The 142624-nt window shown below is 42.4% G+C and overlaps 3 protein-coding genes, 1 long non-coding RNA gene, 1 other non-coding gene and 1 pseudogene across 6 annotated transcripts; 3 read left to right on the top strand and 3 right to left on the bottom strand.

Moving 5' to 3' along the window:
- Positions 1-41145: 41145 nt before the first annotated feature.
- Positions 41146-41249, bottom strand: LOC125342248. Its single transcript, XR_007209186.1, has one exon. It is a non-coding gene; the product is annotated as a U6 spliceosomal RNA (small nuclear RNA).
- A 653-nt stretch (positions 41250-41902) lies between these two features.
- Positions 41903-47734, top strand: LOC125342222. The gene is made up of 3 exons (XR_007209175.1): positions 41903-41986; positions 47170-47332; positions 47647-47734. It is a non-coding gene; the product is annotated as an uncharacterized LOC125342222 (long non-coding RNA).
- A 3058-nt stretch (positions 47735-50792) lies between these two features.
- LOC125342219 (zinc finger protein 260-like) lies at positions 50793-65977 on the top strand. 2 transcript variants are annotated; one of them, XM_048334371.1, is made up of 6 exons: positions 50793-50821; positions 50947-51065; positions 55217-55275; positions 61928-62054; positions 62728-62811; positions 63899-65977. In XM_048334371.1, exons 3-6 carry the CDS (start codon positions 55219-55221, stop codon positions 65827-65829), a joined length of 2199 nt encoding a protein of 732 aa, XP_048190328.1. In that variant the 5' UTR covers positions 50793-50821; positions 50947-51065; positions 55217-55218; the 3' UTR covers positions 65830-65977. The 2 variants fall into 2 exon arrangements, with proteins under 2 accessions (XP_048190328.1, XP_048190327.1); XM_048334370.1 differs by lacking the exon at positions 50793-50821 and having other exon boundaries at positions 50832-51065.
- A 12278-nt stretch (positions 65978-78255) lies between these two features.
- Positions 78256-79620, bottom strand: LOC125342221 (annotated as a pseudogene).
- Positions 79621-90471: 10851 nt separating this feature from the next.
- On the top strand, positions 90472-92169 carry LOC125341795 (sperm motility kinase 2B-like). Its single transcript, XM_048333881.1, has one exon. The coding sequence runs from the start codon at positions 90472-90474 to the stop codon at positions 92167-92169; it is 1698 nt and encodes a 565-aa protein (XP_048189838.1).
- Positions 92170-102510: 10341 nt separating this feature from the next.
- On the bottom strand, positions 102511-103325 carry LOC125342220 (mediator of RNA polymerase II transcription subunit 19-like). The gene is given in 3 exon segments (XM_048334372.1): positions 102511-102784; positions 102787-102950; positions 102952-103325. Coding segments are annotated over 3 exon segments (726 nt in total). The 5' UTR covers positions 103311-103325; the 3' UTR covers positions 102511-102581.
- Between the last annotated feature and the right edge of the window lie 39299 nt (positions 103326-142624).

The following is a 142624-nucleotide window of genomic DNA, read 5'->3' as shown; positions in this document are numbered from 1 at the left end:
TTATGGAGTGGGGGGCTGCTGACCCTAGAGCTTGCACTCAGGCCTGAACATGCTCCTTGGGTTTTTTGTTTGTTGCTTGGTTGGTTGGTTTGGTTTGGTTTGGTCATGGTGGTGTTGTGTGTTTTCTTTCTCAATTCTAGCGGGCTCTACAATTTGAGCCAAAGCTCAGGTTGTGACTTTTCGTTTTTATTTGAGTGTTAATCCTGCTGATGCTAAGGATGGACCTCAGGGACTGCCTGCCAATTTTCCCTGATTTTTGTATGTTTTTTGTTTCTGCTCAGGGTTAGCAGGCTTCACAAACCTTGAGCCACAGCAGAACTGCTGGCTTTTTGTTGTTGTTTTGTGCTGGTTGGTTCTGGTGGGTGAACCCAGGCACTGGCTACATTTCTTCATTTCTCCCTTCAAACCTAGCAGGCTCTACAAAGTTTAGCCACAAGTGAATTTCTGCCTCTCTCTCTCTGTGTGTGTGTGTGTGTGTGTGTGTGTGTGTGTGTGTGTGCGCGCGCGCGTGCACGTGTGTTTGGTACTTTTTGTCTTTTGGTTTTTGGTTCTTGTGCTAGGGCTAGAACTTAGGGCCTCCTCACTGCCCAAGAGTTGTGTTTTTGTTTTTGTTTTCATTTCTGTGCTTAAACCAAGGAAGGTGTACGGGTCAAGCCAAAACTGGATGGCTGGAGTGTTTTTTCTTTATTGTGTCATTGTTTATTTTTTGGCCAGTCCTGGGGACTTGGGACTCAGGGCCTGAGCGCTGTCCCTGGCCTGTTTTTGCTTCTAACCACAATCCTCAGATTTCACCCAGCATGAGTAGCTTAGATTACAGGTATGAGTCTCGATTTTAAAATCTTAATTTGGATCTTCTTTACCTTCCTTTTCATGTATTGTTCTTTTTTGTGTACTTATTGTTTTTTGTTAGTGCAGGTTTTAGGGCTTGTTTAATTACCCAGAGGTGGTGGTGGTTGTTTCTCTCACTTTCTCTCTCTCTCTCTCTGTCTGTCTCTCTCTTTATGTCTAAAATGCTTCACACATTGAGCCACGCATCAACTTCGGTGGGTTTTCTTGTTTTCCTTTTTTTTTCTTTTGCCAGTCCTGTCCCTGGCTTCTTTTTTTTTTTTTTTTTTGCACAATGCTAGCACTCTGCCACTTGAGCCACAGTGCCACATCTGGCCTTTTCTGTTTATGTGGTGCTGAAGAATCAAACTCAGGACTTCATGCAAGCACTCTACTGCTAAGCCATATTCCCTGCCACTCTTCGGTTTTCTTGTTGTTGGCTTTTTAATTTTTTTTTTGGTTGGTCAGTTGTGGGGCTTGAACTCTGGGCCTGGGCACTGTCCCTGAGCTCTTCAGCTCCAGTCTAGAGCTCTACCACTTTGAGCCACAGTGCCACTTGCGGTTTTAGGGTGGTTCCTTGGAGATAAAAGTATCATGGACTTTCCTTCCCAGGCTGGAACTGTGATCCTCAGATCTCAGCCTCCAGAGTTAGCTTGGGCTACAGAGGTGAGCCACTCCCACATGGCTGTTTTTTCTTTTTCTCCTTCCTTCCTTCCTTCCTTCCTTCCTTCCTTCCTTCGTTCCTTCCTTCGTTCCTTCGTTCCTTCGTTCCTTCCTCCCTCCCCCTCCTTTCTTTCTTTCTTTCTTTCTTTCTTTCTTTCTTTCTTTCTTTCTTTCTTTCTTTCTTTCTTTCTTTCTTTCTTTCTTTCTTTCTTTCTTTCTTTCTTTCTTTCTTTCTTTCTTTCTTTCTGTATTTGTCTCTGAGCTCTTCAGCTCAAGTCTAGAGCTCTACCACTGTGAGCCACAGTGCCACTAATGATTTTCTGGTGGTTCCTTGGAGATAAAAGTCTCAGGGACGGTGCTGCCCAGGCTGGCTTCGAACCACGATCCCCAGATTTCACCTACCATGAGCATCTTGGATAACAGGTATGAGTCTCAATATTAAAATCTTTACTTGGCTCTCCTTAGCCTTTTGTAAATTTACGGCTCTTGTTATTATGGCTGTTGCTGTTGCTGCTGCAGGTTTTATGGCTTCTTTTAAAGGCCTGGCCACTCTCCCTGAAGCTCTTTTTTTTCACTTTCTCTCTTTAAAACAGGCTCCACACCTTGAGCCATGGCTCAACTTCTGCTTTTTTGTTTTTTTGGAAGTTCTATAACTTGAATTCAGGGAATGGTCACTTCATCTCAGTTTTTCTTTTCTATTTTCCTCACAGCAAGCAGGCTCTACTGCCTTAGCCACAGCTCAACTTCTATTTTTTGTTTGTGTGTTTTTAGGGTATGGTTTTTTTTCTGGTGGTTAATAGGAGATAAGAGTCCTAGGAGTAGTCTAGGCACTACAGAGTTGAAATCTGAGGATCATGGTTCAAAGCCAGCCTGGACAGGAAAGTCCATGAGACTCTTATCTCCAGTTAACCACCAAGACACAGAAAGTAGTAGAGCTCTAGCCATGAGCAAAACACAGCAAGTTCAAGCCCACCCCTGGCACACACTAAAACAAGTCTCATGGACTTTCCTGCCCAGGCTGGCTTTGAACCACTGTCTTCAGATTACACCCACCATGAGCATCTTGGATAACAGGTATGAGTCTCAATATTAAAATCTTTATTGGCTTTCCTTTGTGTTTTATTTTTCTTTACAATTCTGGTTATTGTTTTGTTGTTGTTAACAGAGCAAGTTTTATGACTAGTTATTAAAGGCCTTGCCATAGTCTCTGAACAACTGCTACTTCTTCTTCTTCTTCTTCTTCTTCTTCTTCTTCTTCTTCTTCTTCTTCTTCTTCTTCTTCTCTCTGTCTCTGTGTATCTGTTTCTGTCGATGTCTCTCTCTCTCTCTCTCATTAGAGTAGGCTTCAAGCCTTCAGCCACAACTCAACTTCTGCTTTTTGTTTTTGTGGAAGTTCTAGAACTTGAACTCAGGGCATGGCCTCTTCAACTCAGTTTTTCTTTTCTTTTCTCCGCACAGCCAGCAGGCTCTACTAACTAAGCCACAGCTCAACTTCTGTCTGCTTTTGTTTGTGTGTTTTGAGGGTTTTTTTTTGTGGTTAATAGGAGATAAGAGTCCTAGGAGTAGTCTAGGCACTACAGAGAGAATTGAAATCTGAGGATCATGGTTCAAAGCCAGCCTGGGCAGGAAAGTCCATGAGACTCTTATCTCCAGTTAACCACCAACAGGCAGGAAGTAGCAGAGCTCTAGCCATGAACTAAACACCTCAAGGTTAAGCCAGATGACTGAACACACACACTAAAACAAGTCTCATGGACTTTCCTGCCCAGGCTGGCTTTGAACCCTGTTCCTGAGATTTCAGTGACCTGAGCAGGTAGGGTTACAGGTTTGAGCCAACATTTAAAAATTCTTACCTGGATCAATTCATTCAGCTTCCTTTTTATTTATTTATTTATTTATTTATTTATTTTGCTATTATTGATAGAGCTTTGCTGCTTTTGCTCAGTTTTTCTTTTTTCTTTTCTGAAAACTAGCTTGCTCTACAATTGGGCCAAAGACCAATTTCCTTCTTTTGTTATTTCTTCCCTTCCTTCTCTTTCTTTTCTTATTTCTCTCTTCCTTTCTGTCTTTCTTTACTTTCTCTCTCTCTCCCTTACCCCATTCTTCCTTTCTCTCCCTCTTTCTTTCTCTCCCTCTTCCTGCCTTCATTCCTTCCTTCCTTCCTTCGTTCCTTCCTTCGTTCCTTCCTTCGTTCCTTCGTTCCTTCCTTCGTTCCTTCGTTCCTTCGTTCCTTCGTTCCTTCCTTCCTTCGTTCGTTCCTTCCTTCCTTCTTTCCTTCCTTCCTTCCTTCCTTTCTTGTGGTTAATTGGAGATAAGAGTCCATGAGAGGTCAAGGGGACTATACCGTATCCTAAAATCTGACGATTGTGGTTCAAAGCCAGTTGGACAAGAAAGTCCATGAGACTCATGTCTCCAGTTAACCACCAAGAGGCAGGAAGCAGTAGAGCTCTAGCTATGAGCTAAACACAGCAAGTTCAAGCCCCAACCCGCTTCCCCCCGCCCCCCACGGCATACACGAAATCCGGTCTCATGGACATTCCTGCCCAGGCTGGATTTGAACCACGATCCTCAGATTTCTCCCACCATGAGCATCTTGGATAACAGGTATGAGTCTCAATATTAAAATCTTTAATTGGCTCTCCTTTGACTTTGTTTTTTTCAATTACGGTTCTGGTTATTGTTTTGTTGTCCTTGACAGTACAGGTTGTATGACTTGTTAAAGAAGGTCTTGCCATAATCGCAGAACTACTTCTGCTCCTCCTCTTCCTCCTCCTCCTCCTCCTCCTCCTCCTGCTCCTCCTCCTTCTCCACCTCCTGCTCCTCTCCTTCTTCTTCTTCTTCCCTCTGTCTCTGTGTCTGTGTCTGTGTCTGTGTCTTTCTCTGTCTCTCTGTCCTTGTCTCTCTGTCTCTGTCTGTGTGTCTCTCTCTCCCCTTTCTCTCTTATTAGAGCAAGCTTCACACCTTGAGTCACAGCTGAACTTCTGTTTTTTGTTTGTCTGGGTGTTCTAGACTTGAAGTAAGGGCATGGCCACTGCTTCTCAGTTTTTTTCTCTTTTTTCTTCACAGCTAGCAGGCTCTACTACCTTAGCCACAGCTCAACTTCTGTCTGCTTTTTGTTTTTGAGTTTTTTGTGGTGGTTAAATAGGAGATAAGAGTCCCAGGAGTATTCAAGGCACTACAGAGACTTGAAATGTGAGGATCGTGGTTCGAAGCCAGCCTGGGCAGGAAAGTCCATGAGACTCTTATCTCCAGTTAACCAACAAGAGGCAGGAAGTAGTAGAGCTCTAGCCATGAGCAAAATACAGCAAGTTCAAGCCAACCCTTGGCACACACATGAAAACCAGTCTCATGGACTATCCTGCCCAGGCTGGAGTTGAACCACGATCCTCAGATTTCACCCACCATGAGCATCTTGGATAACAGATATGAGTCTCAATATTAAAATCTTTAATTGGTTCTCTTTTGCCTTTTTTTTCCATTTACAGTTCTGGTTATGTTCTTGTTGTTGTTGACAGTGCAGGTTTTATGACTTGTTATTAAAGGCCTTGCCAATGTCCCTGAATTTCTTTCCTTTCTCTCTCCCTCCCCTCCCCTCATCTCTCTCTATCTCCCTCTTTCTCTCTCTAATTAGAGCAAGCGTCACACCTAGAGCCACAGCTCAACATCTGCTTTTTTGTTTTTGTGGCAGTTCTAGAACTTGAACTCCGGGCATGGCCACTTCATCTCACTTTTTCTTGTCTTTTCTCCTCATAGCAAGCAGGCTCTACTACCTTAGCCACAGCTCAACTTCTGTCTGGTTTTTGTTTGTGTGTTTTGAGGGTTTGTGTTTTTTTTTTTTTTTTGGTGGTTAATAGGAGATAAGAGTCCTAGGCGTAGTCTAGGCACTACAGAGAGAGTTGAAATCTGAGGATCATGGTTCAAAGCCATCCTGGGCAGGAAAGTCCATGAGACTCTTATCTCTAGTTAACCACCAACAGGCAGGAAGTAGCAGAGCTCTAGCCATGAACTAAACACCTCAAGGTTAAGCCAGATGACTGAACACACAAACTAAAACAAGTCTCATGGACTTTCCTGCCCAGGCTGGCTTTGAACCCTGTTCCTGAGATTTCAGTGACCTGAGCAGGTAGGGTTACAGGTTTGAGCCAACATGTAAAAATTCTTACCTCGATCTTCAATTCATTCAGCTTCTTTTTCATTTATTTATTTAATTTGCTATTGTTGATAGAGCTTTGCCACTTTTGCTCACTTTTTCTTTATTATTTTCTGAATACTAGCTTACTCTCAAATTGGGCCATAGACCAATTTCTTCCCTTCCTTTTCTGTCTTTCTTCTTTCTCTCCTTCCTTCTTTCCTGTCTGCCTTTCTTTTCTTTCTCTATCTATCTTCCTTTCTTTCTCTTTCTGTCTCTCCCTTCCTTCCTTCCTTCCTTCCTCCTTTCCTTTGTTCCTTCCTTCCTTCCCTCTTTCCTTCTCTCTCTCTCTCTCTTTCTTTCTTCCTTCCTTTCTTTTTTTCTGCTGGTTAATAGGAGATAAGAGTCCAAGAGATGCCAAGGGGACTACACCGTGTCCTAAAATCTGATCATTGTGACTCAAAGACATCCTGGGCAGGAAAATCCATGAGACTCTTATCTCCAGTTAAACACCAAAAGGCCGGAAGTAGTAGAACTCAAGCCAGGAGCAAAACACATGAAGTGGAAGCCCACCTCTGGCACACACGAAAACAGGTCTCATAGACTTTCCTGCCCAGCCTGCCTTTGCCCCATGATCCTCAGATTTCACCCACCATGAGCATCTTGGATAAGAGACATGAGTCTCCATATTAAAATCTTTTTTTTTTTTTGGCCAGTCCTGGCCTTGGACTCAGGGCCTGAGCACCATCCCTGGCTTCTTCTCGCTCAGGGTAGCACTCTGCTACCTGAGCCACAGCGCCCCTTCTGGCCATTTTCCATATGTGGTGCTGGGGAATCTATCCCAGAGCTTCATGTGGAGGAGGCAAGCACTCTTGCCACTAGGCCATATTCCCAGCCCCTCCATATTAAAATCTTTAATTGACTTTCGTTTGCCTTTTTCTTTTCATTTATAATTCTGGATATTGTTTTGTTGTTGTTGACAGTGCAGTTTTTATGACCTGTTATTAAAGGCCTTGCCATAGTCCCTGAACTTTTTTCTTTTTCTCTCTCTGTTACTCTGCTCTGTCTCTGTCTCTGTCTCTGTGTTTTTCTGTGTCTGTCAGTCTGTCTGTCTGTCTGTCTCTGTCTCATTAGTGCAATCTTCACACCTTGAACCACAGCTCAACTTCTGCTTTTTTGTTTTGGTGTAATTTCTAGTACTTGAACTCCGGGCATGGCCACTTCATCTCAGTTTTTCTTTTCTTTTTTCCTCACAGCTAGCAGGCTCTACTACCTTAGCCGACAGCTCAACTTCTGTCTGTTTTTTTTTTTTTTTTGTTTGTTTTGAAGGGTTTTTTTGGAGGTTAATAGGAGATAAAAGTCCTAGTAGTCAAGGCACTACAGAGAGGTTTGAAATCTGAGGATGAGGGTTCAAAGCCAGCCAGGGCAGGAAAGTCCATGAGACTCTTATCTCCAGTTAACCACCAACAGGCAGGAAGTAGCAGAGCTCTAGCCATGAACTAAACACCTCAAGGCTAAGCCAGATGACTGAACACACACACTAAAACAAGGCTCATGGACTTTCCTGCCCAGGCTGGCTTTGAACCCTGTTCCAAGATTTCAGTGACCTGAGAAGGTAGGGTTACAGGTTTGAGCCAACATTTAAAAATTCTTACCTGGATCTTCAATTCATTCAGCTTCCTTTTTATTTATTTATTTAATTTATTATTGCTGACAGAGGTTTGCTGCTTTTGCTCAGTTTTTTTTTTCTTTTCTGAAAACTAGCTTGCTCTACAATTGGGCCAAAGACCAATTTCTTTCATTATTTCCTCCCTTCCTTCTCTTCCTTTTCTTATTTCTCTCTTCCTTTCCGTCTTTCTTTACTTTCTCTCTTTCACTCTCTCTCCCTTACCCCACTCTGCCTTTCTCACTCTCTTTCCTTCCTTTCTTCCTTCCTTTCCTTCCTTCCTTCCTTCCTTCCTTCCTTCCTTCCTTCCTTCCTTCCTTCCTTCCCTCCTTTCATTCTGCTGGTTAATTAGATATAAGAGTCCATGAGAAGTCAAGGGGACTACACCATGTCCTAAAATCTGACGATTGTGGTTCACAGCCAGCCTGGACAGGAAAGTCCATGAGACTCATGTCTCCAGTTAACCACCAAGAGGCAGGAAGCAGTAGAGCCCTAGCTATGAGCAAAACACAGCAAGTTCACGCTCCGCCCTGCCTCCCCCCCTCCTGCATACACTAAATCCGGTCTCATGGACTATCCGGCCCAGGCTGGAGTTGAACCACGATCCTCAGATTTCAAGCACGATGAGCATCTTGGTTAACAGATATGAGTCTCAATATTAAAATCTTTAATTGGTTCTCTTTTGCCTTTTTTTTTCCCCCATTTACAGTTCTGGTTATGTTCTTGTTGTTGTTGACAGTGCAGGTTTTATGACTTGTTATTAAAGGCCTTGCCAATGTCCCTGAATTTCTTTCCTTTATCTTTCCCCCCCTTCTTTGTCTCTCTTTCTCTCTTTCGCTCTATGTCTCTCTCTCTCTCTCTCTCTCTCTCTCCTCTCTCTCTCTCTCTCTCTCTCTCATTAGAACAAACGTCACACCTTGGGCCACAGCTCAACATCTTCTTTTTTGTTTTTGTGGAAGTTCTAGAACTTGAACTCCGGGCATGGCCACTTCATCTCACTTTTTCTTTTCTTTTCTCCTCATAGCAAGCAGGCTCTACTACCTTAGCCACAGCTCAACCTCTGTCTGTTTTTTGTTTGTGTGTTTTCAGGGTTGTTTTTTTTTTTTGGTGGTTAATAGGAGATAAGAGTCCTAGGAGTAGTCTAGGCACTACAGAGAGAGTTGAAATCTGAGGATCATGGTTCAAAGCCAGCCTGGGCAGGAAAGTCCATGAGATTCTTATCGCCAGTTAACCACCAACAGGCAGGAAATAGCAGAGCTCTAGCCATGAACTAAACACCTCAAGGTTAAGCCAGATGACTGAACACACACACTAAAACAAGGCTCATGGACTTTCCTGCCCAGGCTGGCTTTGAAACCTGTTCCAAGATTTCAGTGACCTGAGAAGGTAGTGTTACAGGGTTGAGCCAACATTTAAAAATTCTTACCTGGATCTTCATTCAGCTTCCTTTTTATTTATTTATTTAATTTATTATTGTGGATAGAGGTTTGCTGCTTTTGCTAAGTGTTTTTTTTCTTTTCTGAAAACTAGATTGCTCTACAATTGGGCCAATGACCAATTTCTTTCATTATTTCCTCCCTTCCTTCTCTTCCTTTTCTTATTTCTCTCTTCCTTTCTGTCTTTCTTTACTTTCTCTCTTTCACTCTCTCTCCCTTACCCCACTCTGCCTTTCTCACTCTCTTTCCTTCCTTTCTTCCTTCCTTTCCTTTCCTTCCTTCCTTCCTTCCTTCCTTCCTTCCTTCCTTCCTTCCTTCCTTCCTTCCTTTCATTCTGGTGGTTAATTAGATATAAGAGTCCATGAGATGTCAAGGGGACTACACCATGTCCTAAAATCTGACGATTGTGGTTCACAGCCAGCCTGGACAGGAAAGTCCATCAGACTCATGTCTCCAGTTAACCACCAAGAGGCAGGAAGCAGTAGAGCCCTAGCTATGAGCAAAACACAGCAAGTTCACGCTCCGCCCCACCTGCCCCCCCCCTCCCGCATACACTAAATCCGGTCTCATGGACTATCCTGCCCAGGCTGGAGTTGAACCACAATCCTCAGATTTCAAGCACGATGAGCATCTTGGATAACAGGTATGAGTCTCAATATTAAAATCTTTAATTGGTTCTCTTTTGCCTTTTTTCCCCCCATTTACAGTTCTGGTAATGTTCTTGTTATTGTTGAGAGTGCAGGTTTTATGACTTGTTATTAAAAGCCTTGCCAATGTCCCTGAATTTCTTTCCTTTATCTTTCCCCCCTTCTTTGTCTCTCTCTCTCTCTCTTTCGCTCTGTCTCTCTCTCTCTATCGCTCTCTCTCACTCTCTCTCTCTCTCTCTCTCTCTCTCTCTCTCTCTCTCTCTCTCTCTCTCTCTCTCATTAGAACAAACGTCACACCTTGGGCCACAGCTCAACATCTGCTTTTTTGTTTTTGTGGAAGTTCTAGAACTTGAACTCCGGGCATGGCCACTTCATCTCACTTTTTCTTTTCTTTTCTCCTCATAGCAAGCAGGCTCTACTACCTTAGCCACAGCTTAACCTCTGTCTGTTTTTTGTTTGTGTGTTTTCAGGGTTTTTTTTTTTTTGGTGGTTAATAGGAGATAAGAGTCCTAGGAATAGTCTAGGCACTACAGAGAGAGTTGAAATCTGAGGATCATGGTTCAAAGCCAGCCTGGGCAGGAAAGTCCATGAGATTTTTATCGCCAGTTAACCACCAACAGGCAGGAAGTAGCAGAGCTCTAGCCATGAACTAAACACCTCAAGGCTAAGCCAGATGACTGAACACACACACTAAAACAAGGCTCATGGACTTTCCTGCCCAGGCTGGCTTTGAACCCTGTTCCAAGATTTCAGTGACCTGAGCAGGTAGGGTTACAGGTTTGAGCCAACATTTAAAAATTCTTACCTGGATCTTCAATTCATTCAGCTTCCTTTTTATTTATTTATTTAATTTATTATTGTTGATAGAGGTTTGCTGCTTTTGCTCAGTTTTTTTTTTCTTTTCTGAAAACTAGCTTGCTCTACAATTGGGCCAATGACCAATTTCTTTCATTATTTCCTCCCTTCCTTCTCTTCCTTTTCTTATTTCTCTCTTCCTTTCTGTCTTTCTTTACTTTCTATCTTTCACTCTCTCTCCCTTACCCCATTCTGCCTTTCTCACCCTCTTTCTTTCTTTCTTTCTTTCCTTCCTTCCTTCCTTCCTTCCTTCCTTCCTTCCTTCCTTTCATTCTGGTGGTTAATTAGATATAAGAGTCCATGAGATGTCAAGGGGACTACACCATGTCCTAAAATCTGACGATTGTGGTTCACAGCCAGCCTGGACAGGAAAGTCCATCAGACTCATGTCTCCAGTTAACCACCAAGAGGCAGGAAGCAGTAGAGCCCTAGCTATGAGCAAAACACAGCAAGTTCACGCTCCGCCCCACCTGCCCCCCCTCCCGCATACACTAAATCCGGTCTCATGGACTATCCTGCCCAGGCTGGAGTTGAACCACAATCCTCAGATTTCAAGCACGATGAGCATCTTGGATAACAGGTGTGAGTCTCAATATTAAAATCTTTAATTGGTTCTCTTTTGCCTTTTTTTCCCCCCATTTACAGTTCTGGTTATGTTCTTGTTATTGTTGACAGTGCAGGTTTTATGACTTGTTATTAAAGGCCTTGCCAATGTCCCTGAATTTCTTTCCTTTATCTTTCCCCCTTCTTTGTCTCTCTCTCTCTCTTTCGCTCTATGTCTCTCTCTCTCTCTATCGCTCTCTCTCTCTCTCTCTCTCTCTCTCTCTCTCTCTCTCTCTCTCTCTCTCATTAGAACAAACGTCACACCTTGGGCCACAGCTCAACATCTGCTTTTTTGTTTTTGTGGAAGTTCTAGAACTTGAACTCCGGGCATGGCCACTTCATCTCACTTTTTCTTTTCTTTTCTCCTCATAGCAAGCAGGCTCTACTACCTTAGCCACAGCTCAACTTCTGTGTGCTTTTGTTTGTGTGTTTTCAGGGTTTTTTTTTTGGTGGTTAATAGGAGATAAGAGTCCTAGGAATAGTCTAGGCACTACAGAGAGAGTTGAAATCTGAGGATCATGGTTCAAAGCCAGCCTGGGCAGGAAAGTCCATGAGATTCTTATCGCCAGTTAACCACCAACAGGCAGGAAGTAGCAGAGCTCTAGCCATGAACTAAACACCTCAAGGCTAAGCCAGATGACTGAACACACACACTAAAACAAGGCTCATGGACTTTCCTGCCCAGGCTGGCTTTGAACCCTGTTCCAAGATTTCAGTGACCTGAGCAGGTAGGGTTACAGGTTTGAGCCAACATTTAAAAATTCTTACCTGGATCTTCAATTCATTCAGCTTCCTTTTTATTTATTTATTTAATTTATTATTGTTGATAGAGGTTTGCTGCTTTTGCTCAGTTTTGTTTTTCTTTTCTGAAAACTAGCTTGCTCTACAATTGGGCCAATGACCAATTTCTTTCATTATTTCCTCCCTTCCTTCTCTTCCTTTTCTTATTTCTCTCTTCCTTTCTGTCTTTCTTTACTTTCTCTCTTTCACTCTCTCTCCCTTACCCCATTCTGCCTTTCTCACCCTCTTTCTTTCTTTCTTTCCTTCCTTCCTTCCTTCCTTCCTTCCTTCCTTCCTTCCTTCCTTCCTTCCTTCCTTCCTTCCTTCCTTCCTTCCTTCCTTCCTTCCTTTCATTCTGGTGGTTAATTAGATATAAGAGTCCATGAGATGTCAAGGGGCCTACACCATGTCCTAAAATCTGACGATTGTGGTTCACAGCCAGCCTGGACAGGAAAGTCCATGAGACTCATGTCTCCAGTTAACCACCAAGAGGCAGGAAGCAGTAGAGCCCTAGCGATGAGCAAAACACAGCAAGTTCACACTCTGCCCCGCCTGCCCCCCCCTCCCGCTTACACTAAATCCGGTCTCATGGACTATCCTGCCCAGGCTGGAGTTGAACCACAATCCTCAGATTTCAAGCACGATGAGCATCTTGGATAACAGGTATGAGTCTCAATATTAAAATCTTTAATTGGTTCTCTTTTGCCTTTTTTTTTCCCCATTTACAGTTCTGGTTATGTTCTTGTTATTATTGACAGTGCAGGTTTTATGACTTGTTATTAAAGGCCTTGCCAATGTCCCTGAATTTCTTTCCTTTATCTTTCCCCCCTTCTTTGTCTCTCTCTTTCTTTCTCTCTCTCTCTCTCTCTCTCTCTCTCTCTCTCTCTCTCTCTCTCTCTCTCTCTCTCTCTCATTAGAACAAACGTCACACCTTGGGCCACAGCTCAACATCTGCTTTTTTGTTTTTGTGGAAGTTCTAGAACTTGAACTCCGGGCATGGCCACTTCATCTCACTTTTTCTTTTCTTTTCTCCTCATAGCAAGCAGGCTCTACTACCTTAGCCACAGCTCAACCTCTGTCTGTTTTTTGTTTGTGTGTTTTCAGGGTTGTTGTTTTTTTTGGTGGTTAATAGGAGATAAGAGTCCTAGGAATAGTCTAGGCACTACAGAGAGAGTTGAAATCTGAGGATCATGGTTCAAAGCCAGCCTGGGCAGGAAAGTCCATGACATTCTTATCGCCAGTTAACCACCAACAGGCAGGAAGTAGCAGAGCTCTAGCCATGAACTAAACACCTCAAGGTTAAGTCAGATGACTGAACACACACACTAAAACAAGTCTTATGGACTTTCCTGCCCAGGCTGGCTTTGAACCCTGTTCCTGAGATTTCAGTGACCTGAGCAGGTAGGGTTACAGGTTTGAGCCAACATTTAAAAATTTTTACCTCGATCTTTAATTCATTAACCTTACTTTTCATTTATTTATTTAAATTGCTACTATTGACAGAGCTTTGCCAGTTTGCTCAGTTTATCTTTTTTATTTTCTGAAAACTGGTTTGCTCTACAATTGGGCCAAAGTCCAATTTCTTTCTTTCGTTATTTCTTCCCTTCATTGTCTTTCTTTCCCTATTTCTCTCTTCCTTTCTTTTTTTCTTTACTTTCTCTCTTTCTCTCTGTCTCCCTTACCCCATTATTCCTTTCTCTCCTTCCTTCCTTCCTTCTTCCTTCCTTCCTTCCTTCCTTCTTTCCTTCCTTCCTTCCTTCCTTCCTTCCTTCCTTCCTTCCTTCCTCCTTCCTTCCTTCCTTCCTTCCTTCCTTCCTTCCTTCCTTCCTTCCTTCCTTCCTTCCTTCCTCTCCCTTCCTGGTGGTTAATTGGAGATAAGATTCCATGAGATGGCAAGATGACTCCGTGTCCTAAAATGTGACGATTTTAGTTCAAAGCCAGCCTGGACAGGAAAGTCAATGAGACTCATGTCTCCAGTTAACCACCACGAGGCAGAAAGCAGTAGAGCTCTAGCAATGAGCTAAATACAGCAAGTACAAGCCCCACCCCGCCTCCCGCCAGCATACACCAAATCCGGTCTCATGGACTACCCTGCCCAGGCTGTATTTGAACCACGATCCTCAGATTTTTCCCACCATGAGCATCTTGGATAACAGGTATGAGTCTCAATATTAAAATCTTTAATTGGCTCTCCTTTGCCTTTGCTTTTTTCATTTACGGTTCTGGTTATTGTTTTGTTGTTCTTGACAGTACAGGTTTTATGACTTCTTAATGAAGGCCTTGCAATAGTTCCTGAATCACTTCTCCTCCTCCTCTTCCTCCTCCTCGTCCTCCTCCTCCTGCTCCTCTCCTTCTCCTTCTCCTTCTCCTTCTCCTTCTTCTTCTTCTTCTTCCCTCTGTCACTGTCTCTATCTCTGTCTCTGTCTCTGTGTCTGTGTCTTTCTCTGTCTCTCTGTCCTTGTCCTTCTGTCTCTGTGTCTGTCTGTCTGTCTCTTTTCCCCTCTCTCTCTCTCATTAGAGCAAACTTCACACCTTGAGCCACAGCTGAACTTCTGCCTTTTTGTTTTCGTGGAAGGTCTAGACTTGAAGCAAGGGCATGGCTACTGCTTCTCGGGTTTTTTTCTCTTTTTTATTCTCAGCTAGCAGGCTCTACCACCTTAGCCACAGCTCATCTTCTGTCTGCTTTTTGTTTTTGAGTTTTTTTGTAGTGGTTAAATAGGAGATAAGAGTCCCAGGAGTATTCAAGGCACTACAGAGACTTGAAATGTGAGGATCGTGGTTCAAAGCCAGCCTGGGCAGGAAAGTCCATAAGACTCTTATCTCCAGTTAACCAACAAGAGGCAGGAAGTAGTAGAGCTCTAGCCATGAGCAAAATACAGCAAGTTCAAGCCAACCCCTGGCACACATGAAAACCAGTCTCATGGACTCTCCTGCCCAGGCTGGAGTTGAACCACGATCCTCAGATTTCACCCACCATGAGCATCTTGGATAACAGATATGAGTCTCAATATTAAAATCTTTAATTGGTTCTCTTTTGCCTTTTTTTTCCCATTTACAGTTCTGGTTATGTTCTTGTTGTTGTTGACAGTGCAGGTTTTATGACTTGTTATTAAGGCCTTGCCATTGTCCCTGAATTTCTTTCCTTTCTCGTTCCCCCCCGTCTCTCTCTCTCTCTCTCTCTCTCTCTTTCTCTCTCTGTCATTAGAGCAAGCGTCACACCTTGAGCCACAGCTCAACATCTGCTTTTTTGTTTTTGTGGAAGTTCTAGAACTTAAACTCCGGGCATGGCTACTTCATCTCAGTTTTTCTTGTCTTTTCTCCTCACAGCAAGCAGGCTCTACTACCTTAGCCACAGCTCAACTTCTATCTGTTTTTTGTTTGTGTGTTTTGAGGGTTTGTGGGGTTTTTTTGGTGGTTAATAGGAGATAAGAGTCCTAGGAGGGGCTGGGAATATGGCCTAGTGGCAAGAGCGCTTGCCTCCTACACATGAAGCTCTCAGTTCGATTCCCCAGCACCACATATATGGAAAACGGCGAGAAGGGGCGCTGTGGCTCAGGTGGCAGAGTGCTAGCCTTGATCGGGAAGAAGCCAGGGATGGTGCTCAGGCCCTGAGTCCAAGGCCCAGGACTGGAAAAAAAAAAAAAGAGTCCTAGGAGTAGTCTAGGCACTACAGAGAGAGTTGAAATTTGAGGATCATGGTTCAAAGCCAGCCTAGGCAGGAAAGTCCATGAGATTCTTATCTCTAGTTAACCACCAACAGGCAGGAAGTAGCAGAGCTCTAGCCAAGAACTAAACATCTCAAGATTAAGCCAGATGACTGAACACACACACTAAAACAAGTCTCATGGACTTTCCTGCCCAGGCTGGCTTTGCACCATGATCCTCAGATTTCACCCACTATGAGCATCTTGGATAACAGGCATGAGTCTCCATATTAAAATCTTTTTTTTTTTGGCCAGTCCTGGGCCTTGGACTCAGTGCCTGAGCACCATCCCTGGCTTCTTCCTGCTCAAGGCTAGTACACTGCCACCAGAGCCACAGCGCCCCTTCTGGCCATTTTCCATATGTGTAGTGCTGGGGAATCGAACCCAGAGCTTCATGTGTAGGAGGCAAGCACTCTTGCCACTAGGCCATATTCCCAGCCCCTCCATATTAAAATCTTTAATTGACTTTCGTTTGCCTTTTTTTTTTTTTAATTTACAGTTCTGGATATTGTTTTGTTGTTGTTGTTGACAGTGCAGTTTTTATGACCTGTTATTAAAGGCCTTGCCATAGTCCCTGAACTTCTTTTCTTTCTCTCTCTCTGTTACTCTGCCTCTGTCTCTGGCTCAGCCTCTGTGTCTTTCTGTGTCTCTCTGTCTGTTTGTCTGTCTGTCTCTGTTTCATTACAGCAATCTTCACACCTTGAACCACAGCTCAACTTCTGCTTTTTTGCTTTGGTGTAATTTCTAGTACTTGAACTCCGGTCATGGCCACTTCATCTCAGTTTTTCTTTTCTTTTTTTCCTCACAGCTAGCAGGCTCTACTACCTTAGCGACAGCTCAACTTCTGTTTTTTTTTTTTTTTTTTTCTTTTTCGTTTGTTTGTTTTTGAAGGTGTTTGTTTGGAGGTTAATAGGAGATAAAGGTCCTAGGATTAGTCAAGGCACTACAGAGAGGTTTGAAATCTGAGGATGAGGGGTCAAAGCCAGCCTGGGCAGGAAAGTCCATGAGATTCTTATCTCCAGTTAACCACCAACAGGCAGGAAGTAGCAGAGCTCTAGCCATGAACTAAACACCTCAAGGTTAATCCAGATGACTGAACACACACACTAAAACAAGTCTCATGGACTTTCCTGCCCAGGCTGGCTTTGAACCCTGTTCCAAGATTTCAGTGTCCTGAGAAGGTAGGGTTACAGGTTTGAGCCAACATTTAAAAATTCTTACCTGGATCTTCAATTCATTCAGCTTCCTTTTTATTTATTTATTTAATTTATTATTGTTGATAGAGGTTTGCTGCTTTTGCTCAATTTTTTTTTCTTTTCTGAAAACTAGCTTGCTCTACAATTGGGTCAAAGACCAATTTCTTTCATTATTTCCTCCCTTCCTTCTCTTCCTTTTCTTATTTCTCTCTTCCTTTCTGTCTTTCTTTACTTTCTCTCTTTCACTCTCTCTCCCTTACCCCATTCTGCCTTTCTTACCCTCTTTCTTTCTTTCCTTCCTTCCTTCCTTCCTTCCTTCGTTCCTTTCATTCTGGGGGTTAATTAGATATAAGTGTCCATGAGATGTCAAGGGGACTACACCATGTCCTAAAATCTGACGATTGTGGTTCTCAGTCAGCCTGGACAGGAAAGTCCACGAGACTCATGTCTCCAGTTAACCAACAAGAGGCAGGAAGCAGTAGAGCTCTAGTTACGAGCAAAACACAGCAAGTTCACGCTCTGCCCCGCCTGCCCCCCCCTCCCGCAACACTATATCCGGTCTCATGGACTATCCTGCCCAGGCTGGAGTTGAACCACGATCCTCAGATTTCACCCACCAGGAGCATCTTGGTTAACAGATATGAGTCTCAATATTAAAATCTTTAATTGGTTCTCTTTTGCCTTCTTTTTCCCCCATTTACAGTTCTGGTTATGTTCTTGTTGTTGTTCATAGTGCAGGTTTTATGACTTGTTATTAAAGGCCTTGCCAATGTCCCTGAATTTCTTTCCTTTATCTTTCCCCCCTTCTTTGTCTCTCTCTCTCTCTCTCTTTCGCTCTATGTCTCTCTCTCTCTCTCTCTCTCTCATTAGAACAAACGTCACACCTTGGGCCACAGCTCAACATCTGCTTTTTTGTTTTTGTGGAAGTTCTAGAACTTGAACTCCGGGCATGGCCACTTCATCTCACTTTTTCTTTTCTTTTATCCTCATAGCCAGCAGGCTCTACTACCTTAGCCACAGCTCAACCTCTGTCTGTTTTTTGTTTGTGTGTTTTCAGGGTTGTTTTTTTTTGGTGGTTAACAGGAGATAAGAGTCCTTGGAGTAGTCTAGGCACTACAGAGAGAGTTGAAATCTGAGGATCATGGTTCAAAGCCAGCCTGGGCAGGAAAGTCCATGAGATTCTTATCGCCAGTTAACCACCAACAGTCAGGAAGTAGCAGAGCTCTAGACATGAACTAAACACCTCAAGGTTAAGTCAGATGACTGAACACACACTAAAACAAGTCTCATGGACTTTCCTGCCCAGGCTGGCTTTGAACCCTGTTCCTGAGATTTCAGTGACCTGAGCAGGTAGGGTTATAGGTTTGAGCCAACATTTAAAAATTTTTACCTCGATCTTTAATTCATTAACCCTACTTTTCATTTATTTATTTTAATTGATATTATTGACAGAGCTTTGCCACTTTGCTCAGTTTATCTTTTTTATTTTCTGAAAACTAGTTTGCTCTACAATTTGGCCGAAGTCCAATTTCTTTCTTTCTTTATTTCTTCCCGTCATTGTCTTTCCTTTCCTATTTCTCTCTTCCTTTCTTTGTTTCTTTACTTTCTCTCTTTCTCTCTGTCTCCCTTACCCCATTCTTCCTTTCTCTCCTTCCTTCCTTCCTTCCTTTGTTCCTTCCTTTGTTCCTTCCTTCCTTCCTTCCTTCCTTCCTTCCTTCCTTCCTTCCTTCCTTCCTTCCTTCCTTCCTTTCTTCCTTCTTCCTTCCTTCATTCCTTCCTCCCTTCCTGGTGGTTAATTGGAGATAAGATTCCATGAGATGGCAAGGGGACTACTCCGTGTCCTAAAATGTGACGATTTTAGTTCAAAGCCAGCCTGGACAGGAAAGTCAATGAGACTCATGTCTCCAGTTAACCACCAACAGGCAGGAAGCAGTAGAGCTCTAGCTATGAGCTAAACACAGCAAGTTCAAGCCCCACCCCGCCTCCTGCCGGCATACACCAAATCCGGTCTCATGGACTACCCTGCCCAGGCTGTATTTGAACCACGATCCTCAGATTTCTCCCACCATGAGCATCTTGGATAACAGGTATGAGTCTCAATATCAAAATCTTTAATTGGCTCTCCTTTGCCTTTGCTTTTTTCATTTACGGTTCTGGTTATTGTTTTGTTGTTCTTGACAGTACAGGTTTTATGACTTGTTAATGAAGGCCTTGCCATAGTTGCTGAATTACTTCTCCTCCTCCTCTTCCTCCTCCTCCTCCTCCTCCTCCTCCTCCTCCTCCTCCTCCTCCTCCTCTTGCTCCTGCTCCTCTCCTTCTCCTTCTTCTTCTCCTTCTTCTTCTTCTTCCCTCTGTCACTGTCTCTATCTCTGTCTCTGTCTCTGTGTCTATGTCTTTCTCTGTCTCTCTGTCCTTGTCCTTCTGTCTCTGTGTCTGTCTGTCTGTCTCTCTTCCCCTCTCTCTCTCTCATTAGAGCAAACTTCACACCTTGAGCCACAGCTGAACTTCTGCCTTTTTGTTTTTATGGAAGGTCTAGACTTGAAGCAAGGGCATGGCTTCTGCTTCTCAGGTTTTTTCTCTTTTTCATTCACAGCTAGCAAGCTCTACCACCTTAGCCACAGCTCAGCTTCTGTCTGCTTTTTGTTTTTGAGTTTTTTGTAGTGGTTAAATAGGAGATAAGAGTCCCAGGAGTATTCAAGGCACTACAGAGACTTGAAATGTGAGGATCGTGGTTCGAAGCCAGCCTGGGCAGGAAAGTCCATAAGACTCTTATCTCCAGTTAACCAACAAGAGGCAGGAAGTAGTAGAGCTCTAGCCATGAGCAAAATACAGCAAGTTCAAGCCAACCCCTGGCACACATGAAAACCAGTCTCATGGACTATCCTGCCCAGGCTGGAGTTGAACCACGATCCTCAGATTTCACCCACCATGAGCATCTTGGTTAACAGATATGAGTCTCAATATTAAAATCTTTAATTGGTTCTCTTTTGCCTTTTTTTTCCCATTTACAGTTCTGGTTATGTTCTTGTTGTTGTTGACAGTGCAGGTTTTATGACTTGTTATTAAGGCCTTGCCATTGTCCCTGAATATCATTACTTTCACTTCCCCCCCTCTTTCTCTCTCTCTCTCTCTCTCTCTCTCATCTCTCTTTCTCTCTCTGTCATTAGAGCAAGCGTCACACCTTGAGCCACAGCACAACATCTGCTTTTTTGTTTTCGTGGAAGTTCTAGAACTTGAACTCCGGGCATGGCCACTTCATCTCAGTTTTTCTTGTCTTTTCTCCTCACAGCAAGCAGGCTCTACTACCTTAGCCACAGCTCAACTTCTGTCTGTTTTTTGTTTGTGTGTTTTGAGGGTTTGTGGGGTTTTTTTGGTGGTTAATAGGAGATAAGAGTCCTAGGAGTAGTCTAGGCACAAGAGAGAGAGTTGAAATCTGAGGATCATGGTTCAAAGCCAGCCTAGGCAGGAAAGTCCATGAGATTCTTATCTCCAGTTAACCACCAACAGGCAGGACGTAGCAGAGCTCTAGCCAAGAACTAAACATCTCAAGATTAAGCCAGATGACTGAACACACACACTAAAACAAGGCTCATGGACTTTCCTGCCCAGGCTGGCTTTGCACCATGATCCTCAGATTTCACCCACCATGAGCATCTTGGATAACAGGCAAGAGTCTCCATATTAAAATCTTTTTTTTTTTTGGCCAGTCCTGGGCCTTGGACTCAGTGCCTGAGCACCATTCCTGGCTTCTTCCTGCTCAAGGCTAGCACACTGCCACCTGAGCCACAGCTCCCCTTCTGGCCATTTTCCATATGTGTAGTGCTGGGGAATCAAACCCAGAGCTTCATGTGTAGGAGGCAAACACTCTTGCCACTAGGCCATATTCCCAGCCCCTCCATATTAAAATCTTTGATTGACTTTCGTTTGCCTTTTTTTTTTTTCATTTACAGTTCTGGATATTGTTTTGTTGTTGTTGTTGACAGTGCAGGTTTTATGACCTGTTATTAAAGGCCTTGCCATAGTCCCGGAACTTCTTTTCTTTCTCTCTCTCTGTTACTCTGCCTCTGTCTCTGTCTCTCCCTCTGTGTTTGTCTGTCTGTTTGTCTGTCTGTCTCTGTTTCATTAGAGCAATCTTCACACCTTGAACCACAGCTCAATTTCTGCTTTTTTGTTTTGGTGTAATTTCTACTACTTGAACTCCGGGCATGACCACTTCATCTCAGTTTTTCTTTTCTTTTTTCCTCACAGCTAGCAGGCTCTACTACTTTAGCCACAGCTTAACTTCTGTCTGTTTTTTTTTCTTTGTTTGTTTGTTTTTGAAGTTTTTTTTTGGGTTAATAGGAGATAAAATCTTAGGATTAGTCAAGGCACTACAGAGAGGTTTGAAATCTGAAGATCAGGGTTCAAAGCCAGCCAGGGCTGGAAAGTCCAATAGACTCTTATCTCTAGCTAACCACCCACAGGCTGGAAGTAGCAGAGCTCTAGCCATGAACTAAACACCTCAAGGTTAAGCCACATGACTGAACACACACACGAAAACAAGGCTCATGGACTTTGCTGCCCAGGCTGGCTTTGAACCCTGTTCCTGAGATTTCAGTGACCTGAGCAGGTAGGGTTACAGGTTTGAGCCAACATTTAAAAGTTTTTACCTCGATCTTTAATTCATTCACCTTATTTTCATTTATTTATTTAAATTGCTATTATTGACAGAGCTTTGCCACTTTGCTCAGTTTATCTTTTTTCTTTTCTGAAAACTAGTTTGCTCTACATATGGGCCAAAGACCTATTTCTTTCTTTCATTATTTCTTCCCTTCATTCTCTTTCTGTTCTTATTTCTCTCTTCCTTTCTTTTTTTCTTTACTTTCTCTCTGTCTCCCTTACCCATTCTTCCTTTCTCTCCTTCCTTCCTTCCTTCCTTCTTCCCTTCCTGGTGGTTAATTGGAGATAAGATTCCATGAGATGGCAAGGGGACTACTCCGTGTCCAAAAATGTGACGATTTTAGTTCAAAGCCAGCCTGGACAGGAAAGTTAATGAGACTCATGTCTCCAGTTAACCACCAAGAGGCAGGAAGCAGTAGAGCTCTAGCTATGAGCTAAACACAGCAAGTTCAAGCCCCACCCTGCCTTCCGCCGGCATACACCAAATCCCGTCTCACGGACTACCCTGCCCAGGCTGTATTTGAACCACGATCCTCAGATTTCTCCCACCATGAGCATCTTGGATAACAGGTATGAGTCTATATTAAAATCTTTAATTGGCTCTCCTTTGCCTTTGCTTTTTTCATTTACGGTTCTGGTTATTGTTTTGTTGTTCTTTTTTTTTTTGTCCAGTCCTGGGCCTTGGACTCAGGGCCTGAGCACTGTCCCTGGCTTCTTCCCGCTCAAGGCTAGCACTCTTCCACTTGAGCCACAGCGCCGCTTCTGGCCATTTTCTGTATATGTGGTGCTGGGGAATCGAACCTAGGGCCTCGTGTATCCGAGGCAGGCACTCTTGCCGCTAGGCTATATCCCCAGCACTGTTTTGTTGTTCTTGACAGTACAGGTTTTATGACTTGTTAATGAGGGCCTTGCCATAGTTGCTGAATTACTTCTCCTCCTCTTCCTCCTCCTCCTCCTCCTCTTACTCCTCCTCCTGCTCCTGCTCCTCTCCTTCTCCTTCTTCTTCTTCTTCCCTCTGTCACTGTCTCTATCTCTGTCTCTGTCTCTGTGTCTGTGACTTTCTCTGTCTCTCTGTCCTTGTCCTTCTGTCTCTGTGTCTGTCTGTCTTTCTCTCTTCCCCTCTCTCTCTCATTAGAGCAAACTTCACACCTTGAACCACAGCTGAACTTCTGCTTTTTTGTTTTTGTGGAAGGTGTAGACTTGAAGCAAGGGCATGGCTACTGCTTCTCAGGTTTTTTCTCTTTTTTATTCACAGCCTGCAGGCTCTACCACCTTAGCCACAGCTAAACTTCTGTCTGCTTTTTGTTTTTGAGATTTTTGTAGTGGTTAAATAGGAGATAAGAGTCCCAGGAGTATTTAAGGCACTACAGAGACTTGAAATGTGAGGATCGTGGTTCGAAGCCAGCCTGGGCAGGAAAGTCCATGAGACTCTTATCTCTAGTTAACCAACAAGAGGCAGGAAGTAGTAGAGCTCTAGCCATGAGCTAAATACAGCAAGTTCAAGCCAACCCCTGGCACACATGAAAACCAGTCTCATGGACTCTCCTGCCCAGGCTGGAGTTGAACCACGATCCTCAGATTTCACCCACCATGAGCATCTTGGATAACAGATATGAGTCTCAATATTGAAATCTTTAACTGGTTCTCTTTTGCCTTTGTTTTTTCCATTTACAGTTCTGGTTATGTTCTTGTTGTTGTTGACAGTGCAGGTTTTATGACTTGTTATTAAGGCCTTGGCATTGTCCTTGAATTTCTTTCCTTTCTCTTCCCCCCCTCAGTCTCTGTCTCTGTCTCTGTCTCTCTATCTCTATCTCTCTTTCTCTCTCTGTCATTAGAGCAAGCGTCACACCTTGAGCCACAGCTCAATATCTGCTTTTTTGTTTTTTTGTTTTTTTTTTTGTCCAGTCCTGGGCCTTGGACTCAGGGCCTAAGCACTGTCCCTGGCTTCTTCCTGCTCAACGCTAGCACTCTGCCACTTGAGCCACAGCGCCGCTTCTGGCCGTTTTCTGTATATGTGGTGCTGGGGAATCGAACCTAGGGCCTCGTGTATCTGAGGCAGGCACTCTTGCCACTAGGCTATATCCCCAGCCCCTGCTTTTTTTGTTTTTGTGGAAGTTCTAGAACTTGAACTCCAGTCATGGCCACTTCATCTCAGTTTTCTTGTCTTTTCTCCTCACAGCAAGCAGGCTCTACTACCTTATGGACAGCTCAACTTCTGTCTGTTTTTTGTTTGTGTGTTTTGAGGGTTTGTGTTATTTTTTTTTGGCGGTTAATAGGAGATAAGAGTCCTAGGAGTAGTCTAGGCACTACAGAGAGAGTTGTAATCTGAGGATCATGGTTCAAAGCCAGCCTAGGCAGGAAAGTCCATGAGACTCTTATCTCCAGTTAAACAAGAACAGGCAGGAAGTAGCAGAGCTCTAGCCAAGAACTAAACACCTCAAGGTTAAGCCAGATGACTGAACACACACACTAAAACAAGTCTCATGGAATTTCCTGCCCACGCTGGCTTTGAACCCTGTTCCTGAGATTTCAGTGACCTGAGCAGGTAGGGTTACAGGTTTGAGCCATCATTTAAAAAATCTTACCTGGATCTTCAATTCATTCAGCTACCTTTTTATTTATTTATTTAATTTGCTATTGTTGAAAGAGGTTTGCTGCTTTTGCTCAGTTTTTTTTTTTCTTTTCTGAAAACTAGCTTGCTCTACAATTGGGCCAAAGACCAATTTCTTTCGTTATTTCCTCCCTCCTTCTCTTTCTTTTCTTATTTCTCTCTTCCTTTCTGTCTTTCTTTACTTTCTCTCTTTCAATCTCTCTCCCTTACCCCAGTCTGCCTTTCTCACCCTCTTTCTTTCTCTTTCTTTCCTTCCTTCCTTCCTTCTTTTCATTCTGGTGGTTAATTAGAGATAAGAGTCCATGCGATGTCAAGGGGACTACACCGTGTCCTAAACTCTGACGATTGTGGTTCACAGACAGCCTGGACAGGAAAGTCCATGAGACTCATGTCTCCAGTTAACCACCAAGAGGCAGGAAGCAGTAGAGCTCTAGCTATGAGCAAAACACAGCAAGTTCACGCTCTGCCTCGCCTCGGCCCTCTCCCGCATACACTAAATCTGGTCTCATGGACTATCCTGCCCAGGCTGGGGTTGAACCATGATCCTCAGATTTCACCTACCATGAGCATCATGGATAACAGATATGAGTCTCAATATTAAAATCTTTAATTGGTTCTCTTTTGCCTTTTTTTCCCCATTTACAGTTCTGGTTATGTTCTTGTTGTTGTTGACAGTGCAGGTTTTATGACTTGTTATTAAAGGCTTTGCCAATGTCCCTGAATTTCTTTCCTTTATCTTTCCCCCCTTCTATGTCTCTCTCTCTCTCTTTCGCTCTATGTCTCTCTCTCTCTCTCTCTCTCTCTCTCTCTCTCTCTCTCTCTCTCTCTCTCATTAGAACAAACGTCACACCTTGGGCCACAGTTCAATATCTGCTTTTTTGTTTTTGTGGAAGTTCTAGAACTTGAACTCCGGGCATGGCCACTTCATCTCACTTTTTCCTCATAGCAAGCAGGCTCTACTACCTTAGCCACAGCTCAACCTCTGTCTGTTTTTTGTTTGTGTGTTTTCAGGGGTTTTTTTTGGTGGTTAATAGGAGATAAGAGTCCTAGGAGTAGTCTAGGCACTACAGAGAGAGTTGAAATCTGAGGATCATGGTTCAAAGCCATCCTGGGCAGGAAAGTCCATGAGACTCTTATCTCTAGTTAACCACCAACAGGCAGGAAGTAGCAGAGCTCTAGCCATGAACTAAACACCTCAAGGTTAAGCCAGATGACTGAACACACACACTAAAACAAGGCTCATGGACTTTCCTGCCCAGGCTGGCTTTCAACCCTGTTCCTGAGATTTCAGTGACCTGAGCAGGTAGGGTTACAGGTTTGAGCCAACGTTTAAAAATTTTCACCAGGATCTTTAATTCATTAACCTTACTTTTCATTTATTTATTTAAATTGCTATTATTGACAGAGCTTTGCCACTTTGCTCAGTTTATCTTTTTTCTTTTCTGAAAACTAGTTTGCTCTACAATTGGGCCAAAATCCAATTTCTTTCTTTCGTTATTTCTTCCCGTCATTGTCTTTCATTTCCTATTTCTCTCTTCATTTCTTTTTTTTTTTTTTTGGCCAGTCCTGGGCCTTGGACTCAGGGCCTGAGCACTGTCCCTGGCTTCTTCCCGCTCAAGGCTAGCACTCTGCCACTTGAGCCACAGCGCCGCTTCTGGCCGTTTTCTGCATATGTGGTGCTGGGGAATCGAACCTAGGGCCTCGTGTATCCGAGGCAGGCACTCTTGCCACTAGGCTATATCCCCAGCCCCCTTCCTTTCTTTTTTTCTTTACTTTCTCTCTTTCTCTCTGTCTCCCTTACCCCATTCTACCTTTCTCTCCTTCCTTCCTTCTTTCTTCCTTCCTTCCTTCCTTCCTTCCTTCCTTCCTTCCTTCCTTCCTTCCTTCCTTCCTTCCTTCTTCCTTCCTTCCTCCCTCCCTCCCTCCCTTCGTCCCTTCCTTTCTTCTTTCCTTCCTTCCTTCCTTCCTTCCTTCCTTCCTTCCTTCCTTCCTTCCTTCCTTCCTTCCTTCCTTCCTTTTTCCCTTCCTGGTGGTTAATTGGAGATACGATTCCATGAGATATCAAGGGGATTACTCCGTGTCCTAAAATGTGACGAATTTAGTTCAAAGCCAGCCTGGACAGGAAAGTCAATGAGACTCATGTCTCCAGTTAACCACCAAGAAGCAGGAAGCAGTAGAGCTCTAGCTATGAGCTAAACGCAGCAAGTTCAAGCCCCACCCCCGCCTCCCGCCGGCATACACCAAATCCGGTCTCATGGAGTACCCTGCCCAGGATGTATTTGAACCACCATCCTCAGATTTCTCCCACCATGAGCATCTTGGATAACAGGTATGAGTCTCTATATTAAAATCTTTAATTGGCTCTCCTTTGACTTTGCTTTTTTCATTTACGGTTCTGGTTATTGTTTTGTTGTTCTTGACACTACAGGCTTTATGACTTGTTAATGAAGGCCTAGCCATAGTTGCTGAATTACTTCTCCTCCTCCTCTTCCTCCTCCTCCTCCTCCTCCTCCTCCTCCTCCTCCTGCTCCTCTCCTTCTCCTTCTCCATCTTCTTCTTCTTCCCTCTGTCACTGTCTCTATCTCTGTCTCTGTGTCTGTGTCTTTCTCTGTCTCTCTGTCCGTGTCCTTCTGTCTCTGTGTCTGTCTGTCTGTCTCTCTTCCCCTCTTTCTCTCATTAGAGCAAGCTTCACACCTTGAGCCACAGCTGAACTTCTTCTTTTTTTGTTTTCGTGGAAGGTCTAGTCTTGAAGCAAGGGCATGGCTACTGCTTCTCAGCTTTTTTCTCTTTTTTCATCACAGCCAGCAGGCTCTACCACCTTAGCCACAGCTCAGCTTCTGTCTGCTTTTTGTTTTTGAGTTTTTTGTAGTGGTTAAATAGGAGATAAGAGTCCCAGGAGTATTCAAGGCACTACAGAGACTTGATATGTGAGGATCGTGGTTCGAAGCCAGCCTGGGCAGGAAAGTCCATGGGACACTTATCTCCAGTTAACCAACAAGAGGCAGGAAGTAGTAGAGCTCTAGCCATGAGCAAAATACAGCAAGTTCAAGCCAACCCCTGGCACACATGAAAACCAGTCTCATGGACTGTCCTGCCCAGGCTGGAGTTGAACCACGATCCTCAGATTTCACCCACCATGAGCATCTTGGATAACAGATATGAGTCTCAACATTAAAATCTTTAATTGGTTCTCTTTTGCCTTTTTTTTTTTCATTTACAGTTCTGGTTATGTTCTTCTAGTTGTTGACAGTGCAGGTTTTATGACTTGTTATAAAGGCCTTGCCATTGTCCCTGATTTCTTTCCTTTCTCTTCCCCCACCCTCTCTCTCTCTCTCTCTCTCTCTCTCTCTCTCTCTCTCATCTCTCTTTCTCTCTCTGTCATTAGAGCAAGCGTCACACTTTGAGCCACAGCTCAACTTCTGCTTTTTTGTTTTTGTGCAAGTTCTAGAACTTGAACTCCGGGCATGGCCACTTCATCTCACTTTTTCTTGTCTTTTCTCCTCACAGCAAGCAGGCTCTACTACCTTAGCCACAGCTCAATTTCTGTCTGGTTTTTTTTGTGTGTTTTCAGGGTTTGTGTTATTTATTTTTTTTGGTGGTTAATAGGAGAAAAGAGTCCTAGGAGCAGTCTAGGCACTACAGAGAGAGTTGAAATCTGAGGATCAGGGTTCAAAGCCAGCCTGGGCAGGAAAGTCCATGACATTCTTATCTCCAGGTAACCACCAACAGGCAGGAAGTAGCAGAGCTCTAGCCATGAACTAAACACCTCAAGGTTAAGCCAGATGACTGATCACACACACTAAAACAAGTCTCATGGACTTTCCTGCCCAGGCTGGCTTTGAACCCTGTTCCTGAGATTTCAGTGACCTGAGCAGGTAGGGTTACAGTTTGAGCCAACATTTAAAAGTTTTTACCTCGATCTTTAATTCATTCACCTTATTTTCATTTATTTATTTAAATTGCTATTATTGACAGAGCTTTGCCACTTTGCTCAGTTTATCTTTTTTCTTTTCTGAACACTAGTTTGCTCTACAATTGGGCCAAAGACCAATTTCGTCCTTTCATTATTTCTTCCCTTCATTCTCTATCTGTTCTTATTTCTCTCTTCCTTTCTTTTCATCTTTACTTTCTCTCTGTCTCCCTTACCCATTCTTCCTTTCTCTCCTTCCTTCCTTCCTTCCTTCCTTCCTTCCTTCCTTCCTTCCTTCCTTCCTTCCTTCCTTCCTTCCTTCCTTCCTTCCTTCCTTCCTTCTTTCCTTCTTCCCTTCCTGGTGGTTAATTGGAGATAAGATTCCATGAGTTGTCAAGGGGACTACTCCGTGTCCTAAAATGTGACGATTTTAGTTCAAAGCCAGCCTGGACAGGAAAGTTAATGATACTCATGTCTCCAGTTAACCACCAAGAGGCAGGAAGCAGTAGCGCTCTAGCTATGAGCTAAGCACAGCAAGTTCAAGCCCCACCCTGCCTTCTGCTGGCATACACCAAATCCCGTCTCACGGACCTCCCTGCCCAGGCTGTATTTGAACCACGATCCTCAGATTTCTCCCACCATGAGCATCTTGGATAACAGGTATGAGTCTGAATATTAAAATCTTTAATTGGCTCTCCTTTGCCTTTGCTTTTTTCATTTACGGTTCTGGTTATTGTTTTGTTTTTCTTGACAGTACAGGCTTTATGACTTGTTAATGAGGGCCTTGCCATAGTTGCTGAATTACTTCTCCTCCTGTTCCTCCTCCTCCTCCTCTTCCTCCTCCTCCTGCTCCTGCTCCTCTCCTTCTCCTTCTTCTTCCCTCTGTCACTGTCTCTATCTCTGTCTCTGTCTCTGTGTCTGTGTCTTTCTCTGTCTCTCTGTCCTTGTCCTTCTGTCTCTGTGTCTGTCTGTCTGTCTCTCTTCCCCTCTCTCTCTCATTAGAGCAAACTTCACACCTTGAGCCACAGCTGAACTTCTTCTTTTTTGTTTTTGTGGAAGGTGTAGACTTGAAGCAAGGGCATGGCTACTGCTTCTCAGGTTTTTTCTCTTTTTTATTCACAGCCAGCAGGCTCTACCACCTTAGCCACAGCTCAACTTCTGTCTGCTTTTTGTTTTTGAGTTTTTTGTAGTGGTTAAATAGGAGATAAGAGTCCCAGGAGTATTCAAGGCACTACAGAGACTTGAAATGTGAGGATCGTGGTTCGAAGCCAGCCTGGGCAGGAAAGTCCATGAGACTCTTATCTCCAGTTAACCAACAAGAGGCAGGAAGTAGTAGAGCTCTAGCCATGAGCAAAATACAGCAAGTTCAAGCCAACCCCTGGCACACATGAAAACCAGTCTCATGGACTCTCCTGCCCAGGCTGGAGTTGAACCACGATCCTCAGATTTCACCCACCATGAGCATCTTGGATAACAGATATGAGTCTCAATATTGAAATCTTTAACTGGTTCTCTTTTGCCTTTGTTTTTTCCATTTACAGTTCTGGTTATGTTCTTGTTGTTGTTGACAGTGCAGGTTTTATGACTTGTTATAAAGGCCTTGCCATTGTCCCTGAATTTCTTTCCTTTCTCTTCCCCCCCTGTCTCTGTCTCTGTCTCTGTCTCTCTCTCTCTCTATCTCTCTTTCTCTCTCTGTCATTAGAGCAAGCATCACACCTTGGGCCACAGCTCAATATCTGCTTTTTTGTTTGTTTGTTTTTGTATTTTTTTGGTTTTTTTTTGTCCAGTCCTGGGCCTTGGACTCAGGGCCTAAGCACTGTCCCTGGCTTCTTCCTGCTCAAGGCTAGCACTCTGCCACTTGAGCCACAGCGCCGCTTCTGGCCGTTTTTTGTATATGTGGTGCTGGGGAATCAAACCTAGGGCCTCGTGTATCTGAGGCAGGCACTCTTGCCACTAGGCTATATCCCCAGCCCCTGCTTTTTTTGTTTTTGTGGAAGTTCTAGAACTTGAACTCCTGTCATGGCCACTTCATCTCAGTTTTTCTTTTCTTTTTTCCTCACAGCTAGCAGGCTCAACTACCTTATGGACAGTTCAACTTCTGTCTGTTTTTTGTTTGTGTGTTTTGAGGGTTTGTGTTATTTTTTTTTTTTTTGGTGGTTAATAGGAGATAAGAGTCCTAGGAGTAGTCTAGGCACTACAGAGAGAGTTGTAATCTGAGGATCATGGTTCAAAGCCAGCCTAGGCAGGAAAGTCCATGACTCTTATCTCCAGTTAACCACCAACAGGCAGGAAGTAGCAGAGCTCTAGCCATGAACTAAACACCTCAAAGTTAAGCCAGATGAGTGAACACACACACTAAAACAAGTCTCATGGACTTTCCTGCCCAGGCTGGCTTTGAAACCTGTTCCTGAGATTTCAGTGACCTGAGAAGGTAGGGTTACAGGTGTGGGCCAACATTTAAAAATTCTTACCTGGATCTTCAATTCATTCAGCTTCCTTTTTATTTATTTATTTAATTTGCTATTGTTGATAGAGGTTTGCTGCTTTTGCTCAGTTTTTTTTTTCTTTTCTGAAAACTAGCTTGCTCTACAATTGGGCCAAAGACCAATTTCTTTCGTTATTTACTCCCTTCCTTCTCTTTCTTTTTTTATTTCTCTCTTCCTTTCTGTCTTTCTTTACTTTCTCTCTTTCACTCTCTCTCCCTTACCCCATTCTGCCTTTCTCACCCTCTTTCTTTCTCTTTCTTTCCTTCCTTCCTTCCTTCCCTCCCTCCTTCCTTCCCTCCTTCCTTCCTTCCTTCCTTCCTTCCTTCCTTCCTTCCTTCCTTCCTTCCTTCCTTCCTTCCTTCCTTCCTTCCTTCATTCTGGTGGTTAATTAGAGATAAGAGTCCATGCGATGTCAAGGGGACTACACCGTGTCCTAAACTCTGACAATTGTGGTTCACAGCCAGCCTGGACAGGAAAGTCCATGAGACTCATGTGTCCAGTTAACCACCAAGAGGCAGGAAGCAGTAGAACTCTAGCTATGTGCAAATCACAGCAAGTTCACGCTCCTCCCCGCCTCCCCCCTCTCCCGCATACACTGAATCTGGTCTCATGGACTATCCTGCCCAGGCTGGAGTTGAACCACCATCCTCAGATTTCACCCACCATGAGCATCTTGGATAACAGATATGAGTCTCAATATTAAAATCTTTAATTGGTTCTTTTGCCTTTTTTTCCCATTTACAGTTCTGGTTATGTTCTTGTTGTTGTTGACAGTGCAGGTTTTATGACTTGTTATTAAAGGCCTTGCCAATGTCCCTGAATTTCTTTCCTTTATCTTTCCCCCCTTCTTTGTCTCTCTCTCTCTTTCGCTCTATGTCTCTCTCTCTCTCTCTCTCTCTCTCTCTCTCTCTCTCTCTCTCTCTCTCTCTCTCATTAGAACAAACGTCACACCTTGGGCCACAGCTCATCATCTGCTTTTTTGTTTTTGTGGAAGTTCTAGAACTTGAACTCTGGGCATGGCCACTTCATCTCACTTTTTCTTTTCTTTTATCCTCATAGCAAGCGGGCTCTACTACCTTAGCCACAGCTCAACCTCTGTCTGTTTTTTGTTTGTGTGATTTGAGGGTTTTTTTTTTTTTTTGGTGGTTAATAGGAGATAAGTGTCCTAGGAGTAGTGTAGGCACTACAGAGAGAGTTGAAATCTGAGGATCATGGTTCAAAGCCAGCCTGGGCAGGAAAGTCCATGAGATTCTTATCTCCAGTTAACCCCCAACAGGAAGGAAGTAGCAGAGCTCTAGCAATGAACTAAACACCTCAACATTAAGCCAGATGACTGAACACACATACTAAAACAAGTCCCATGGACTTTCCTGCCCAGGCTGGCTTTGAACCCTGTTCCTGAGATTTCAGTGACCTGAGCAGGTAGGGTTACAGGTTTGAGCCAACATTTAAAAATTTTTACCTTGATCTTTAATTCATTCACCTTATTTTCATTTATTTATTTAAATTGCTATTATTGACAGAGCTTTGCCACTTTGCTCAGTTTATCTTGTTTCTTTTCTGAAAACTAGTTTGCTCTACAATTGGGCCAAAGTCCAATTTCTTTCTTTCGTTATTTCTTCCTTTCATTGTCTTTCTTTTCCTATTTCTCTCTTCCTTTCTTTTTTTCTTTACTTTCTCTCTTTCTCTCTGTCTCCCTTACCCCATTCTTCCTTTCTCTCCTTCCTTTCTTCCTTCTTTCCTTGTTCCTTCCTTCCCTCCCTCCCTCCCTTCATCCCTTCTTTCCTTCCTTCCTTCCTCCCTCCCTCCCTCCCTCCTCCCTCCCTCCCTTCCTTCCTTCCTTCCTTCCTTCTTCCCTTCCTGGTGGTTAATTGGAGATAACATTCCATGAGATGTCAAGGGGACTACTCCGTGTCCTAAAATGTGACGATTTTAGTTCAAAGCCAGCCTGGACAAGAAAGTCCCTGAGACTCATGTCTCCAGTTAACCACCAAGAGGCAGGAAGCAGTAGAGCTCTAGCTATGAGCAAAACACAGCAAGTTCACGTTCCGCCCCGCCTGCCCCCCCTCCCGCATACACTAAATCTGGTCTCATGGACTGTCCTGCCCAGGCTGGAGTTGAACTACGATCCTCAGATTTCACCCACCATGAGTATCTTGGATAACAGATATGAGTCTCAATATTAAAATCTTTAATTGGTTCTCTTTTGCCTTTTTTTTTCCATTTACAGTTCTGGTTATGTTCTTGTTGTTGTTGACAGTGCAGGTTTTATGACTTGTTAGTAAAGGCCTTGCCATTATCCCTGAATTTCGTTCCTTTCTCTCCCCCCCTCTCTCTATCTCTATCTGTCTCATTAGAGTAGTCTTCAAACCCTCAGCCACAACTCAACTTCTGCTTTTTGTTTTTGTGGAAGTTCTAGAAATTGAACTCCGGGCATGGTCACTTTATTTCATTTTTTCTTTTCTTTTCTCCTCACAGCAAGCAGGCTCTACTACTGTAGCCACAGGTCAACTTCTGTCTGTTTTTTGTTTGTGTGTTTTGGGGTGTTTTTATTTTTTGGTGGTTAATAGGAGATAAGAGTCTTAGGAGTAGTCTAGGCACAACAGAGAGAATTGAAATCTGAGGATCATGGTTCAAAGCCAGCCTGGGCAGGAAAGTCCATGAGACTCTTATCTCCAGTTAACCACCAACAGGCAGGAAGTAGCAGAGCTCTAGCCATGAACTAAACACCTCAAGGTTAAGCCAGATGACTGAACACACAAACTAAAACAAGTCTCATGGACTTTCCTGCCCAGGCTGGCTCTGAACCCTGTTCCTGAGATTTTAGTGACCTGAGCAGGTAGGGTTACAGGTTTGAGCCAACATTTAAAAATTTTTACCTCGATCTTTATTTCATTCACCTTCTTTTTCATTCATTTTTTTATATTGCTATTGTTGATAGAGCTTTGCCACTTTTGCTCAGTTTTTCTTTTTTCTTTTCTGAAATCTAGTTTGCTCCACAACTGGGCCAAAGACCAATTTCTTTCTTTCGTTATTTCCTCCCTCCCTTCTCTTTCTTTTCTTATTTCTCTCTTCCTTTTGTCTTTCTTTATTCTCTTTCTCTCTTTCTCTCTCCCTTTCCCCATTCTTCCTTTCTCTCCCCCTTCCTTCCTTCCTTTCTTCCTTCGTTCCTTCCTTCCTTCCTTCCTTCCTTCCTTCATTCCTTCCTTCCTTCCTTCGTTCCTTCGTTCCTTCCTTCGTTCCTTCCTTCCTTCCTTTCTTCCTTCCTTCCTGGTGGTTAATTGGAGATAAGATTCCATGAGATGTCAAGGGGACTACTCCGTGTCTTAAAATGGGACGATTTTGGTTCCAAGCCGGCTTGGACAGGAAAGTCAATGAGACTCGTGTCTCCAGGTAATCACCAAGAGGCAGAAAGCAGTAGAGCTCTAGCTATGAGCTCAACACAGCAAGTTCAAGCCCTGTCCCGCCTCCCGCTGGCATACATGAAATCTGGTCTCATGGATTATCCTGCCCAAGCTGTATTTGAACCTCGAACCTCAGATTTCTCCCACCATGAGCACCTTGGATATCAGGTATGAGTCTCTATATTAAAATCTTTAATGGCTCTCCTTCGCCTTTGTTTTTTTCATTTACGGTTCTGGTTATTGTTTTGTTGTTCTTGACAGTACAGGTTTTGTGATTTTTTTTTTTTTTTTTTTTTTGGCCAATCCTGGGCCTTGGACTCAGGGCCTGAGCACTGTCCCTGGCTTCCTTTTGCTCAAGGCTAGCACTCTGCCACTTGAGCCACAGCGCCACTTCTGGCCGTTTTCTGTATATGTGGTGCTGGGGAATCGAACCTAGGGCCTCATGTATCCGAGGCAGGCACTCTTGCCACTAGGCTATATCCCCAGTCCAGGTTTTGTGATTTTTTAATGAAGGCTTTGCCATAGTTCCTGAATTACTTCTCCTCTTCCTCTTCCTCCTCCTCCTCCTCCTGCCCCTGCTCCTCTCCTTCTCTTTCTCCTTCTTCTTCTTCTTCCCACTGTCTCTGTCTGTCTCTGTGTCTGTGTCTTTCTCTGTCTCTCTGTCCTTGTCCTTCTGTCTCTGTGTCTGTCTGTCTCTCTCTCTCTCCCCCTCTCTCTTTAGAGCAAGCTTCATACCTTGAGCCACAGCTGAACTTCTAACTTCTGCTTTTTTGTTTTTGTGGAAGGTCTAGTCTTGAAGCAAGGGCATGGCTACTGCTTCTCAGCTTTTTTCTCTTTTTTATTCACAGCTAGCAGACTCTACCACCTTTGCCACAGCTCAACTTCTGTCTGCTTTTTGTTTTTGAGTTTTTTGTGGTGGTTAAATAGGAGATAAGAGTCCCAGGAGTATTCACGGCACTACAGAGACTTGAAATGTGAGGATTGTGGTTTGAAGCCAGCCTGCGCTGGGAAGGCCATGAGACTCTTAACTCCAATTAACCACCAAGAGGCAGGAAGTAGTAGAGCTCTAGCCATGAGCAAAATACAGCATGTTCAAGCCAACCCCTGGCACACATGAAAACCAGGCTCATGGACTATCCTGCCCAGGCTGGAGTTGAACCACGATCCTCAGATTTCATCCACCATGAGCATCTTGGATAACAGGTATGAGTCTCAATATTAAAATCTTTAATTGGTTCTCTTTTGCCTTTTTTTCCATTTACAGTTCTCGTTATGTTCTTGTTGTTGTTGACAGTGCAGGTTTTATGACTAGTTATTAAAGGCCTTGTCATAGTCTCTGAACAACAACTTCTTCTTCTTCTTCTTCTTCTTCTTCTTCTTCTTCTTCTTCTTCTGTCTCTGTATTTCTATCTCTGTCTCTATCTCTGTCTCTCTGTCTGTCTCTCTGTCTCTCTGTATCTATCTATCTATCTATCTATCTATCTATCTATCTATCTATCTCCCCCCTCCCCATTAGAGGAAGCTTCACACCTTGAGCCACAGCTCAACTTCAGCTATTTTTTTTTTGTGGAAGTTCTAGAACTTGAACTCAAGGCATGGCTACTTTATCTCAGTTTTTCTTTTCTTTTTTTTTCCCTCACAGCTAGCAGGCTCTACTACCTTAGCCATAGTTCAAGTTCTCTCTGTTTTTTGTTGCTTTTAGTTTTGTGGTGGTTAAATAGGAGATAAGAGTCCCAGGAGTATTCACTACAGAGAGACTTGAAATCTGAGGATCGTGGTTCCAAGCCAGCCTGGGCAGGAAAGTCCATGAGACTCTTATCTCCAGTTAACCACCAATAGGCAATAAGTAGGAGAGCTCTAGTCATGAACGGTTAAGCCAGATGACTGGACACACACACTAAATCAAGTTTCATGGACTTTCCTGCCCAGGCTTGCTTTGAACCCTGATCCTTACATTTCACTGACCTGAGCAGGTAGCGTTACAGGTTTGAGCCACCATTTAAAAATCTTTACCTGGCTCTTCTCTTCTTTCACTTTCCTTTCCAAATATTGTTTTTGGGGTTTGTTTTTTTCTTTGCCTCTTCATAGATCTTTGCCCCTTTCACTCAGTTTTTCTTTTTAATTGTCTGAAAACTACCTTGCTGTACAACTTGGGCCACAGATTACTGACCTTTCTTTGTCACCTAGAACTTGGGTACTGGTCCTTGACTTTCATTTTACTACATTTTTGGTGGTGTTTGTAAGAGCTTGAAATTAGGGCCTGTGAGTGTCCCTGGGGGTCCCCACCTGTCCCCCATCATGGCTAGCACACTCTACTACTTAATCCACAGCTCAAATTCTGTCTTCTTTCTTTTGGTGTTTAATAGGAGATAAGAGTCCATATCTTAAAATCTGAGAAGTGTGGTTCAAAGCCAGCCTAGGCAGGAAAGTCCTTGAGACTGTTACCTCCAATTAGCCACCAATAGGCAGGAAGTAGCAGAGCTCTAGCTATGAGCAAAACACCACATGTTCAAGCCCATCCTTGGAACTCAGCGAAACAAGTCTCATGGACTTTCCTGCCCAGGCTGGCTTTGAACTTCCATCCTCAGATTTCAGCTACTTGAGCCAGAAGGATTACAGGTTTGAGGTATAATTTACAAATTTTTCATTGGCTCCTCTCTTATTTCACCTTCCTTTTCTTCTATTTTATTGTTCTTTTCGCCTCTTCTTTGTTAGTTTAGTACCTCTGGCCTGATGTTACAACATAGCCCCTTGTCCTCATTTTTTCTTTTTTGCATTTTTTTCAGTTTAAAACTAGCAGACTCTACAACTTAAGCCAAGCTCCACTTCTGCTTGCTGTTGTTCTCTCTCTTCCTTACTCTCTCTCTTTCTCTTTCCTTCTCTCTTCTTCTTTCTCACTTTCTTTCTCATTCTTGCCTTCCTTCTTTCCTTCCTTCCTCTCTCTCTCTTTCTTTCTTCCTTTCTTTCTCTTCCTTTCTGGTGGTAAATTCGAGATAAGAGTTCATGAAATGCCAAGGGGACTATAGAGTGTCCTAAAATCTGAAGATTATGGTTCAAAGCCAGCCTGGGAATGAAAGTCCACGAGACTCTTATCTCCAGTTAACCACCAATAGGCAGGAACTAGCAAAGCTCTAGCCATGAGCAAAACACAGCAAGTTCAAGCCCACCCCTGGCACACATGAAACCTGTCTCGGATTTCACCCACCATGAGCATCTTGGATAACAGGTATGAGTTTCAATATTAAAATATTTAATTGGCTCTCCTTTGCCCCTCCTCCTCCTCCTCCTCCTCCTCCTCCTCCTCCTCCTCCTCCTCCTCCTCCTCCTCCTCCTCCTCCTCCTCCTCCTCCTCTCTGTCTGTCTCTCTCATTAGAGCAAGATTCACACCTTGAGTCACAGCTCAAATTCTGCTTTTTTGTTTTTGGGGAAGTTCTAGACCTCAAATTCAGGACATAGCCACTTCATCTCAGTTTCTCTTCTCTTTTTTTCTCACAGCTAGAAGGCTCTACTACCTTAGCCACAGCTCAACTTGTCTCTTTTTTGTTGCTTTTTTGTTTTTCAGTTTTTGTGGTGATTAAATAGGAGATAAGAGTTCCAGGAGTAGTCAAGGCACTACAGAGAGGTTTGAATTCTGAGGATCGTGGTTTGAAGCCAGCCTGGGCAGGAAAGTCCATGAGACTCTTATCTCCAGTTAACCACCAAGAGACAGAAAGTAGTAGAGCTCTAGTGATGAACTAAACACCTCAAGGTTAAGCCAGATGACTGAACACACACACTAAAACAAATCTCATGGACTTTCCTGCCCAGGCTGGCTTTCAGCCCTGATCCTCAGACTTCAGTGACCTGAGCACGTAGGCCTACAAGTTTGAGCCAACATTTCAAAACTTTTAACTTGATCTTCTCTTCTTTCACCGTCCTTTTCATTTAGTTCATTAATTTGCTATTGTTGATAGACCTTTGCCACTTTTGCTCAGTTTTTCTTTTTTATTCTCTGAAAACTGGCTTGCTCTTCAATTGTGACAAAGACCAATTGGTTTCTTTTCTTTTTTTCCTTTCTTTCTTTCTTTCTTTCCTTCTTTCTTCTTTCCTCTATTTCTTTCTTTCTTTCTTTCTTTCTTTCTTTCTTTCTTTCTTTCTTTTTTTCTCTTTCTTTCTGGTGGTTAATAGGAGATGAGTCTATGAGAGGACAAGGGCACTTACACAGTGTCCTAAAATCTGAGGATTGCGGTTTCAAGCCAGCCTGGTCAGGAAAGTCCATGAGACTCTTATCTCCAGTTAACCACCAACAGTCAGGAAGAAGCAGAGCTCTAGCCATGAGCAAAACACTTCAAAGTTAAGCCGGAGTACTGAACACACTAAAACAACTCTCATGGACTTTCCTGCCCAGGCTGGCTTTGAACCCTGATCCTTAGATTTCATTTACCTAAGCAGGTAGGGTTACAGGTGTGAGCCAACATTTAAAAATGTTTACTTGGCTCTTCTCTTCTTTAACCTTCCTTTTCATTAATTAATTAATGAATTTTTCTATTGTTATACAGCTTTGCCACTTTTGTTCAGTTTTTCTTTTTGTTCTCTGAAAACTAGCTTGCTCTACAATTGGGCCACAGATCAATTTCTTTTTGTCTTTCTTTTCAACCTTCCACCCTTTCTTCTTTCTCTCATTTTCCTTTCTCCTCCCTCCTTCCCCATTCCCTCCCAACCCCCACTCTCTCTTTTGTCTTTATTTCTTTCTTAGTTTCTTTCTCTCTCTCTTTCTTTCTTTTCTTTTTTCTTTTCTTTCTTACTTTTATTTTCTTTTCTTTCCTCTGGTGGTTAATTGAAGATAAGAGTCCATGGGTACTACACAGTGTCCTAAAATCTGAGGCTTGTGGTTCAAGCCAGCCTGGGCAGGAAAGTCCAGGAGACTCATCTCAATTAACCACCAATATGCAGAGAGTAGTGGAGCCTAGCCTTGAGTAAAACCTTATAAGTTCAAACCCACCCCTCGAACAAATGAAAACATATCTCATGGACTTTCCTGCCCACGCTGGCTTCGAACCGCGATCCTCAGATTTCACCTTCCATGAGCAGCTTAGATTACAGGTGCAATTATCTATTTTAAAACCGCAATTGGCTCTTTTTGGCTTTTCATTTACTGTTTTTGTTGTTAGTGCAGGTTTTATGGCTTGTTATTAAAGGTGTTGCCACTCTCCTCTAAGTTCTCTTTTTTCTCTGCTGTTTTAGAGCAGGCTTCACACCTTGAGCCACCATTCAATGTATATTTTGGTTTTGGTTTTTGGTGGAAGTTCTAAGGCTTGAACTCAGGGCAGAGCCACTTTGTCTAGTTTTTTCTTTGTTTGTTTCTTTCCTCCTACCTAGCAGGCTCTACTACTTGAGCCACAGGTCAATTTCTGTCTTGTTTTGTTTTTTGGTGGTTAATAGAAGGTAAGAGTCCCATGCGTAATCAAGGGCACTACAGAGAGCCTTGAAATCTGAGGATTGCGGATTGAAGCAAGCTTGGGCAGGAAAGTCCATGAACCTCTTATCTCCAACTAACCACCCACAGACAGGAAGTAGCAGAGCTCTAGCCGTGAGCAAACACCTCAAGTGCAAGCCCAACCCTGGCACACACAAAATACTAGTCCCATGGACTTTCCTGCCCAGGCTGGCTTCGAACCGCCATCCTCAGATTTTACCCACCATGAGGTTACAGGTGTAAGTTTCTATTTTAAAAACTTCAATTGGTTCTTCTTTGTCATTCTTTTCATGTATTATTTTTCTTGTTGCTTTTTGGTCTTTTTGTTGTTAGTGCAGGTTTTATGGCTTGTTATTAAAGGCCTGGCCACTCTCCCTGAACTTCGTTTTTTTCTCCTCTCTCTCTCTCATTAGAGCAGGTTTCACATGTTGAGCCACATCTCAACTTCTGTTTCTTGTTTAGTTGTTTTGGTGTTTAACAAGTGATAAGAGTCCCATGAGTTAGACAAGGGCACTACAAAGAGGCTTGAAAACTGAGGACTGTGATTCAAAGCCAGCCTGGGCAGGAATGTCCATGAGACTCTCATCTCCAAATAACCACCAGTAGAAAGTAGTAGAACTCTAGCCTTGAGCAAAACACCTCAAGTTTAAGCTCTAAAATAAGGTTCATGGACTTTCCTGCCCAGGCTGGCTTTGAACCAAGATCCTTAGTTTTTTCAGTGACCTGAACACCCAGCATTACAGGTGTGAGCCAACATTTAAGAATCTTTACCTGGCTCTTCTTTTATTTTCCTTTTTTAAAAATTAATTTATTGTTCCTCTTTTTGTTCTTAGGGCCTAACCACTCAAGCACATTTTTTTTTTCTGTCCAAACTAGCTTGTGCTATAACTTGGGCCACAGCTCAGCTTCTGCCATTTTTTTTGGTTAGTAGGATGTAAGAGTCCCATTAGTAATCAAGGGAACTTCAGAGAGGCCTGAAAAGTGAGGATCATGGTTCAAAGCCAGCCTGGGCAGAAAAGTTCATGACACTCTTATCTCCAATTAACCACCTAGAGGCAGGAAGTAGTAGAGCTCTAGCTATGAACAAAACACTTCAATGTCAAGCCCACCTCTGACACACATGAAAACAAGTCTCATGGACTTTCTTGCCCAGGCTGCCTTCGAACTGTGATCCGTAGATTTCAGTGACTGGGAGTAGCTTGTGTGACTTGGAGTAGCTTGTATTACAGGCATGAGTCTAGATTTTAAAATATTTAATTGGATCTTCTCTTCTTTTTACCATTTATTTATTTACTTATTTAAGTGTAGATTCTGCAGCTTATATTTAGGGCCTGGCCAGTCTTGCTGAAGGTGTGTGTGTGTGTGTGTGTGTGTGTGTGTGTGTGTGTGTGTGTGTGTGTTAGCAGATAAGAGTCCTATGTTAGGCTATGCTACCACAGGGTCCTGACTTGTGCCGATCTTGATTAAATATCAGCTCGTAGGAAAAGTCCATGAGACTCTCATCTAATTAACCTCCAAGAGACCAGAAGTGGTAGAGAGCCACCTTTGAGCAGAAAGTTCTAGTTCAATCCCTCAATTCATAACCCATAACTGCATACACACACACGCACATACACACAACCACAAATGTGAAGTGGGCTTTCCTGTCCTGGATGGCTTTGAAAAGTGATCCTCAATTCCAGTCCTTCGAGTAGCTAAAATTACAAGCATGAATTGTACAAGAAATGTACCCACTGCCTTACGTATGAAACTGTAACCTCTCTGTATATCACTTTGACAATAACTAATTATTCAGAAAGAAAAAGAATTACAAGTGTGAGCCACCAGCATTTTGTTCATTTTATCGTTTATTCATTTATTTCCTTATTGTCAAAGTGATGTACAGAGGGATTACAGTTTCACACATAAGGCAGTGAGTACATTTCTTATCAAACTTATGACCTCCACCCTCATTTTCCTCCCTCCTCCCCTTCCTAATCCTCCCCCGCCCCCATAAGTTGTACAGTTGGATTACAACATATAGTTTTATAAGTATTGCTGTTGCATTGGTTCACCTTTTACCATTTGTCTCTCCATTTTCATGTTCTCCTTCCCTTCCCTAGTTGCAATAAACTTAAGAAACATGGAAGGCTTCAGGAACTTGTGTGTCATCCTTGCGCAGGGGCCATGCAAATCACTGTATCGTTCCAATTTTAGTATAGGTGCTGCTGAAGCGAGCACATCATTTTGTTTCAATTGACTCTTTGTGCTTCTCTTCCACTCTGATTTTTACTTATTTATGTTTTGAGTGGTCTTAGTGCTAGATCTCTGTGTTTTTTTTCCTTAGCTTTTTAAATATATTTTTATTTTTTTAGCTTTTTCGCTTAAGGCTGGGTTGTACCGCTTCAGCTACCACAACTCCACTTGTGGATTTTTGTTGATTTTGGGAGATAAGAGGCTCCTGGATGTCCTGCCCTGGCTTGCTTGGAATCACAATCCTCCAATTTCTGAATACTGTGTAGTGCCTTGGCTTCTCCTGGGACTCTTATGTCCTCTTATCCACCCAAACGGGGGTGGGGGGGAGGGGAGAGGCAGAAGTTGATCAGTGGCTCAAGTAGTTGAGCCTGCTAACCATGAATTAAGAAAAACAAAACAACAACTTGCAAGTCCAGTTTTGGCACCAGTTGTACACTCAGCTTGATGTATAAAAAATAAAACAAAAAACCCCGAACACATTTGGGCAATGTCCAGGTGATTCCTGAATTCATCTCCCATAGGCTTTTTAGATATAGGTGGTCAATTGTGTCAAGCTTTATGGGCAAGTTACGAGGGATTCAGCAATCAGGAGCCATGGACAATGCTTTTCCGAGAAGGACTCAAACTCACTGTTCATCATTCCAAAATAGTTCTTACCTCTGTGCAAGGAAATGAGAGGTGAGAAGGAAGGAATATGGGAAAACGAAGAGGCCTCAAACAAGGTAAGGAATGTTAACTTCAGATGAAATAAAACACAGGTGATATGTGTGCAATCCAAATGGGACACATCTCCTAGGTTTGGGTCCCAGTTAATTCAGTTAGTGAAACAAACCAATGGTGAGGAGTAGAACCAGTTATATAGTGTTCACTAACAGCAGGCAAACGGCAGGCAAGTCAATTCCCTAACCTCAAGGAACATTGAACACACAGGAGTGAAAGGGTTTGGCTTAGATGACAGGGAAGGGGCAGAGCCGAGGAGGACTGCGACATTCCCCGAGAAGGATCCCACTGACAGCAAATCTAAAGGTGAGTGCTGGGCTCAGGAGCCTCACACCTGTAATCCTAGCCACTCAGAAGGCTGAGATCTGAGGATTGTGGCTTTAAGCTATCTAGGAAAGAAGCGATCTAAGAAAGTCCATGAGGGCTGGGGATATAGCCTAGTGGCAAGAGTGCCTGCCTCGGATACACGAGGCCCTAGGTTCGATTCCCCAGCACCACATATACAGAAAACGGCCAGAAGTGGCCCTGTGGCTCAAGTGGCAGAGTGCTAGCCTTGAGCGGGAAGAAGCCAGGGACAGTGCTCAGGCCCTGAGTCCAAGGCCTAGGAATGGCGAAAAAAAGAAAAAAAAAAAAGAAAGAAAGTCCATGAGATTCGTTGTTGTTGTAGTAGCTGAAGAGCACTTGTGGCTATCTGCAACCCCAGGCAGTGAGATGGGATACTGAGTCAAACAAAAGTAGAAAGTACAGAGGCAGACGTAGAGAAAAAATGAGTGGGGTCCTAAGACTCAGCAGCACTTGGACCCCGAGTCCCAAAAGCAAACATACTCATTTGAGTTCACACAGGGAAAGTGATCATGGATACCTGCAAAAAAAAAGCATCTCTATTTCAAGCAGACCCCAATACACAGTTGGTGAGAAACACTGATTGCACAGTAAAAAGAGAAAAATACATTTAAACATTTAAGCAGAAATAACGAAATACCTTTGTTTATCAAGTACAAGAAATTTAGCACTGCTGCTTCAAGTCACTAAGCACACACTTGTAGATGCAATTTCCCAGGTTTTCATAAAACTTCCTATATAGTCCTTGTAGTAAAGTATCTTTTTGCCTTCCATTTTTATTTATTGCATTTGCATAATACATCATACTTAAGACCATTTCACCTCCTAAACATTTTTTATCTTGTAATTAACCACCTGTGAGACTCTTATCTCCAATAAACTATCAAAAAACAACAAACAAATAGAAGTGGAGCTGTGGCTTAAGTGGCAAGCCTTGAGCCAACGAAGCCCAGGGGCAGTGCATAGGCCCCAAGTTCAAGCCCTGGATGAAGCACCCCCCCCCCCAACACAACACAACATATGCACAAAATCAGATGATGTATTTCAAGGTCTCAGGATTATTTGTGTCACCAACAACTAAATCAAGTATCCATCTCTGTTCCAAGGACCTGTGGTAATAGACAGTAGAGCTACTGCAGTACAGCATGTAGCTAAGACTTTGTCCACAGGCAATATATCATACAATATATCCACCATGATGTCCATCCCTCTTGATGGTGGAGCTGCACATCTTGGGGACTTGATGGGACGCATGTGCTCTTCAACTGGCCTTCCCACCCTCTGTGCCATCTGCTGCAGTGATTCACCAGCCACACCAGAGAGGAATTGGTAGGCTTTAACAAGCTCTCCCACGTGACCTGAAAGGTCATGGAGGCCCTCAAGGGCTATTCCCCTTTGCAGGTAGGCCATTTTATCTCCAGTCCTCTCCTTGCAGATGTGGGCCAAAGTCTCTTGAGGACCACAGCACCCTAAGCTTTGGGAAGTCACACAGTGAAGGCGTCCAGGTTAAGGAATGTGGGGGATATACACACCCCCTCCTCCTGGAGATTCTCCTGTGTGTTCTCTAGGACACTGTACAGAAGCTGGGTCTTTTAAAGGGAACTTGTGTGGAGATCTCGGTCTGGCTTGGTCCAGGTGACACAGAAGTGCTTTTCTCCACCCCCTCAATGGTTTCCACAAGCCCCACGTGACTCATGTCTACCAGCTCAGGTGCAGTAATGATGAAAAGGTCAAAGTGGCACAGACAGCTGTCCATGCTTTGAGCCTGAGTCCCCATGCCAGGCAGGTCCCGCAACTCCACGCTGGGGAAGTGAGAGGAAGGGTAGCTGGCTTGTGTCAGGGTGGTCTCAACCACCCCAGTAGGTGCTGACACCTCCTCTTCGTGTCCCAGGTTGCTCAGCACCAAGACCAGGGCCACCTATAACAACAACACTGACCTGGGCCCTGGGCATGAGCTGCAGGGTTTCCCTGTCATCAGAGACCACTTCTCGCACTTTCCCTCCTTCCAAGGCCTTGCCAATCTTCCTCCTTGCCTCCTCAGGTGAAATACTGCTGTCAACGTGGTTCAGAGCAGAGGGAATGCAGGGGACTCTGCCATGGTGAGAAGATAAAGCAATGTGCTGGTGTAGAATAGCCAAGGAGTGAAGATGGTTGTGCACACATGCAATGGCATCGCAGTGACAAATAAACCAAGGGTTCATATTCTTTTTTTTTTTTCTGGTGCTTGAACTCGTAACCTGGGTACTCTTCCTGGGGCTTATTTTATTTTATTTTTCCCTCAAGGCTAGTGCTTTATCACTGGAGCCACAGCTCCATTTCCAGATAGATATTTTTGGTAGTTAGTTGGAGATAAAAGTCTCACAAGTTTTCCTGTCCAGGCTGGGTTCAAAGCTGTGATCCTCAGATCTCAATCTCTTGAGGCGCTAAGATTGCAGAGGTGAGCCACTGAGCTTAGTAACAACTGATTTCTTCTTTAAAAATTTTATTACCAAGGTGCTGTACAGAGGGGTTACAGTTACATAAGTCAGGTAAAGGGCACATTCTTTTTGGACAATGTCACCCCTTCCCTCGTTCTCTCCCTGTTTTTCTGTTCCATTGTGGCTTTTTTTTGTGGCCAAGTGGAGGTAAGACTCTCCTAGACTTTGCTGCCCAGGCTGGGTTCAAACCATGATCCTCAGAGATCAGTCTCCTGAGTAGCGAGGGTTACAGGCATGAGCCTGAAATTCAGGGATGGTCTGCAGCTTGTTCTGTATTTGTTATGTCAGTACTCAGCCCTGAAGCAACACTGGGGGCCTGGATGGACTTAGGTAGTGAATGCTAGGCAAGTCACTCATCAGATATGCTCCTAATTACCCCTAACCAGCTCTGGAAACTGCAGAGCCAAGAGCCAGTGTGTGCCAGCTCGCTGGAAGTCCTCACTGTATTTGTCTAATTCAACAACTATTTATTTTCATGATACTGTAAGCACTCTTTTTCTTTCCCCAGAGAACATTTTTATTGGCAAATTACAATCATTACAGATTAGTAATGACATCAAGAATATATGTCTGTTGTTGGCTTTAATATCTAACCCATATAGGGGATCCAAAAATTGTATCAATATTAAGTTAGCATTTAAAGTTATACATTACTATTATTACTGATGTTATTAATATCAGTACTAAAGTTCTCCCTCAAACACGTTTGTCTTGTTGGGAAAATCCTTGCATCTTCTCAGAGCAGGATTGGAAAAGATCATTGGTTATTACCAAGAAGGAAGGATGGAGAAGTGTGAAGACCTGAACGAAGAGACTTACCAGTGACTAGGGAACATCTTCCACAGAGCAGAGTTTGAACTCAGGGCTTCATGCTTTGGCTCAGCTTGCTTGCTAAGCTAGAATTTTGATGACTGGAGCTATACTCCAGCCTGGATTTATGCTTGTGAACTTTGGGGATGAGAGTTTCAATGGTTTCTCTGCCTGGCCTGACTTTGAGCCGGTCTCAGCATTCTTGACGTTTTCCACTCAATGTGATGGTCTATACCTGGAGACACAGTGCCATTCCTCTCTTTTTGGTTGTGCTGATCCCTGTGTGTTTGAGATTGTATACTTGAGGACTGCTGAGGCACTGATGTTATTTTATGCTTGGTGATTGCAAACCCATATAGGAATATGTATTTGTGTATGGTTTTTCTTAGCATATAGTTGAATCTTACACAGCAAATGTACCTCAATAGCTTCGTAATGAAAAAATGCACCATCACAAACACACGTTACACATACTGCATATACATTCTATCATCCAGTCATCACCAGAGCTATGCCTAGAGTTTGGTTTGTTGCCTCAGTTTTCCAAGTGGCAAAGCTCACACAGTGATACTAATAATCCACATATGAAAGCTAGTACACCGAAGGACAAAACACGGGTCCACGTGAGAATGCCTATACTTGTCTCAGCTAATGGAATTAATTTGGCACACACTAATGGGATTATTAGACATCTGTAAATTCTGGAATGATGACTTAGAAGAGAGACCCCAACACAAAATTTGGCTAAAATATTTCCGCATAGTTTATAAGGGCGGCATAAGGAATGAAATGATCAAATAGTGACCATTTAAGACCACAGAAGACCAGTAAGTGAGGACTTCCATTTGTTGGGTATGATAATTTGCATATTCATTTTGCAAGTCTCACACACTAGGTTCAAAAACATGAGTTCCTTCCCCATTCCTCTCCTCTTCAAAGAGATCTGTCCCAAAAGTTGGGACACATATCAAGTCAGAAGTTTCATGTTCAGTTTGGGGAATTAATCTGTGAGAGAGGCAATCTGCTAGGCACAACTAGTTTTTCTAGCATATATATATGAACTTGGAGACAATGTTCTTCTGGTGTGGGCCCATAGATGTAGGAGAAACACTCTTTTCGCTCTGTTATTTCCATGTGTGTAGCAGCACTTTTGTTGTTCTCCATTTAATGATTACACCTCATTTAAAGGCAACTTTCAGGGGTGAATGACAAGATAGGTGGTTTTAGCTCACTGTAAAAGCTCCCGGGTCCTGAGAAGAGAAAGAGTGAACCATAACTTGGATACATATCACCCAGCTGCTAACAATGGGGTTATATAATTTTTATGTAATGAGTTATATAATTTTTCAGAAAACCAAAGTTATGTAATTTTTCAGAAAGTCGAAGGTCCTTCTACAACGTACATCCTGTGGTAATTTCCAAACTTAAGCTTTAGAAGATTTCTGCCTTTGTATTGAAGATTTCAATTCTAAATTAGATTATTTTCAGATTTCCAGTAATAGTTCAAGGAATGATGTTGTGTAAAGTACACAAACAAATTATGATCTGTGTTACAGGGATTCTGATATCTTTGGAGCGCCATCACCACGGGCAGTGAATCCACCCAAAGTCTGAAGAGTCTGCTCTCCAGAGAGCTAAGCATTCAGCCAAGAAGCTCCAGTGCTATGGCCCTCTTGACTCTGATATAAAGCACAAAGGTCCTAGAGAATAGGATGACAGGTAAGCCCTGGTATTTTCCTAACATTAAGCTGAAAGGATGCACCCCAACGTCTCTGGGAGGGACAGAAGCTGGGATGTTGAGCTAATATCACAGGATTTTCTCTAGACCCCCAGGGACCACCCAAAGTCCCCTTGTACTCCCTTGAGCACTCTCATAGCTTTGTCTCTGCACACTCCTAGGCCATCTGTCTGTTATCAAAATGTTAACTTGATGTTTTTTTTCCTGCTTCTTTGTAACACATCTAACCCTAACCTCTGTTTTCTGTCCACCTCCCTGAATTTTTTCAAGTTCATTTTAATTTCCTTTGTTTCAGGTTTCTGGATCTCAGACCTCTTCATAGGAAGTCCACATTGCAGAGATCTGAGCACTTTGACAAGATCACTGTCTTGGGCATCCCACAGACAGCTTTCTTTTGGCTCACTTTGTATACAAGTTCTGAGGCAAACCAAATAATTCCTTTATAGTGCTAAGTCTAAATTAAACGTTTCTTGTCAAAAGTTTGTGATCAAGATCCATCTTTGTTTTGTTTTGTTTTTGCCAGTCCTGGAGCTTGAACTCAGGGCCTGCACACTCTCCCTGGCTTCTTCATGCTCAAGGCTAGCACTCTGCCACTTGAACCACAGCACCACTGTGACTGTTTTCTATATATGTGGTGCTGAGGAATCGCACCCAGGGCTTCATGTATGCGAGGCAAGTACTTTACCACTATGCCATATTCCCAGCCCCCGAGATTAATCTTGACTGGTGTAAGTTCCTCTCAGGAATTACCTTTTAACTTTTACAGAAGGAAATTGTTATGTTTTCCTTTATATTGTTATAGGTGCTCTCAAGTTGAAATCTATACATGTAAACATGCCCTATGATCTCCATTTTCAGGAGGAATAACAGCTCAGGTCCACAAAAAGAGGCCTGGAGAACCCATATACTAGAGGACTGAATATCACGCATGAAAGTTTCCTACCTAATCCTTTCCAATCGTCTTATATATAGAGGCTCATCAAAGATCACAGTAAACCTTTAAGAGTGAAGCATAGGATATCTGATATGAGGGAGGGAAACCAAAGACTTATTCCATAGTTTAATGGATAAGGTCTTGAAAGACAAGTCTGAGATTGCCTAGATATGTAGCCTAGAGTTATGAGAGGAATTTATAGGATGGGAGAAGAGGTAGGAATTCACAACACAGTAGGGCATGGAAAATGGAAAAACAAAAAAGGATGGTTATGGGGCAAGCCATCAAACTTCACATCAAGGTAGACCTACCCTAAACTCCTCTACTCCCACCCATATTCACCCTGATCCCTCCCAAACCACCATCCCTTTGAAGAGCAATGGAGGTGAAATACTATTCCCTAAGACATCCCTGTAAGGAAACTTTTCACTAGCTAGCTGAAGAAATTATTAAAGGAAAGGCAGGCAGAGCACAGCAAACGCTGACAGACAGTGCCCAAGCTGTGAGTTCAAGCTACAGGACCAATCGCAGAAAGCACAAAACACCCTTAAAGGAAAGGTGAAATTCAGAAACAAATAACCAAACACTCCTTAGTGTTTCATAGATGGAATCTGGGAATTTTGGGGGAATTAACTATTAGATTTTGAGAAATCTAAGTTGACACAAGGATTATGCTGTCACAATCCTGCTGTTTTATTCCAGTGGATACATTAGAGCAGGGGGAAATGATCCAAGCATCAGTTTAGTGGCTGTGAATAACCTCTTTTAAAGTGAGAGGGGAGCTATTCAAAAATGTAAGGCACACCAGAGACATAATTTACAGTCAATGGGACATTCAATAGTATCTGTTGAACAAAAAAAAAAAAAAAAAAAAGAACAAAACCAACGTTGTCTCAGGGCTTCAGAGGCATGATTGGAACTAAGAATTAAAAAGCCTATTTATCCAATGCGCCCAATGCATTTCCACTTTCTGGCTGGTCTCACCGTGTTTCAGGAGGCCAACAGTGATTTCTGAAGAATAAACGCACCATAGCTCCCCCATGTGTGCACGGATTGGAAATTGCATTGTGCTTATAGACCCCAGAGTGCAGGACAGGTAGAGAAAATGAATTGGACTCTAAAAGATATGATTCTGCTTCTGTCCCTACCCCCCATTTATTCAGACCAGGGGACTGAAATCCTAAGAACCACGGTGGAGGGGACCCTGGACGGCATCACCACTTGGGTCCATTGCTCCCACGCCAGGCCAGCTGACCCCTTTGCCCTGGATGACAACTACCGTGATGGAACATGGGAGGTCTCCAAGCACCCAACTCAGCCGCTTCGCCTTCGCCTCAAGAAAAGAAAGTTAGACTGAATATTGTTATAATTTTCTTTTTGCCTTCTTTCCTTACTACCCTGGCTAGTGTTGATGTCATTTTGGCAGCTCACTCCAAAGTGAGGTGACCCCCTTATTTTAGGTAGTTTTGAGCTTGCTCAGGAATACGGGTATAGCCACCCGACCCTTAGAGCACAGTTGAGAAGTTTATGTATTATTTTGTTGCTTACATTTGGATACTAAACACTATAGAGCTAATGGTAAGTCTGTATAGCTGAAAGTTAATTTTCAGTTTGCAGCAATCCTGCAGTCCCTTGGAAAAGTAGACTAAGGTTATAGGTTCCTGGCTAGGTAAGGTCAACGCCCCTGAGTCAGCCTGAAGAAATTACAGAAGATGGATGATCTTCACCCATCAGCCCCCCTTTAAAATCAAGGGACCAGAGTTGTTTTTGGGAAGATGAGGCAGGATAAACTAGAGACATGCAGAACAGAGGTACAGAGAATATTCTTGTAAGAAATGGTGACAGGCCCTTTGGTTACTACATTGGGCCCTACTGGCCCATGCCTTACCTCTATATCATCCCCTAGACATGCAAGCCATTGAAATGGACAGAATGGAGCCATGATTGGCTCCCAAAGTACCAAAAAGAAAAAGGGGGAAATGAGGTGCCAGACTTTGAAGTCAGGCCCCACCACGTGAACCCCATTTTAGAATCGAACCCTGAGCCAATCAGATTTGTACCTGTGTTCTAATCTTGCTTGCACAGCTGATTGTTGTAACCTCGTTCTTTGCCTTTATAAGCCCTGTGTAATCACAGCTCGGGGCTTCCTCCTAACCTCCGCTGTGTCGGTGGGTAGGACGAGGCCCGAGTTGGCAGCTCGTTCAATAAACCCTTGCCTTGCTTTTGCATTTCGGAGTGTCTGAATCTTGGTGGTCTTCTTGGGGGTGGTCTTGCAACTTGGCACAACATTTGGCCGGGCGCCGGCGGCGGCGGCGGCGGCGGCGGCGGCGGCGCCTTGTGCGCATGCGCATCCCCGCCCACTGTGGGTACTTTCAGTCCACGACTTCCGGTTTCTCTCCTTTCGCTTGGCGGCTGGGAGTTCTCTGAAGTGCCGCTTAGCACAGCGTGGAGCCCCGAGGCAGGCGCCCAGCCTTCTCTTCGGTGGGCCTCGGGACCCGAAACTTGAAGGAATCCCAGGCTGCCGATCTCGTGCCAGGTAGGAACCGCGAGCTGGGCGCAGCACCGGTGCCTGCCCTCCACGTGCTCCTCCAGCCTGGAGTTGCGGATTGGTTTCGGGGTTCATGAGTTTGTGCTGCCATAAGCCCCTGTGATGCCTTCCAGATGCCGGACACTGGCTCCCGAAGCTCCCAGAAGAAGTCGTTTGGATCTCCAGTCTAGGGGAGCCGGGGACCCAGAGGTTCTGCTGCTGACCCTTGTGACTCGATCCACTTTGCTGTAAGGTAAGCATGGTGGGCTGGGAATGTGGCTTAGGCGGTAGAGTGCTGGCCTAGTACACCTGAAGCCCTGGGTTCGGTTCCTTAGCACCACATATCTAGAAAAAGCCGGAAGTGGCACGGCGGCCCAAGTGGTAGAGTGCTAGCCTTAAGCAAAAGGAAGCCAGGGGCGGTGCTCAGGACCTGAGTTCAAGCCCCTGGATTGGCATTAAAAAAAAAAAAAAAAAGATGATCACGGTAGCAATTCTCGTGAAATTGTGAAGTGTGTGCCTGCCTTGGCTCCTCTTATATTGCAGTTGTTTCCTGGGGTGTTTCTCCTAGAGGTGTCTCTGCTCTGCTCCTGCCTCTTAGCCTTCTCAGCACTCCTGGCTTGAGTTCACACGTGTTTGTACACGACCTTGATTCTAGAGACAGTTCTACCTGGGGTGTCTTGAGTAGTGTGTGCTGGCTCTGTATTTTTAGGAGTGAAGCCTAGCAGTGTTTTGGAGCGTGAACCCTATGAATAGGAACCTCCCTCCTAAAAGGACAGTCCTTGTCAACTCTTCACAAGCCCTAAAGAGAAAAAGCACAGGAAGGGGAAGATGTTTTCAGCTTTCTTGCATTAACCAATCAATGGTTCTACTTCCCAGAGTGAGAGTGCTAGATTCACTTAGTACTCTTTCCTCCAACACTGTTAATCACTTGGTGCTGTTGGAAGGTTAGACCAACTTTTAGGAGGGGAAATTATCTGGGCTAAGGAATCAGCCAGAGCCTAGTTATCAGAGGGGACATATGGCTGTGGTTTGGGGTGGAGGGATAACTATCAGAATATCCCTGTTCGGTCACCACTTGCCTTCCAGTTTATCTGCAGTTTAGGAACCAGGGACTAGCATAGTGTTACTAAAGTTTAAGAAAACAAGAAAGCCTTGAAGTCGGCAATAACAGGTGACAGTAAAGACAAAATAAGGTTGAACAGTTAACATAGACCAGACTCTTGTGCTGTCTTTTTAGCTAAGCCATATCCTTGCACATTTCCTTGAGAAAACAAAATAGCCAGAGGTCAGGATGAACTTTGCTGTTGGCTCCCTACAAGAACTGAACTATCTGTCTATGTACTAATCCCTAATCCTGTTCTCACTAATTTATTAAGCCTCTTCCCCCTGTCATTTCTAGTATGTGATCTCAACCTTATTCCAAATGTTTCAACTATGGATCTGTTGATGTTAGCTCTCACACTTTGGTTCTTCCTGGCAGGTCAGGAAGTGTTGGTCAGGGACATTTTGCCTTATAAGAAAAATCACAGAAGAAAACTTGTGATACTGTATCTTGCTCAAGGTTGTATGATTTACAGGTGTTACATAGCCTGAAGTTTTAGCTAGTGTGACCCATTTTGTCTCAATCTGCTCAAAGAAATATTATTTCACTTAGGAAATTCTTTTTGGGAATGGAAGTAAACAGAAGCATTGTAATATGGAGGTCAGATCTGGCCAGCGCCATCATTGGCTGTTGAGGGGTGTCAGATTGACTCCATCTCAGATTAAAGAGCAGAAGCTGACTCCATCTTCACTAAGATCTTCCCAGCCCTATCCAGGGAAGTTCCCCTTTGCTGTGATGTGATTGTGTAAACTGCTTGACCACCTGAGTTGTGGAACGTTTAAAGTTAAACCTGTGCCCTCCCATGAGTAGGCGTATCTGCCTGCATCATGCCAGCCCCGCCAAATTCATGCGCCAGTTCTAACTAAAATGATAGGTTGGTTCAAACAGTTCCTATACGACAGATTGTAACTCCATTGGCCACCTGCACGTGACCTGGCATGCTCTGTAAGTGTTGTGACCTCATTGGCCACCTGTGTGTGGCAGGCTTGACCATGTGGTATTTGCCTTTATAACCCAGCCCCTACCCCGCGCGTGTTTCCAGCTGCCTGGGAATGGGCATGTGGTCAAGCCTGTTGTTTCGCTTGAGCTTGGGCAGTAAGGCAGGAATCAAGCCTTCATATTCCATCTTTAGATACATAAAAGGATCAGGGCCAAGAGAGGAGAGGCAAGTCCACATCCTTCAGATCCTGTATTTATCCTCTGCTATTTATTTGTTCTTGACAAATTACAATTTCTCCACCATAGGGCTGGGAATGTGGCTTAGCAGTAGAGTGTTTGCCTAGCATGCATGAAGCCCTAGGTTCCATTCCTCAGCCCCACATATATAGAAAAAGCTGGAAGTGGTGCTGTGGCTCAAGAGTGCTAGCCTTGAGCAAGAAACCAGGGACAGTGCTTATGTCCTGAGTCCAAGCCCCAGGACTGACAAAAACAACAACAAACATCTCCATTGTAATACTGAGCTTAATTTACATCACTTAAAATGAGAGAGACTGCCTAAACATGTATGCCAAAACAGTTGGTAATTTAAATACAATACAATACCCCATTTTTGTGTGGGAAGCTCAAGGTCTAGGCACTGACCCTGAGTTTCTGTAGCTTCAGGCTTATGTTCTACCATTTAAGCCACATCTCCACTTCCAGCTATTTTGGGTAGTTTATTGGAGATCAGAGTTTCCACGACTTTCCTATCCCAGCTGGCTTCAATCTGCGATCTTCGGTTCTCAGACTGTGAGTAGCTAGGACTACAGCCATGAGCCAGCAGAGCTCAGTTACAATACTCTGATACACAGATTATATTTTCTAGAAAACTTTAGACATTTAAGGAAGGATGTGCAGTCACTAATGTAAGTATGAGAACATTCTTGTGATGTAGAGAACCCAGTAGTAATGTTCACCCATTGCTTTCAAAAGATTCATGTCTTTCCTAGCAAACAAGCTCACTGAAGTCTACAGAGTAGATTTTCATTCTTGTACATGTCACTGTAAAAGGTTATATTTTATATTAAGTTTCTATTCTACATAATTGTGTAAAAAAAAAAAAACCCCAGAACTGGATAACAGCATTTCATATGCAATAAACAAGTACAAGAAAAAGCACATACTTAAAAGCCATCTAATTTGTTTAAAGTTTCATGGATCTACATTTTGGGGTGCTCAGCTTAGCATTTTGTGTTGGTATTGTTTTTGTTTTTTGTTTTTGCCACACTTGGGGCTTGATGAACACAGGACCTGAGCACTGTCCCTGAGCTTATTTTTGCTCAAGGCTAGCACACTACCACTTGAGCCACAGTGCCACATGTGGCTTTTTTGTTATGTGGTACTAAGGAAGTGAATCCAGGGCTTCATGCATGCTAGGCAAGCACTTGACCACTAAGCCACGTTCCCAGCCCTTAATATTGATTAGGTAACATGAGACTTTGATCTTCTGGTTCTTTGCCTGAGGATGGTTGGTTGGGATTGTGTCTCTCCTGTAACCAGTACTTTATGTTATGTCTTTACTAGGCCCTTTATCTCCAGCAGACTGGCTCACTTCTTATGAGAGTGAGCATTAGGGAGATCTCAAAACTGTTATATCATCTTTACTCATGTCCTTTTGGCCAAAGCAGGTTAAATGGCTAATTGCAAGTCATTGCACAAGGGTGCTCTTGAGTATTTGGATACAGGGAAATTGCCATTTGACAACCATTAAAACATTATAGCACAAGAAATATGCACTATATATGCTTTTCTTGTATAACTTTGGGTGAAAAATACAGAGTTATACATACTCTCTGTGGCGTTTAAATATAGAAATGAATGAGGTAGAGCACAAATTCTCAATGGAGTCCTAGGATAACTTTCCATTAATAGAAAAATAGTTCATGTATCTCTAAATATGTTTCAGTAACAACTAATTTTAGTGAAGATGTGTTTTTTTTGTTTCAATTATTTTTGTGTGAACATTTTTATGAATTCTGTATGTATAGAAGTGAATTGTTTTTATAATATCTATATGCCAACTGATTCACCTTTAGTGGAGAGTTTAACACTCTGCTTCAGACAAAAGATTGTTCTCCCATAAGAAATCTTTATGTTTGGCCTGGGAATATGGCCTAGTGGTAGAGTGCTTGCCTCAGATACATGAAGCCCTGGGTTCGATTCCTCTGGGCCTGGGTGCTGTCCCTGAGCTCTTCAGCTCAAGGCTAGCACTCTACCACTTGAGCCACAATGCCACTTCCATATATATAATGTTTTGAGCAGGAAAATCTGGGGTAAAATGGCACAGGTTCTTACCTGACTACCTCCTTTGCCTTCTCTCCCAGCCATGCTTCCAGAATCTTCTGTTCATTGTCAGCAGCAAGAAAGAAGGAAAAGATCTCTGGTGAGCTGCTTTTTATTTCTCAGTTTGTTGTACATTCCATTTTATGAACCTAAGGGTGTCCAAGATTGAAAAAAAAACAACAAACAGATTCAGCTTCAGGACCATGTTCATAATCAGATAAAGAGGGCTTATAGATTTAGCAGATGATAAAATGTCACATTCTGTCTAAGTTGATTACAGATTTGCTTCAGTTTGTTTCTAGTTTTTCTGATAAGGGAAAATAGTCACACTTGTTATGTGATTCAGTGTCACTGAGGGGATGACTTCTCATGGAAGGTTGGCTAGCAACTGGTCAGAGATCACATCCTTGTGGGTAACATTCAACTATGTTAATGAAGTTTTACTAGATAGAGTTGCTGAAATAGTGTGGTCACACATACATTTGAATGTTTCTAGAGGACTGAGTCAGCTATATGTACCTAAGTTACTCTCCATGCATACTTTTGGGACTGCTTCATGGTCTTTGTCTTATTTGAAACTTGATGATACTGTATGGTCTTTCTTGAAAGCCCTCTGTTTTTTGTTCTGTTGTCTTTGTCTGCTCTAACCTCATTTGATACGGTATTACAGTTGTTTTTTTATTAATTGAACGTAAATTTTTTTACAAGGTGTTGTGCAAAAAGGGTGCAGTTACATAGTAGGGCAGTGTGTACATTTCTTGTGATATCTTACGACCTGTTTTTCTATCCCTTGTCTAGGTCAGGTAGACATATATGCAATATGCAATGTATCAAGAACATATACAGTATTCACAGACTTGGTCTCTACTGTCTCTCCGTCTCCCTTTGTTAACAGTCATATATCAGGGAGATCATGCCCCTTTGTTTTCTGTGTTCTAGGCTTGTCTCACTCAACATTATTTGTTCGAGTTCTGACCATTTCCCTGCGAATACCAATATTTCACCATTCCTAATCGCTATGAAGTATTCCATTGTGTTTAAGTACCATATTTTTTGGATCCATTCGTCTGTGGAGGGGCATCTGGGTTGTTTCCATATTTTGGCTATTGTGAATTGTGCCGCGATAAACATGGGAGTACAAATGTCTTTTTGATATCTTGGGTTTTGCTGTTTAGGATAGATGCCTAGGAGTGGTATGGCTGGGTCATAGGGTATTGGTATAAAAACATATTGGAAGACCAATGGATTAGAATTGAAGACCCAGAAATAAAACCGCACTCTTACAGCCAACTGATATTCGACAAAGGAGCTAAAGATATACAATGGAATAAACATAGCCTCTTCAACTACTGGTGCTGGGAGAACTGGGCAGCCATATGCAGAAAACTCAAAGTAGACCCAAGCCTATCACCATGCACCAAGATCAACTCAAAATGGATCAAGGACCTCAATATCAGACCTGAATCCTTGAAACTACTGAAAGACAGAATAGGAAAGACGCCAGAACTTATTGGCACAGGAAGGAACTTCCTGAATAGAGTCCCAGGGGCACAACAAATAGGGGAAAAACTCAACAAATGGGACTACTACAAATTAAAAAGTTTCTGCACAGCTAAGGTCATAGCCACCAAAATAGAAAGACAGCCAACGATATTGGAAAGGATATTTACCAGCACAGCAGCAGACAAAGACCTAATATAGGTCATCTACAGAGAACTCAAAAAACTAAGCCACTCCAAGCCCAATAAACCTTTTAGGAAATGGGCAAAAGAGCTAAAGAGAGACTTCACAAGAGAAGATATAAAAATGGCAAAGAAACACATGAGGAAATGCTCAACATCCCTGCTAGTAAAGGAAATGCAAATAAAAACAACCCTGAGATACCACCTCACCCCAGTTAGAATGGCCTATACTCTGAACTCAGGAAACAACAAATGCCGTATTACAGTTTTGTTTATTTCTTCTTCCTCCATTTGAATATTTGCATTCACTGCCACTATAAGCTAGAAGCTAATTTTTTTTTTTTTTTTTTTTTTTGCCATTCCTGGGGCTTGGACTCAGGGCCTGAGCACTGTCCCTGGCTTCTTTTTGCTCAAGGCTAGCACTCTGCCACTTGAGTCACAGCGCCACTTCTGGCCATTTTCTGTATATGTGGTGCTGAGGAATCGAACCCAGGGCTTCAAGTATATGAGGCATGCGCTCTTGCCACTAGGCCATATCCCCAGCCCCAGAAGCTGATTTTAAGATTCTTTTTTTTTTTTGCCAGTCCTGGGCCTTAGACTCAGGGCTTGAGCAATGTCCCTGGCTTCTTTTTGCTCAAGGCTAGCACTAGAAGCTGATTTTGATAGTGAACAATACAATGACTAGGGTTTTTATATTTGAAATATCACTGGTGGCAAAATCTGACAGACATTTGCTCAGTAATAGACTTTCATCTCTCAGGAACATCGCAACTAGCTAACATGTGTGACTATATCCTTAGAAATCTACTGGGAGAAAGAATCCAGGAATATATGACACATTTGAACAGTTGTCATATAAAAACTAAAAGCAAAGTGCACAGATGATAATAATTTGTAGCTTTCATCCATGTATGTGTTATTAATGCTATTTGCAGTGTATGTTTCCAGATAAAAAGTGTTTTAACCCATTTTCAAACACTTTTAATTTGCTTGTTATTCCAGGAGGAAAGAGATTCATACGTCACTTATATCTCTGATAAAATTCACAGAATCCAAAATTTGGTTCTTCCCTATTCCTTTTGAAAACAGGTGCTGCTGCATAGTCCGGGCTGTTCTTGAACTTGTTATGTTAGCCTAGGCTGGCTTGCAGCCAAGGTCAAGGATTTATAGGTGTATGGCTCTATATAAACCATGCTTAAATGTACAGTTCACTGATACTACGTATGGGCCACCTCTTTGTGCCTCCATCCCTTCTATCCATCTACATTGTTTTTCATCTTCCTTGTAGGAAGCTTTATAATAATTCAATATGCAGCTCCTCTTCCTCTCTACCCTAGTCTCTGGAACCATCTTACTTTTTGGCGTCTCAGTGAGTTTGTTGATCCTTGGAAGCTCAGTAAAGGAAATCATACCATGCTTATTGTATTCAAGGCTCATCGCTACTGAAAAATTATCTTACTTTTAGGACTCTCCATACCACCTTTGTTTTACATTCCTACCAGAAATGTACCATTGTTCACGTTTGTTTTCACATCCTTCCTAGCAACTGTTAGACTTTGGAAGGTTTTTTTCTATTGTTTTGTTTAAAACGATGTCCATACTAGCATGTACAAAGTAATTATTCAGGGCTGGGAATGTGGCTTAGTGGTAGAGTACTTGTCTAGCATGCATGAAGCCCTGGGTTCGATTCCTCAGTACCACATAAACAGAAAAACCCAGAAGCGGTGCTGTGGTTCAAGTGGTAGAGTGCTAACCTTGAGCAAAAGAAGCTCCGCAATAGTGCCCAGGCCCTGAGTTCAAGCCCCAAGACTGGCAAAAAATTAAAAAAAAATAATGTAGTTATGTCATTGTAATTTTGATTTGAATTTTTCTCATGACTGTTGATATGAACTTCTTTTTCTATTTTAATCAACTATTTTTATATATTCTTTTTAGAAAAGGCCATTCCATCTTTTTTCCCATTTTACAACCATATGGGGGGGGGTGGTAGGATTTTTGTTTTGCATTTCCTAATTCATTCTACTTATCTATTTAGAGTTATATTCAAATGTTTTTTCTCATGCCATGCTTTTTCTTCCTTGTTAATTGTGCCTGTGTTGTACAAAGTTTTAATTGTATGCACTTACTCTTGCTTGGTATTGGATCAGGCACTTTTGGTGTCCTATCCTAGGAGTAACTCAAATCTAATGTCAGGAAGCTTTCCTCCCCTCCTCCCCCTTTCCTCCTTTTCCTTTCCTTCTTTTCCCTCCTCTCTAGTTCCCTCTTCTTCCTTCATTTCCCTGCCCCTTTGCTCCCCTTTCTCTCCCCCCTCCATTCACTGTCTTTTCTCTTTCTGAGATGAGGACTGTGTTGCCACCATTGGTGTGTGTCTACCTTATAAACTCAGCCTCCACCATTCCTTTCTAGTGTCAGTGCTGTTGCTTGAACTCACAGCCTCGCAGTCAGTCAGCTTCCTCATTCACTGTTGGCACTGTCACTTGAGTCATGCCTCTAACCTGTTTATTAGCTGCTTAATTTGAGTTGTCTAACCAGGTTGGCTTCCAGACTTCAGCCTCCTTCGTAGCTAGAGTGAGATAACCGTCCTGAGCCAGAAGCACTTGTTTTTTCTAACCTGAACATATTTATGTCGAATTAATATTCAACTTAAACTCAAATATTTCATGTTTCTAGTTACGTGTTGTATATTCTTTCTGATAATTGTAACTGTTCTTCTAACTGTGGTAGATTTTTCTTCACTAAGCAAATAGCTTAGTCAACAAACAATGAAGGAATTGTTTTATAGTTAATTTCATTTATTGTTATTATGGAGGTCATGTACAGAGGTTACAATTATATGAGTCTGGTAATGAGTACATTTCCTTTCATATATGCTAGCTTCCCTTCCCTTGCTCTCTCCTTGTTCCCTCCCTGCTTCTCCACCCATGAATTGTGTAGTTCACTTCCATCAGTGTCCAGTGAGCTTTAGTGCTGGGATTGTTCATCCTATTTCCCTGAGTTCTATGGCTCCTCCCTCCCCCCAAAACATATATGTGAACACACCATACATTAAAAGCATTTTTTACCTCAAAGGTGAGGTAAGAAAGTAGCTACCTTTAATACTCTATAAATCACAGTGACAGTACATTTCTTCCAGATCTAATGTATTTATAACTTAGAGCTTTATTTCTCATATTGATTTCTGCAGAGCTTGTCTTCAGATTTGTTTTTGTTCTCAGTGTGTCTGTCTTGGTAAATAGAACACCACAGTATTTTGTGAATAGCATTTGAGTTAAGATAATGACATCCATGAGTGTGTTCCTGTTAACTTTTTGCCTGGTTGTTCTATCAGTTAGTAAGAAGTGAATTATTTCTCCAATAGTAATGGTAGATTATTTTTGCTTGTGGTAACTTTATGTTTGTTTGTTTTTATTTCTCTATATTTAATGTATGTCTCTTTGGAGAGCTTATTGGGTTTTTTGAGACTTTTTTTTGTTCAAGTCAGACAGTGCCTTATATATTTACTACATTTATATTACATTATTATGGTTTTATTTTGATGACCATTTTGCTGTTTATTATGTTTGTCTCACCTGATATTTATTGTTCTTCCATGTAACCTGCACACATCCTTCTGTACACTGTAAATGACCTCTAAAACCACCAGTAGGATTTCGTCTATAAAATTGTAAATCACCTATATCTATTACAGTCCAATACCTATGTAAATAGTTGTTATACTTCATTTTTCATAGGATTATGACAGTTTTTTCAAATGCTGCACATTTAACATAGGTGCCATACTTTTTCAAATATTTTGGTACAATGCTTCATTGAATCTGTGAAACTCACAACTATGTGAGGCCTAATATATTCCTTTGAAAAGGCCATTATATGATAGCTATATTCTAGTCTGGTAGTTTGTTTGCTTCATAAACAAATAACCAGAGATTTTATGTACAGAACAAAGGCCATCCTCAGGCTGAAGCGTAGAGCTTCAGAAGAAGAAAAGCATGCAGGAAAATTGTTATACTATAGAACTGCAAGAAAATACATTTCCCACCCAGTCTGATTCTTGGGTATAACAGACATAGGAAATAAATGTGCTGGGTGTACTTCAGTGTATTATTACTATGTACTCTAAGAGTTTACAGTATTCTTGCAGTTACCAGCATGTGACATCATATAATATAGTTATTTTTTAATGGAATAATTCCGTTTAGAACATAAATCTATTGCCCTTAACTTTTTTTGTTGGTAGAATTAATTCTTTAAACTCTGGAGCTCACTTTTGTCAAGCAAGTACAGTATTGATTGATTCATATGTCTAGTCCATACACTTTTTCTGGGGTGGGGGCTAGTCCTGGGGACTCAGGGCCTGAGCACTGTCCCTGGCTTCTTTTTGCTCAAGGCTAGAACTCTACCACTTGAGCCACAGCGCCATTTCTGGCTTTTTCTGTGTATGTGGTGCTGAGGAATTGAACCCCCAGGGCTTCATGCATGCTAGGAAAGCAATCTATTGCTTCATTCCCAGCCCCAATACTTGGTTTTAATACACTTATGTGTTTATATATTGAGTCTTTATGCATTGTGGACCAGGAAGATGGTGTTAGAAGTTTTCCTTCCACAAATCATTTTAGATTACATAATTACATATATGATCTATGTATTCCTTTATATTTACCTTCACCTTTTCCATTCTAATGTCCTTGTCCTATGTTGGCATCTTTTGTTATTCTCTTAAAGCAGAATAATTTCTTGTAACACTCTTAAAATGCAGATGGGCTGTTAATGAATTGTCTTTTCCTAAAAATATTTTCAATCTACATTTTTAGAAGAGTTTCTCTGCCCAATCGATTGGGGATTGAAGGTTATTTAAACATTTAAAAATATATTTCCTTTTGTGTTTTAGTCAGCATCCATCTCTGGTATTGTCAAGTATGGCTGGCTCGGAGGGATTGTTAGCCATTGTTTATAGATAACACATCAAGCTCCACACATTTTATGTTAAACAAGAGAGCATACATGTAGAAGAGTGCAATTGGTGTTCTCATGACTCTGAGCTAATTACTTTATGGAAATGTGCCATTACAGAAGGTGGTGTCATTTGCTGATGTGGCTGTGGACTTCAGCTGGGAGGAATGGCAGGACCTAGACATTGCTCAGAGGACCCTGTACAGAGATGTTATGCTGGAGACCTACAGCAACCTGGTGTCCTTGGGTGAGCAAAAGTCACATTAATTTGCAAGGCCAAGTAATTTGTTTTTAGTAGATATATGAATAGTTATGGTATCTGGGTGTAAGATTCAAGTCCATGGAAAGTGTTACTTTCTAACAAATGTCAACTTAATTAGGTAACTCCTGAGGCAATTCTATTGTCATTCTTCAAGAAGCCAAATCAGCAGTTTGACCAATGTTGTAAACTATGTTCCACTAACAGGAGACTGTCTTCCCAAACTTGAGGTGATTATTGTAGGTGGATATACAGTCTAGAAGAGAATGTATATCACTATAGGAAGTATGATCTGGAAATCACTATTTGGAAGTGGGTATTTATAATCCAAACCTGGCGCTGGGTGCAGTGGTTCACGCCTATAATCCTAGCTACTCAGGAGTCAGAAAAGTCCCTATGAGACTCTCATCTCCAGTTAACCACTCAAAACTGGAAGTGGAGCTGGGGTTCAAACGGGTAGAATGCTAGCCTTAAGAAAAAGAGCTGAATTAAAGCCACACAACTGGTAAGGTATATCCAAAGCTGGGCGAAAGTCAACCATGAAGACTGTGACAGGTGAGAAACAAGATTTAGGAGCAACCTTGTGAACAGGATGTCTGAGAATCTTACAGCAGTGATGACCCAGCATGAGCAATAGTTCTCCACTATTTCTTATTAACAGGGTACTGTGTTCCTAAACCTAAATTAATTGTCAAGCTGGAACAAGAACCATGGATAGGAGAGGCCTCAGACAAGAATTTCACAGGTAAGTTAAAGCATGGTCTTGATGGAGCCAGAACCCAGCTGGTAGGTTCGTCTTGGACTGTACTGAGCAATAATGTCCTGAATTCCCCCTGAGTCCTGTGTGTATGGCAGAGAATTAGGTGATCCTTTGTCTCAAAGACTTGTAAATCATGAATTCATATGGAGACATCCTGAATTCTGTGTGGTAGTAGAGTTAAAGTTAGCAGTTCTCTTTTTCTTGGTGGATATCGTTCTGGAATGAAAAAAAAATTCAAAATGTAGAAAATGAAAGATCTCATTGTCTTTGAAACTAGACATGAGGAAATAGATGCAGGTATGAGGAAGTAACACATGCCAGGGCTGCTATCCTGTTCTAAGGAAAATAGCTCGTCACTGGTGGGCCGAGACTAGGATTCAGAATCAAAGCCTTTTGAATAGAAAAGATGATAAACTCGGTGGTGAGCTGGAGTATCTTTGGTCTTCCATGGTTCTGAGGGGGCAGGAGTGTCAGAAAAGGAATTTTGATGAGACTTTGTCTAAGATGGAGAGAAACAAATTTCAAAGTTCTCACAGATACCTAAAGTAATTCTTAGAAGTTGGAACTGAAGAGATCTAAGGATAAATCCTGTCAGGATCCATTCCTGCTTAGATGAAAGGTAAAGGGATTTACCAAACTCCCTTGTGGTCTCCAGATCTAGAAAATAATGCTGTTCCTCACCTAATGGTTCAGAAACAAAGCAGGAAAATATATAAATTATTCAAAGAAAAGAAGTGAAAATAGTTATAATCAAACTAAACCATATCTGGAAAATAACCTCAAGAATACTAAAGGCAGATGGTTAGTACTCAGCTTGAATCTCTAGCAGTATGTGGTTGAGTAAATTGAGTAAATATTTCCTTTGATATAAAAAGAGGAAAAATGTCCATTGTAAAATGTCAGTTATTTTCTTAATACATTAGAGTTAGAAAAGTATATATTTATCATAAATCAGTTCCTAAATTGATATTTTTACATCTCTAATGGTTAGGATGGGAGAAAATGTCTTTACCTTTGCATTAATGAATCTTTGGTTCTCATTTATATATATTTTTTTCCTGACTGTTTTTAGATGTCCAAGAAATGGAGGATGTGATTAAGACCTGCCAGGAAAGTCCATATGCATGTCTGTATGAAGTAGCAGTCACAAATAGTAACACAGTCGAGGAAAGAATGAAATTATTGACAACTTTTAATTTGAGCTCAAAACATAAGCCAGAACTAATTAGAAATAATGGGAATTCCTTAGGGATGAGGACTGAGGAGCTCATTGAGTATGGGAACATGCTTCTCTCTAGTAAGCCTAATGAAATCCATGCTGCGTGTAGGCCTGGTGTGTCTCCTCTAGTTTTAAAATCCTTCAAATATTTGGGGCATTTTAGTCAAAATTACAAGTATCCAAATGAGCTGCAGTATTTTGAATATGGTGGAGAAGGGGAGGTATTAAATTCTAAGAACATATTTTGTAGACAAAATCAGATTTGTTTGGGAGAACCCTCCTATAACCCTAATGAATACAGAGAATATAGAGAAGACTGGGCTAAGTCAGCTCTCCTTGACGGAGAAATACTTCTGGGAGAAAGGAAAACACCTGAAGGTACTATATGTGCAAATACATTTCACTTAAGACCTATAGTCACTACACATCACAAAATGTACATAGGAGAGTATTCTCATACAGGTAGTGAATGTGAGATATCTTTTGGTAAGGAAATACACCTTGACAAACCTAAGAGCAAATGTCTGGAGAAGTCTGATAAATATATACAATGTACAAAATCTCTGTCTCAGAAGTCAGACCTGACTTTCCAACTTGAAACACCCACAGAAGAGAAACCCTATCAATATGAGGAGTGTAGAAAATTTTCCACTGTGATGCCAGCTCTCGGCAGGCATCAGAGAACTCACACGGGAGAGAAATGTTATGAGTGCAATCAGTGTGGGAAGTCTTTCAGACTGAGGTCATTTGTTGCTTTACATCAGAGAATGCACACAGTAGAAAAATCTTACGAATGTGACAAATGTGGAAAGTCTTTCAGACAGAATTCATACCTCACTTTGCATCAGAGAACACACACAGGAGAGAAACCTTATGAATGTAAAAATTCTGGAGACTCTTTATACTGCAAGGCGCAACTTGCCATACATCAGAGCACACACACAGGAGAGGACCCTTATAACAGGCTTGGAAAGTCTTTCACCAAGAAGACAGATCGTCAGAAAAGACACACAGGAGAGAAATGTTATGAATGTAACATATGTGAAAAGTCTTTCAGACATAAGTCATGCCTCGCTCTGCATCAGATAAAACACACGGTAGAGAAACCTTACGAATGTGACAAATGTGGAAAGTCTTTCAAATATAAGTCATCCCTCTCTCTGCATAACAGAACACACACTGGAGAGAAACTTTATGAATGTAACTGGTGTGGAAAGTCTTTCACCAAGAATACAAATCTCATTGTGCATCAGAGAACACACACAGGAGAGAAACCTTATGAGTGTAACAAATGTGGAGTGTCTTTCACCCAGAAGTCACACCTTACTCTCCATCAGAGACTGCACACAGGAGAGAAACCTTATAAGTGTAACAAATGTGGAAAGTCGTTCACCCGGAAAGAATTCCTTCAGCTTCATCAAAGAACACACACAGGAGAGAAACCTTATGAATGTAACAAATGTGGAAAGTTATTCAGACAGAAGTCAAGACTTCCTTTGCACCAGAGAACACACACAGGAGAAAAACCGTATAAATGCAACATATGTGAGAAGCTTTTCAGATGTAAGGTATCGCTCACTGTGCATCAGAGAATACACACAGGAGAGAAACGTTACGAATGCAACAAATGTGGAAAGGCCTTCACGCAGAGATCTTACCTTGGCAGGCATAACAGGATTCACACAGGTGAGAAACCTTATGAATGTGACAAATGTGGAAAGTTATTCAGACAGAGTTCACAACTCAGCTCACATAAGAGAATTCATGCACGTGAGAAATTTTAGGAACATAAATCTGGAAGAACCCACACAGAATGGAAGCATGAATGTAGCAAACATGCAGTCTTACCCAGAAATCACAGCTCATACTTCATCCTTGAACACCTGTAGGAGAGAAATTTCATTTATGAGACAAATGTGGAAAGTTTTGCAAGAAATCATACTTGGATTTGCATCGAAAAGCATATACCTGACAGACACCATGTGAATGTAACAAATGTGGTAAGTCCTTCACCAAGAAAGCATGGCTGAGTGTTTATAGCCCCCACAAAGGAGAGAAACCTTATGAATATAGCAAACATGGAAGATCTTTCACCTGGAAGGCATACTTCAGTATTCAAAGAACTGACACACATGGAAAAGAAAACTAGTGTAACCTATGTGCAATGACTTTTAATTAGAAGCTCGTTCTCAGTCCACTTACACAAGAGAAACTGAGTGTAATGTAGAAAAACATATAGCCTGAAGTTTCATTTCTACCAGCATCAGAGACCAAGACACGGAACAGAATCCCTTAATGTGTATATCTGCAAGCATTAGAGGACTCACCCAGGAAAAAAACCAATAGGAAAGTCTTTGTCAGAAACCTCTATAAATTATAAATTCTTCATGACAGAGGTAAACTAGGTATAATGGGAAACCATTCTTTACTCTTGGACACTCACTGACCCAACGTTTCTCTTCCTGTGTTGAGTGGGAATGATGAACCTGAGTATTATCCAAAGGATTTGGACATAAGTGGTGGGCATTAATTACTTTTGTGCTTGACAAGTAATGAAGAGAGTTGTCTTTTATACTAAGGAATGGTTTCTCAAAGAAATTTGATAAACTAATCAACGGTAAGAGCTCCAGCCAATCATGGGTGACTCAAGCCTGTCTTCCTAGCTACTCAGGAGGCTGAGATCTGAGGGTCACAGTTCAAAGCCCACCAGGGCAGGAACGTCTGAGACTTTTCTCTCCAATTAACCACCAGAAAACAAAGTGGCGCGGAGCTGAAGAGCTCAGGGACAGTGCCCAGGCCGAGTTCTGTCCCTTTTTAAGACTGGAGTCCTATCATCTCCAAGGTGGTTTGGGGAGTGATAAATTAGAAAGAGCCATCATGATTTGAGCCAAAGAACATTGGTTTCTCCACAGCTCCCATAAAGTCTCCCGCTCACTGTATGTGTGGTCAGTGCATAATAACATGATGGAAGATACCACTACATGTTTAGTATACAGTGCACAGTAGTTTTGTCCCCAAGCTGGTGTATGAAACATTGAGAACACAGGACACATATTTGGGGACACATTTTCTTTGTGTGTTGATACAAGTTCTGCAGCTTGAACTTCGAGTCTAGGCACTGTCCTTAAGCATCTTTTTTCAAGGCTGCTCTACCACTTAAACCACAATTCCACATCTGGTTTCTCTGGCAGATAAAGACAAGTCTTAAGCATTTGGTTTTGGATGAGTAACCCCAAGATGACTTTGTTGCTTCCTATATATTAATCACTGGTATGAATCACATGTGATTCATTCACTCATAGCTCATTCTGTTCTGTTCAGTGCCTTAAAATAAAACACCATGTGCATGATGTGAAAAGCCTGTGTTTTCTCACTCTTCTAGGGTTGAAAGTTTGAAATTCTCAGAAGAATGAATATATTTATCACCACCACTGTCCCTTTCTCCAGCTCCCTGTAGGTGGTTGTGGATTATAATGTCCGGGTTCACTACAGCCCTCAAACCTCACAAAGTTAGTAGTCATAGCTCTCATCTTTTGTAGTCAGAGGCCAAATGTGAAATGAGTGTAATTTCTATCATATATTGTCATGATTTCTTGATTTGTCCATTGAACATTATAGTGAATACTGCAGCAGTAAACATGGTTGTCCCAGTGGCTTTACTGTATCCTGGCTTGTAATCTTTTGGATAGACATTCAAGAGTTGTATTGCTGGATCCTAGGGTAGTGGTGTGTTCAGTTTTATGAGGAATCTACAAACTGGAGTGGCTACTCTGGTTTAAATATACTTTATGTGTTACAAAGATCATTCTCCCTGAAAGAAACAGGGGATGTATTGGGAGGCTTCAGAAGCAACATGCTCATGAGATCTTGGATGTCACTGATGGATTGTTGCCATTACAATGGGAGTAGATAACTTCTTGTGAGGAGCAGCTTGGTAGGAAGGCTGGTTCAGTGGTCAGTTGCTCTCTACTTGGCATCATCGATGCACAACCTAATAAGAAGGCCCAACACTTTGTAATTGGGTTTCTCAGTTGTTAACACTAGGAACTAAATTAATTTTCTGTATAAAATATTCAGCCTTGGGATTTCTGTTGCAGTAGCACAAAAAGACAGACAGGCAGAAAGAAGTTTCAGTTCACTTTGTAAGTTAGTCTGGTTAACCGTGAATCCTGGTTTTCTCTACTTAGCTACTCAGGACAAAGAGGAGGGTGGAGTCTTCAGGCCATCCTGGGGAAAGAGAGAGACTATTTGAAAAAGTAAAAGCAAAAGGATGAGGGAATGGACCAAGTAGTAACCACTTGCCTAATAAGCCTAAGGCTCTGCCTTCAGTGCCTACTACTCTTAAAAAAAAAGAAATGTCCAGTTAAAACCCCTCAATCATGAAAATTTTTTTACAAAGTTGTTTATTCTTATAAAATTGCAAACAAGACTAGTAAATTTACATATAAGATAACATGTTCCATGACATTTATTTGCAATATGAAAGCAACACTTAAGCAAATGGAAAAAATCATCCAAATACCACTGATTTATGTTTTTGAAAAATGTTGTTTCAGCCATATTAACAGTTATTAAAAACAACTTTCTGTGACAATTTAACTTAAAAATTCTCTGAGCCTAGATTTAACTTTTAAATGTTTTCATTTTTATTGAAATAAGATTGACATTTTATATTTTAAAGAATATACTAAATTGTGATTGGTTTGTTCACCTAATGAACCCCACTAACACACATCTTCATGCTGAGAACTCTTATGACTTACTCTCACTAAATTCCAAGCACTGTATACTGCACTTGGAACCTTGCAGAACATTAAATCTCTAGAACTTACTCTTACAGCACCACTAAAACCAAATGTCTTGGTCCAGTAACCCAGTTCCTGAAACCCAAATCCCTGGTAACTACGCTTCTTCCTTGTCTTTGTGATTTCACATGGTTTGGATTATAAAGTTAAGTAAGTGTCCACTCTAAGTGAGATCTCTGTGTTCTGAGTTTGTTTCTCTTCTGCATAATGCTGTCTAACTCCATAAATGCTGAGGCCAATGTTTCCCTTGTTATTAAAGAGGAATAACATTTTGGCATAATAACACTGGTATGTTTGTATGGGACTTGAATTTAAAAAAAAACTCAGGGAAGTTAGAGAATGTTTCTTTAAAATTTTATTTACTATTTAGTGTTTTTAAAATTAGGTATAAATTTAGGGGAAATATTATTAGACTAAGATATTAAATGTTATTAGATTAAGGTATTAAAGTAAATTGCTATGTGTGTTCACAGCAAAAGCCATTTGCAAAGAGTTGTATCACAGGCAAAGTTAATCCTATCCTTGTTTTTCTGGAAATCTATACTAAATAACTTCAAGTAGCTATACAATTTTTCTTACATAAAATCAGACATAGTATATCAAGATGAAAGTGAAATAATTCTCTAAACTCAAATGTCCATGAGCTTCTTTTACTCGACTAGCACTCTACCTTGAGCCACATCACCACTTCTGGCCTTGTCCGTATATGTGGGGCTGAGAAATCGAACCCAGGACTTCATGCATGCTAGGCAAGCTCTCTACCCCTAAGCCACCTTCCCAGCCCATGGATAACACTTGTTTTGTTTGGAAGAAAAATACTTCTCTAATTAAAGTTCATAGTAACATACATTGTAAATGATGGAGGCCAATTTTGAATGCTGTCTGCAATCAGATCTCAGTTGGGAAATACCTCTCCATTGCTATTCCAGTGTGTGTGTGTGTGTGTGTGTGTGTGTGTGTGTGTGTGTGTGTGTGTGTGTGTGTGACATGTCATCCATAATACACCTACTCATCCATAAGATACCTATTCAACTCTCCCTATTTTACTAAAGAAAAAGAAAAATCAGGAAGCAATGCTTTTATTCCTCACAAAGACACGACACTTACTGCAGATTTTGTCTGCTCATCCTCGTTTGTCCTGAGTCGAGGAAGAGAATTCTGAATGGTTTCAGAGGCTACTAGGAAGACACAGGTGGATGGTCAGTACAGTGACAGCGTTGCTTGAGATTATTCAGTTTTCATTAGTTGGGTTAGACTTGAGTCAAGAATAGAAGGTTAAGAAGAGCAAAGAAACATTGGTGAAAAATGGGCTCGAGTGTGAGAGCACTCTAGCTGGGCACTACTGGCTCATGCCTCTAATCCTAGATATTGAGGAGGCTGAGATCTGAGGATTCTAGTTCAAAGCCAGCCAGGGCAGGAAAGTCCCTGAGATTATTTCCTTGAATTAACCACCACAAAACTGGAAGTAGAGCTGTGTAGATTGATAGCCTTGAGCAGAAAAAAAGCTCAGCAACAGTGCCCAGACCTGGGGTTCAAATCCCACAACGGACAAAAACAAAAGGTATGGGGAGGGGAGAATGCATGGTCTGCTTCAATGAACACCTTCCCTTTCAGATGCTGAAACTGATTTCTACTAGCTTGGTACTGTCATATCTGTCTACTCATTTGGAATTCTTCGTATGAAAGGCAACAGTTATTAGGAGCCCTGTTTTAAACCTCAATAGTCTTTCTCTTCCATATACCTCCTAGTCCATTCTCAAAGGGTAAACAGTAAATAAAACAAAAACAATGAACTGATGCTATTAGGAAAATTTACTAACATGTCATTTGGTTACTTATGTGGAAAATGTGTGTGTGTGTGTGTGTGTGTGTGTGTGTGTATACATGTACTTCAAGCAAGTAGCCTCCAAACTCACAAGTCTTCCTTGGATTGGGCAGGAGGTAGATTGGAATGCCATCCAACCCAGAGGTCCCAGGGACTGGAAGCTTGGGGGATATACACAGGAATTCCAACCATAATGAATCTTGTGGGGCTGGGAATATAGCCTAGTGGCAAGAGTGCTTGCCTCATATACATGAAGCCCTGGGTTTAACTCCCCAGTACCACATATATAAGAAACAGCCAGGGGCTGGGAATATGGCCTAGTGGCAAGAGTGCTTGCCTTGTATACATGAGGCCCTGGGTTCAATTCCCCAGCACCACATATACAGAAAATGGCCAGAAGTGGCGCTGTGACTCAAGTGGCAGAGTGCTAGCCTTGAGCAAAAAGAAGCCAGTCACAGTGCTAAGGCCCTGAGTTCAAGCCCCAGGACTGGCAAAAAAAAAAAAAAAAGATGAGCCTTGTGTTACTTGTCACTGTAACACGTGTCAGTGTGGGCTGGGAATGTGGCTCTGTGGTAGAGTGCTTGCCTAGCATGCATAAAGCCCTAGATTCAATTCCTCAGCACCACATACACAGGAAAAGCCAGAAGTGGTGCTGTGACTCTAGTGGTAGAGTGCTAGCCTTGAGCTGAAGACCTCAGAAACAGTGACTAGGCCGTGAGTTCAAGCCCTACAACTGACCAAAAAAACAACCAAACAATGAATGCGTTGGTAACAGATTCCTTTGTAAAAGTTTACATTGCTATTGCCTGTGGATGTAGATTTTATAGTGAAATGAACCCTCAAAAATATATTGACAAGCTTTTCATTTACAACCAACTACACACCAAAATGACCTAGCTGCTTTCAGGAAAAAAATGGAGATGGCCAGAGGTTTTTTTTTTTTCTTTACCACAGTCCTGCTCAGCACAAACTCTAATTCCTCTTTTGCACCAGGAAACTTGCATTGAGATGGATTTCAGAACCGAAGTCCAATGTTTTGCAGCACTTAGGTGTTTCAGAGTGAGTGAGTTGGGATTACTTACAGTTTCCTGATTCTGTGGAGTCCACCTGAAGTTAGAGAGAAGACACAATGAGAGACAGATCATGTCCAGTTCTGTATACACAGGACTCTCCTTCAATATAGTGACATTAGGAAACTAAAAGGGAACAATTGGCATTTCAGTGTATGCCTGGAATAAAAGTTTACCAACAAATCATACTTGGGAACACAAGAGACTGAGTCTGAATTAGGCAATAGCATAAGAGTGTTGGGAATTGCTTCATAAACCTTATTGCTCCTAAATCAATTTCATATCAAAACATGAAGAGTGAAATATTGATATAACTAATTACCTGAAAAACATTGGAATCCTGAGATATGATGTACCATGTTTAAAACAGATAATATCACTTCTCAAACATAAGGCATACACATATACAAAATGATGCAAAGCATGCAAGGGTATCATTGATCAGCATGACAGAAACTAAACGAACCAAAGTTAAGAGAGAATATGCAAACGTTGAAATCAATTCAGTAGTGAAACAAAGAGACATGAGAAGAAAGGCTGTGTCTTAAAAGACAAAGGAGTTAATGAAGGCAGTATTTTCAAAGAACTAAACAGATGATAGTAAAAGATTTGGGATGCATTTCAAAAGTTGAAGACCACCCTAGAAGACTACATGCATAAACAATTGAAGTGCCAGAAAATGAAAAGAAAAAATCAACAAAGGTCAAAACCCCAAACAAATCATCAAACTTGTTATTAATTGGTCCTTCTGAAAATAAGGTGATTTGCAGCTAATTCTTCAAAAAAAAAACACAGTACTCATAACTGAAAATGATAAAGGACAGCAAGTCATATTCTACTGAATCATAGCAAGTCATATCCTATTGTACTACAATTCTGGGCTTTGAAAAGAATCCTTTGCAGTTTTGGGATACAATTGCAAATGACATGTAAGAGAATAAAGAGAAAAACCCTACATTGAGAAAGAAACCCTGAGTGCTAAAACGGACAGAGAACACTGAAGAGCACATGAGGAGTCATGGGGATAATAAATTAGGTTCCAGCCAAACTATCTTACCCTCCAAGACATTGGAGACAGAGGTCATTTTTATTGTTTGATCCCTTCTACTGGGATAAAAAGATTTCTGTCAACAAAATACCTAGAGAAGCACAGACCTAAAAACAATTGGCAAGTACTAAGTAGGTAGTAACTGTATTCAATATGTCAACATGAGCAATGTGGGGGAAAAATGGGTTATGAAGGAGGTCACTAGAATGATTGCTTTATAATCCAAAAAAAGTGCTACCTCTTTTTAAGTGGTTTGTCCTACAAAACTTGTGTATCTGAAGAGAATTTTATTACAACATGCAGTAAGGAAATATTGTTTACTATGAACATATTTACAACATAATGAAAGAGAAGAACAAACATTTTTAAAACAAACAAGTTCAAATTAGAAGAATTGATAATGGACATAGGACCAGTAGGATGGCCGCTCTATGTTCAAGAATTTATGTCTGCTGGGCACTGGGTGGATCACGCCTGTAATCCTACCTACTCCGGAGGCTGAGATCTGAGGATTGCAGTTCAAAGCCAGCCTGGGCAGGAAAGTCCGTGAGACTCTTATCTCCAATGAACCACCAGAAAACCAGAAGTGGTAGTGTGGCTACAGTGGTAGAGGTCTAGCCTTGAGCTTGAAGAGCTCAGGGATAACACCCAGAAATAGCACTGCTCTGCCACCCCTACTGTATAACACATTCATCCTGAGACCTGCTAGTTGCACATGAGTGGTGTCTTAGAACATTGAGTATCCTCATTATTTCCTGTACACCACCACATGATTTACTGGCCCATGATTTACAATGTAGAGCTCAATGACAGACAACCAATGGCACTAAATTGACACACTAACTGTGGTCCATGAGAATTGAATGGACTCTCCAAAGAAAAGACAAAAGTAACCAAAGACAAGTTTCCAAAAGATGCTGACATTTGGTTGGAAATGGAATGAAGAAGCATAGATATGAGTAACAAACCTTGAGGAGCTCAGAAAGTCAAATGTTTATTGTAAACCAAAGTCTTTAGAGGAACACGGGAAAAGCGGAGGGGAATATTCTGTAAAGAGAGAACTAAGAAAGAGTAGTTGGCAGATTATAGGATACACAAGAGTCAGAAGCAAGGCTTACGTTCTCATTGGTGGTCTCTCTCTCCACATCGTCTGTATTATTGGAGGAGGGTTCCTCAGGAAAGACAGCGATGGTGTCATCTGAGAAAGGAAGGAGAAAGGGACAGGACAAATTATCCATTTGACTCCTATTTTCCTGAAATCAAGGCTGTGCCTTATCTTAGTCTGAACAGACGTAGGCACTTTATGAATTGGCCTTCACAATATTAACTTATCTCACTTCCCTACCCAAAACTTTCTTTCCTAATTTCTAACCATCTTCTTTTCCCTTTTTTTGGTGGGGGGGGGGCAATCCAATCCTGAGACTTGAACTTAGTGCCTGGGTGCTGTCCCTTAGCTTTCTGCTCAAGGCAGCATTCTATCTCTGGTGCCATAGATCCACTGTGAGCTCTTTTGGTATTTAGTAGGAGATGAGTCTCACAAACGTTCCTTAGATCTCAGCCTCCTGAGTAGCCAGGATTATAGGTCTGGGCCACAGGCATCTGGATAGTTGGCTTATTCTTATTTTTATTTTTCTGGTCCTGGGGCTTAAACTCAGGACCTGGGCTCTGTCCCTGAGCCTCTCTGGGCTCAAGGCTAGTGCTCTACCACTTGAACCACAAACCCACTTCTGGCTTTTTCTGTTTATGTGGTACCAAAGAATCAAACCCAGGGCTTCATTCATGCTACGTGAGCACTGTACCCTTATGCCACATTCTTAGCCCTTATTTTTCTTTTCTTTCTTTTTCTTTTTTTTAATCTGAGATTTTGGACATGAACTCTTTATTTTTTGTGTCATTTGTGGGGCTTGAACTTGGAGTCAGGCTGCTGTCCCTGAAATCTTTTGCCCAAGGCTAACACTCTGCCACTCAGAACCACAGTGCTACATCCAGTTTTCTGGTAGTTACTTTGAAATAAGAGTCTTATGCACTTTCCTGCCCAGGCTGGCTTTGAACCCTGACCTGCAGATCTCAGCCTCTACAGTGATTACAGGTGTAAGCCAACAGTGCCCAGCAGTACTTGAACTCTGTATTTTTGCCTTTTACTTTCCTTTTTTAATCATTTTTTTATTATAAAGATGATATACAGAGGGGTTACAGTAGGGTAAAGAGTGCATTTCTTTTGGAACAGTGTTACTCCTTCCCTCATTTTCTCTGCCCTCCTCCAGTGGACTTGATCTGACATTTTGGTTCATTGACTGATGCTCTACCAACAGTGCCACACTTCCAACCCCTAACAATTTTTTCTCCTTGTGATGCTGCACCACCATAAGGTTCTCATAGATGGAACACAGGGTGAAAGTTGAGGAATATAATGTCTTAATTCATAATGATTCTGTTTCTTAAAGCTCTGACTATCTGGCATTGGCTTAGGTTCCTGTTGTGTTCTGTTGAGTAGAATTACCGCCAACACACCTGTAGCACAATGTAGTTTTCTTAGTCCCTGATTCATTCTCTGGAGTATGTGTACTCTAAATGTAAAGCCTCTGAATCCCTGTGGTTTCTCCTATAACATGTAATCTCTCTCCTTGATATGCACAAGTATATATTGTGAAGGAATCTACCATCAGGCTAGCAGATCATAAGAAGAGACAAGGCATTCTTACCCTTCTCACCATGCAGATCAGTCACTTGCATGTGACTTGGGCCATTTTCATTGTCATTTGCACTTCCTCCTTCATCCACCTGTAATGACAGAAAGAAGTTACTGTGAAAATGAGGCTGTTCTGTGTCCTACGCCCTGGTCTTATCATTTGGTGGCATTAGAAAACAGATGGGAAACCAATCAAGTCAAGGGAGCACAAACCCAATGCCAGTGGCTGAAGCCTGTAATCCCAGCTACTCAGAAGGCTGAGATCTCAGGATCGTGGTTCAAAGCCAGCCCAGGCAGGAAAGTTCGTGAGCCTCTGCTCTCCAATGAACCACCAGAAAACCGGAAGTGATGCTGTGGTTCAAAGTTGTACAGCACTGGCCTTGATTTGAAAAGCTCAAGGACAGTGTCCAGGCCCAGAGTTCAAGCCGCATGACCAAGAGAGAGTCCAATGATACATAGCAAAAGTATCATTGCAAAGAGATATGAGTCCTTTATGGGCTGTGCTTGACTGAAGACATTTTTTATCTTTCTTTTTGGCAATTACAGTTTTTCAAGGATTTAAAAATGCTGCTGTGGATAAAGTTTATTGTGATAACTTTTTTTTCCATGAAAAGAGTATATTTTATTGTTTTTATTCATACATGGTTCAATTTTCAATAATAAAATTCAATAAATTTGATTCCTTAATCATAAAAACTTGCTGTACATATTATTTACATGTTGCCACTGTTGACAGCCATACAAAATATCACAAAAAGTTAACCAACTGTGCATCAGACCTTCACACAAAAGGCAGGAGCTAATTAAGTAACATACATTCCAAGATTTAATTATAAGTATTCATTAATTTACCATTTTCCTCTGAGAAATAGGCATTCTCAAGCCTTAGTCACAATATGCCATTTGGTATTCACATAAAAACCACCCTTTAACCTTTGTAACAGTAAATTTCAAGAAGCAAACCACAACCAGAATCCAGAATGGAATTAAAAGTTCTCCAGCTTCTTGCTGTGCTCTATCAAGCTGCTATCTATCAAGCCAGTTGAGTTTGGTAAATTTCCTGTTGTAGGGAGTGTCAAAAATAATGTAAAGATAATATACTTTCCTTTCATCACCACCTCTTGGGAGTGCAAAGGGAGCCCTATGATGCAGAACTCGAGATGATTTTTGCAGGAGTTCTTCAATGACCAGTGCTAATTGAGTTGTAGAGACTGAACTAGCAATTCACCTCCTATACTTGATTGCAAAACCTTAGTCATTTATTTTAAAACCTTCTTCCTATGACAACAGACCTTAGTCATGTACATTTATTTTTGCTGTGTGCATGCTATTATAAAATGGAAGAAAGGCATAAAAACTCATCTTTCAACACGTAGGCTATATCTCAATGGATAATTTGACTAGATAATTTGTCATAAATTAACCTTACTCCCCCTGCAAAAGAAAACCAATAGGCTATGGATCACATTATAGGGGACAGAAGTGGGAAATTCTCAAAGTTCAGTTATGTTATAACTTCACACAAAATTTTGGCAATAAATTTATTAAGACACTACAAAAAGCTGTACAAACAACCATGAAGTGTAAAGTAATGTCACTGGACCAAAATTTAGTTTAATCACTTTTATTTCAAGTATATTTTAAAAATCATAAATGGGGTTTTGTAATTCAAAGTTGAAACATTTTTTTCTTCATCACTTTAGAATCTGTCAAGCAATTCCAGACCATGCTTTCTAAATCCAGCCTTCCATTGTTATTTTGCAGATTTCTGAAACCTAGTATTTAAGCTAATCCATTCTAAATGTACATAAGCATTATATACTTCTCAATAAGATTTTTTGGAAAACATTCATCAAATACAAATAGTTTCTGTTCAAGGGTCAGCAGTGAGGGAATACTATTAAAACACATATCAAGAAATCACTTATTCATTTTTTAAAGTAACAGAACCAGTGCTGTTCTCTGCCATGAGAGAGAACATGTAAAATTAAATATTTTCACAGACTCTGGTAATATTTTATTTCCTATACAGGCCTCAGTTGAACTTACCTTTTTGTTTTGTTTTGTTTTTTTGGCCAGTCCTGGGCCTTGGACTCAGGGCTTGAGCACTGTCCCTGGCTTCCTTTTGCTCAAGGCTAACACTCTGCCACTTGAGCCACAGCGCCACTTCTGGCTGTTTTCTGTATATGTGGTTCTGGGGAATCGAACCCAGGGCCTCATGTATACGAGGCAAGCTCTCTTGCCACTAGGCCATATCCCCAGCCCTGAACTTACCTTTTATACTAAGTTACCACAGGCATATTTAGTGAATAAAAATCCCAAGTGTTATTCCAAAGAACAACCAATTACTTTGGGGGGTGGGGAAGATAACCACCTTGGGAATTTGTCAAATGGTTACTTACTTTAAATAAAAATAACTCATGGAAACATTTTTAAACTAACTTTGGGCATTACATGGATATTATTCATTATTTTAAAAAATCAAAACTTAACTTTATTTTTTTGGAATTTTTTTTACCTTGACTTTTAAGATTACAACATTTGCTTTACTGATTTGACTAAATCAATATTTAAGAATTTAATAAGTAAAATTTTAAATTCTGTACTTCAGTGTATGAGTTCTTTTTCAAATGATCTTCACCCCTCAGAACAGACACCAGAGCAATACTCTCAAGTTACATTACTTGAATTCTAATAAAGAAATGAAATGGACGGACAGCTGAAGACAGGTATTCCCTGTGCCTAATGAGGATGCTTTGAACAACTTCATTCCCTGAAGCTCCTCAAACTGTTTCCATTCAACAAGTCCATACATTATTCTTAAAAATAAAAGTTTGGTCACTAGAAAAAGACTGGACAAAAGGTATTCCTTCTTCAACCCCACACGACAACTGAGACAGCTCCAATCATTCCCTCCCCTCCCCACAGAAACAGGGAAGCGGCATGGGCTGAAGTTTTTCATCTGAAATCTCAGCTCCTAAAACATCGCTGCTATCTGCTCCAAGTTGCAGGTTTGTGTACTTCGCTCTCCAACATTCCCCCATTTATAAGTTTATTTCCATACGCACGCGCACACACACACAGATACACACCCACACACTCATTCACTCTCAAGTAAGACAATTTTTTGTGTTTGTTGATAAATTATGAGGAATATGAACTAGGTGTATACAGGGTTTCATAGGTGCTTTGTAAACATCAGAGTCACTTGAATCCTTTTCTCCAAAAGCCTGAAATCAAATTGCACACCGGGGATCATTACTTTCCCAGACGCTGTTCACAGGCTGCATACTGACGAAGGGCAGAGAAAAAGTCCTCATAGCTGATGTTTAGGTGGGAAGGCAAAGAGACAATTTCAGTCAATCTGATTTTCCAGGGAAGAAAGCCTAATGTGCTGTCCACAGGACCAAATTTCAACACTTAATCAGGATCAGGAAAACCACTTGAACTAAGTACACTGTCTAACATATCTACATCCAAATTTGTGGATGTCTTTTGCTGCTTGGCTACTAACTGGCAGAAGTCGTGAGCAGCTCTCACAACATCTGCTTTTCCATCTTCTGGGGACAGCACCTTCACAGCCAAATGGCAATTTAAAACTCGATCGTCTTTTTCATTACTATTTGCGAACTCTGTTGAGTATTTGGAACAATCTAGGCCCAGAAGTTCCTTCTGCTGTTTTAAAATTTCATCCATCAATCTGGAATTATTTCTTCTGAAAACTCCTTGGTGGTCGTAGACGCTAATGTAGGAGATCCCCGCGGCCATACACCACACCACGAGGCTCGCGATGTCCGAGAAGCTGAGCTCCAGCCCCTCCTCCGTGACCACCAGGCCCATGTGCACTGGCAGCTTCTCCAGGGTCCCGCCGTCCGCGCGCCAGCGCAGCCGGGGGTGGGCAGCGGCCGGGCCCGGCCCTCCCCCCCCCCCCCCCCCCCCCGCGCGGGCGCCGCAGGAACCGGCGGTTCTGGCCTCCCGCCAGGGGCTTGCGGAGCGTGAAGCCGAGCAGCGCTAGGACCGCGGCGGAGGCCGCGCGACAGCAGTGCCGCCAGATACAGTTCCAGGTGCCAAAGCGCAGGTGAAGCCGCGAGGTGAGCGCGCGGTGCAGGCAGGACAGTGCTTGCAGCACCCGCCACATCAGCTCTTACATCCAGTCATGCTCCCGCCAGCCTGCCCGCCCGCACTAGCGGCGCCACGCCTCTTTATCCACCCCGGCTGACGGCGTGGGCCATAGCCGCGTGTCCCCCCACCACCCCGCGGCCGAAGCCCTCGCCACTGCCAACACCTCACCTCGCCCCCGCCGCCATCTTCCTCCTCCTGTGATAACTCTTATCAATTACTAAAGCCAGTTGTTTTCCTCTCTCTTTCTCTCTTTCCACTCCAGGGTAGCTATCTACCATCTGAGTCACAATTACACTTCTAAAGGCAATTTTTAATGTTGACCACAATCAGATCCCAGTTGGAAAATTTGTCCCTTCACAGTCCCTTAAATAAAATGAATATGATTTATCGTACATGTTTACAGGATCATAGTGTAATAGATTTGACCATGAAAAACAGAGCAATACTTGTGTGTCACATAAAGACAAGCACACCTGTACCTCAGCTTTCAGTTGATCCTCCTCGCTGGTCCTGGCTTGAGGAACAGAATCCTGTGTAGTCTCAGAGGCAGCTAGGAAGGTGCAGATTAATGGTCAGTACAATGACAGTGTTGCTTGGGATTATTTAGGATCAGTTCATTGGTATGGACATAAGACAGGAATATGAGGAAGGAGAAAATAAATGAAAAGCATGAAAAACTTCACTTTTCCTTCTAAAGGAATCCTATTCCATGAGGTAGTGTTTAAATGGTGTGTGAGCACTAAGATTCATGCAGAGACCATATACTTAATAAAGACCAGATCTATCTCCTCCTCTTTCCTTTCAGAAGCTGAACTCCATTTCAATTATTTTGTTGATCACCTCCAAAATCGGTTTTTCTCTCCCCTCCCCAAATAGTCTCTCATACATTACTCTCACCATATACTCTCATATGTATTCTCTCTTTTTTTTTTTTTTTTTTTTGCCAATCCTGGGGCATGAACTCTGGGCCTGAGCACTGTCCCTGAGCTTCTTTTGCTCAAGGCTAGCACTCTAGCATTTGAGCCACAGTGCCACTTCCGGCCTTTTCTGTTTATGTGGTGCTGAGGAATCAAACCCAGGGCTTCATGCATGCAAAGCAAGCACTCTACTGCTAAGCCATATTCCCAGCCCCCCATGAGACTCTTATCTACAGTTAATCACCAGAAAACTGGAAATGGTGCTGTGACTCAAAGTGGTAGAGCGCTAGATTTGAGTGAAAAAGCGCAGGGACATCACCCAGGCCCTGAGTTCAAGCCCCACAACTGACAAAAAACAAAACAAAACACAGGAATACATCTTTGTGAGTTCTTAAGAGACCATGAGAAAAAAATAACCAAGACTAGATTAGAATTAAACAGCTATGTTATATGCCAAATAGGTTGCTTAAAATACATGATAAATTGAAAACCTAAGGCCAGAACCTCTATAGTGGATAATATGGCATCATCACAGAGATCAGTTAACCATTTAAGATTCACTGGAAAAGTATATCCACCCATCCTGTAGTATCTGTGTTCCTTTATGAACTGGATGTGACAGACTGAGAAGGAGATATTGCCATGTGATTCAGAAATAACGGAAGGGGGCTGGGAAGGTGGCCTAATGAATACCACCAGGTAAAATATCTACGAAAAATCATTACTAGAGGAATGCTTCCACCTAAATGGCATTTTTAGGCAAAAAGGACCTCATCTCTTTCCTTCCAAACTGAAAAGTGAAACATAGCAGAAGGAAAACTCAAGTGGAAAAGTCTACAAAACTTTTCCACTCACCAATTAACCACCCAAAGAGCTGGAAGTAGTGCTATGGCTCAAGTAGTAGAGCACCAGCCTTGAGCAAAAAAGCTAAGGGACCAGCACCCAGGCCCTGAATTCATGCCCCAATACCAGCATGAAAGAGAAAGAAAGAAAAGAAAGGCAAAAGAAAAAGCAAGCTAGCTGAGATCATAATCTAATATTTTCATTAGCTATGAAATTAGCAGTGGTGCACTCTTCTTTTATACTTGCAATTTTCCTAAAACTCTCCGTTTATTATCAGAAACAAACTAAATCCAGGTTGTTCCCTATACCTATTGGTACTTGGTGATGACTTTGAAACTTCAAAAGTCATCTTCAGATCATACTGATGTTATGAGAAATCCATTGTGAAGCCCACCTGCTAAAGCTTCTTGCTTTCCTTATGTGATTGTGGTGACATTCTGTCTCAGACAAATGTACTTTCTTATGACATGAGGAAAATAGAAACTACTTGAATAAGGGATTGCCTGTCCTGTTGCTCTATAGAGATCTTTGTAAAGAACACAAATAGCAGTTGTCATACTAAGATGTGATAATCTTTCCCTGTCCATGTACTTATCGAAGGGAGATAGTGAACAAATTATTATATTGGGAATTTTTTATTTATAAGATCCAGTGTAAAATAAGCACTTGCAACTTTTTAGATCTGTATGTTGCCTGTTTAATTAATATATTTCTGGGTTTTTTTTGTTGTTGTTTTTTGTTTTTTTGGCCAGTCCTGGGGCTTGGACTCAGGGCCTGAGCACTGTCCCTGGCTTCTTTTTGCTCAAGGCTAGCACTCTGCCACTTGAGTCACAGCGCCACTTCTGGCCATTTTCTGTATATGTGGTGCTGGGGAATCGAACCCAGGGCCTCATGTATATGAGGCAGGCACTCTTGCCACTAGGCCATATCCCCAGCCCTAATTAATATATTTCTCTATGATATTACTTAAAGTTTAAAAAAGTTTTCTATCCACTGCCAAGTTTCAATTGGATAACATTTTGTCTACTTTTTTTCCCTGTTATTTGATGCTAGGTGGAATTTAAGAAATGACATTGACCTTATTCAAATAAAGAAATATTTTAGTAAATTTGCTTTTTTCTCCATTAAAAAAAGTTAAATTCTAAAATTAACATGGAAATATAAAAGATACCAAAGATCAAAAGCATAACTGAGCCCAGACACTGCTGGCTCATGCCTGTAATCCTAGCTACTCTGGAGGCTGAAATCTGAAGATAATGGTTCTAGGCCAGCTTGGGTGCTTATCTTCAATTAATGACCAAAAGTCAGAAGTGAAGCTGTGGAACAAAGTGGTACCATCACTTGCTTTGAGCACTATTTTTCAGGGAAAGTGCTAAAGCACAGAGTTCAAGCCCCAGGACTAGCATAAAAAATGCTTTTCCTAAGCATAAACAATACTGGAGGTATCAAAATACCATATTTATTATTAGATGTATAGCAAATGTGGAAGTGCATCAGACTAGTAATCACAGCCCCACGAGTTCAATATACATTTTTTTTTACCAGTCCTGGGGCTTGAACTCAGGGCCTGAGCACTGTCATTGGCTTCTTTTTTGCTCAAGGACAGCACTCTGCCACTTGAGCTACAGTGCCACTTCTGGCCTTTTCTATGTGTGTGGTGCTGAGGAATTGAACCCAGGGCCCATATTACCAACTCTGAGTTCAGTCTCTAGTAGCACAAAAATAGTGGATTTTAAGTTATACTACAGAGCTATTGTAAAAAATAAAATAAAAAGTAGAATTTTACCAGCAAGAACACAGATACAAAGACTTATCAAACAAAATAGTCGTCCCAGGAATTCAACCACATAGATACAGCCATTTCTTTTTTGGAAAAGGAGAAAAACGCACCATCTTCAATGAATAGCATAGGGAAAACTATCAATTTGTAGGAGACTGCAATGATTTCAAAATGGATCAAAGATCTGAATGTAGAATGTCAACTAATGGAACCTCTACAGCAAAGTGCAGAGAAAACTAGAACATGTACACACAAGACAATATTTTCTGGACACAGTAAAATATAGAAAAAACTCTAGATCATATACATATAAATTATTTTCTGCCTAGAAAATTTAAAAACAAGTATTGACAAGTAACATCCAATTAAAAAAGTTTCTGCACAGAAGACAAACAATTGCCATTTAGAGAAAATCATTTTTAATGTACAGCATTTTATGTTGTAAATATATCTTCACTTAAGCGATTGTATGAATTAAAATTTGTACACGTTAAATATAGAAGAGCATAGCCTGACACTGTTATCTTTTCTTTAAACTTTATTTCAGTGTAACTATGCTTACAGTATCGGTTAATAGAATGCAATTTAAGCTTAACTTACCCTACACTACTTCAACTAAAAATATTGGTACATGGTTTACAATTTTTTAATCTACTACACATATATAAAAAGATCCTCCGTCAAATGCTTCTAACAAAAGCAGCATGAACCTTGAGAAATATACCTTTGGTTTGCCTCAGAAAAATAACAAGTATTGCACTGTAAAAATTTATAAAATTGGTGCAACAAAACATTGTTGTAATGTTACAATGCCAAAGTTCAGTAACTAGTGGATGTGGGACCAGGAGCCTATGTACACATATGAAACTGTAAGAGCTATCTGATTCAGTTAATATTTCAGGTATATTGTAAATTTACACAAACCAAGATTCAGATCATTTCTTAAATCTGAATTAACACTATCAGCTAGCTCACTTCATCTTCTGAGGTGAACAAGGACACTACACACAACAGCTGTTAGTTTTTCTGATTTATGCACCAAAGACAATTAAGTTTCCTCCTTAGCTATCAGTCCAGAAGTAATAGCATACTGAAGGCAAGGTATTCCTTCCACTGTCAACATTCAATGTGGTGATGGAAGTTGAGGTCAACTTGGGTTTTAATTTGTATCAACACTCATATGCAAAACAGCTCCCAAAGTTAATGACCACATAACTTTAGAAATGACTCTAAAACAGTAAAACAGTCCATCTTGGAAGACATCCAGCCATAGTTATAGGAAGCCTTATCAGACAACTTAGCCCCTTAGGAATTACACCACAATTAAAAATAAAAAGTAGCCCCAAAATATGAAGCAGCTCTGAAAAAAAAATACATAACTTAAAATATCTTGGAAAACGTGAATATAGTTCAAAAATAATTAAGAGATACATTTTCATAAGACTATACCTAGGATTAAGTTTGTCATCTAGTCTAGCATTTCAAGTTTATCACTAGTTACTATTCATCAATATACAAAATAACATGCTCTTGTTCCCTTCCTTTATCAAAAGGGAAAAATTCTAGCTTCACGTCTAGGAATAAGGGGAGACTAACAAGATTCAAACAGTTTCATGCAAGTATCACATTTTTCAAATGGTAAAACTCTCAAGTGGACTACAAGTTCTGATTCCTAATATACTTTTCATTGAAACAACTTTTCATCAGTAAAAATACTTGGCATTAAGGTCCAGGACCTAATATAGGCCTGACAATCCAGTCCACATTTCTGAAAGCCCTCAATTCCCAATTCATTTCCAGTAATGGTGTTTTTACACTTCAATTTAATAAGAGGTTTAAATTTCTTTTTTTTTTTCACTTTTCTAGTCTTAAAGGTTTGATTAAAAATCAGTTCAATTTCCCAGAAGGCATTTTTTTCCTTTGCAGTATGAAAGAATCCACAATGACTCCTTCCTCAAACAGACTCCCAGTCTCTAACCTGTGCTTAATGATGACAATTTTTCAAAAATGTGAAGGGGTGTTATCTTTTTTTTTTTTTTTTGCAACGTAATACACTCTATCCTAGTCATTACTGAATGGACACATGACTGAATTTCCCCAGTACCTTCATTTGGCTCTAGCTCAGGGTCTCCACTATTGGGTGGCCAGAGACGAATTCTTCTGCCATAATAGTCTGGATTATTCGACGACGATCTCGATCTCACAGGTGGTGATTCCTCACGACAGCAACAACAACCTGTCAAATGTATTACAGTAAATTCAGGGGTGGACATCTTGCTTGGCTAGAGGTTTGGTGGTTAACAAGTAATGATTTATTCCCATTAAAATATTGGGGTTTTTTTCCCCTAATATTTGTGCATATGCTGGAGTATAGTGTGATATTTGAGAACATGTCCATGTGTATAGTGTGTATAGTGTGCATAGTGTGTATAGTGTGTAACATGTGTATAGTGTGCCTTTGGTAGTATATCTTATACTTTAAAATATCTGTCTTGGGGCTGGGAATATGGCCTAGTGGTAGAGTGCTCACCCCATATACGTGGAGCCCTGGGTTCGATTCCTCAGCACCACACATATAGAAAACAGCCAGAAGTGGTGCTGTGGCTCAAGTGGCAGAGTGCTATCCTGGAGCAAAAAGAAGCCAGGGACAGTGCTCAGGCCCTGAGTTCAAGCCCCAGGACTGGCCAAAGAAAAAAAATCATTAGAGAAATTGGTATTGGGGAGGATGAAAACACACTAGGACAATGTGGTAAGTAAATTGGAACTAGACCATTCAAAGGGCAGCATTGAGAAAGTCAGCATGTACATACTTTCGCAGCAACAGTTCAAGTTTCCCATCTCGCAGCAGTATAAGTATCACTCTGAGAGCACCCCAACTGCCTCTGCTAGGACGCTCAACGTGGAGTGACAGTTAGGTTGGAAGGCATCCCCACATCCCCAGGGTGACAGGCCCTCGTAGAATGCTCACCATCAGCCTCTGACACATGGCCATAGGACAGTACAGGTTTTGATTCAAAATTGAATTCATCAGATACATAGATTACCATACTGGGAAAATGAAATTGTTTTCTAAAAAGTGAAATATATAATCTACACAATGAAAATGTGTTCAGATGTGCCATTAAGAGTAGATGTTGCGCTGGGCCCTGGTGGATCACACCTGTAATCCCAGCTACTCAGGAGGTTGAGATCTGAGGATCAGGGTTCAAAGCCAGCCCGGACAGGAAAGTCTGAGAGACTATCTCCAAGGAACCTCAAGAAAACCAGAAGTGGTGCTGTGGTTCAAGAGGTAGATCACTAGACTTGAGCTGAAGAGCTCAGGGACAGTACCCAGGCTCAGAGTTCAAGCCTGTGACTGACAAAAATAAAAAATTAAGGGCTGGGAATATGGCCTAGTGGCAAGAGCGCTTGCCTTGTATACATGAAGCCCTGGGTTTGATTCCCCAGCACCACATACACAGAAAATGGCCAGAAGTGGCACTGTGGCTCAAGTGACAGAGTGCTAGCCTTGAGCAAAAAGAAGCCAGGGACAGTGCTCAGGCCCTGAGTTCAAGCCCCAGGACTGTCAAAAAATAATAATAAATAAATTAAAATTAAAAAGAATTGTGAAAAGTAACTGTTGAGGCTTAGGGATTTTAAACTCAGAGGCCCAGGTTTGTGAATCAAGTTATCTACCAGGCTTGGTTATTTTTGAGAGAGGGCCTCTCTTGTACATGAGCTGGCCTAGATTATGATCCTCCTGTTTGTCCTTGCTTCTGTTACTGAGAACACAGCATGTCCCTCCGGATCCAAACAGTTTCCAGATAGACTCTAAGGTGTGAGCTGGTCTTGAAACACAATCTCCCAAATCTACTTCCCATGTGGTTAATGTGACAGACTTGATTCACTAAACCTTGCTAGATTTGGGTTTTGACCTTGGCATTCAGAAGAGTTTGGCCAGTGATTCTCCTCTCGTGGATTATCTATTTCTACATTTATTGTCAACCTTCTCTTGAGTTGATGAAAGCAGTATGGTTGTGCACCTTTGTGTTTATTCTCCAAAAGGAAATCTGCAATATTGATATTAGAAAATGTTCATTTTTCTAAATGTACATCATTTTAGGACAGCTGCCATCAAAGAGGAATCAACATAAAAATTGAGCGATATTATAAATGTAAGAAATATACTTAAAAATCATTAGCGAGGACTGGGAATGTGGCTTAACGATAGAGTGCTTGCCTAGCATGCATGAAGTCCTGGGTTCAATTCCTCAGTACCACATACACAGAAAAAGCTGGAAATGGCACTGTGACTCAAGTGGTAGAGTGCTAGTCTTGAGCAAAAAGCCAGGGTCAGTGCTCAAGCCCTGAGTTCAAGCCCCAGGACTGGCCAAAGAAAAAAAATCATTAGAGAAATTGGTATTGGGGAGGATGAAAACACACTAAGACTATGTGGTAAGTAAATTGGAACTAGACCATTCAAAGGGCAGCATTGAGAAAGTCAACATGTACATACTTCTGCAGCAACAGTTCAAGTTTCCCATCTCGCAGTAGTGTAGGTATCCCTCTGAGAGCACCTCAACTCTGCCTCCGCTAGGAAGCTCAAAGCAGACTGACAGTTGGGTTGGAAGGCATCCCCACATCCCTACGGTGACAAGCCCTCGTAGAATGCTCACCATCAGCCGCTGACACACGGCAGCTGGCCATAGGACAGTACAGGTTTTGATTCAAATCTGAATTATCAGACACATAGATACAGAGTTCCAGCCCCAGGACCAACTCATGTCTTCATGACATACTAGAGAGTCTCACCCTTTTATTGGGATGAGACATTTTTAGCTCCAGGAAAGACTTTGCCCTCTTAAGTCCAGAAAAACTCATCACTTCATTTCCTGTCCTTTATACCCTCAAGTAATTGAATAGATTCTTTAGACTCACTTGGATTTTAATATTGTGGATTCCACAAACTAGAAACCTGGTCTGATTTCTATACTGAGCAATTAAAAAGACTCTGAAATCAAGAATTTGCTTTGTAGAATAAGACTGAAACAATAGCATTTGGTCAGCTCAACCGGATCCTCCTTTAAGCACCAGCCTTAAGCTGTTTTCCTGGACAAAACTTTAGTCTGCATGACCATGACAGAAATAAAATAGCCCCAGAAGCCCCTATAGCTTCAGACAGCTGCCAATGATCCAGATTGTCCCTTCATGTTTCCTTTAATCTGTCGGAGAAGAACAGGTTCTAGGATCCCCTCACATTTCCTTTCATAATTATACCCTCATCTTTACTGGCTCAAGTCCAGATTTACAATGAGAATCTGAGAAGTCAGGAGTATATTTCATATAGCATATAATAACCAAATTACATCTTTGGGAGAGGGAAAATTCTAAACACTTCTAGAATATGTACCAATGAAAACTTCATTTTATAATCATTATGATTATTATTAGGAGGAGGAGTATCATTAAGTAGTGGGGCAAAGGAGTTTCCATTTGATAAAGAAGTTTATGAATACAATACCAATATTTTCAATGCCACCCCTTTCAATATTCTGACCCATCCCTCCTCTACTCACCCTTCCTCTCACTCTTCTTATATATATTTTTTTTATTTTTGCCCATCCTGGGGCTTGAACTCAGGGCTTGGGCACTGTCCCTGGCTTCTTCTTGCTCAAGGCTAGCACTCTACCACTTGAGCCACAGCACCACTTCCGGCTTGTTCTGTTTATGTGGTGCTGAAAAATCGAATTCAGGACTTCATGCAAGCATTCTACTGCTAAGCCACATTCCCAGCCTTAAAAGAGATTCTTTTAGTTGCTAAACTATACTGTGTATATAGCAACTGTTAGGCCCAACAGCATGAATTGTGATCCAATCTGAAAGTTCTGTGATCATATACATATTTTCCTGGTACTGAATGTCACTGTCTCTGTTGAGTTGTTAAAGCTCAAGTAGCAGAGACTTTTTTTTGTAGCAGATTGGTTTCATTGCCATAATTTCACTATAGGAAACTTAATTTGCTGCGGAAAAGGTATGTCAGTATTTCCCATCCAATGTTGTCCCTTCAATTGGATTAGTTAATGTCTCAAAATACTACTCTAAAAAGTTTCTCTGAATTATAACAGAAAGTTAAAATTGTATTTTAGTATTATTTCATTATTCAGTTCATGTATTTGAATCTTCTATCCAATACCTTGTCTTTAATCATTTCTTCATTAATAATATATATGAATTCCCAATACAAACTGCACTAGTGAAGTTTTCCCAAATAAATATTTCAAAAAGTAAAAATGACAAACTACTGGGTGCTGGCCCTGTGCTGCTTTTGCTCAAGGCTGGTGCTCTATCAACTGAGCTACAGCTACATTGCTGGCTTTTTGGTAGTTTATTGGCAACAAGAGTCTCACAGACCTTACTGAGACTGGCTTAGGTCTGCAGCGCGGGGGACCTGGAAGCGCTGGGCCGCGGTCCTGGTTCCTGAGACGCCGCCACGCGGGTGACCGCGGCAGCCATCTCGTGCCACGCGGGTGACCGCGGCGTCCACCTCGGGCCACGCGGGTGACCGCGGCGTCCACCTCGGGCCACGCGGGTGACCGCGGCGTCCACCTCGCGTCCTTGACGGCGGCTGGTGCTCGAGGCCTAGGAGCAAGATCGCCACGGGGGCCGATGTCAACGGTACCGCCTGTGATTGGTCCATCCCTCGGTGACGTCACTGGCCCGCCTGTGATTGGCCCATTTCCTCACCTGTCATTCCGAGGCCCCGCAGCAGGTGCAGAAGGCGGTTCCTGGCTGTACTTAAGGTGCTGAGCGATCCTGACTGATCTCCTGCCATCCAGACTGATCTCCTGCGATTCGGACTGATCTACTGCGCTCCTCGCTGATCTCCTGCCATCAGACAGAAGGCTGCAGGAAACCCGAGCGAGGTTGAGGCTTTCATTTGGGGGTGGGGGGAGGGAGGCTTGGGGTGGTGTGGGTTGGGGGGGATTTCCGTTATTCTGGGGGTTATATTGTGCTAATTCCCGATAAGCTAAGCTGTCGCTGAATTGATTTAGCTAAGTTTAGTTAAGATTTGATACCCACCACGTTGATTTAGCTTTAGTTGAGATTTGGTATCTGCCACATCGACTTAGCTTATTTTAGTTAAGATTTACTACCTGCCATATTTATTTAGCTCAATACAGTTAAGGTTGAGGATCCACCACATTGATTCCGTTAATTGATCACGATTTGCCACCTGCCTTAGTTATTGTACTAAGTGTAGAGAAGACTTAACTCCCCACCGTGTTTGTTTGGCTAAGTCGGTTAAGATTGGGTCCATCCTAAGATGGAGTCATCCCCATTTGTATACATGTCCTATTCTGTCCGGTTGGAGAAGAGTTTTAGCGACCAATACGAGGCTGATGAGATCATTGGAGGTGGCAGCTACAGTGTGGTGGTGAAGGCCTATCACCGCCTCATCGACAGAGAGGTGGCCGTGAAAATGCTAGAGAAGGAAGGGAACCTGAGCTTGGTGGAAAACGAGGTGGACATTGTCAAAAATATCCACCACCCCCATGTGATCAGGACATACCAGGTGATCCAGGGAGAGAGATATGTCCACCTGGTGCTGGAAATGGCCACCAAGGGAAACCTCCTGTCCTGGCTCATTGACTTACGCCGCCGCCTCTATGAGGACGAAGCCAGGAGGTTCCTGAAACAGATTGCCAGTGGTATTGTGTACTTACACCAGAACCGAATTGCACACCGTGACCTGAAGCCCGACAACATCTTTCTGGATGAAAGGGGCAATGCCAAGGTCGGGGACTTAGGGCTCAGTGTCAGGATTGCCCCGGGGCAGTTGCTTACCGATAAGTGTGGTGCCTTCATATTCCGTGCCCCTGAGCTGTACCTGCAGGAGGAATATGACGGGTTCAAGGTGGACCTCTGGGGCCTGGGCACCATCTTGTTCTTCATGGTGACGGGGAAATTCCCCTTTAAAATGACCACTTACCAGCAGCTAAGGGCCCAGATTGTGAACGGCCAGTACGAGATCCCATTTTACCTGACCTCAAAAGGACTTAGCATCCTTTTGAAGCTCTTAACAGTAGACCCCAAACAGAGGCCAGATATCCAGCAGATCATGGTGCACCCCTGGTTTGACCTGGTGGAGGAGGGCTCCCTGTATCCCCAGGAGCCACTGCCCGATGACTTAGACCCCACCGTTACCACCGCCATGTGCGCCATGGGCTACACCGAGCCTCAGATCCGCCAGTCGGTCCTGCAGAGGGCTTTCGATGAAGTCATGGCCATCTACTGTATGATCAAAGACGGCCTCAAGGGGGAGACGGTCAGCCAGGTGAAAATCAAACCGGTGCCACACGTGGGTGTGAGACCCTACCCCACCCCCACCAACCTCTGTGCCTTCCCCCTGCAGAGGAGAGCCAGTTTGCCCTCCCAGCTCCATTCTTTGCTCTTACCCTCTGAGCAGACCCCGACCTGCATGGAGCCTCAGCCTGAGAGAGGCCAGAGCGCCTCCCTGCCCCCCCTGACCCTGGGCTTGCTGCCCAGCGCCAGCTCAGCCACCACCAGCATCCCCGCCCAGCCCGATCCAGTGGGCGCCCTCGACTGCTGCTGCTGCCTCCCAAGGAAGCAGCGCCCTGAGCCGCAGAGCCCCAAGGAAACACCCAAACCCCAGCCTCCTGCACAGCCCCAGGTGGAGAACAGGGTCCCTGGTGGGGTGATGAGCGAGAGTCAGGGCAGCAAGGGGCCGGGAATAGGGCCCAGGAGGTATGCCTGGTATGGAAGTGAAGAGCTGTCAGAGGGGGCCGTCCAGAAAGCACGACGCCGCCGCCGCATGGTGTTCGGGGCCGGCTCCCCCAAGATCCCTGGCTGCTCTTGCTTTAGGCGCCGGGGTAAAAAATCCCAGGTAACCAGGCAGCCTCAGGATGATCACAGAGATACTAGATCCAGAAGAGAGCGGGGCCGGACAGGGGTGGTGGGCAGGATGGTCGCTGCCCTTCGCAGGCTGTGCTGCTGTCTGCGGGGCCAAGGACAGAGCAGGGACTGAAATACACCAAAGAGAGCCTCTAGATGCCCCAGTCATTGACTTGCACAACCCCAGGCAGAGGATTTGTCCCAACAGGGGCGTGCAAGGGAACCCGAGCTGGAGGCTCTGAACACTGCTAACCCAATAGAAGACTGCTCTGATGGTCACCAATTGTCCTGCCTGGAAACACTTGACTGATTTTCTTATTAAAAAAGAAAAGTAAAAGTCCTGCAAAGACAAACAGGAACATTCATCTGAAGGAAACGACTGCGATCCCACTGTCTGTGGTTGCCTGAAAACGCTGTCGGCTCTGTATTCTCCATCCTTATCAGACTTAGGATGAACGCGCATAGTGGAGAGGTGTTGGGTCCCACTTTAAACCTAGCTAAATCACTTCATCGCTTAAGCTTCAAGTTATTTTTTAATTAATTCTAATTTTACTTGTAGTGTGTAGACAAATCCCTATTCTCTTCCTTTAGAAATGTACACGGTGTAAGTGAATTCTCTACGTGATTTTATAAGTATGATATAACCCTCCCTTCTTTAAAATCTAAAATGAAAAAACACAAAAAAATTTAAAAAATTAAAAATATAAAAACAACAAAGACAAACAAAGCAGCCTAGATGGCTGCTGGTGACGGGGTTGACTTGGGCGCAGCCCCTTGGGTGAGCAAGCACCTGAGTGATGACCTCTGCCAGTGCCCACAGTCCCCTCCCGGGCCAGGACTCTTCCCAGAGCTTGGGAATCAGGAAGTCAGGTGGAGCCCAGCCTATCAGTTCTCCCAAGGCTGCACAGCCCCAGGGGGCAGAGCACAGACATCCATCTCCACATAGGCTGAGAATTGTCACTTCTAAACAACCATTCCTTCCTTCCTTCTTTCCTTTTCTTTCTTTCTTCCTCCTTCCTTTCTTTTTTTCTTTCTTTCCTTCCTTCATTTCTTTTGTTCTTCCTTCCTTTCTCTTTTCTTTTTATTCCTTCTGTTTCTTTCTTCCTTCCTTTGTTCTTTGATTCTTTCTTTTCTCTCTCTTTCTCTCTTTCTTTCTTTCTCTTTTTCTTTCTTTCTTTCTTCCTTCTTTCTTTCTTTCATGTGTGTGTGATTTATTGTTTACAACTCTCATGGTTTTTCCCACCTGGACTGGATGAGAATTAAGATTCACAGCCATCAGCCTCCTAAGAATCTAGAATTTTAGGCAAGAACAAACATCACTCTGATCTCTAAGATCTTTCAGGGGCTTTTCTCTTCTTTTACCCTCCTTTTCATCCATTTTATTATTATTATTTTCTTATTGTTGTTACAGAGTTGGTATCTGCTAACCAGAGCTTATGCTCTGGCCTGAACATGCTTCTTGCTTTTCTTTTTCCTTCCTTCCTTTCATCCTTCCTTCCTTCCTTCCTTCCTTTCTTTCCTTCCTTTTCTTTCCTTCCTTTTCTTTCTTTCTTTCTTTCTTTCTTTCCTTCCTTCCTTCCTTCTTGGTGTTGTTGTGTGTTTTCCTTCTAGCAGACTCTACAATTTGAGCCAAAGCACAGCTTGAGACTTTTTTGTTTTAATTTGAGTGGTTATCCTGCCAATTCTAAGGATGGAACTCAGGGACTGCCTGCTAATTTTTCCTGATTTTTGTATGTCTTTTTTGTTTTTGCTCAAGGTTAGCAGGATTCACACCTTGAGCCACAGTGGAACTTCTGGCTTTTTGTTGGTGGTGGTGGTGGTTCTGTGTGTGCTGGTTGGGTCTGGGTGGTTGAACCCAGGCACTGGCTACATTTCCTCATTTTTTCCTTCAAAGCTAGCAGGCTCTCCAAGTTTACCCACAAGTGCATTTCTGCCTTTTTGTGTGATGGTGGGGGGTTGGGTTTTTTTTGTGCTTTTTCTTTTTTTGGTATTGGTTTTTTGGTTCTTCTGGTAGGGCTTGAACTCAGAGCCTCATCACTATCCATGAGTGGTTGCTTTTTTTTTTTGTTTCTATGCTTAAATCGAAGGAGGTGTACAGTTAGAGCCAAAGCTGGATTGCTGGAGTGTGTTTGCTTTTTCTTTTCTGTTCTTTATTTTTTAATTGAAGGCTAGCAGGCTCTCCTACTTGAACCAGAGATGGACTTCTGCCTTTTTCTTTTTTCTTGGTGGCTACTAGGAGAAAAGTGTCCATGGGTAGCCAAGGGCACTACACACAGGGTTCAAAAATCAGAGGATTGCAGTTCAAAGCCAGCCTGGGCAGGAAAGTCTGTGAGACTCTTATCTGAAATTAACCACCTTGAGCCAGGAAGTAATAGTGCCCACTGCTGGCATACAGGAAAACAAGTCTCACGGACTTTCCTGCCCAGGCTGGCTTCGAACCATGATCCTCAGGTTTCAACCAGCACAAGCAGCTTAGATTACAGCTTTGACTCTCAATTTTAAAATCTTTAGTTGGCTTTTCTTTGCCTTCCTTTTCATTTATTGTTCTTTGTGGTGTAGTTATTTGTTTTTTTGTTAGTGCAGTTTCTATGGCTTGTTATTAAAGGCTGTCCACACTCCCAGAGGTGGTGGTGGTTGTTTTTCTCTCTCTCTTTATGTCTCACAGGTTTCTCACATTGAACCACACCTCATATTCTGTGGGTTTTCTTCTTCAAGTTGTTTTGACTTTTTTTTTTGGTCAATTGTGGGGCTTGAACTCTGGGCCTGAGCACTGTCCCTGAGCTCTTCAGTTCCAGTCTAGAGCTCTACCACTTTGAGCCACAGTGCCACTTGTGGTTTTCTGGTGGCTCATTGGAGATAAGAGTCTCATGGACTTTCCTGCCCAGGCTGGCTTTGAACCATAATCCTCAGATCTCAGCCTCCAGAGTTAGCTTGGATTACAGACGTGAGCCAATCCCACATGACAGGTTTTTCTTTTATTTTTCTTTCTTTCCATTCTCCCTTTCTCTGTCTCTGATTCTGTCTCTGTCTCTCTTTATCTTTCTCTCTCTTTTTATTTTTTTGTGGAAGCTCTGGGGCTTAAACTCAGGGCATGTTTACTTTGTATCAATTTCTACCCCGCCCCCCCCCCCCCCAAGGTTAAGAGGATCTACTACTTGAGTCTCAGCTCAACTTCTGTCTGTACTTTTTTTTTCTTCTTGGTGGTTAATAGGAGATAAGAGTTCCATGGAAAGCCTAGGGCACCAAAGACAGGCTTGAAATCTGCAGAATGTGGTTCAAAGCCAGCATGGGCAGAAAAATCCATGAGACTCTTATCTCTAACCACCAACAAGACAGAAAGTAGTAGAGCTTTACACATGCGCAAAACACCCTAAGTTCAAGCCCACTCCTGGAACTCACTAAAAAAATGTCTCATGGACTTTCCTGCACAGGCTGGCTTTGAACCAAGATCCTCAGGTTTCAGCGACTTGAGCAGGTAGGATTACAGGTTTGAGCCATAATTTGAAATCTTTAAATGGCTCTCTCTTTTTTACCTTCCTTTTCATCTATTTTATTGTTCTTTTTCTTCTTCTTCTTCTTTAGTTCAGTTCCTCTGGCCTGATGTTAGAACATAGCCACTTACCCTCACTTTGTTTTTTTTGCATGGTTTTCCAATTGGAAACTAGAAGACTCTACAACTTGAGCCACAGGTCAACCACTGTTTTGTTTTTGTTCTTTTTCCAGGGCTTGAAATCAGTACCTCATCACTGTTCAAGAGCTGTCGATTTTGGTTTTGCTTTTGTTCTTATGCTTATTTCAAAGAAGGGGTATAAGTAGAGCCACAATTGGATTGCTGGGATTATTTGTTACTTTTTTTTTTTTTATAATATAGGGCTAGCAGGCTTCACTCCTTGAGCCACAGCTTCACTTCTGCCTGTCTGCCTGTCTTTCTCTTTCATTCTTTCTTTCTTTCCTCTCCTCTTTTTCTTTCTTTCTGTTTATCTTTCTATTTTTCTCATTCTCTTTCCTCTTTCTTCCTGTCTCTTTCTCTCTCTCACTTTCTCTCTTTTCATTCTCTTTCTCTTTACTCTTTCTGTCTCTCTCAGTATCTCTGTCTTTCTTTCATTTCATTCTTTCTTTCCTGCCTTCCCACCCTTCCTCTTCCTTTCTTTGATTCTTTCTTTCTCTCTTTCTCTCTCCTTCTTTTGTGGAAGCTCTGGGGCTTGAACTCAGGGCATGGATACTTTGTCTCAGTTTCTTTTTTGCCCCCACAAGGCTAGCAGGCTCTACAATTTGAGTCAGCTCTACTTCTGCCTGTTTGCCTGTCTTTCTTTCGTTCTTTCTCTCTTTCTTTCTTTTGTTCTTTCCTCTCTTTCTCTTTTACTTTCGTTCTCTTTCTCTTTCCTGCTTTCTTTCTATTTCTCCTTCTCTTTCCTCTTTCTTTGTCTCTCATTTCCTCTCTTTTCTTTTTCTCTCTTTCTATTTCTCTATTTCTTTCCTCGTTCTGTCTCTCTCTGTGTCCCTATTTCTCTTTTTTTCTTTCTTTCTTTCTTTCTTTCTTTCTTTCTTTCTTTCTTTCTTTCTTTCTTTCTTTCTTTCTTTCTGTCTTCCTGTCTTTCTTTCTTTCTTTCCTCTCTTTTTTTCTGGTGGTTAATAGGAGATAAGTGTCCATGAGAAGCCTAGGGCACTTACACAGTGTCCAAAAATCTGAGGATTGCGGTTTGAAGCCAGCGTGGGCAGGAAAGTCCATGAGACTCATCACAATTAACCACCAATAGACGGAGAGAAGTGGAGCCTAGTTTTGTGTATAACACAACAAGTTCAATCCCACACCTGGCAAACACAAAAATGAGTCTCATGGACTTTCCTGCCCAGGCTGGCTTCATACTGTAATCCTCAGATTTCTACTGCAAGGAGCAGTTTACATTACAAATGTAAGTGCTATTTTAAAAACTATTTTTGGCTCTTCTTTGCCTTCCTTTTCAGTTTTTGTTCTTGAGCTTTTTTGTTGTTAGTACAGTTTTATGGCTTGTTACTAACGGACTGGTCCACTCTCCTTGAAGTTTCTCTCTCTCTTTCTCTGTCTGTCTCTCTCTGTTTCTCTCTCTTTAGAGCAGACCTCATGCCTTCAGCCATAGCTCAACATTTGTTTTTTACGATTCCTGGAGCTTGAACTCAGGGGCTGAGAACTGTCCCTGGCTTTTTTCTGCTATAGGCTAGCACTCGGTCACTTGAGCCACAGTGCCACTTCTGGCTTTTTCTATATATGTGGTGCTGAGGAATCGAACCCAGGGCTTCCTGTATACGAGACGAGCAATTTACCACTAGGCCATATTCCCAGTCCCTATTTATTGATATTTTTTGTTGTCATTGTTAATGGGACCTGCCTCTTTCGCTCAGTTTTCCTTTCCTTTTTTTTTTTCACAGAAATAAGATTTTAACATCAGAATTTAAATTCAGACATGGCAAGTTCCAGAACCCATTGCCTCAGCAAAAAAATTGCAAAAGATAGAATCACTGTAACTATAAATGTCATGAATCGGGCTGGGGATATGGCCTAGTGGCAAGAGTGCTTGCCTCGTATACATGATGCCCTGGGTTCAATTCCCAGCACCACATATACAGAAAATGGCCAGAAGTGTTGCTGTGGCTCAAGTGGCAGAGTGCTAGCCTTGAGCATAAAGAAGCCAGGGACAGTGCTCAGGCCCTGAGTCCAAGCCCCAGGACTGGCAAAAAAATAAATAAATAAAATGTCATGAATGTAGGAAATAAAGTATCAAGATACTTAATAGTTATGTCTGATAACACAGATCTACTGAACAGGCTTTCAGCTTGTGCATCTAGATTTGGAGTTTGCAGAAATTTAGGAATTTGCTTATGACACACTATTGTATTGGAGATTATCCAACCAATTTCCTCTTTTTTTTCCTTCCTTCCTTCCTTCCTTCCTTCCTTCCTTCCTTCCTTCCTTCCTTCCTTCCTTCCTTTCTTCCCTTCTTCCTTTCTTCCTCTCCCTCTCTCTCTCTTCCTTTCTTTCTATTTCTTTCTTTCTCTTTCTTTTGTCTTTTCTTTCTTTTTCTCATGTGTGCCTGTCCTGGAGCTTTAACTAAGGGCCTGGGTGCTCTCCCTGAACTTTGTGTTCAAGGTAGTTCTCTACCACTTGAGTCACAACTACACTTCCAGCTTTCCTGTGATTAATTGAAGATAGGCTTCTCATAGTCTTTCCTGTGCAGGCTAGCTTTGAACTGCAATCCTCAGATATCACCCTCCTGAGTAGAATTACACACTTGAACCACGAGCAGTTTAGATTATAGCCTTGAGTCTTGATTTTAAAATCTTTACTTGGCTCTTCTTTACCTTCCTTTTCGTTTATTGGTTTTTTTAAATGTAGTTATTTATTTATTTATTTGTTAGTGCAGGTTCTATGGCTTGTTACTAAAGGCTATCCACACTCCCAGAGGTGGTGGAGGTTGATTTCTCTCTCTCTTTTTATGACAGGTTTCACACATTGAGCCACACCTCATCATCTGTGGGTTTTCTTCTTGTTGATTTGGCCTTTTGTTGTTGTTGTTGTTCAGTCGAGGTGCATGAACTCTAGGCCTGAGCACTGTCCCTGAGCTCTTCAGCTCCAGTCTAGAGCTCTACCAATTTGAGCCACAGTGCCACTTATGTTTTTCCGGTGGTTCCTTGGAGAAAAATCTCATGGAATTCTCTACCAGGCTGGCTTTCAACCATGGTCCTCAGATCTCACCCTCCAAGGTTAGCTTGGATTACAGACGTGAGCTACTCATACATGGCTGGGTTTTCTTTTTGTTTTTTTATTTCTTTCTTTCCTTTCTCTCTGTCTCTGTCTCTCTCTGTCTCTGTCTCTCACTCTCTCCTTTTCTTTCTCTCTCTCTCTCTTTTTTTTGTGGAATCTCTGGGGCTTGAACTCAGGGCATGGTTACTTTGTTTCAGTTTCTTTTTCCCCCCCAACAAGGTAAACAGGCTCTACTACTTGAGTAACAGCTCAACTTCTGTCTGTACTTTTTTTTTGGTTGGTTAATAGGAGATAAAAGTTCCATGGAAAGCCTAGGGCACCACAGACAGGCTTGAAATCTGAGGAATGCGGTTCAAAGCCAGCCTGGGCAGAAAAGTCCATGAGACTCTTATCTCTAACCACCTACAAGACAGAAAGTTGTAGAGCTTTACTCATGCACCAAGCACCCTAATTTCAAGCCCACCCCCAGCACTCACTATAAATGTCTCATGGACTTTCCTGCCCAGGCTGGTTTCGAACCGCATTCTTCAGGTTTCAGCGACTTGAGCAGGTAAGATTACAGGTTTAAGCCATAATTTAAAAATCTTTAAATGGCTCTCTCTTTTATCATCTTCCTTTTCATCTATTTTATTGTTCTTTTTTCTTCTTCTTCTTCTTTACTTCAGTTCCTCTGGCCTGATGTTAGAATATAGCCACTTACCCTCAGTATTTATTTTTTTTGCATGATTTTCCAATTTGAAACTAGCAGACTACAACTTGAGCCTCAGATTAACCACTGTTTTGTTTTTGTTCTTTTGCTACGGCTTGAAATCAGTCCCTCATCACTGTTCAAGAGCTGGTGATTTTTGTTTTGCTTTTGTTGTTATGCTTATTTCAAAGAAGGTGTAGAAGTAGAGCCAGAAGTAGATTGCTGGGATGTTTTGTTACTTTTTTTTTTTTAATAAGGGCTAGCAGGCTTCACTCCTTGAGTCACAGCTCCACTTCTTCCTGTCTGCCTGTCTTTCTCTCTTTCTTCCTTTCTTCCTTCCTTTCTTTTATTCTTTTTCTTTCTTTCCTTCCTTCTTTATTTCCTCTCCCCATTTTCTTTCTTTCTCTGTTTCTCTTTCTATTTTTCTCATTCTCTTTCCTCTTTCTTCCTGTCTCTTTCTCTCTTTCTCTCTCTTTTCTTTCTGTTTCTCTTTCCTCTTACACTCTCTGTGTGTCTCTGTCTTTCTTCTTCCTTCCTTTCTTTCTTTGTTTCCTTTCTTCCCTCCCTTTTTCTTTCTCTCTCTCTCACTCTCTCTCTCTCTTTTGTGGAAGACCTGGAGCTAGAACTCAGGGCATGGCTACTTTTTCTCGGTTTCCTTTTTCCCCCCCCACAAGGCTAGCAGGATCTACTACTTGAGTCACAGCTCAACTTCTGCCTGTTTTCCTGTCTTTCTCTCTTTCTTTCGCTTTGTATTTCTCTCTTACTCCTTCCTCGTTCTTCCTCTCTTTCTCTCTGTCTTTCACTTTCTCTTTTCTTTCTCTCTTTTTCTTTCTATTTCTCTTTCCTCTTTCTGTCTCTCTCTTTTTCCGTTCTCTTGTTCTTTCTTTGTTCCTTTCTTCCTTTCTCTCTATCTCAGTCTTTCTTTATTCCTTTTTTTCTTTCTTCTTTCTTCCTTTCTTTCTTTCTTTCCTCTCCTTTTTTTCTGGTGGTTAATAGGAGATAAGTGTCCATGAGAAGCCTGAGGAAATCTGAGGATTGTGGTTTGAAGCCAGCCTAGGCAGGAGAGTCCATGAGACTCATCTCAACTAACCACCAATCAACAGAGAAAAGTAGATCCAGTCTTGAGTAGAATACCATAATTTCAATCCCACCCCTGGCACACACAAAAACGAGTCTCATGGACTTTCCTGCCTAGGCTGGCTTCAAACTGCCATTCTCTGATTTCACCTACAATGAGCAGCTTTTATGACAGATGTAAAGTCTCGATTTTAAAATCTTTACTTGGCTCTTCTTTGCCTTCTTTTTCAGTTATTGTTCTTGGGGTTTTTGTTGTTAGCGCTTTTTTTATGTCTTGTTACTAAAGGCCTGGCCACTCTCCTTGAAGTTTCTCTGTCTCTCTGTCTCTGTCTCTGTCTCTGTCTCTCTCTCTCTCTCTCTCTCTCTCTCTGTTTCTCTGTCTTTAGAGCAAACTTCACACCTTGAGCCATAGCTCAAAAAAAATTTTTTTTTACCGGCCCTGGACCTTGGACTCAGGGCCTGAGCACTTCCCTGGTTTCTTTTTGCTCAAGGCTAGGACTCTACCACTTGAGCCACAGCGCCACTTCTGGCTTTTTCTATATATGTAGTGCAGAGGAATCGAACCCAGGGCTTTCATGTATATGAGAGGAGCACTTTACCACTAGACCATATTCCCAGCCCCTATTTATTGTTATTTTTTGTTGTTCTCATTGTTAACGGGACCTTGCCACTTTTGCTCAGTTTTTCTTTTTTCTTTTTATTTTTTTCTTGTTTTAACTTGAGTAATTTAATTAAGAAATTCCTGAATGTTTTGTAACCATGAAAACTTGTCAAAGCATAGAGAACTAGCTTTCAACTTTGTTGAGTTGTTCCTTAATTTTGTCTCCAGAAAGTAAGGCTCCTTTTGGGTATAGTCAAGGGTGACTGGATATGGGCAGCAGCCTTCTATTTGTCAAAAGCAAAGGTTCTATCCTCACTTTAAATAGGCATCCTCAGAAACTAAATCTCAGGAAACCTCCAGAACCCTTTGTATCCCATGGAGCTAAAATATAAACCTATACTCTGAAGTCCAGAATTAAAAGGAGCTGAGCAAGTGGTTGTCTGCCCATGTATCTGGGAAGAGCCATAGCATATAGCAACAGATATTAACAGTCCTGTATAAAATTTAAAGTCATATTACATTACTATATGTTTTCTGCTATTTAGCTTGCTCCAAAAAGTAAAGGGATCTACTTTACATTTTCATTTCTACCTCAGGCTGCTGCTTTTGATGCTGTCTTTGAAGTTTAGAAATACTTTAATGACTTCGAATATTTTCATTGTCTGAACTAAGGAATAAGGCAGGTCAGATGTTCTTTACAAAGACAAGAGCACTTTATCTTTGGTTGCCAGAGGTTCAACCCAATCTTAGGCTTTTGACCTAAAAACCAATCCTGTTGATAAACATTGGTAAATTGGTGCTTTTTCAGTTCTCTATTCTGCTTCAACACATAGTTTACCTAGAACACAGTTCAAGCTTCATTGGATCAGCTCTTCAGGTGGACCTTGGAAATCATCCAGGTGTCTGGCCCTCACCATGGGCAGTGAGTGTGTTATGTGTCTACTTAGAAAAGTAGTATCAAGCTCTGCCTTACTTTAGAACCATGTCTCCAGTCTCACGTGGTCGTTTCACTGCCTGCTAATGAGATACTGTAGTGACAAGACCCAAATCAATTTAGCAATGCCTTGTCTTAACCCTGACTCACATAGAAAGGCACTTAACTCTTAACAGGCAGCCACACTTCAGCCAGTTTGATAAATACAAAAAAAAAACTTTTTCCAAACAAAGTCCCTAACAAATCCTGAAATCAGACAAATAGCACAAAAGTGGAAAGAAATAGCTCCCTGGGAGAGGGGGAAATATCCATGAGGAAGCCAACTGGCTGAGCCTTTCAAAACCATTGCCTTCTAGTATGTATTGATCTTGACCTCCATCAAGCACAGCAGGAGCTGGCCTCGGTACCAGCTGCTAGGTGTCCCAAAGGCAGTGTCTGGGAGACACCTTGTGTCAGCAGGTTCAGTACAGCAGGAAAAGTTGACCTGACAACGTCCAGTGGTTCTGTTAGCGGAGGCTGCTACTGCTGCTGGCCTGGGAGCTGCCCATACCCGGGTGGTCTGGACTGTGTCGGTTCTTCTTTTTCTTCTCTTTCTTCTTCTTTTTCCGTTCAGGATCCTCTTCTTTTTTCTTCTTCTTCTTCTTCTTGTGATCTGAATCAGATGGTGTTTCTGGGGGAACAGGATCTTGAGTACGGCTCTGTTTGTGCTATGCTTATTCTTCTTGGGAGGCTGAATATGCATCAGACGACACTGTGCTGGCAGCGGGCCAGTGTGGAGGCGGAAGCCAGAGAGCACGGTCCCTGTGATAGGATTAAAAGAACTACTAAGAATAGGAGGCTTCTCAATGAGGGAGCGGAGGCTGCTGTTATCATGGGCCCGGCAGATCAATCATCCCTGGCAGGTCGGGCAGAAAGTTACTTAGCTTCTCCTTCACCTTCTTTCCACAGAACTTATTATAGTCATGTTCCAGTTTGTAATGTGTGATCAGGTTGGTACTGCCCGTCAACTCTGTGCTACCTGGCAGTTCCCTCATGAGGTAAAAAGGGCCACAACCAGCCGCAGATTTATCTGCTCCCGGGGCAGCCGTAGTCGCAGCTGGAGGCGGGGCCGTCCCAGGACCTCCGCCAGGAGGAGGAGGAGGAGGAGGTGGAGGCTTCCCTGGTCCGAAGCCTAATGCACTTGGGGGCGGTGGTGGGTCGGCTTGAGCTCCAAACAACGCCGTGAAATTCTCCATCGTCCCCTCGGCCCAGGCGCTGTCGAGTTTTTCTTTTTTAATCTCTGAAAATTAGCTTGCTCTAAACTTGGGCCAAGATCAATGACTGACCTTTTTTTTTTTTTTTTTTTTTTTGGTTTGTTTGTTTGTGGTTCTTCTCCTAGGGCTAGAACTCAAGCCCTGAAGGCCAAGTTTTATTTCATTTCATTTATTCTTGGTGGTATTTGTAAGGGCTTGAAATTAGGGCCTTGTGAGTGTCTCTGAGTGTCTTTTTCCCCTCATGGCTAGCACACTTTACTACTCCAAGCACAGTTCAAATTCTGTCTTGCTTTCCTTCTTTCTTGTTTTGGTGGTTAATAGGAGATAAGAGTCCATGGGTGGCCAAGAGCACTGCACTCAATGTCCTAAAATCTGAGGATTGTGGTTCGATGCCAGCCTGGGCAGGAAAGTTCGTGAGACTCTTATCTGAAGTTAACCACCTCGAGCCAGGAAATAATACTGCCCACTGCGGGCATATAGGAAAACAAGTCTCACGGACTTTCCTGCCCAGGCTGGCTTCGAACCATGATATTCAGATTTTAACCAGCACGAGCAGCTTAGATTATAGCTTTGACTCTCAATTTTAAAATATTTTATTGGCTCTTCTTTACCTTCCTTTTCACTTATTTTTTTTTTTTGGTGTAGTTATGTTTTTTGTTGTTGTTAGTGCAGGTTCTATGGATTGTTATTAAAGGCTGGCCACACTCCCAGAGGTGGTGGTGGTTGTTTTTCTCTCTCTCTTTACAGATTTCTCACATTGAGCCGCACCTCATCTTCTGTGGATTTTCTTCTTGTTGTTGTTTTGGCCTTTTTTGTTGTTGTTGTTCAGTCGTGGGGCTTGAACTCTGTGCCTGAGCACTGTCCCTGTGCTCTTTAGCTCCAGTCTAGAGCTCTACCACTTTGAGCCACAGTGCCATTTGCAGTTTTCAGGTGGGTTCCTTGGAGATAAGTCTCATGGACTTTCCTGCGCAGGCTGGCTTTGAACCATAATCCACAGATCTTAGCCTCCAAAGTTAGTTTTGATTACGGACGTGAGCCACTCCCACATGGCTATTTTTTTCTTTTTTCTTTCTTTCTTTTCTTTCTCTCTGTCTCTGTCTCTGTCTCTGTCTCTCTCTCTTTTATTTCTTTTGTGAAAGCGCTGGGGCTTGAATTCAGAGCATGGTTACTTTGTTTCAGTTTTTTTTCCCCCATAAGATTAACAGGCTCTACTACTTGAGTCACAGCTCACCTTTTGTCTGTAGTTTTTTTGGTGCTTAATAGGAGATAAGAGTTCCATGGAAAGCCTAGGGCACCACACACAGGCTTGAAATCTGAGGAATGCGGTTCAAAGCCAGCCTGGGCAGAAAAGTCCATGAGACTCTTATCTCTAACCACCAACAAGACAGAAAGTGGTAGAGCTTTACTCATGCGCCAAGCACCCTAATTTTTAGCTCACCTGCTGCACTCACTAAAAAATGTCTCATAGACTTTCCTGCCCAGGCTGGCTTCAAACCGCAATTCAGCAACTTGAGCAGGTAAGATTACAGGTTTAAGCCATAATTTGAAAATCTTTAAATGGCTCTCTCTTTTATCATCTTCCTTTTCATCTATTTTATTGTTCTTTTTGTTTTTCTTCTTCTTCTTTAGTTCAGTTCCTCTGGCTTGATATTAGAACATAGCCACTTACCCTCATTTTTTTTGTTTTGGGTTTTTTTTTTTTTTAGTTTTACATGGTTTTCCAATTTGAAACTAGCAGACTCTACAACTTGAGCCTTAGGTCAACCACTGTTTTGTTTTTGTTCTTTGGTAGGGCTTGAAATCTGTACCTCATCACTGTTCAAGAGCTAGTGGTTTTTGTTTTGCTTTTGTTCTTATGCTTAATTCAAAGAGGGTGTACAAGTAGAGCCACGATTGGATTGCTGGAATGTTTTGTTACTTTTTTTTTTTCAAATTTTTATTTTCAAACTGATATACAGAGAGGTTACAGTTTCATACGTTAGGCATTGGATACATTTCTTATACTGTTTGTTACCTTGTCCCTCATACCCCCCTCCCTCCTTCCTCTTTCCCTCCCCCCCCCAGGTGTTCAGTTCACTTACACCAAACACCTTTGCAAGTATTGGTTTTGTAGTTGTTTGTCTTTTTTTACCCTGTGTCTCTCAACTTAGGTATTCCCTTTCAATTTCCTGCATCCAATACCATTATACACGGTTTCCAATATACTCAGATAAGATTACAGAGATAGTGTAGGTACAACCACAGGAAGGTGATACAAGAACATCATCAATAATAGAAGCTACATATACACATGGGATGTTGAAAGTAGTTACAACTGTGATATAATAATCATTTCCATAACATGGAGTTCATTTCACTTAGCATCATCTTATGTGTTCATAAAGGTATAGCTATTGGGCCTTGTGATGCTCTGCTATGACTTGCCTACACCTGTACTAATTATTCCCAAGAAGGGAGACCATAGAGTCCATGTTTCTTTGGGTCTGGCTCACTTCACTTAGTATAACTTTTTCCACGTCCTTCGATTTCCTTACAAATGGGACAATGTCATTCTTTCTGATAGAGGCATAAAATTCCATTGTGTATATGTACCACATTTTCCTGATCCATTCGTCTACTGAGGGGCATCTGGGTTGGTTCCAGATTTTTGCTATGACAAATTGTGCTGTGATGAACATTGTTGTGCTGGTGGCATTACTGTGATTTTGTTTGTGGTCTTTTGGATAGATACCCAAAAGTGGGGCTGCTGGGTCATAGGGGAGTTGTATATTTAGCCTTCTGAGGAATCTCCATACTGCTTGCCAGAGTGCCTGAACCAGTATACATTCCCACCAACAATGAAGTAGGGTTCCCTTTTGGCCACATCCCCTCCAACAATTGTTATTATTAGTTTTCTTGATATATGACATTCTTACTGGGGTGAGATGGAATCTCAATGTTGCTTTGATTTGCATTTCTTTTATGACCAGTGATGTAGAGCATTTTTTCATATGTCTCTTGGCCATTTTCATTTCCTCATCAGAGAAATCTCTTTGTAAGTCTTTAGCCCACTTGATGAGGGTACTTTTTTTTTTAATACATGGCTAGCAGGCTCCACTCCTTGAGCCACAGCTCCACTTATACCTGTCTGCCTGTCTTTCTTTCTTTCAATCATTCTTTCTTTCTTACCTTCCTTCTTTCTTTCCTCTCTTCCTTTTCTTTCTTTGTTTCTCTTTCTATTTTTCTCATTCTCTTTCCACTTTCTTCCTGTCTTTCTCACTTTCTCTTTTCTTTCTTTCCTCTTTCTGTCTATCTCTGTGTCTCTCTCTTTCTTCCTTCCTTTCTTTCTTTCTTCCTTTCTATCACTCCCTTTTCCTTTGTTTGTTTGCTTGTTTGTTTGTTTGTTTCTTTCTTTCTTTCTTAATTTCTTTCTCTTTCTCATTGATATGTGGCAGCTCTGGGGCTTGAACTCAGGAAATGGCTACTTTGTCTCTTTTTCTCTTTTCCCCCCAGAAGTCTAGCAGGTTCTACTTCTTCAGTCACAGCTCTACTTCTGCCTATTTGCCTAACTTTCTTTCTTTCTTTCTCTTTTTCTTTATTTCTTTCTACTTCTCTCTTTCTCTTTCCTCTTTCTTCTTGTCTCTTTCTGTCTCTCACTTTCTCTTTTCTTTTTCTCTCTTTCCAATTTTCTCTTTCCATCCTTCCTCTTACTATCTCTCTGTCTTTCTCTCTCTTTCCTTCCTTCCTTCCATCATTCCATTCTTTCTTTCTTTCCTTCCTTCCTTCCTTTCTTTCTTTCTTTCTTTCTTTCTTTCTTTCTTTCTTTCTTTCTGTCTTTCTGTCTTTCTTCTCTCTCCTTCTTTCTTTCTTTCCTCTCTTTCTTTCTGGTGGTTAATAGGAGATAAGTGTCCATGAGACGCCTAGGGCACTTTAACAGTGTCCAAAAATATGAGGATTGCGGTTTGAAGCCAGCCTGGGCAGGAAAGTCCATGAGACTCATCTCAATTAACCACCAAGAGACAGAGAGAAGTAGCGCCTAGTCTTGAGTAGAACACCACAAGGTCAATCCCACCCCTGGCACACACAAAAATGAGTCTCATGGACTTTCCTGCCCAGGCTGGCTTCAAACCGCAATCCTCAGATTTCACCAACAAGGAACAGCTTACATTACAGATGTAAGTTTCTATTTTTAAAACTTTATATGGCTCTTCTTTGCCTTCCTTTTCAGTTTTTGTTCTTGAGGTTTTTTGTTGTTAGTGCAGTTTTATGGCTTGTTACTAATGGCCTGGCCACTCTCCTTGAAGCTTCTCTCTCTTTCTCTCTGTCTGTCTCTCTCTCTGTTTGTCAGTCTCTCTCTGTTTCTCTCTCTTTAGAGAAGACCTCACACCCTGAACCATAGCTAAACATTTTATTTTTGCCATTCCTGGACCTTGGACTCAAGGCCTGAGTACTGTACCTGACTTCTTTCTGCTCAAGGCTAGCACTCGGTGACATGAGCCACAGCATCTTTTCTGGCTTTTTCTATATATGTGGTGCTGAGGAATCGAACCCAGGGCTTTATGTTTACGAGACGAGCACTTTACCACTAGGCCATATTCCCAGTCCCTATTTATTGTTATTTATTGTTATTTTTTGTTGTTGTCATTGTTAACAGGGCCTTGCCTCTTTTGCTCAGTTTTTCTTTTTTAATCTCTGAAAACCAGCTTACTCTAAACTTGGGCCAAGTTAAATGACTGACCTTTTGTTGTTTTTTGTTTTGTGTTTGGTTCTTCTCCTAAAGCTACAACTCAAGCCCTGAAGGCCAAGTTTTATCTTATTTCATTTATTCTTGGTGGTATTTGTAAGGGCTTGAAATTAGGGCCTTATGAGTGTCTGTGAGTGTTTTTTCCCCCTCATGGATAGCACACTTTACTACTCCAAGCAAAACTCAAATTCTGTCTTGTTTTCCTTTTTTCTTTTTTTGGTGGTTAATAGGAGATAAGCGTCCATGGGTGGCCAAGGGCACTACATACAGTGTCCTAAAATCTGAGGATTGTGGTTCGAAGCCAACCTGGGCAGGAAAGTCCATGAGACACTTATCTGAAATTAACGACCTCAAGCCAGTAGTAATAGTGCCCACTGCTGCCATATAGGAAAACAAGTCCCACAGACTTTCCTGCCCAGGCTGGCTTTGAACCATGATCCTCAGATTTCACCCAGCATGAGCAGGTTAGATTACCACTTTGAGTCTTGATTTTAAAATCTTTTTTTTTTTGGGGGGGGGGGCAGTCCTGGGCCTTGGACTCAGGGCCTGAGCACTGTCCCTGGCTTCTTCCCGCTCAAGGCTAGCACTCTGCCCCTTGAGCCACAGCTCCACTTCTGGCCGTTTTCAGTATATGTGGTGCTGGGGAATCGAACCTAGGGCCTCGTGTATCCGAGGCAGGCACTCTTGCCACTAGGCTATATTCCAGCCCTGATTTTAAAATCTTTCAATCTTTACTTGTCTCTTCTTTACTTTCATTTTCATTTATTATTTTTTTCTTTTTTTTTTTGGTGTAGTTTTTTTTTTTGTTGGTGCAGGTTCTATGTCTTCTTATTAAAGGCTAGCCACACTCCCAGAGGTGGTGGTGATTGTTTTTCTCTCTCTCTTTATGTTTGACAGGTTTCTCACATTGAGCCACACCTCATTTTCTGTGGGTTTTCTTCTTGTTGTTGGCTTTTTTATTGTTGTTGTTCAGTCGTGTGGCTTGAACTCTGGGCCTGGGCACTGTCCCTGAGCTTTTCAGCATCAGTCTAGAGCTCTACCACTTTAAGCCATAGTGCCACTTGGGATTTTAGGGTGGTTCCTTGGAGATAAGAGTCTCATGGACTTTCCTGCCCAGGTGGCTTTCAACCATGGTCCTCAGAGTTCAGTCTCCAGGGTTAGCTTGGATTACAGATGTGAGCCACTCCTGCATGGCTGGTTTTTCTTTCGTTTTTTTCTTTCTTTTCTTCATCTCTGTCTCTGTCTCTTTCTCACTCTGTCTGTCTCTGTGTGTGTCTCTCTCTCTTTTTCTTTCTCTGTCTCTCTTTTTCTTTTTTTTTTGTGGAAGCTCTGGGGCTTCAATTCGGCATGGTTACTTTGTTTCAGTTTCTTTTTTCCCCCCACAAGGTTAACAGGCCCTATTACTTGAGTCACAGCTCAACTTCTGTCTGTGCTTTTTTCTTTTTTTGGTGGTTAATAGGAGATAAGAGTTCCATGGAAAGCCTAGGGCACCACACACAGGCTTGAAATCTGAGGAATGCGGTTCAAAGCCAGCCTGGGCAGAAAAGTCCATGAGACTCTTATCTCTAACCACCAACAAGACAGAAAGTGGTAGAGCTTTACTCATGCGCCAAGCACCCTAATTTTTAGCTCACCTGCTGCACTCACTAAAAAATGTCTCACAGACTTTCCTGCCCAGGCTGGCTTCAAACTGAAATTCAGCGACTTGAGCAGGTAAGATTACAGGTTTAAGCCATAATTTGAAAATTTTAAATGGCTCTCTCTTTTATCATCTTCTTTTTTTTTTTTTTTTTTTTCTCAAATTTTTATTTTCAAACTGACGTACAGAGAGGTTACAGTATCATACGTTGGGCGTTGGATACATTTCTTGTACTGTTTGTTGCCTTGTCCCTCTTTTATCATCTTCTTTTCATCTATTTTATTGTTCTTTTTGTTTTTCTTCTTCTTTAGTTCAGTTCCTCTGGCTTGATATTAGAACATAGCCACTTACCTCAGTTTTTTTTTTTTGTTTGTTTGTTTTTTAGTTTTGCATGGTTTTCCAATTTGAAACTAGCAGACTCTACAACTTGAGCCTTAGGTCAACCACTGTTTTGTTTTTGTTCTTTTGCTAGGGCTTGAAATCTGTACCTCATCACTGTTCAAGAGCTAGTGGTTTTTGTTTTGCTTTTGTTCTTATGCTTAATTCAAAGAGGGTGTACAAGTAGAGCCACGATTGGATTGCTGGAATGGTTTGTTACTTTTTTTTTTTCAAATTTTTATTTTCAAACTGATATACAGAGAGGTTACAGTTTCATACGTTAGGCATTGGATACATTTCTTATACTGTTTGTTACCTTGTCCCTCATACCCCCCTCCCTCCTTCCTCTTTCCCTTCCCCCCCCCCAGGTGTTCAGTTCACTTACACCAAACAGTTTTGCAAGTATTGGTTTTGTAGTTGTTTGTCTTTTTTTACCCTGTGTCTCTCAACTTAGGTATTCCCTTTCAATTTCCTGCATCCAATACCAATATACACGGTTTCCAATATACTCAGATAAGATTACAGAGATAGTGTAGGTACAACCACAGGAAGGTGATACAAGAGCATCATCAATAATAGAAGCTACATATACACATGGGACGTTGAAAGTAGTTACAACTGTGATATAACAATCATTTCCATAACATGGAGTTCATTTCACTTAGCATCATCTTATGTGTTCATAAGGGTATAGCTATTGGGCCTTGTGATGCTCTGCTATGACTTGCCTACACCTGTACTAATTATTCCCAAGAAGGGAGACCATAGAGTCCATGTTTCTTTGGGTCTGGCTCACTTCACTTAGTATAACTTTTTCCACGTCCTTCGATTTCCTTACAAATGGGACAATGTCATTCTTTCTGATAGAGGCATAAAATTCCATTGTGTATATGTACCACATTTTCCTGATCCATTCGTCTACTGAGGGGCATCTGGGTTGGTTCCAGATTCTTGCTATGACAAATTGTGCTGTGATGAACATTGTTGTGCTGGTGGCATTACTGTGATTTTGTTTGTGGTCTTTTGGATAGATACCCAAAAGTGGGGCTGCTGGGTCATAGGGGAGTTGTATATTTAGCCTTCTGAGGAATCTCCATACTGCTTGCCAGAGTGCCTGAACCAGTATACATTCCCACCAACAATGAAGTAGGGTTCCCTTTTGGCCACATCCCCTCCAACAATTGTTATTATTAGTTTTCTTGATATATGACATTCTTACTGGGGTGAGATGGAATCTCAATGTTGCTTTGATTTGCATTTCTTTTATGACCAGTGATGTAGAGCATTTTTTCATATGTCTCTTGGCCATTTTCATTTCCTCATCAGAGAAATCTCTTTGTAAGTCTTTAGCCCACTTGATGAGGGTACTTTTTTTTTAATACATGGCTAGCAGGCTCCACTCCTTGAGCCACAGCTCCACTTGTGCCTGTCTGCCTGTCTTCTTTCTTTCTTTCAATCATTCTTTCTTTCTTTCTTTCTTACCTTCTTTCTTTCTTTCCTCTCCTCTTTTTCTTTCTTTCTGTTTCTCTTTCTATTTTTCTCATTCTTTCCACTTTCTTCCTGTCTTTCTCACTTTCTCTTTTCTTTCTTTCCTTTCTGTCTATCTCTGTGTCTCTCTCTTTCTTCCTTCCTTTCGTTCTTCCTTTCCCTCGCTCCCTTTTCCTTTGTTTGTTTGTTCCTTTCTTTCTTTCTCTCTTAATTTCTTTCTCTTTCTCTTTGATATGTGGCAGCTCTGGGGCTTGAACTCAGGAAATGGCTACTTTGTCTCTTTTTCTCTTTTCCCCCCAGAAGTCTAGCAGGTTCTACTTCTTCAGTCACAGCTCTACTTCTGCCTATTTGCCTAACTTACTTTCCTTCTTTCTTTAATTCTTTCTTTCTTTCTCTTTTTCTTTATTTCTTTCTATTTCTCTCTTTCTCTTTCCTCTTTCTTCTTGTCTCTTTCTCTCTGTCTCTCACTTTCTCTTTTCTTTTTCTCAACAATTTTCTCTTTCCATCTTTCCTCCTACTATCTCTCTTTCTCTATCTCCTTCCTACCTTCCATCCTTCCATTCTTTCTTTCCTTTCTTTCTTTCCTTCCTTCCTTCCTTCCTTTCTCTCTTTCTTTCTTTCTTTCTTTCTTTCTTTCTTTCTTTCTTTCTTTCTTTCTTTCTTTTTGTCTGTCTGTCTGTCTGTCTGTCTTTCTGTCTTTCTTCTCTCTCTTTCTTTCTTTCCTCTCTTACTTTCTGGTGGTTAATAGGAGATAAGTGTCCATGAGACGCCTAGGGCACTTTAACAGTGTCCAAAAATATGAGGATTGCGGTTTGAAGCCAGCCTGGGCAGGAAAGTCCATGAGACTCATCTCCATTAACCACCAAGAGACAGAGAGAAGTAGAGCCTAGTCTTGAGTAGAACACCACAAGGTCAATCCCACCCCTGCACACACAAAAATGAGTCTCATGGACTTTCCTGCCCAGGCTGGCTTCAAACCGCAATCCTCAGATTTCACCAACAAGGAACAGCTTACATTACAGATGTAAGTTTCTATTTTTAAAACTTTATATGGCTCTTCTTTGCCTTCCTTTTTTCAGTTTTTGTTCTTGAGGTTTTTTGTTGTTTGTGCAGTTTTATGGCTTGTTACTAATGGCCTGGCCACTCTCCTTGAAGCTTCTCTCTCTTTCTCTCTGTCTGTCTCTCTCTCTGTTTGTCAGTCTCTCTCTGTTTCTCTCTCTTTAGAGAAGACCTCACACCCTGAACCATAGCTAAACATTTTATTTTTGCCATTCCTGGACCTTGGACTCAAGGCCTGAGTACTGTACCTGACTTCTTTCTGCTCAAGGCTAGCACTCGGTGACATGAGCCACAGCGTCTTTACTGGCTTTTTCTATATATGTGGTGCTGAGGAATCGAACCCAGGGCTTTATGTTTACGAGACGAGCACTTTACCACTAGGCCATATTCCCAGTCCCTACTTATTGTTATTTTTTGTTGTTGTCATTGTTAACAGGACCTTGCCTCTTTTGCTCAGTTTTTCTTTTTTAATCTCTGAAAACCAGCTTACTCTAAACTTGGGCCAAGTTAAACGACTGACCTTTTGTTGTTTTTTGTTTTGTGTTTGGTTCTTCTCCTAAAGCTACAACTCAAGCCCTGAAGGCCAAGTTTTATCTTATTTCATTTATTCTTGGTGGTATTTGTAAGGGCTTGAAATTAGGGCCTTATGAGTGTCTGTGAGTGTTTTCCCCCCGTCATGGATAGCACACTTTACTACTCCAAGCAAAACTCAAATTCTGTCTTGTTTTCCTTTTTTCCTTTTTGGTGGTTAATAGGAGATAAGCGTCCATGGGTGGCCAAGGGCACTACATACAGTGTCCTAAAATCTGAGGATTGTGGTTCGAAGCCAACCTGGGCAGGAAAGTCCATGAGACACTTATCTGAAATTAACGACCTCAAGCCAGTAGTAATAGTGCCCACTGCTGCCATATAGGAAAACAAGTCCCACAGACTTTCCTGCCCAGGCTGGCTTTGAACCATGATCCTCAGATTTCACCCAGCATGAGCAGGTTAGATTACCACTTTGAGTCTTGATTTAAAATCTTTTTTTTTGGGGGGGCCAGTCCTGGGCCTTGGACTCAGGGCCTCAGCACTGTCCCTGGCTTCTTCCCGCTCAAGGCTAGCACTCTGCCACTTGAGCCACAGCGCCACTTCTGGCTGTTTTCTGTATATGTGGTGCTGGGGAATCGAACCTAGAGCCTCGTGTATCCGAGGCAGGCACTCTTGCCACTAGGCTATATCCCAGCCCTGATTTTAAAATCTTTCAATCTTTACTTGGCTCTTGTTTACTTTCCTTTTCATTTATTGTTTTTTTTTTTTTGGTGTAGTTATTTTTTTTTGTTGTTTGTTTGTTTTTTGGCCAGTCCTGGGCCTTGGACTCAGGGCCTGAGCACTGTCCCTGGCTTCTTCCCGCTCAAGGCTAGCACTCTGCCACTTGAGCCACAGTGCCGCTTCTGGCCGTTTTCTGTATATGTGGTGCTGGGGAATCGAACCTAGGGCCTCGTGTATCCGAGGCAGGCACTCTTGCCACTAGGCTATATCCCCAGCCCTAGTTATTTTTTTTGTTGGTGCAGGTTCTATGTCTTCTTATTAAAGGCTAGCCACACTCCCAGAGGTGGTGGTGGTTGTTTTTCTCTCTCTCTTTATGTTTGACAGGTTTCTCACATTGAGCCACACCTCATTTTCTGTGGGTTTTCTTCTTGTTGTTGGCTTTTTTATTGTTGTTGTTCAGTCGTGTGGCTTGAACTCTGGACCTGGGCACTGTCCCTGAGCTTTTCAGCATCAGTCTAGAGCTCTACCACTTTAAGCCACAGTGCCACTTGGGATTTTAGGGTAGTTCCTTGGAGATAAGAGTCTCATGGACTTTCCTGCCCAGGTGGCTTTCAACCATGGTCCTCAGAGTTCAGTCTCCAGGGTTAGCTTGGATTACAGATGTGAGCCACTCCTGCATGGCTGGTTTTTCTTTCGTTTTTTTCTTTCTTTTCTTCATCTCTGTCTCTGTCTCTTTCTCACTCTGTCTGTCTCTGTGTGTGTTTCTCTCTCTTTTTCTTTCTCTGTCTCTCTTTTTCTTTTTTTTTTTTTGTGGAAGCTCTGGGGCTTGAATTCGGCATGGTTACTTTGTTTCAGTTTCTTTTTTCCCCCCACAAGGTTAACAGGCCCTATTACTTGAGTCACAGCTCAACTTCTGTCTGTGCTTTTTTCTTTTTTTTGGTGGTTAATAGGAGATAAGAGTTCCATGGAAAGCCTAGGGCACCACACACAGGCTTGAAATCTGAGGAATGCGGTTCAAAGCCAGCCTGGGCAGAAAAGTCCATGAGACTCTTATCTCTAACCACCAACAAGACAGAAAGTAGTAGAGTTTTACTCATGCGCCAAGCACCCTAATTTCTAGCTCACCTGCTGCACTCCCTAAAAAAATGTCTCACAGACTTTCCTGCCCAGGCTGGCTTCAAACCGCAATTCAGCAACTTGAGCAGGTAAGATTACAGGTTTAAGCCATAATTTGAAAATCTTTAAATGGCTCTCTCTTTTATCATCTTCCTTTTCATCTATTTTATAGTTCTTTTTGTTTTTCTTCTTCTTTAGTTCAGTTCCTCTGGCTTGATATTAGAACATAGCCACTTACCTCAGTTTTTTTTTTTTTTTCGTTTTGCATGGTTTTCCAATTTGAAACTAGCAGACTCTACAACTTGAGCCTTAGGTCAACCACTGTTTTGTTTTTGTTCTTTTGCTAGGGCTTGAAATCTGTACCTCATCACTGTTCAAGAGCTAGTGGTTTTTGTTTTGCTTTTGTTCTTATGCTTAATTCAAAGAGGGTGTACAAGTAGAGCCACGATTGGATTGCTGGAATGCTTTGTTACTTTTTTTTTTTCAAATTTTTATTTTCAAACTGATATACAGAGAGGTTACAGTTTCATACGTTAGGCATTGGATACATTTCTTATACTGTTTGTTACCTTGTCCCTCATACCCCCCTCCCTCCTTCCTCTTTCCCTTCCCCCCGCAGGTGTTCAGTTCACTTACACCAAACACCTTTGCAAGTATTGGTTTTGTAGTTGTTTGTCTTTTTTTACCCTGTGTCTCTCAACTTAGGTATTCCCTTTCAATTTCCTGCATCCAATACCAATATACACGGTTTCCAATATACTCAGATAAGATTACAGAGATAGTGTAGGTACAACCACAGGAAGGTGATACAAGAACATCATCAATAATAGAAGCTACATATACACATGGGACGTTGAAAGTAGTTACAACTGTGATATAACAATCATTTCCATAACATGGAGTTCATTTCACTTAGCATCATCTTATGTGTTCATAAGGGTATAGCTATTGGGCCTTGTGATGCTCTGCTATGACTTGCCTACACCTGTACTAATTATTCCCAAGAAGGGAGACCATAGAGTCCATGTTTCTTTGGGTCTGGCTCACTTCACTTAGTATAACTTTTTCCACGTCCTTCGATTTCCTTACAAATGGGACAATGTCATTCTTTCTGATAGAGGCATAAAATTCCATTGTGTATATATACCACATTTTCCTGATCCATTCGTCTACTGAGGGGCATCTGGGTTGGTTCCAGATTCTTGCTATGACAAATTGTGCTGTGATGAACATTGTTGTGCTGGTGGCATTACTGTGATTTTGTTTGTGGTCTTTTGGATAGATACCCAAAAGTGGGGCTGCTGGGTCATAGGGGAGTTGTATATTTAGCCTTCTGAGGAATCTCCATACTGCTTGCCAGAGTGCCTGAACCAGTTTACATTCCCACCAACAAAGAAGTAGGGTTCCCTTTTGGCCACATCCCCTCCAACAATTGTTATTATTAGTTTTCTTGATATATGACATTCTTACTGGGGTGAGATGGAATCTCAATGTTGCTTTGATTTGCATTTCTTTTATGACCAGTGATGTAGAGCATTTTTTCATATGTCTCTTGGCCATTTTCATTTCCTCATCAGAGAAATCTCTTTGTAAGTCTTTAGCTCACTTGATGAGGGTACTTTTTTTTTTTTTTGGCCAGTCCTGGGCCTTGGACTCAGGGCCTGAGCACAGTCCCTGGCTTCTTCCTGCTCAAGGCTAGCACTCTGCCACTTGAGCCACAGCGCCGCTTCTGGCCGTTTTCTGTATATGTGGTGCTGGGGAATCGAACCTAGGCCTTCATCTATCCGAGGCAGGCACTCTTGCCACTAGGCTATATCCCCAGCCCCGGTACTTTTTTTTTTAATACATGGCTAGCAGGCTCCACTCCTTGAGCCACAGCTCCACTTGTGCCTGTCTGCCTGTCTTCTTTCTTTCTTTCAATCATTCTTTCTTTCTTTCTTTCCTTCCTTCTTTCTTTCCTCTCCTCTTTTTCTTTCTTTCTGTTTCTCTTTCTATTTTTCTCATTCTCTTTCCACTTTCTTCCTGTCTTTCTCACTTTCTCTTTTCTTTCTTTCCTCTTTCTATCTCTGTGTCTCTCTCTTTCTTCCTTCCTTTCTTTCTTCCTTCCTTTCCATCACTCCCTTTTCCTTTGTTTGTTTGCTTGCTTGTTTGTTTGTTTCTTTCTTTCTTTCTTTCTTAATTTCTTTCTCTTTCTCTTTGATATGTGGCAGCTCTGGGGCTTGAACTCAGGAAATGGCTACTTTGTCTCTTTTTCTCTTTTCCCCCCAGAAGTCTAGCAGGTTCTACTTCTTCAGTCACAGCTCTACTTCTGCCTATTTGCCTAACTTTCTTTCTTTCTTTCTTTCTCTTTTTCTTTCTTTCTTTCTACTTCTCTCTTTCTCTTTCCTCTTTCTTCTTGTCTCTTTCTGTCTCTCACTTTCTCTTTTCTTTTTCTCTCTTTCCAATTTTCTCTTTCCATCTTTCCTCTTACTATCTCTCTGTCTTTCTCTCTCTCTCTCCTTCCTTCCTTCCATCATTCCATTCTTTCTTTCCTTTCTTTCTTTCTTTCTTTCTTTCTTTCTTTCTTTCTTTCTTTCTTTCTTTCTTTCTTTCTTTCTGTCTTTCTTCTCTCTCTTTTTTCTTTCTTTCCTCTCTTTCTTTCTGGTGGTTAATAGGAGATAAGTGTCCATGAGAAGCCTAGGGCACTTTAACAGTGTCCAAAAATATGAGGATTGCGGTTTGAAGCCAGCCTGGGCAGGAAAGTCCATGAGACTCATCTCAATTAACCACCAAGAGACAGAGAGAAGTAGAGCCTAGTCTTGAGTAGAACACCACAAGGTCAATCCCACCCCTGGCACACACAAAAATGAGTCTCATGGACTTTCCTGCCCAGGCTGGCTTCAAACCGCAATCCTCAGATTTCACCAACAAGGAACAGCTTACATTACAGATGTAAGTTTCTATTTTTAAAACTTTATATGGCTCTTCTTTGCCTTCCTTTTCAGTTTTTTTTCTTGAGGTTTTTTGTTGTTTGTACAGTTTTATGGCTTGTTACTAAAGGCCTGGCCACTCTCCTTGAAGTTTCTCTCTATCTCTCTCTTTCTCTCTCTCTCCCTCTGTCTGTTTCTCTGTCTTCAGAGCCAACCTTACACCTTGAGCCATAGCTCAAAAAACTTTTTTTATTTGCCAGTCCAGGACCTTGGAATCAGAGCCTGAGCCCTATCCCTGGCTTATTTTTGCTCAAGGCTAGCCCTCATCAACTTGAGCCACAGCACCACTTCTGGCTTTTTCTTTATATGTGGTGCTGGGGATTCAAACCCAGGTTTTCATATATAAGAGGCAAGCACTCTACCACTGGCCCATGTTCCTAGCCGCTCACTTTTCTTTTAATTGTATTTTTGGAATTTCTAAGGCTTGAGCTGAGGGCATAGACACTTTGTCTGTCTCTCTCTCTCTCTCTCTCTCTCTCTCTCTCTCTCTCTGTGTGTGTGTGTGTGTGTGTGTGTGTGTGTGTGTTTCTCTCAGGGCTAGCACACTCTACTCTTAGAGCTCAACTTCTTCCTGGCATTTTTTTGTGTGTCTTTGCTTTTTGTGGTTAATAGATGAGTCCCAGGAGTAGTCAAGGGCACTACAGAGAGGCTTGAAATCTGAGGGTTGGAGTTCGAGGCCAGCCTGGACAGGAAAGTCCATGAGACTTATCTCAATTAACCACCAATACACAGGAAGTAGTAGAGATCTAGCCTTGAGGAAAACACCTCAATTTCAAGCCCACCCCTGGCACAGACGAACATGAGTCTCATGCACTTTCGTGCCATGGCTAGATTCAAACCATGATCCTCAGATTTCACCCACCATGAGCAGCTTAAATGACAGGTATGAGTCTCAATTTTAAAATCTGTAATTGACTCATTAGTGTTCCTGTTTATTTCTTCTTCTTTTTGTTGTTTGTTGTTGTTACTGCAGGCTTTATGGCTTATTACTAAAGGCCTGGCCACTCTCCCTGAAGTTCTTTGTTCTCTGTCTTTTTAGAGCAGGTTTCACACCTTGAGCCACAGCTCAACTTCTGTTTATTCTTTGTGTGTGTGTGTGTGTGTGTAAGTTCTAGGACTTGAACTCAGTGCAAAGCCATTTGGCCTTAGAATTTTTGTATTTATTTTCCTCATTGCTGGCAGGCTCTATTTTTGTTTTTTTTAGCCAAAGCTCAACTTCTGTCTTTCTCTTTTTAGTTTTTTCGTGGTTAATATGAGACAAGAGACCATAGGTAGCCCCAGGCACTACAGAGAGACTTGAAATCTGAGGATCGTGGTTCAAAGCTAGACTGGGCATGAAAGTCCATGAGACTCTTATCTCAAAAAGTAAAACTGCCACAAGGCAGGAAGTTGTAGAGCTCTAGCCATGAGCAAAACATAGCAATTGCAAGCCCAAGACTGGTACTCACTAAAACAAGTCTCACTTATTTTCCTGCGTAGATTGGCTTCGAACCACGATCCTTACATTTCAGCAATCTTAGCAGGTATGATTATATTTGTGGGCCATAAATTTAAAAATCATTTGTTGGCTCCTCTCTTCTATACCCTCCTTTTCATTTATTGGTCCTTCTTTTTTTTTATTTCATATATATATGAATATATACAAACATATATTAGTATATATAAATAAATAAATAAATATATATATATATATATATATATATATATATATATATATATATATATATATATCCTGTCCCGTTTGTTGTTGTTAGGTCCCAGACACTCACCTTAAGTATTTTGCCCTACTTTACATTAATTTTCTTCTTATTATTTTGTTATTGTTATTACACTGTAGGGGTCTGCTAACTCTACAGCTTATTTATGCTCAGGCCTGAACATGCTTCTTGTTTTTCTTTATCCTTCCTTCCTTCCTCCCTACCTCCCTCTCTGCCTCCCTCCTTCCCTCCCCCCTCATCCCTTCTTCTTTCTTTCTTTCTTTTCCTTCCTTCCTTCCTTCGTTCCTTCCTTCCTTCCTTCCTTCCTTCCTTCCTTCCTTCCTTCCTTCCTTCCTTCCTTCCTTCGTTCCTTCCTTCCTTCTTGGTGTAGTTGTGTGTTTTTCTTCTAGCAGGCTCTACAATTTCAGCCAAAGCTCAGCTTGTGACTTGTTTTTTTGAGTGGTAATGCTGCCGTTCCTAAGGATGGAACTCAGGGGCTGCCTGCCAGTTTTTCCCGATTTTTGTATGCTTTTCTGTATTTTCTCAGGGTTAGCAGGATTCACACCTCGAGCCACAGTGGAACTTCTGGCTTTTTGTTGTTGGGGGTGGTGTTTCTGTGTGTGCTGGTTGGGTCTGGTGGGTGAAACCGGGCACTGGCTACATTTCCTCATTTTTTCCCTCAAAGCTAGCAGGCTCTCCAAGTTTACCCACAAGGGCATTTCTGCCATTGTGTGTATGGGGTGGCGGGGGTGGGGCGGGTTTTATGTTTTATTATTATTTTGGTTTTTTGGTTCATCTTGTAGGGCTTGAACTCAGGGCCCCATCACTATCCATGACGGGTTGCTTTTTTGTGTTTGTTTCTATGCTTAAATCAAAGAAGGTGTTCAGTTAGAGCCAAAACTTGATTGTTGGAATGTGTTTGCCTTTTCGTTTCTTTTCTTTTCTTTTTTTAATTGAAGGCTAGCAGGCTCTCCTACTTGAGCCAGAGATCAACTTCAGTCGTTTTTCTTTTTTCTTGCTGGCTACTAGGAGAAAAGAGTCCATGGGTAGCCAAGGGCACTACAAACAGGGTCCTTAAATCTCAGGATTGCAGTTTGCTTGGAATACAGACATGAGCCATGCCGACGAGACTGTTTATTCTTTTTCTTTCTTTGCCTTCTCTCTCTCTCTCTCTCTCTCTCTTTCTTACTTTCTTTGTTGCTCTCTTTTTTTGGTGAAAGCTGTGGGGATTGAACTCAGGACATGGCTACTTTGTCTCAGTGTCTTTTTTAACCCCACAAGTCTAGCAGGCTCTACTACTTGAGTCACAGCTCAACTTCTGACTATTTGCCTTACTTTCTTTCTCTCCTTTCTCTCTTTATTTTTTCTTTCTTTCTTCTCCTTCTCTTTTTCTTTCATTCCCTTTCCCTTTCTTACTTTCTTTTTATTTCTCTTTCTCTTTCCTCTTTCTTCCTGTCTGTTTCTTTCTGTCTCTCCATTTCTCTCTTTTCTTTATCTCTCTATTTCTCTTTCCTTCTTTACTCTTTCTCTCTCTGTGTGTCTCTCTTGCCCTTCCTTCCTTCTTTCCTTCCTTTCTTCCTTCTGTCTTTATTTCTTCCTTTCTGCTTTTCTTCTTTCTGCCTTTCTTCTCTCTCTCTCTTTCTTTCCTCTCTTTCTTTCTGGTGGTTGATAGGAGATAAGTGTCCATGAGAAGCCTAGGGCATAAACAGTGTCCAAAAATCTGAGGATTGCGGTTTGAAGCCAGCCTGGGCAGGAAAGTCCTTGAGACTCATCTCAATTAACCACCAATAGACAGAGAGAAGTAGAGCCTAGTCTTGAGTAGAACACCACAAGTTCAATCCCACCCCTGGCACACACAGAAATGAGGCTCATGGACTTTCCTGCCCAGGCTGGCTTCAAACCGTGATCCTCAGATTTCACCTACAAGGAGCAGCTTACATTACAGATGTAAGTCTCTATCTTTAAAACTTTAATTGATTCTTCCTTGCCTTCCTTTTCAGTTTTTGTTCTTGAGGTTTTTTATTGTTAGTGCAGTTTTATGGCTTATTACTAAGTGCCTAGCCACTCTCCTTGAGTTTCTCTCTCTGTCTGTCTCTCTCTGTTTGTCTCTGTCTTTCTCTGTTTCTCTCTCTTTAGAGCAGACCTCACACCTTGAGCCATAGCTGAACATTTTTTTTTTGGCCAGTCCTGGAGCTTGAACTCAGGGCCTGAATAGTGTCCCTTTCTTCTCTTTGCTCAAGGCTAGTACTCCTCCACTTGTGCGACAGCACCACTTTGGCTTTTTCTATATATGTGGTGCTGGGGAATTGAACCCAGGGCTTCATGTATAAGAGGCAAGCACTCTACCACTAGGCCGTATCTCCAGGCCATCAACTTTTGTTTTCTTTTTAATTGTATTGTTGGCTGTTCTAGAGCTTGAACTCAGGCCATAGCCACTTTGTCTGTCTTAGTGTGTGTGTGTGTGTGTGTGTGTGTGTGTGTGTGTGTAAGTTCTAGGACTTGAACTCAGTGCATAACCACTTGGCCCTAGTTTTTTGAGTTTTGTTTTCAACATTGCTGGCAGGCTCTATTTTTTTTTTAACCAAAGCTCAACTTCTATCTTTCTGTATTTTGTTTTTTTGTGGTTAATAGGAGACATGAGTCCATGGGATGCCCCAGGTACTACAGAGAGTCTTGAAATCTGAGGATCGTGGTTCAAAGCCAGCCTGGGCAGGAAAGTCCATGAGTCTCTTCTCTCAAAAAGTAAAACTGCCAAGAGGCAGGAAGTTGTAGAACTCTCGCCATGAGCAAAAAACACCAAGTTCAAGCCCAAGACTGGTACTCATTAAAACAAGTCTTACAGATTTTCCTACTCAAGCTGGCTTCGAACCACGACCCTCAGATTTCAGCAATTTTAGCAGGTAGGATTACAGTTGTGGGCCATGAATTTAAAAATCTTTAGTTGGCTCCTCTATTCTTCACCTTCCTTTTCATTTATTGTTCCTTGTTTTTTTGGTTTTTTTTTTTTAATATATATTAGTTCCTGTCCTGTATGTTGAGGTTAGGGCCAGCCACTCACCTTAAGTATTTTACTTTTTTTTGTTTTGGTCAGTGTGGGTCCTTGTACTCAGGGCCGGGGGGCACTGTCCCTGAGCTCTTCTGCTCAAAGATACCCCTTTGAGCTACAATGTCATTTCCAGTTACTTGGAGGTAATTGTCTCCTGAGAACTTTACCGAGAATGACTCAAAATTCACTGTTTATCATTCCAAAATGTTTCTTACCTCTGTGCAAAGAAATGCGAGGTGAGAAGGAAGGAATTTGGGAAAATGAAGAGGCCTCAACAAGGTAAGGAATGTTAACTTCAGATGAAATAAAACACAGGTTAGCGGTGTGCAGTCCAAAAAGGGACACATCTCCTATGTTTGGGTCCCAATTAGTTTAGTTAGTGAAACAAAGCAATGGTGAGGAGTAGAACCAATTATAGTGTTCACTAAAAGGAGGCACATGGCAGGCAAGTCAGTTCCCTAACCTCAGGGAACGTTGAACACACAGGAGTGAAAGGGTTTGGCTTAGACGAGAGGATAGGAACAGAGCCGAGGAGGACTGCGACATTCCCTGAGAAGGATCCACTGACACCAAATCTAAAGGTGAGTGCTGGGCACCAGTGCCTCATGCCTGTAATCCTAGGCTCTCAGAAGGCTGAGGCAGGAAAGTCCATGAGCCTCTTACGTCCAATTAGTAAAAAAGCAGAGGTGGTGCTGTGGTTCAAGTGGTAGAGCACCAGCGTTGAGCAAAAAGGCTCAGGGACCTCAGCCAGGCCCTGGACAGGCATAAAAAACAGCACCCAAAATGTTTCATGCAGTATTCACGTGCACACTTACACACCTGCACACAAGTGAAGGAAAGTTTGCTCTACTTTATTCTGTTGAACAATTTCTTATTGTATTTCACTCTTTCTAGTTAAAGAATTATTCATGATATTGGAATGTAGCCATGCAAACACACACACACACACACACACACACACAAACACACACACACACACAGAGACAGAGTCAGAGAAAGACAGTGAGGGAGGAAGGGAGGGAGAGAGAGAATGCTCATTATAGCCTACCACTTACATTTAAAGATTTAAATGGCACAAAATAAATAGTATGGGTAATGGAGAGGAGTACATATGATCAGCATTCTTTCTACACATGCATAAAGTGTCATAATGTAACCATTATTTTGCACAACTAGTATGTGTTAATACAAATTTTTAAAGAATACTTATGAGTGTTCCCCAAACAGAATTCCTTGTAGGTCAAGCTCTGAGCCAATTCTCCTGAGCCCACGTCGAAGAGACCAAGAGATGCAACCAGCCTGGACTATTAATCAGTGAAGATATAAAGGACTTTTAACTCCCCTTCAGTCTGCTCTCCCGGTGGTGGGTCTCTCTGTCTCTATCTCTGCCTGTCTCTATTTGTCTCTCTCTCTCTCTCCCTCCCTCCCTCCCTCCCTTTTTCTTGCCTATTGTGGGACTTGAACTCTGGATCTGGACGCTGTCCCTGAGCTCTTCAGATCAAGGCTAACTGCTCTACTACTAGAGTCACAGCAGCACTTCCAGTGTTCTCTTGGTTCCTTGGAGATAAGAGTCTCATGGACTTTCCTGCCCGGGCTGGCTTTTAACTGGGATCCTCAGGTCTCAGCCTCTGCAAAGACTACAGGCTGGAGCCACCAGGGCCAGGGTTCTCTTTCTTTCAATGCTTTCCTTTCACTTCCAAATAAACTATACTGTTTACCTTAAATACTTTCCTGCCCTTAAATTCTTTAATGAGTAATAGTGTCCTCCCCACTCCTTTGAAATGATAAAAACTTAGCAAACCTCTGTAAAGGCTAGAGACTTTAAGATGGGAAGCTTATCTGAAAGGAAGCCCCAAGCTCACCCATTGTAGACCCAGAGAAATCTCCATAGTTTAGAATACTAAGAGACCTCCCTCTGAGCTGGTTGCCTAAGGGTTTGAGGTTGCTATAGGTGACCACTTCTGTCCTCCCAGAAAGAACTAAAGGGAGCAGGTAACAGCTGCCATTGTTTTGTATATTTTTTACTATTAATATAAAAAAATAAGGGGCTTTGTGCCTGTTAGACCTAATGTAGGCCCAAATCCTGCCTCTCTTGTTCATTTCATCATCAGGAAAGGCTAGGGGACACTCATTTGCTGATTTACTGCAGAGATCTTCCCAGTCCTCCCCATCCCTCCCACACCCCCACCAATGGGAATAGAACTAGACAGCATGCTTGTGAAACATGGTACTGGAAAATCCCTCATGTGATTAAAGTGATCTTATAGGATGTTGGTGCCTTATTGATATTTCTTTCAGTTACTGAATTAGAATAGATACTATACAATCTTATCATTGTGAAACACTTTTACTTAGCATACTATACAACCATTTAAAAATAAAGATTCCCACATACTGTAATAGGGACACCACTATGCAATTTCCATTTTTTAGCTTATTTACAATTTTCACATTCTTTTGCGCATTGCAATTCAGTATCTTTGCCATAATATGGATCAAACAGGCACATAAAATGAACTTGGATTGCAATCACGATGCTAAGGTGTCCTGAGATTGTGGTGGAGGACCTTGCTTGTGAACTTCTTGACTTATGGCTCCTTTTCGTCAAGCCCTGACTTTGTCTTTGTCGATACAGGAGGAAGTCAATCCATTAGTTAAGTAAGATGAGAACCTCAGTGGTTGGAATTTTTAAATTGAGACACTTGTGGTTTAGGAGGATTTGAGGAAGGCACATAGATGATTGAGGCAATCAGGTTGGGCTACACTCTAGAAGAAGTTGAAAGGAGAGAGGATGAGGGGGTGGAGATGAGGAAGCAAGAGGCTCATTCACACTTCCTGTTCTGATTGTGTGTGTGTGTGTGTGTGTGTATGTGTATGTGCCAGTCCTGGGACTTGAACTCAGGGCCAAGGCACTGCCCCTGAGCTGTTTTGCTCAATGCTAGTGTTCTACCATTTGAGCCACAGCACCACTTCCAGCTTTTTGGTAGTAATTAGAGATAAAGAATCTAAGGCCCTTACACTGGGCTGGCTCTGAACTGCGATCCTCAGACCTCAGACTCCTGAGTAGCTAGGATTACAGATATGAGCCATTGGCTCACAGAAACCTTTAAGACTGGATCTAGAAAAGCCCTGTGATCACTCTGAAACTCTTAGGCCAAGCTTGCTAAAGTTGCCTAGATGACTTTAATAAATGCATTCTATGTCGAGTCAATACTAAGCACTTTCTACTCACATCATGGAATTCTTCAGTCTCCATTAACTTAAATCAGCTGGAATGGATTTCTGCTACTTTGGAAGAAAGATTACATCAACTAGGATCATATAAATGTTGTTTCCACCCTCTCTGATACGGCTGAATGATCATAATCATTCAGCTCATTCTAGCTTGAACTTAAATCAGCAGTTCCAGCAGGGACCCATTTACCTGCAAGATATGGTACCAGGTGCTAAAAATTATGCTTAGGTGAGTTACACACTGTCTCAGACATTCGGAAATTTACAAACAAGCTTGCATGGCGGGGTTAATTCTGCTAACTATATATGATATGTAGTGTGAGACATACTGATGAAAAGCCTAAGAGAAAGGAGGAAATTTAGGAATGTATGCCTGCCTGTTCTCAATGCATTTGAAGCTGAAGAATAAAATGTTGAGAGGGAAAATTTGAGTGCCACTTCCCCCATAAAGAAATAAAAAAATATAGTGGCTCACTCCTATAATCCTACTCAGAGGGCTGAGATCTGAAGATGGAGGTTTGAAGCTAGTTCAGGCAGGAAACTGTGTGAGGCTCTTTATCTCTAATTAACCATCGAGAAAGCCAGAAGAGCAGCCCTGAGTGAAAAAGTGAAGCAGGATCTAGGCCCTGAGTTCAATCCCCAGTATTTGCGTAAACAAACAGACTGGTAGAAAGGTAAATACATTTTTAAAAAATGGGCTATCCTCTGCTTGTGGAAGATCACTTGGTCCCATTTTCTATCATCTTTCTTTGGCATTAGTAAGAATGTAACAGAAGCATGATACTCGTTAAATCCAACACCTTTTTCATCTTTCTGCAATGCCGAATGTAAGCTTTGCTTGGATCATGAATAATTACATATGTAGATGATATTTATCCTTGAAAATCATCATGACTAATGACTGCATTATTTTAAGAGAGGGAGAAGGAAAGGGGGCGAGGGGGAGAGGGAGAGGGAGAGGGAGAGAGTAGCTGTCATCCCTAACAGATTGCCTTGTTGCTGTTTCTGCCAACTTGTGAGAGAAGAAATATTCCCATTCAGTTCCAATTCCCAATAAAAGTAAATAAGGAAGTAATATGGCTTATTTCCATTCTGGTGGCTTAATATTAACTTGGCTGAGGAAGCTGCTGTTTGTAGAAATAGTTCTGGGCTAACTCAAAGGGAATAAAAAAAGAGACACTGATGCCAGATGGTATGTTTTGTTGTTGTTGTTCCAATTATACTTGAATATTAATGTTTTGTTCTCTATAATTAAATATGTGCCAAGCTGTATTTACAGCTCATCTACTTCACTCTGCCTGTACTGTCACATCGGAAAATGGAGGAGTTCCTACAAGTGGGCACACACATCAACAAAGCGGCATTCTGAACTGGCAAGGAGAAAAGCAAGAAAATGAAGAGGAGATTGTTAGCATGAATCTATCCAATGCCAAGAACAAGAAAAGTTGTTCTGCTCAAACTCAAGCATGATTACAGGTATGTGTAACATAAAAGAAAGTTCATGATAGTCAAATAAATATGACCATTTTGAGGACCATTCGTGTACACGTTTCAGATTACAATAACCTATATGCCTCCAACAGGATTATGGAGCCGCCACAGAGCTCCTAACTAGCATTTGGATAGATTGGCTCAACATTTTTTCTGGCACACTGTCAAAGACCTTCAGTAGTTATTTAGAGCTTTGCTTTAAATCTAAAGTTATTTCAATCTTATCTGTGACTTTTTACCATAAACATTTGCTGAGTACAGACTGCAAGGACAGAAACACAGATGAAACAGGATTAGATTTATCATCTCTCCACTCCCATTTTTTCCCCTCCGTAGCTTGAAATACCTTCCTGTTCTTTAACTCAGTACATGAACAACTCCTCATGTCTACCTTCAAATTATATGCCCAGTACATGCATAGCTTGCATGATAGTTACACAATTGTGTGTGTGTGTGTGTGTGTGTGTGTGTGTGTGTGTGTGTATGCTGGCACTAGGCTTAAACTCTAGGCCTAGGCACTGTCCCTTACCTTTTAACACTCAAGGTGAGCATTCTCTACCATTCAGCCACAGCTCCACTTCAAGGGATTGGTGGTTAATTGAAGATAAGAGTCTTCTGGACTTCCCTGCTCGGGCTGGCTTTGAACCATGATCCTCAGACCTCAGCCATCTGAGTAGCTAGTATTACAAGTATGAGCCACCAGTGCCAGGCACAGGTCTACTTTTGTAATCCTATAAGTACTGGATCAGGTGGCTAAGTGGTTAGGAAAATGGGCTATTGAGCCAAGAGTAGTGTTACCCCTGGGTGAATACTGAGCTTGAGTGGTTTTAAGTTTTTGTGTCTCTTGAAAAAGGTTATTAAGTTAACTCCCTCACAGGGGAGGATTAGATGGATGTGAGTAAATTATAAGCCAGGCTGTTACTATTATTATTATTATTCCACCTCCTAGGTGATTTTCAATTATGTCCTCCTGTTCCTCACTCACAATCTTTCTACTTGTAAATGGGTTTTCTAATGCCAATCTTACCCTCCTTTGATGTATTCAAACACTTTCTATTAGAGATGGTGGTCCTAAATACAAATTCAAGCAAGTCAAGCAGACTGAAAAGTCTAGGTAGCTGAGCACCGGTGGCTCTCACCTGTAATCCTAGCTACTCAGGAGGCAGAGATCTGAGGATCCCAGTTCGAAGCCCAGCCCAGGCAGGAAAGTCCATGAGACTCTTACTTCCAACAAACTCAGAAAATGCTGGAAGTGGAACTGTGGCTCACATGGTAGAGCACTGGCCTTGAGCAAAAGAAGCTGAGAGAGAGAGAGAGAGGGGGGCCAGACCCAGAGTTCAAACCCAAGAACCAGCAAAAAAAAAAAAAAAAAAGGCACTGGCTAACACCTATAATCCTAGCAATTCAGTAGGCTGAGATCTGAGGATCGTGATTCTGAGCTAGCTTGGGCAGGAAAGTCCATGAGACACTTAGCTCCAATTAACCAGTAAAAAGCTCAAAGTGGAGGTATGTCACAAGTGGTTAAGTGCCAGCTTTGAGTGAAAAAGACAAGGAAGAGTGTGAGGCCTTTGGTTTAAGCCTCATTTTAGCTGCACATACATATTCAGATGGCACAATTAGCAGGAACCATAGCACTGCACGGCTGCACTGAAGTGCGTGCTGACGTGGATTTAGAAGTCTAATAGGGTCTTTGGTGGCACCTCAGTCACTAATTAGGTCTGATGTGCACCAGTGGTCTTAGTTTTCTGATTTGGATGCTGATGATCATTATAATCCCTTTCTTTGCTTAAATTCTACAGTCCTTTGAGCTCCCGTCCAGCCCCAATGGTTTAACTACATTTGTTTTGGCTCTCTTTAAATAGCTTTTTACCTGTGAGATTCTAATCTTCAATGAAACACCAAACCAAACCAAACAAAAAGCTGGAAGTGGAGCTGTGGCTCGAGTGGCATTAGCCTTGAACAAAAAGCTTAGGAGCAGTGCCCATGTCCTGAACTCAAGCTCCAGGAATAGGGTAGGGGGAAATAAACAGCCACTAGTTAAAACATCAGGTTAAGAGGCCAGTGCTACAGTGGTTCAAGCCTAGCTACCCAAGGAAGTTGAGATCTGAGGATCCAGATTTGAAGCCAGCCCAGGCAGATAAATCTGAGACTTATCTCTAAATAACCAGCCAGGGGTGAGGGAAGTGGGTGGGGACAACAATGGCTGGGCAAACAAACCTAAGAGCAACATTACCAGCATTAAAAAAAAAAAAGAAAGAAAACTAAACAGCTGGGCTGGGAATATGGCCTAGTGGCAAGAGTGCTTGCCTCCTACACATGAAGCTCTGGGTTCGATTCCTCAGCACCACATATATGGAAAATGGCCAGAAGGGGCACTGTGGCTCAGGTGGCAGAGTGCTAGCCTTGAGCGGGAAGAAGCCAGGGATGGTGCTCAGGCCCTGAGTCCAAGGCCCAGGACTGGCCAAAAAATCAAACAAACAAACAAAAAACTAAACAGCTTATCAAAATAACAAAGCTAAGTCTCCAGTTCTATCCAGTTTCTAGTGCAACAGAAAAGCAGAGGAAATTATATATTTTTTACAATTTATTTTTTTTGGAACAGGCATTTTTTCACAAGCTCCCTGATGGTACAAATGCACCTAAATTTAGGAAGTTATCATCAAAAGCAAATAAAGCTGGGTGCCAACTGTTAGGTTTTTTAAAGTAGGTAGCCGGTAAAGGAGAACGCCACGCGGTATTCAGGCAGGACAGATAGTTTATTACCGAACTGCTGGCCTGTGGCCAAGATGATCCATGGCCAGAGAGAAGGGAGAGAAGGGGCTGACCTCCACCCAGCCCTGCCTTATATCTAGAGCAGGGACAAGGGGGTGTGGCCAGGTGGATTAGGATGTGACCTCAGGGAAAGGGGAGGCAAATGCCTCCAGGTCTGCTGGTTACCCAAATAACTGGGTGGAGACTTAATGAGGTGGGGGCATCTACATGGAGCCTTCCAGGGACAGACCTTACATTCCAGCCTTTTAATAGTTATGAAAAAGGACGAAGACTCTCTCTGGCTGCTTCCTGCTGGCAAGGGGCGTCGGTATTAGGGGTAAAAGGCAGAAATGCGGCCCCTCCTGGAGAAGGTGAGCAGCAGGTCCCTTGGTGGTAGATGCCAGTCCTTGAATGAAGCCTGGAAGAAGTCTCACGAGGCAGGGGCTGGACAAAAAAAAATTAAGGCAAAAGGAAGGGTTTAGGGCACAAAATTAAGAACTGGATGACTTGGATAGTTCTTGTATTTATTTATTTATTTTTGGCCAGTCCTGGGCCTTGGACTCAGGGCCTGAGCACTGTCCCTGGCTTCTTCCCGCTCAAGGCTAGCACTCTGACACTTGAGCCACAGCGCCGCTTCTGGCCGTTTTCTGTATATGTGGTGCTGGGGAATCGAACCTAGGGCCTCGTGTATATGAGGCAGGCACTCTTGCCACTAGGCTATATCCCCAGCCCTTGGATAGTTCTTATACTCAGGCATGGACATTAGATCGGCAATCTCTTGATCCCCCCAGCTCTGATTAATTTTGAAAGGGGGAGACAAAGTGACTCCATTTAAGATATGACATCATTCTCCTCTTACTCCTCTCCATGATCCTTGTTCCCTGAACTGGCTGAGTCCCAGGGGTCTAGGTGCTTGTTGCTGGGATGGCTTGCCCCCATTGGCATTCACAGAATTTGAACTCAGGGCCTGGGCACTGTCCCTGAGCACTTCTGCTCGAGGCTAGTACTCTACCACTTGAGCTCCACTTCCAGCATTTGGCTGGTAAGAGATAAGTCTCTTCAGCCATGCTTCCAGCCTGGCTCTTCGCTGGTTAGTTGGGAGATGGAGTTTGAAAGAGATTTTTCTGCCCGGGCTGGCTTTGAACTGCAATCCAGGCGTCTTTGCCACAAAAGCCCTTTTTTATTTCCAATTAAAACAACAAGGAGACCAAGGGGACTAGAGCTTACCTGTACCTTGTCAAGAATTGACCAAATACTTGCCAGAATTCTGCAATGACAAAACTCAGTAGATGTGATGAGTTTTAGCACAGATATATAGCTAGATGTACATTCTAACAAATGACATTTACACAGACATACACAGTGTGCACATAGGTTTTACAGCATGCAAAAAATGAATTTCAGTGCTCGCTTCAGCAGCACATATACTAAAAAAATGAATTTCAGCAGTAGACTCTTTTGGAATTCCAATAGTAAATGACTTTTTTTTTGCCCAATATTTTAGAACCACATGGTCGGTTAGTAAAACAATTTTGCTAGCAAACAACAATTTTCAGATTATAAAATGGAGAAACCATATTTTGATAAACTCCAGTGGGATGCCATGTTGAGGGGGGTGGCAGGAGGACACAAACACACTAACAGAACACATAGCATGGCATAATGGCACCTGAGCTGGTGCCTGTTAAACCCAATATCCACCACTGTTGTGCCAAGTCACACAACAACCACCAAGAAGGCCACCGAGACTCAGACATCCCGAAATGCAAAAGCAAGGCAAGGCTTTATTCAAGCGAGCTGCAACTCGGGCCTCATCCTACCCACCGACACAGCGGAGGTTAGGAGGAAGCCTCGAGCTGTGATTACACAGGGCTTATAAAGGCAAAAAACAAAGTTACAACAATCAGGTGTTCAAGCAAGCAAGATTAGGACACAGGTACAAATCTGATTGGCTCAAGGCTCGAGGCATTCTGGGGGCAGTTAGAGTTAAGCATTCCCAGTGGTTAGAGTTCTTGACCAACTGGGTCCTGGGTTTGCTCACAGGGCCTGCTTATCTCAGGTTCACGTGGTAAAGTGGGGTTCGCGTGGTAAAGTGGGGCCTGACTTCAAAGTCTGGTACTTCACCACGTGGTCAATGCTAGAGAAAATAACTTTTAGATATCTTCGCTGACAAAGCACATTGGTGGTCAAGCCTCAGTATCAGAGGTCTGTGAAAAGAGGCAGCTTTGTGAGCAAGGCACGTTATCAGGATGGTACAACTTGGAGTTTTTATAAAGTAAGCAAGTAAGCAGGCAGATGAGAGAGGGAGGGAAAGGAAGAGAAAGAGAGGAAAAGAGAGAAAGAGAGCCTGAATATAAGTGACTTCTGACCATTTACCATTGCAGTGGCAAAAACTGTATCTGAGCAAGTATTTCGAGCAGGCTTCATTGCACTGTCAAGAGGCGTGCTAGCAGTGTCCCGGCTCGGGTGTGACTGTGATGCAAAACCCAAAAAGCACGGGAGGGAGGCGCCTGGTGAGTGGATGAGAGCTTACCAGGCAGAAGCGACAGAAGCGGTGGACAGAGTGGCAGAGAAGCGGAGCAGCAGCAGTTTCACTCACCAGGGTAGACAAGTGGTGTGGAGGTGGAGGTGGATGTGGAGGCCAGCAATGGTATTAGTGAAAAGTGCCGCGTGGCGACTCACAGCAGTTTGGTTCGCGGAAAAAGGGCCGTCAGGACTGGGGATACTCCCAGAAAAAGAAGAAAAATAGAGGGGAATTCCACATGTCCTGACTCTAAAGCCCTTCCCTGGTTTTGGCACCATATATGTTAGGTTTTTTTTTTTTTTTGGCCAGTCCTGGGCCTTGGACTCCGGGCCTGAGCACTGTCCCTGGCTTCTTCCCGCTCAAGGCTAGCACTCCGCCACTTGAGCCACAGCGTCGCTTCTGGCCGTTTTCTGTATATATGGTGCTGGGGAATCGAACCTAGGGCCTCGTGTATCCGAGGCAGGCACTCTTGCCACTAGGCTATATCCCCAGCCCTATGTTAGGTTTTTTAAGTAGGTAGATGGTAAAGGAGAATGCCACGCGGTATTCAGGCAGGAGAGAAAGTTTATTACCGAACTGCTAGCCTGTGGCTGAGGTGATCCATGGCGGAAGAGAAGGGAGAGAAGGGACTGACCACCACCCAGCCCTGCCTTATATCTAGGGCAGGGGCAAGGGGGTGTGGCCAGGTGGATTAGGATGTGACCTCAGGGAAAGGGGAGGTAACTGCCTCCAGGTCTGCTGGTTACCCAGATAACTGGGTGGAGACTTAATGAGGTGGGGGCATCTACATGGAGCCTTCCAGGGATGGACCTTACACCAACAGAAGAGAGCGGGGCAGGACAAGGGTGTTTGGCAGGATGGTCGGTGCCCTTTGCAGGCTGTGCTGCTGTCTGCGGGGCCAGGGACAGACCAAGGACTGAAAGACACCAAAGTCATGGATAGCCTCTAGACGCCCCTGTCATTGACTCCCACAACCCCAGCCAGGGGATATGTACCAACAGGGACGTGCAAGGGAACCCGAGCTGGAGGCTCTGAACACTGCTAACCCCATAGACGACTGCTCTGATGGTCACCAATTGTCCTGCCTGAAAACACTTGACTGATTTTCTTACCAAAAAATAAAAAATACAAAAAAGTGAAAGTCCTGCAAAGACTAACAGGAACATTCATCAGAAGGAAACAATTGCGATCCCACGGCCTGTGGTTGCCTGAAAACGCTGTCGGCTCTGTATTCTCCATCCTTAGCACACTAAGGATGAACGAGCATAGTGGAGAGGTGTTGGGTCCCACCTTAAACCTAGCTAAATCACTTCATCGCTTAAGCGTGAAGTTATTTTTTAATTAATTCTAATTTTACTTGTAGTGTGTAGACAAATCCCTATTCTCTTCCTTTAGAAATGTACATGGTATAAATGAATTCTATACGTGATTTTATAAGTATGATATAACCCTCCCTTCTTTAAAATCTAAAAAGAAAAGACAAAAAAGCAAAAAAAATTTTAAAAATTAAAATGAACGCACAGTGTAGAGGTGTTGGTGTCCCACCTTAAACCTAGCCAAATCACTTCATCTCTTAAGCTTGAAGTTATTTTTTAATTAATTCTAATTTTACTTGTAGTGTGTCAGCCTAGATGGCTGCTGGTGACAGGGTTGCAGGCGAGCAAGCGCCTGAGTGATGACCTCTGCCAGTGCCCACAGCCCCCTCCTGGGCAGGGACTCGGCCCAGAGCTCAGGGAATAAGGAAGTCAGGTGGAGCCCAGCCTATCAGTTCTCCCAAGGCTGCACAGCCCCAGGGGGCAGAGCACAGACATCCATCTCCACATAGGCTGACAATTGTCACTTCTAAACAGCCCACCTCTCTGACAGAATGGAAAGCCAAGGGGTTTTCTGTTGAGTGGGGTAAAGTTTTAGCCCGGTTGTCTTGATTTCAATTTAACTTTCTTTGCTTTGTTCTTCTTTCCTCCCTTAAAAGAAATTTATAGTTTTTCTTTGTATTTTATTAAACATTCCTTTCAGGTTTTGTTTCTTCTCTGTTTTCCAACTTATATTTTTCTTCACCACTCTCCTCTCTTTCTTTTTTTTTCTGATGGTCATAGAGCTTGAAATCAGGTCTTGAGCACTGACCCTGAGATTTCCTGCCCAAGATCTACCATTTGGAATACAGTTCAAGCTCCCTGTTTGGTTTGTTTTTCCTTCCTTCCTTTCTTCCTTCTTTTCTTTCATTCTTCCTTCGTTTTGTTTTTTGTTCCTTTCTTTCACTTCATGTCTTCTTTTCTTCCTTCCTTCCTTTCTTCGCTCCTTCCCTTTGTCTTTTGATTCTTTTTCTCTTACTTTCTTTCATTGTCTCTCTTCTCCCTTCCTTCCTTTCTTTTTCTTTCTTTCTTTTGGGTGTGTGATTTATTGCTTACAGTTCTCATGTTTTTTTTTTCTACCTGGCTTGGGTGAGAATTAAGATTCACAACCGTCAGCCTCCTAAGAATCTAGAATTTCAGGCAAGAACAAACATCACTCTGATCTCTAAGACTTTCAGGGGCTTTTCTCTTCTTTTACCATCCTTTCCATTCATGTTATTTTTATTATTTTGTTATTGTTATTATGGAGTGGGGGCTGCTGACCCTAGGGCTTGTGCTAGGGCTGAACATACTTCTTGACTTTTTTGTTTCATGGTTGGTTGGTTTTGTTTTGTTTTGGTGGTGTTGTGTGTTTTCTTCCTCAATTCTAGCAGGCTCTACAATTTCAACCAAAGCTCAGCTTGTGACTTTTTTATTTTTATTTGAGTGGTAATCCTGCCAATCCTAAGGATTTAACTCAGGGACTGTGTGCCAATTTTTCCTGATTTTTGTATGTTTTTTTTTTTTTCTGCTCAGGGTTAGCAGGCTTCACAAACCTTGAGCCACAGAGGAACTTCTGGCCTTTTGTCGTTGTTGTTTTGTGCTGGTTGGGTCTGGTGGGTGAATCAAGGCACTGGCTACATTTCTTCATTTCTCCCTTCAAACCTAGCAGGCTCTACAAAGTTTAGCCACAAGTGAATTTCTGCCTCCCCCCACCCCTCTCTCTCTCTCTGGTTTTTGGTTCTTGTGCTAGGGGAACTCAGGGCCTCCTCACTGCCCAAGAGTTGTTTTTTTGTTTTTGTTTTCATTTCTGTGCTTAAATCAAGGAAGGTGTATGGGTCGAGTCAAAACTGGATTGCTGGGGTGTTTTTTCTTTATTGTATTGTTGTTTATTTTTTGGCCAGTCCTGGGGACTGGGGACTCAGGGCCTGAGCACTGTCCCTGGCCTCTTTTTGCTTCTAACCACAATCCTCAGATTTCACCCAGCATGAGTAGCATCTTAGATTACAGGTATGAGTCTCGATTTTAAAATCTTTTTTTTTAAATTGTTTTATTTTTTTGCCAGTCCTGGGGCTTGAACTCAGGGCCTGAGCACTGTCCCTGGCTTCTTTTTGCTCAAGGCTAGCACTCTGCCACTTGAGCCACAGCGCCACTTCTGGCCTTTTCTATATATGTGGTGCTGAGGATTCGAACCCAGGGCTTCATGTATAGGAGACGAGCACTTTAGCACTAGGCCATATTCCCAGCCCCTCAATTTTAAAATCTTAATTTGGCTCTTCTTTACCTTCCTTTTCATGTATTGTTCTTTTTTGTGTACTTATTGTTGTTTGTTAGTGCAGGTTTTAGGGATTGTTTAATTAGCCAGAAGTGGTGGTGGTTGTTTCTCTCTATCTCTCTCTGTCTCTCTCTCTGTGTCTCTCTCTTTCTTTATGTCTAAAAGGCTTCACACATTGAGCCACACATCAACTTCTGTGGGTTTTCTTTTCGTTTTTTTCTTTTGCTAGTCTTGTCCCTGGCTTTTTTTTTTTTTTTTTTTTTTGCTCAAGGCTAGCACTCTGCCACTTGAGCCACAGTGCCACTTCTGGCTTTTTCTGTTTATGTGGTGCTGAAGAATCAAACTCAGGACTTCATGCAAGCACTCTACTGCTAAGCCATATTTCCAGACACTCTGGGGGTTTTCTTATTGCTGGCTTTTTTTTTTTTTTTTTTTGGCTGGTCAGTGTGGGGCTTGAAATTTGGGCCTGGGCACTGTCCGGTAGCTCTTCAACTCCAGTCTAGAGCTCTAACACTTTGAGCCACAGTGCCACTTGCGGTTTTCGGGTGGGTCCTTGGAGATGAAAGTCACATGGACTTTCCTGCCCAGGCTGGCTTTGAACCGTGATCCTCAGATCTCAGCCTCCAGAGTTAGCTTGGATTACAGACGTGAGCCACTCCCACATGGCTGTTTTTTCTTTTCCTTTTTCCTTCCTTCCTTGCTTCCTTTCCTTCCTCCCTCCCCCTCCTTTCTTTTGTTCATTCTTTCGTTCCTTCTTTCTTTATCCCTGAGTTCTTCAGCTCAAGTCTACAGCTCGGCCACTTTGAGCCACAGTGCCACATGTGGTTTTCTGATGGTTCCTTGGAGATTAAAGTCTCGCGGACGGTCCTGCCCAGGCTGGCTTCGAACCACCATCCTCAGATTTCACCCACCATGAGCATCTTGGATAACAGGTATGAGTCTCAATATTAAAATCTTTTTTTTTTCTTTTGGCCAGTCCTGGGCCTTGGACTCAGGGCCTGAGCACTGTCCCTGGCTTCTTCCCGCTCAAGGCTAGCACTCTGCCACTTGAGCCACAGCGCCACTTCTGGCCGTTTTCTGTATATGTGGTGCTGGGGAATCGAACCCAGGGCCTCGTGTATCTGAGGCAGGCACTCTTGCCACTAGGCCATATCCCCAGCCCTCAATATTAAAATCTTAATTGGCTCTCCTTTGCCTTTTTTTCATTTACGGTCCTTGTAATGGCTGTTGCTGTTGCTGCTGCAGGTTTTATGGCTTCTTCTTAAAGGCCTGGCCAGTCTCCCTGAAGTTCTTTTTTTTTCCTCTCTCTTTAAAACAGGCTCCACACCTTGAGCCATGGCTCAACTTCTGCTTTTTTGTTTTTGTGGAAGTTCTAGAACTTGAATTCAGGGCATGGCCACTTGGTTTCTGCCGGAGTCAGCCAGCAACAAAAGGGAATCCTGAATGAGTGGGCAAGGATTAAAGAAAAAGAAAGATACAAGAGAAGAGAAAAAATACAAGAGACAAAAGATGGGGTTCTGGAGGTCTGCAGCTCAAGACAGTAGCTCAAGACTGTAGCCACGTTTATTCTTTTTTTTTTTTTGCCAGTCCTGGGCCTTGGACTCAGGGCCTGAGCACTGTCCCTGGCTTCTTCCAGCTCAAGGCTAGCACTCTGCCACTTGAGCCACAGTGCCGCTTCTGGCCGTTTTCTGTATATGTGGTGCTGGGGAATCGAACCTAGGGCCTCGTGTATCCGAGGCAGGCACTCTTGCCACTAGGCTATATCCCCAGCCCCTCGTTTATTCTTAACTTCCAGCTTATATGCAGTTTAGGAACCAGGGAATAGAATAGAGTTGCTAAAATTCAAGAACACAAAAAGGCTTTGAAGTTCTCAACATCTGATGACAGTAATAACAGGATTGCAGGGATCCCTGTGCCCCAGGTGCTCTCCTGACCAGCAGGAGAGGCGAGGAAGCACACCCTGGTGAACCCAGAAGAGGAAACGAGCCGCAAGTTGCCCGCATGAAGTGCAACCCAGCATTTCACCGGCAGTTAGACAATCACACGACTCGGGAGAAGTTCAAGACCGCTCTGGGTTTATTGGTGCAAACCCAATCTTAAATATGGGCAATGGCGACAGGAAGAGGAGGGGTGTAACGTACCTAGCCAGGGGCTACGATTGGTGGTTGGAACTGTCAAGGGCGGAAGGCCATGGGACCTCCCTAAGGGGCAACCTAAGTCTATGTCACTACTAACAGGACTGCCCCCAGGTTACTGCCGGCTGCCATGCCATCTTGCTGCACGTGGTCTTAAGGCTGGGAGGCTTGGCCAGCTAGAGCCGCCTTTCTGGTTCCAGACCTGGAAGGCCGGCAGGGCTAGCAGGGATCCCTCTTCCAGGTTCTGGTGTAAACAAATACTCCCCCAGGGACTGAAGCAGGCAGGGCTCTTCAGGGCCTCCCTCCCAGGAGGTGGTGCAACAGTCACACACCTCCTTCTCTTTCTTTTCCTCTTTCTCTTTCCTTCCTTCCTGTCTTTCTTTTCTTTTCTCTCCTTCCTTCCCTCCCTTCCTTCCTGTCTTTCTTTTCTTACTCTCTGTCTTGCTATCTTTCTGTTTGTCTTTCTTCCTCTTTCTTCCTGGTGGTTAACAGGAGATAAGCATCCATGAGATGTCAAGGGGACTACACAGTGTCCTAAAATCTGAGGATTGTGGCTCAAAGCCAGCCTGGGCAGGAAAGTCCATGAGACTCTTATCTCCAGTTAACCACCAGAGACAGGAAGTAGTAGAGCTCTAGCCATGAGCAAAATACAGCAAGTTCAAGCCCACCCCTGGCACACACAAAAACTGGTCTCATGGACTTTCCTGCCCAGGCTGGCTCTGAACTGTGATCCTCAGATTTCACCCACCATGAACATCTTGGATAACACGTATGTGTCTCAATATTAAAATCTTTAATTGGGTCTCCTTTGCCTTTGTTGTTTTTTTTTCATTTTGAGTACTGGTTATTGTTTTGTTTTTGTTGACAGTGCAGGGTTTATGACTTGTTATTAAAGGTCTTACCATAGGCCCTGAAGTACTACTTCTCCTCCTCCTCCTCTTCCTCCTCCTCTCTCTGTCTCTGCCTCTCTGTGTCTCTGTCTCAGTGCCTTCATGTCTCTGTGTCTCTATGTCTCTCTGTCTCTGTCTTTGTCTGTCTGTCTCTCTCTCTTCCATTAGAGCAAGCTTCACCCTTTGATCCCAGCTCAACTTCTGCTATTTTGTTTTCTGGAAGTTCTAGAACTTGAACTCAGGGCATGGCCACTTCGTCTCAGTTTTTCTTTTCTTGTTTCCTCACAACTAGCACGCTCTACTACCTTAGCCACAGCTCAACTTCTGTCTGTTTTTTTGTTGCTTTTTTGTTTTTGGGTTTTTTGGTGGTTAATAGGAGAATCGAGTTCCAGGAGTAGTCACGGCACTACAGAGAGACTTGAAATCTGAGGATCATGGTTCAAAGCCAGCCTGGGCTGGAAAGTCCATGAGACTCATCTCCTGTTAACCACCAATAGGAAGGAAGCAGTAGAGCTCTAATCATGAATTAAACACATCAAGGTTCAGTCAGATGACAGGACACACTAAACAAGTCTCATGGACTTTCCTGCCCAGGCTGGCTTTGAACCCTGATCCTTAGATTTCTGTGACCTGAGCAGGTAGGGTTACAGTTATGAGCCACCATTTAAAAATTTTTACCTCGATCTTGTCTTTCACCTTCCTTTTTATTTATTTATTTAATTTGCTATGGTTCACAGAGCTTTGCCACTTTTGCTCAGTTTTTCGTTTTTATTCTCTGAAAACTAGCTTGCTCTACAACTGCACCACCGACCAATTTCTTGATTTCATTATTTCCTCCCTTCCTCTTTCTTTTCTTCTTTCTCTCTTTCCTTCCTTCCTGTCTTCCTTTTCTTTTTCTCTCTCTTTCTATTTCTCTCTCTCCCTTCTCTCCCTCTGGTGGCTAATAGGAGATAAGAATCCTTGAGATGCCAAGGGGACTACACAGTGTCCTAAAATCTGAGGATTGTGGTTCAATGTAGGGCGCACCTGGAAGTGAACTAACTGGCCCCACCTGTTTCTCAGTCTTGGGGCCACGTGTGGCTAAGGTGGAGGCGCCTAACAATGTGCAGCTGCTAAAAGTGTCTTTGGTTATAACCTGGAGGCGGTTCTGTGGGCTGTGACGTCCTGGGTCTTCTGCCCTTGATGGACAGCTCATCCCTCCACTTCCTGCCGATCTTAGAACTGATTGGTTCCTGTGCCTTATATTAGTGGCATGTACTTCCCCAATAAACAAGATCTTGTGCGGACTTCAGTCCCAGGCTGTGTGATTGTGAGGGCTGGGTGCGGGTGGCCTGTTGAGACTTTCCTTTCTTGGCTCGTCTGGTCAGGGCCTTCCCCGTGTCTCCAGTGGGTTGGGGGAACGTGGGGGAGCTAAAAACCCCGACATAGCTAAATCCCTACAAAGTGTTAGATTGCCCCAGTATCAAATGTTACTTGAGTAGAAAAGCTTTAAAAGGACTTCGGTAGGCTGAGTGCCCACTGGCTCATGCCACTCAAGAGGCGGAGATCTGAGGATCACGGTTCAAAGGCGGCCCCCGCAGAAAGTCTGTGAAACTCTGATCTCCAATTAACCAGCAAAAAGCTGAAAGTGGAGCTGTGGCTCTAGGGAGAGAGTACTAGCCTTGAGTAAACAAGCTCAGAGACAGCTGTAGGCTTTGAGTTCAAGCTACAAGACAGGCACCAAAATAATTTTTTTTAAAAAAAGAGATGTCAGGAGAATAGGCAGGGAGGTAACTAGCTACTCTCCACATTCGCTGAGCTCAGCCTTGTCTGCTGTGACACTGTAGCAGATGTCTCTGGAAGCCCTTTAACCTCCAGGTGTCCTGGTCCCCACATGATGCTCTGACCTCAGAAGAATCAACGTGCCTGTACTCCTCAGACCCCTGCACAGCAGAAGGGGTTAAACAGACAGGTGTGTCTGACACCTGGCAGGCACAGAAGGCACTGCTGGCCAACAAGATATTTAAAACTCAGGAGAATTTATGGCAACACTCAAAAGTGTGTCTTCTCTTGAGAAAAATCAAAAGCAGAGCTAGACGCACACTGCCAAAGCTACTCCCCAGACAAGCCACGGGTCCTGGATGGCCCCTGGCCTTCCGGTTTTCTCTAGTCAGTCAATGCATTTCTAGGCCTTTGTCCAGCCCAGGCCTCCCTCACCCGGAACCCTTTCCCAGGTTCCTAACATGCTCCTAGCCTTGAACATGTCCTCTGCTGTGAGAACAAATTGGGGTGTATGTGTACATGAGCACATGCATATGCATACACCAGTACTAGAGTTTGAACTCAGGGCCTAGGCGCTGTCATTTAACTTCCGCCTTTGGGACAGTTCACTGAATATAAGCGTCTCAGACTTTTCTGCCCAGGTTGGCTTCCAACTCCTAGTCCTCAAATCTCAGCCTCCCAAACTACCTAAGAGGACCCACACAAGCCATCGGTGCTCAGTTCACTTACTTTTGAAGGATGCTCACTAGAGCAGGTCCTATTTGCTGGGGAATTCCTTAAATTCCTGTGGCAAGTGTTTCCCAGTAACTTCACTCTCATACCCAAGGGTCCAGGATCTACTTTCCTTTAATAGACCCTGTTCCCCCGCAGCACGCATGCAGGCATTTGTAGTCGCTAAGTTCTCTGTAAGGAAACAAATGCTCAGTTTCTCCAGCCCTTTCCCTTTCCACACACTCGACCTCCCACGGCCAGCTACACTGTGTGTCACAGGTGGGTTTGTCTGTCCATTCAGTAGCATTAGGACCGCACCTTCCTGTCTGCCCCCCTTCCTCCAGCCAGTTACAGACAGGCCATGTGACTTGGCTCTACAAGCGACAGTAAATCCGTCCTGTCACTTGTAGTCCCAACATCCTCAATGATAAAAATAGCCCTTGTGGTATCAGGCAAGATAATTCATCCTCCCTGAAAATCATTTCCGAGACAGGAAAAATGAAACAGAGGAGATTTCCCATATATGGGGGGGGGGGGGGGAAATAGGTAATTATGTAAGTCTTGGTGTGAAAGCAATTATTCAGAATTTTAAAAATAAGTAGCCCCATTTTGATGTTAAGTCCTTTCTTTCATTAAAAAAAAAAATCGAGGGGAAGGGTAACATTGTCCCAAAAGAAATGCACTCTTTATGACTTATGAAACTGAAATCCCTCAGTACATCACACCTTCATAATAACAATAAAAAATAATCATGAAAGAAAGGAAGAGTATGCCAAGATTTTCCAGTTCAGCCCTAAGGTTAAGAACAAAGACAAAAATTCTCTCTG

The sequence above is a fragment of the Perognathus longimembris genome, chromosome 25 (assembly GCF_023159225.1).
Source record: "Perognathus longimembris pacificus isolate PPM17 chromosome 25, ASM2315922v1, whole genome shotgun sequence".
Classification (NCBI taxonomy): Eukaryota; Metazoa; Chordata; class Mammalia; order Rodentia; family Heteromyidae; genus Perognathus; species Perognathus longimembris.
This window is presented reverse-complemented; position numbering and strand designations above follow the sequence as displayed.

Excerpts from the sequence above, each read along its gene's own strand:
- LOC125342219 (XM_048334371.1), top strand. The coding sequence starts at position 55,219 with ATGCTTCCAGAATCTTCTGTTCATTGTCAGCAGCAAGAAAGAAGGAAA. Across the intron at positions 62,055-62,727 it reads CAGCAACCTGGTGTCCTTGG|GGTACTGTGTTCCTAAACCT; the intron begins GTGAGCAAAAGT and ends TCTTATTAACAG. Across the intron at positions 62,812-63,898 it reads CTCAGACAAGAATTTCACAG|ATGTCCAAGAAATGGAGGAT; the intron begins GTAAGTTAAAGC and ends GACTGTTTTTAG.
- LOC125341795 (XM_048333881.1), top strand. The coding sequence starts at position 90,472 with ATGTCCTATTCTGTCCGGTTGGAGAAGAGTTTTAGCGACCAATACGAG.